Source organism: Bactrocera dorsalis, chromosome 1, assembly GCF_023373825.1.
Source record: "Bactrocera dorsalis isolate Fly_Bdor chromosome 1, ASM2337382v1, whole genome shotgun sequence".
In the NCBI taxonomy this organism is placed as follows: Eukaryota; Metazoa; Arthropoda; class Insecta; order Diptera; family Tephritidae; genus Bactrocera; species Bactrocera dorsalis.
This window is the reverse complement of record NC_064303.1, coordinates 41,737,199-41,860,325: the sequence shown is the minus strand read 5'-3', so window position 1 is coordinate 41,860,325 and position 123,127 is coordinate 41,737,199. Positions and strand designations below refer to the sequence as shown.

Sequence of the window (123,127 nt, the reverse complement as noted above, 5' to 3'; positions counted from 1 at the left end):
TCCGACGACATTTTGGTCCCAATGTCGTTTACAAATATGCTAAATAGCACTGGCCCCAGATGGGAACCCTGTGGAACCCCGGAAGACACTTTAAACTCGGAAGACACATAGCCATTGACTCGCACCTGCAGGGATCTCCCAGTCAAGTACGAGTTGAACCAGCTCAATACGTTTCCTGCCACTCCATAGCGATCCATCTTTTCTATTAAGAGCTCATGATCCACCATGTCGAAGGCTTTGCTGAAGTCCGTGTAGATAGTGTGAACTGTCTCACCCTTGTCCAACGCTCTCAGTACGTAGTCGACATACAGATAAAGGTTTGTAGCCGTAGACCTGCCGCCAAAGAATCCATGTTGCTTGGTCGAGATCGTATTCTTGAAGGCAAAATTCGCCTGCGGCAAAACTAGTTTCTCAAACAACTTAGCCATTGCCGGCTGTACGCATATTAGCCTGTAGTTGGACACCTCAGATCTCGACCCTGCCTTGTAAATTGGACAAATATACGAGCGTTTCCACGCCGACGGAAAAATACCCATCTCCAGTGATTTACTAAAGATGTGGGTTATTGGTTCGGCCAGTCCGACTGCACAGCTCTTCAGTAATATGTTAGGTATTCCATCTGGTCCGGCTCCCTTCTTTCCATCTAGTTTGCACATTTGCTCGTACACTTCATCGAAGCGGATGGTGAGTTCCGATAGTTTCACATCGTAACTAGTCAATGTTTCCGCAGCTTGAGCTGTGGGCATTGGTTCCCCATTGTCATTAAGTTTCTCCGCATAGATGCTACCAAAGAACGATGCAAAAAGATTGCTCACTTCCCCACCCGTCGTAGCTACACTATCTTTCCATGACACGGCGGATGGAATGTTCATATTGTTCCGTCTCCTGCTTTTGATTAATTTCCAGAACTGACTCGTGTCTACCCGTACAAGCTCCTCCATCCTGGACGTATATGCGCTGTAACACCCTTTGCCGATTCTTTTGCTTTCCGATCGCAACCGACGAAAGACATTGTAGGCGTAACTGGTTTTTAATCTTTTGTATGTTGCATGCGCATTCTTTTTCTGCTGTATTTTCCCTTTCAGCTCCTTAGAGAACCAGCATGGATAATTGCTTTTCCTGTTCGTATGGACAGGAACAAATTGCACAATTCCATCGTTAATTCTATCGTATAGCCAGTTTACCTTGTCATCCAGTGATACTAATTTATACAGTTCAATCCAGTTAATCCTCAAAAAGAAGTAATTCAATCCCCAGTAGTCCGCCTTCCTGAATGCATAGGTCGGTGCCACGTTCGTTTTTAGGTTGGCCTTAATTTCAGCACGTATACTTATAGCCGGGTGGTGCTTATCTTCATCAATAATAGCCTCGGCACTGTTCTCATATATTTCAATGCTGCTAAAGCATAAATCAAGTGTACGATCATTTATATTACGAATTTTATTATACTGTTGACAGTTAGCCACACTCATCTCACTGTATACCATATTTGCACATTCATCTTGAGGACAGCTACTGGGGAGATTATAGTCGCCAACAATAATCAATGCACAGTTGGGATATTTTTCCTTCAAATACGAAATTGTTGACATATGACTCGCATACTTATCCAACGACGACAGTGGTGGGAGATACACACATCCAACCACTAGATCGCCCTCGGTACATTTTACTTTAATAAAAACTTGCTCGACACTATTACAGTTAGTTGGCAGTAGTTCAGCATTAATACTACGCTTCACCGCTATGAAAACACCTCCACCTCTCATGCATTTGCTTGTTTGGTTGTCTCTATCTTTCCTAAATATTCAATGCGTATCATCTACCACTTCATTATCTGATATTGATTCATGAAGCCATGACTCGATAACACAAATCAAATCACATTGATGCCCTGCTGATGAGATTAAGAACTCTTTTAATTTTGTTCTTAACCCTCGAGTATTTTGATAGTATATATCTAGCTTACGAGTTTTTAGGCTTTTCTTTTGGCGCACGAAAAGTCTGCTTATCGACTATCCTTGGTACCCCATTAATATATTTAATTGTCTTGCTGTTATCTCCGCCCTTAGTTAGATTATCAAGCTCCGTACGTAGATTTCTGAGATGCTCTTGCTGAGCTCGAGTTAGGTTCGCCTTAAATGAGATGCCAGACTCACCAGCTGTCCTGATACGCAGTAGACTCCTAGCATCCGCTACAGAATCCGTAATTAGTAATAGCGGACGAATCTTACCTACCACAGGACGGCCGAGTCTACGGAGACCAAGTTTCGGACCAACCTCTGACATCTCCTGTGGTAATACTGCGACAACCTTCTCCAAATCATCCCGACGTCGATCAAAGCCTACCGGCTTCTCAGCTTCCGGCACGTTCAAAGCAATAACCTCTCTTTCACGCTTATTGCGATCATTTATTTCCGATATTATAATGTTGGGATCCACATTAAGTGCATCGAACGATGTTAATTTATTCTCAACAGCGCCGACCCTCTTTTCCAATTGCTTATAATGCTGCGTGATTGCCCTGTTGTTCTCTGCCAATTTGTTCAAGTCCAGCCGAATCCCTACAACGCTGGTCTGAATATTTTCAATGGTTTTCTTGAACGGTGTTAAGTATTTCTCGAACATGTTCTCCAACTCCGATTTGCTTGTTGATAACGGCAAATCATTGTCGTCCTCATCACTGTCATTGATTGCCTCAATAATGCTAACCACTGAGTGACAGCCAGAGCACCGCCAGTCAATATGACCAGTTTTCCGAAACGCAGCAGCAATTTTCTTGAAATCATCGTCACTCAAGTCGCTGCACTTTTTGTGGAACCAATTCTTACAACTATTGCAGCTTATACTTCCTGAGTTTCCCCTTATACTCTTGGAGCAAGTTATACACACATGTTTATTTGACGCCATCGTTGCAAGATAAATTTTAGTAAGAGGAACTATGTGGCAACTATTCGATAAAACGTTTACGGATTTTGGTGTATACTTCTAGGCTGATCTAATACAGGTAAAAGCTTAACAATAAGTAACGCAAATTTAAGTGGTTCTTGTATTAGATAAACACAGCTTATACAAGGTAGTGCCTTTTCAGATTCCTTTTTGCTGGTAAAAGTCCAATAAGAAAACAAAGAAACGATAATAGGTTGCTTTACATCCACTGGGAAACTTTAGCAGGTGCAACAGCCCATCCACCCGATCATCACACCGCACTTCAACTTCCAAGCAATCTACGTAATATGCACTTCCGTGTAGAAACCAGTTTTTTAATTTATTTGTCGTAAATATTTAAAATTCCGAATTTATTAAAAATTACTCTTTCACACTTCAATTCTCTTGACTTCGCTCCAGGGTTGTTATGTTTTATACTCATGAACATAATTTATAGAAAGTTGTTTTTATTAGAACTGATATTTTCTTATTATCATATAGTGCTAAAAAAATTTAAGTCAATTAAAAAAATGTATATCATATCTAATTCACGTTTGATTAATCACCAAGCATTATTGTATACAAAGATTGGCTTCTGCCTCCGTCATTCTCTAACAATTTTCACGGTCCGAGGTTCTAACATTGACTCGTGTCTTGTTGCAGCGAAGATACGCAGTGCAGCAAAATCCGCACGTCAACAAACACAAATAAGGTTAGACGTCAAGAAGCGGCAATCACAACAGACTGTCGAACGATTTTCTACTCGACTTGCTCTCCAGCTTTCTGAGAGCACTCAACAGCAACTCTTTATAAGGGAACTGTGGGACTGCATTCCAAGTTCGTAACATACAGCTGCAAACGAAATCATCGGTTTTCGGAAAATGCAAAAGAACAGCTTGGATGATGAGAAGGACCGTGTCGCAGTGGAGAGAAATCAGACTGCCTGCCCTTGCCCGACTATTAAGAAGTTCGAATGGCAAATAGTCGTTTGAAGAACAACAAAGCGGCGACGAAGAACTAATAAAGAACATGGCTCAACTTCTTTGTACAACGTCCGGTGTGTTTTACGTGGGTACCTGCTGACGACAACCTTACTCCACGGCGCTCAAAAGCACAGCGGATCAAATCAATGCGTTGATCAGCGCCCTGAGAATGCTAAGCATTTTCAGTACCAATTGGCAGTGTGGAATGGACACACTAACCACCTTGGTCGGGTTCGAGGCCCATCTAAAACCTCTGCCGTGCTTTGGGTCCGGCACCCGGTTGCAATGCAACTCCACATTCAACTGACAAAGTCAGTTCTTCCCGCGATTTGGGTTTCAACCACAACCACCACGATACTCCCCGAGGGGCCAGTCCGCATGAGCAAGTTGGAGTTACCTCCAAGGGCTCCTGCTCCCCGTGGTACCAGAATTAAGTCTCCGGTCAGACTTCGTAGCCGAAACTACTACCAGTTGAGCTTCCATACTGCTCCGGACTGGTGGCCAGCAAAGAAGGTGAGGTTGGACCCCACTAACACATAAAATACCCACAACGCAAACACCCAACACTCATACAAAAAACTAAAACCCTAATTTCCAGCTAACCGCCTTCGCCGCTTAAATAATTCACGCGCAAACAACCCTAACTGTTCGGTATTCCGACTAGTGGAGATTACACCACTAACATCTAATCGTCCATCAGTCCAGCTAATCCCCATACCACCCAGATCCCTAATGTCCGAGTACATCGGGCACTCCGCAATTAAATGTGACCAGTTTTCTGAAACTGCCCCACAAAAACACCTTGACGTATCTGAAAGGTGCCTCTGATGCAAAAATGCATTCAGAGGCCCATGCCCCGTAAGCAGAAAACCCAGACTCAGACAAAATCTGAAGTCTGGGTTATCCTCAACGAACCCCACGTCCCGAATGTACTCGTACGTCACTCGGCCGTTAGGACTATTGTCCCAACGTTGTTGCCACTAATTTCTTTGTACAATATGGTCAGCCGAAAGCATGCCCGACGATTGTAGTTTAAGTGTGCTCTGTCCTATCCACAAAACGAGAGACCCCCATAATCTGCGCCAACTATCGTGGGATAAGCCTCCTCAACAACGCATATAAGGTTCTATCGAACGTACTGTGTAAAAGATTAAAGACCACCGTCAAAAAACTGATTGGACCTTATCCATGTATTTTCAGGCCTGGAAAATAAACAACTTACCAAATATTCACCATGTCTCAAATCATGGAAAAGACCCGTGAAAAGAGGATCGACAAACACCACCTCTTCGTCGATTTTAAAGCAAAAGTAATAACGCTTTGCAAACTGACTTTGAGCAATACCAAAAGCTCCGGCAGGATCGGGAAGGACCTATCCAAGCCGTTCGATACCAAACGAGGTTTAAGAAAAGGCGACTCCTTATAGTGAGACTACTTTAATCTACTGCTAAAGAAAATAATTCGAGCTGCAGAACTTAATCGAGAAGGTACAATCTTATATAAGAGTGTACAGCTGCTGGCGTATATCCGCGCCCTTAGTTCTGCTTTCTCTGCACTTGGTAAGGAACCGAAGCAAATGTATCTGATAGTGAACGAGGGCAAGACGATATATCTCCTGTCATCAAACAAACAGTGGTTGAATTCGCGGGTTGGCTCCCCCTTCAATGTTGACAGTCATGACTCCGAAGTCGTTTATACTTTTTTCTATCTTGGAAGCAGCATCAACACCAACAACAACGTCAGCCTCGAAATCCAACCCAGAATAACTTTTGACAACAGGTTCTACTTCGGACAGAGTAGGCAATCGAGAAGTAAAGTCCTCTCTCGACGAACAAAGACCAAATTCTACAAATCAATCATCATCCCTGTCTTGCTATATGGTGCATGGACGATGACAACATCTGATAAGCGGCTACTTCGTCCGAATGGATTATAAATTTTGACTGATTTCGGATCTAGTTTTTCTAATATTCATTTTAAATTAAGAATAAAACTTTCTCTGATGGTTATTGTTTCCTATTAAATGTTTTTAGCCTGTTTTTATTTCTATTAAATCCTCATGATCGGGTGTCCCTGTCACGAGTTTCAATATTGAGCTTAAAAAGTTTTGTGAACGTTGTGCTATATAACTTGTTGGTATTTATTGTGATTTCAAAGCCTATATTTTGGTTACAAGAATAACCTTTTCTTCATTCGGATATAAAATGCAGTTACATACTATATTTCTTATAATTGTTTAGAACGGGGGAAAAAGAGTAATTAAATTGGCTACATGGTACAAAAATATTATGTTCATAAATAAATACACTATGCCTGTTTCAATCAAAAAACCTGATAGGTCGGTGTCCCGTCGATCTTCTTTTAGTGTGTTATTACACGCGTCAACTCTTGTAGCGGCAATTCTTGGTTTACAGGCGAGGGGGCGACGAGAAGAGGAGAATCGCGCCGAGTTTCCAGTGTTCAGCAACACGCTTTGTGTTCTTATTCGTAACAATTCGCGGCGACGTTTTTCTGCATTCGTGTTCTTTCTTTCGTAGGACTTAGATGCATTTGCGTATATTATTTTGAAATTAATATTTTGAATATACATATTTAAAAAAATTAATTTCATCTTTTGGTAAGTAATTTGCAAATATGTATACAAATATACATAATATAATATAAATATTTTAGAAAATGGAGTATGACGAAAAAATTGAATTAATTAAAGATATTGTTACAAAAGTGGTATTAAGTTGTATTTGTATTGCTATATGCATCCCTTATTATGAACAATAGCTGTAGGTATATGGAATAGCATTTGTCTTGTTGTAGACATCTGGCGCCGCGGCTGTCTACTTGTCGAAACAATAGACATCTGGCGCCGCAGCCGTCTGCTTGTCTACTTAAACAATTGCTGAGTCTGGCGCCCCGGCTGTCTGCATGTCTAAACAATAGCTGCATTTGGCGCTGTATACCATTATGTTCTTGTAATTTCCAGACGCAATATTCTAGCCGTGGCAGCACCAACGTAATCAACCAGTGCTAAGAGTAAAGTGATATAGTGTAGACGAGTTGTAAAATAAAGAGATTTTGTTGAAGTGAATTAAACGGTTTTTGATTTTATTTGTCAATCCAGAGATACGAACCAAGTAAAGTAAAACTAGCAAGGAGTAAATTCGTAACAATTGGTGTCAGAAGTGGGATTGTCAAATAATCCAAATTCAAGATGGTTAAATTCGGAGAATTGAGAATTCAGCAATTAAAAAAGGAACTGGAGGAGCGTAATTTGCCGATAAGCGGATCTGCAGGCACGATTACGTGAAGCAATGGAAGCGGATAGAATTAATGTGGACGAGTTCGAATTTGATGGGCCAGAAACTTCTACAAAGGTAGAAGAAAAAGTAGAAGAACAACGAACATCATCGAGTGTGCATGCTGTTAGTGGCTATTAAGCAAATAGCAGAAAATGCAGTGCAAACAGAAAATCGTCTGGCACAGCAAATAGCAGAAAATACATTACAGTTAAAGTCTTGCTTTACACAACAAATGACTGAAAATAATACGCAGTTAGAAAAGCGTTTGGTACAACAGATTACAGAAAATAATACACAAGTGCAAGAGAAAATTTCAAAATTTGAAGACGAATTAAGCACAATAAAAAATTACGAAGAAAATTTAAGATCAGAATTTCTTCTACTGAGTAATCGTATGCGAGAACTGCAACTGCATGGCCCTGCACCATCAACAAATAATCCAAGATTGAAGGCACCCACATTCGATGGAAGTATTCCATTTCAAATTTTCAAACTTCAGTTTGAAAAGACAGCAATGGCCAATAACTGGAATGCAGCGGACAAAGTGGCGTCCTTGTTTGTATCATTGAAAGCACCTGCGGCAGAAATCCTTCAGACTATTCCAGACTGTGAACGGGACAACTATGAGGCATTGATGAGTGCGATAGAAAGACGATATGGTAGTGAGCACCGGAAACAAATATACCAGATCGAACTGCAAAATAGGGGTCAGAAAGTGAACGAGTCATTGCAAGAGTTCGCAACTGAAATAGAACGACTGGCTCATTTGGCAAATGCAGATGTACCTGTGGATTACATTGAGAGGGTGAAAATTCAAAGTTTCATAAATGGAATTCGTGATGTGGACACCAAACGCGCCACATATGCATTGCCAAAAAGAACGTTTGCTGAAACGGTTTCGCACGCCCTCACACAGGAAACAGCTTCCCTACTAAGTACACCAGCACACAAAGTACAAAGAGTTGAAATGGAACAACCGGCGCTGATGGAAGAAATATTGAAGACTCTGAAGACAATTGCTGCACAGCGAGTAAATACAACAGGCAGATGTTTCAACTGTGGAAAAGCTGGTCACTTTGCCCGAAATGGCAATATAAAGGTAAACCCATCAAAACGGAATCAACCAACAGAACACCGAAAGAGGATTCACCACAAAAATGCGGATGCATTAGCGTCGCCCTTGTCCACTGGAATGTAAACATTGCTCCAAATCAGAAGGAAAAGAAGGTATAATCGACGTGCGATTACTGAATATAGAACCTGAAGATGATTGGACTCCTCACCGCATCAGAACCAATCAGCTGGAGGACCCTGATCTTGCAAAGCTGATAATAGCCAAAAAAAAAAAGGGGTACGACCACCAAAGGAACAAATAAGTAACTAGAGTCCAACTGCAAAAGCATATTGGGCCCAATGGAACAGCATAAACCTCGTTAATGGATACCTTCATCGTACCTGAGAAAGCGAAGATGGCAAACAGTCTCGTCTGCTGATCATAGTACCGAAGTTCATGATCCCGAATGTATTGAAAGAATATCACAATGGACCTAGTGGAGGGCACCTTGGAATTACAAAAACTATAGAGAAGATTAAACAACGGTTCTACTGGATCGGTTGTCGAGATTCCATAGCAGAATGGATAAGTAATTGTGTAGAGTGCATGGCAGCTAAAGGTCCTAAAACCAAAAGTCGCGGTAGGCTGCAGCAATACAACGTGGGATCACCATTTGAACGAGTCGCAATGGATGTTGCAGGTCCGTTCCCAACCAGTACGGCCGGAAACAAATATCTACTTGTTGTCATGGACTATTTCAGTAAATGGCCAGAAGTATATGCCTTACCAAACCAAGAAGCGAAGACAGTAGCCGAAGCGTTTGTAGAAAATTGGATAACAAGGTTCGGAGTGCCCGTCGAATTACACTCAGATCAAGACAGGAATTTCGAATCTTCCATTTTCCAAGAAGTCTGTACATTATTGGGCATCCACGAGACACGGACAACAGCGTTACACCCACAATCAGATGGGATGGTAGAGAGATTCAACCGAACGCTCGAAGAACATCTGCGGAAAATCGTCGATAAAGATCAACGGAATTGGGACAAGTGCATCCAGATGTTCCTGCTGGCGTATCGTTCAGCGAAGCACGAGACAACTGCTTACACGCCAGCAAAGATTATTTTCGGATCTGATGTGCGACTCCCTGCTGATCTTAAGTTTGGAACGAATCCTACAGCTGTAAGAAATGATGGAGATTATTGTTCTGCCTTAAAGGAAGAAATGAATGAGTTGCATCTAATGGTAAGAAAGCATACGCATCTGATGAGCAATAAGATGAAAGACCGGTTCGATCAAGCGGCAAATTCAAAAGGTTTTGAAGAAGGTGATCTGGTCCTGTTGTACAATCCACTTCGAAAGAAAGGCTTGTCCCCGAAACTGCAGACAGCCTGGGAAGGACCCTATATGGTGATGAAACGACTTAATGACGTGGTATACCGCATACAAAGAAATGGAAAAGCACGATGTAAAATGAAAGTAGTACATTTGGAGAGGCTCGCCCCATTTGGTTCAAGAGGATTTGTGCCTAATCGGGACGAGTCTGGCGCCACGGCTGTCTGCTTGTCTAAACAATAGCTGCGTTTGGCGCTGCATTTGTAATTTCCAGACGCAATATTCTAGAAGGACACGTCGGCATCAGCGAGAAGTGCGTGCCTATATAAGCCGTGGCAGCGCCAACGTAATCAACCAGTGCTAAGAGTAAACTGATATAGTGTAGACGAGTTGTAAAATAAAGAGATTTTGTTGAAGTGAATTAAACGGCTTTTGACTTTATTTGTCAATCCAGAGATACGAACCTAGTAAAGTCAAACTAGCAAAGAGTAAATTCGTAACAATATTGTGAAATGTATGGAAGAAGCCATACAAATGGATTCAGACGATAGTGAAAAGTGTGATATATGTGAAGGTCTGTTATATAATCCTTGTTTTAATTTTGAATTATAAATAAAATGTATTTCTTAATTGACAGAACTGATTAATATATGTGATAGAGTGGCCCAAATACCTATAAGGAAAAAGAAACGACAATGGGTTAAAGTAAAGTGAAAGACAATAGGGGTATTCTCTTGCTCTTGCAAGATTGCAGATTGCAAAAATACTATACCAAAATATACAAGAGCACGAGAGCACCCATTGCAGAATCTAGTGATATATGAACGGCTGATTCGTTAAATTTATTGTAAATGACTATTGTGCCTGGCTATTGTGAATTGGCGCACCTTCTGCTTACATTTTTAACAAAAAAACTGTAACAAATCTTTATAATTTAAATAGAAATTATAAAATCTAATTAAAATTTACCTTCCTCAACAATTTAACGGCAAAATATGACTTTATGTAAAATGGCAACTAAAACAGGGTTTCAATTATATTTTTAACACCACCAACAATGTCAGCTTTGAAATCCAACGCAGGATAACTCTTGCCAACAGGTGCTACTTTGGACTAAGTAGGCAATTGAGAAGCAAAGTCCTCTCTCGACGAACAAAAACCAAACTCTATAAGTCACTCATAATACCCGTCCTGTTATATGGTGCAGAGGCTTGGACGATGACAACATCTGATGAGTCGACGTTGCGAGTTTTCGAGAGAAAAGTTCTGCGAAAGATTTATGGTCCTTTGCGCGTTGGCCACGGCGAATATCGCATTCGATGGAACGATGAGCTGTACGAGATATACGGCGACATTGACATAGTTCAGCGAATTAAAAGACAGCGGCTACGCTGGCTAGGTCATGTTGTCCGAATGGACGAAAACACTCCAGCTCTGAAAGTATTCGACGCTGTACCCGCCGGGGGAAGCAGAGGAAGAGGAAGACCTCCACTCCGTTGGAAGGACCAAGTGGAGAAGGACCTGGCTTCGCTTGGAATATCCAATTGGCGCCACGTAGCGAAGAGAAGAAACGACTGGCGCGCTGTTGTTGACTCGGCTATAATCGCGTAAGCGGTGTCTACGCCAGTAAAGAAGAAGAATTATATTTTTGCGTGACATTGCACGTAAATAAACATGGGTTTTGGTCTGACATATTTTACAGCCCTTGCAAATTCTTTTCTGCGTGTGTTTGTTTTTGTGCCGTGTTAAATCTGCAATGCTTGCACCGTGCACCGGGTTTTGCAAGAGCAAGAGAATACCCCTAATATTCAATTGCCGACGGCAAAACGCAAAAGCATACATATTTGCATACATTGCGATTCCCAAGTTGAAAAATTGAAGCATGAAAATATCACAATGCTGTTGTTGGGGGATCATAAGGAGTATGCATGCATATGTTTATGCCTTCATATTCATATTCATGTATACATACATATATTTATGTCGCTTCATATTCTTGGGTATGTGAGACAGAGAACATAATGTGTTTTGTACACATTTTTCGGTGTCAAAAATGAAACAAAATATAAACAAGCAAAACGAAATTCTTCGTTGGGAGTCTCTTCATATTCTCGGTTAGAATATGTGAGAGAATTGTAAAAAAATGTTAAAATTATGACGCGAATTCCGACCTACAATGTTAACAAATGCGGCGAATTCCCTATTACGAATCTATCAAATGTTCGCAGTCGAACCTGCACCTTCTCTATACTTTTAAGTTCTATCTCTGGTTTTGAGCATAATTTTTATTTCACGCTTATAATTTGTCTGTGGTGAAACTCTTCCATCTCTGCCGTTCTCTATTATAAACGTTCTCTGATTATGACATACGATAGCAAACGGATCGTAATGTATTTTCAATTCACAACAGTTTTTAAATTCCACATTGCTTTGGATCGGTATTTTTAGATCACAATAGATGTGGAACTGTCAAAACTGTTGCGAAATTTTCAATAAACTAACAAAAGCTAATTAAATATCAAAATGAATCCAACTTTGTTTTTTTATTTGAGCTCTAGTGAAAGTGATGGGCATAAAAAAATAGTGCGGAGATAGCTAGGAGATCGTAGAAATAGCGAAGGTTAAAAAAAAATTATGAATCCTCATTAATAAAATTTTCTTTGTAGATGTATCGTTGAACAAAGCATTGGAATCTTAAAAAGAGTGGAGTATTTTAAGAAATGGCAAGAGAGGAAGGTATCACCGCGCAAAAGTGGAAGATTTGCTACGACCCTCAAAATTGCGATTCTTATCACACACAAGAAATGGACAACGGGGTAGCGAACCGCTTCACCGCAATCGACCAAACGTTAAGAAACCAAATAAATAAATTTAATTCAAAAATGTATATGCCCTTAACCTTGTATATGATTTTATTTTTATTGTCAAGTAAAATACAAAAATTTTGTTCATATAAATAATTTTTTTTTTTTAATTTTTAATGAGATATTCCATTCATTGCTTTCTTGTTTATGTTCTTTATTCCTAAAAATTATAAAAAACTTAAAATTTAAAAAATGTTTTGCTTACATTTCCATAAATTTGTCTATTACGATTCGTAGTTGGCGCAGAGAACGTATAATATAGAGAAGGTTCAATTGCGGACAGGCGTGCGAACTGTCAAGAGCTAACAAAATCCTATTAGTGGATTTCACCACTTTTGGCTCGGAAGGAGAAGTTTTAACAGAGATGAGTGAACAGAGCTGAGCATTGAATGATTGCTATTACAGATATATGTTGGTATTTTGCTTATGTTTTTATACGTTTACATGCAATCATATCAATTGATATGAATATCATTTTGCGAATTTTTGTGAATTCATGTAAAATTGATAATATTGTAATGAAATTATGCTATTTTCAAGGTAATATTTGTAGTTAACGTGCACATAAAAGCTACTGTTTAAATATTTCTTATCTTTGATAATATAATATAATTTCATATACATGTATATAGTATATGATATATTGTCGTAATATCCTAAAAACATAATTTATTACAATAATAATATATGTATGTATATAAATCACACCTCTTATCATTTAAAACTTTCATACGCATCTATTCTGCAGATATGTATGCAAGTACAAATCAATTTCAAATCAAGATATTATCATTTATCAGTAATATAAAAAGCGCCCGCTATTCTATATTTACGTACACACATATGCATGTATGTATATATGTGCGTATGACATTCTCACACAAATAATATATGCGTACGCATGTAAATCAAAAAATACAAACATTCTTCTGAAAAAACAACAATAGTCTCAAATTTCATCATACATACTTACAATATGAGTACACATGTAAATATGTGCGTATGACATTCCCACACAAACAATGCACACAACATACATACTTTACAAAATTGATAGTAAATTACACAACAACAAAATTTTCATTAATGAACGCAAACGTACTTTCAAAAAGCATATTCGATTCATTCATAAAAGCAGACGCCATTACCCTTTAACTAATGACGTGGTAGTAAATTTTACACCTTGTGTTTTGATTTTCTCATAATCATAAAAAAGGCTTCTAAAATAAACGACAAATTTTTCAAAAAAATACAAAGAGTTTAAAATTTTCTTTCCAAATACAGTAATTAGAAATAATTTAAATCAGTTTGATGAAATTTGTAAGTATTATAATAAAAAAATCTCTAATAAATTTTAACAATCAAAATGGTGTAAAATTTACTACTACCTCTAAATCTACGTTTCGAAATTTGACCTCTTAAGTTAAAGGTTACATCTCCCCGAGCATTCCTTGCCTACAAGCGTCTTTCGCGAAATTTCAAAAGCTAAAATTCATAAATTGAATATATTTCTGAAATGTATGAGAAGGAAAAAGAGTCAACCTCGCAAAAATAAGTATTGTTGCGATTTTACTGCTTGCTAGTTTACTTTGCTAGGTTCGTATCTCTGGATTGACAAATAAAATCAACGCTGTTTAATTTAATTCAACAACTCTTTATTTCACAACTCGTCTACACTATAGCATTTTACTCTTAGCACTGATTGATTACGTTGGCGCTGCCACGGCTTATATAGCCACACACTTCTCGCTGATGCCGACGTGTCCTTCTAGAATATCGCGTCTGGAAATTACCAGAACATACGGCTATACGGCACCAGACGCAAGCAGACAGTCGCGGCGCCAGACTCAGTAATTGTTTACCTAGACAAGCAGACAGTGCGGCGCCAGATGTCTATTGTTTCGACAAGCAGACAGCCGTGGCGCCAGATGTCTACAACAAGACAAATGCTATTCCATATACCTACAGCTATTGTTCATAATCAGGGATGCATATAGTAATACAAATACAACTTAATACTACTTTTGTAACACTGCCCTCCACTAAAGCCTAATCGTCCCGATTAGGCACAAATCCTCTTGAACCAAATGGGGCGAGCCTCTCCAAATGTACTACTTTCATTTTACATCGTGTTTTTCCATTTCTTTGTATGCGGTATACCACGTCATTAAGTCGTTTCATCACCATATAGGGTCCTTCCCAGGCTGTCTGCAGTTTCGGGGACAAGCCTTTCTTTCGAAGTGGATTGTACAACAGGACCAGATCACCTTCTTCGAAACCTTTTGAATTTGCCGCTTGATCGAACCGGTCCTTCATCTTATTGCTCATCAGATGCGTATGCTGTCTTACCATTAGATGCAATTCATTCATTTCTTCCTTTAAGGCAGAACAATAATCTCCATCATTTCTTACAGCTGTAGGATTCGTTCCAAACTTAAGATCAGCAGGGAGTCGCGGATCAGATCCGAAAATAATCTTTGCTGGCGTGTAACCAGTTGTCTCGTGCTTCGCTGAACGATACGCCAGCAGGAACATCTGGATGTACTTGTCCCAATTCCGTTGATCTTTATCGACGATTTTCCGCAAATGTTCTTCGAGCGTTCGATTGAATCTCTCTACCATCCCATCTGATTGTGGGTGTAACGCTGTTGTCCGCGTCTTGTGGATGCCCAATAATGTACAGACTTCTTGGAAAATGGAAGATTCGAAATTCCTGCCTTGATCTGAGTGTAATTCGACGGGCACTCCGAACCTTGTTATCCAATTTTCTACAAACGCTTCGGCTACTGTCTTCGCTTCTTGGTTTGGTAAGGCATATACTTCTGGCCATTTACTGAAATAATCCATGACAACCAGTAGATATTTGTTTCCGGCCGTACTGGTTGGGAACGGACCTGCAACATCCATTGCGACTCGTTCAAATGGTGATCCCACGTTGTACTGTTGTAGCCTACCGCGACTTTTGGCTTTAGGACCTTTAGCTGCCATGCACTCTACGCAATTACTTATCCATTCTGCTATGGAATCTCGACAACCGATCCAGTAGAACCGTTGTTTAATCTTCTCTATAGTTTTTGTAATTCCAAGGTGCCCTCCACTAGGTCCATTGTGATATTCTTTCAATACTTTCGGGATCATGGACTTCGGTACTATGATCAGCAGACGAGACTGTTTGCCATCTTCGCTTTCCCAGGTACGATGAAGGTATCCATTAACGAGGTTTATGCTGTTCCATTGGGCCCAATATGCTTTTGCCGTTGGACTCTCGCTACTTATTTGTTCCTTTGGTGGTCGTACCCCATTTTCTTTGGCTATTATCAGCTTTGCAAGATCAGGGTCCTCCAGCTGATTGATTCTGATGCGGTGAGGAGTCCAATCATCTTCAGGTTCTATATTCAGTAATCGCACGTCGATTATACCTTCTTTTCCTTCTGATTTGGAGCAATGTTTACATTCCAGTGGACAAGGGCGACGTGATAATGCATCCGCATTTTTGTGGTGAATCCCCTTTCGATGTTCCGTTTCGAAGTCGTAATTCTGTAATCTTTCGATCCATCGTGCAATTTGGCCTTCCGGATTCTTAAACTGTAATAACCATTTTAATGCTGCATGATCAGTCCTCAGCAAGAATCGTTGTCCATACAAATACTTGTGGAAATGTTTTACACATTCCACCACAGCTAGTAGTTCTTTTCGCGTCACACAGTAGTTTTTCTCTGGTTTCCCGAGCACTCTGCTGTAATACCCAATTACTCTTTCTTGTCCGTCGATGAGCTGAGACAGGACACCTCCAATTCCATAAGCGCTCGCATCTGTATCCAGGATGAATTTCTTTCCAGGTATTGGATAAGCCAACATCGGCGCCGTACAAAGTAGTTCCTTAAGCTGCTCAAACGCTTTTTCTTGTTCCAACTGCCATACAAACGGGCGATTCTTCTTTGTTAAATCATGTAAACTTCTAGCCACGTTCGCAAATCCAGGTACGAAACGGCGATAATACGTGCATAAGCCGAGGAAGCTGCGGAGTTCATGAATGTTGGTGGGTCGAGGCCAATCTTTCACTGCTTTTATTTTTCCCTCCTCGGTGTGAATTCCCTCAGTTGACACTTTATGTCCGAGATATGTGACCTGCTTCTTCCATAATGAACACTTTTTGGGATTCAAGCGTAATCCGGCTGATGCTATTCGCTGAAAGACTTCCTCTAGATTTTTCAGATGATCATCAAAACTTTTTCCCATGATGATAATGTCATCAAGATACACCAAACATGTCTTCCAGTTGAGTCCTTTTAACACATGTTCCATCAGTCGCTCGAACGTTGCAGGCGCATTACATAACCCAAATGGCATCACAGAGAATTCCCATAACCCGTCGCCCATACTGAAAGCGGTCTTTTCACGGTCACATTCATCAATCTCGACTTGCCAATATCCACTTTGTAGATCTAATGTAGAAAACCATTTCGCTCCAGACAAGGTGTCTAATGTATCGTCGATTCTTGGTAGAGGATAACTGTCTTTCTTTGTGACATCATTCAACTTCCTATAATCTACGCAGAAACGGGTGCTACCATCTTTCTTTTTAACTAAGACGATAGGTGAGCTCCATGGACTTATTGAAGGTTCGATTACACCGTTTTTGTGCATGTCTTCAATAATTTTGTTAGCATCCTCACGTTTTGCTAGTGGAACCCTACGCGGAGCTTGTCGGATTGGTTTAGCGTCTCCAGTATTTATGCGATGTTTGACAATGCCGGTTCTTCCTGTGTTTCCTTCGTTTGCAAATATGGATGCGTATTTTTTTAATAGTTTTTCTGCTTTTAATTTTTCATTTCCATGCAGTTCGTTCAGCAAATTATTTAGGAGTGTAGGACTTATCTGCTGTGGCTCAATAGTAGGTTTCTGTTGTGACCGTTCGCATCGTGCTATTGCACTTATATTCTGGCACTGTCCAATTACGGCTCCTTTCTTCAGACTTATAGGCGTGTTGAATTCATTCACTACTCTGACCGGAATGGTGGCGTCTTCTCTAGTTTTCACAAGCGTTCTTCCTACCAATATGGGTGTATCTATTTTTGTTGGTTCCACAATCCACAACTCTTCAGTCCCACCTCCTCCATTCACTTTAGCCCATACAATCGCCTCAGATTTTGGTGGAATACTCTGATTATCATCAACAATCACCCTCTTACTTTCAACGTTGGTCACATATCCGGTGTTTATAGGCATCTCCATGTTCTGGCAAAACAGCATTTGCTTGTTTAAATCCAAAGTAACCCCGTGATCAATCATGAAATCTACTCCCATTATAATTTCATCCGTGATTTCTACTACGATGAAGGTGTGATTAACTTCCAGGGTACCAATCATCACTTCGCAAAACACTTTTCCCGCGACAGCTGCTTCCTCTCCGGTGGCCGTTCGAAGCTTGCAACCGACTAATGGTTCAACCGTTCCTCTTACCACATCCGGTCGGATAATTGAATGTGTGGCACCAGTATCCAAAGTAAGCGTTGACAGTCGTCCATTTACGATACCGTTGATAGTAAGATTGTTGTCATGGCGACCTATTTGTGATATCGAGATGGTGGGGCAAATAGTTGCGATAACCAGCTCACGCCCCTTTGAACTGTTCCGTTTTAGTTTAACGACTTGTGAGATGTGGATGCTCCGTCCTCGTTATCTGTTGGTTGTTTCCGTTTTGATGGGTTTACTTTTATATTGCAATTTCGGGCAAAGTGACCCGCTTTTCCACAGTTGAAACATCTTCCTGTTGTATTTACTCGCGGTGCAGCAATTGTCTTTAGAGTCTTCAATATTTCCTCCATCAGCGCCGGTTGTTCCATTTCAACCCTTTGTACTTTGGGTGCTGGTTTACTTAGTAGGGAAGCTGTTTCCTGTGTGAGGGCGTGCGAAACCGTTTCAGCAAACGTTCTTTTTGGCATTGCATATGTGGCGCGTTTGGTGTCCACATCACGAATTCCATTTATGAAACATTGAATTTTTACCCTCTCAATGTAATCCACAGGTGCATCTGCATTTGCCAAATGAGCCAGTCGTTCTATTTCAGTTGCGAACTCTTGCAATGACTCGTTCATCTTCTGACCCCTATTTTGCAGTTCGATCTGGTATATTTGTTTCCGGTGCTCACTACCATAACGTCTTTCTATCGCACTCATCAATGCCTCATAGTTGTCCCGTTCACAGTCTGGAATAGTCTGAAGGATTTCTGCTGCCGGTCCTTTCAATGATACAAACAAGGACGCCACTTTGTCCGCTGCATTCCAGTTATTGGCCGTTGCTGTCTTTTCAAACTGAAGTTTGAAAATTTGAAATGGAATACTTCCATCGAATGTGGGTGCCTTCAATCTTTGATTATTTGTTGATGGTGCAGGGCCATGTAGTTGCAGTTCTCGCACACGATTACTTAATTGCAGAACTTCTGATTTTAAATTTTCTTCGCCATTTTTTAAAGTGCTTAATTCGTCTTCAAATTTTGAAAATTTCTCTTGCACTTGTTTTTGTAGTTGTGTAGTATTTTCCGTAATCTGTTGTGTAAGGCGAGACTCTAACTGTGATGTATTTTCAGCTATTTGCGTCATTTGCTGTGCCAGACGATTTTCGGTTTGCACTGCATTCTCTGCCATTTGCTTAATAGCCACTAACAGCATGTTCATGTCCACACTTGATGATGTTCGTTGTTCTTCTACTTTTTCTTCTACCTTTGTAGAAGTTTCTGGGCCATCAAATTCGAATTCGTCGACATTAATTCCATCCGCTTCCATTGCTTCACGTAATCGTGCCTGCAGATCCGCCTTTTGCCCGCTTATCGGCAAATTACGCCCCTCCAGTTCCTTTTTTAATTGCTGAATTCTCAATTCTCCGAATTTAACCATTTTGAATTTGGATTATTTGACAATCCCACTTCTGACACCAATTGTTACGAATTTACTTTTGCTAGTTTACTTTGTTAGGTTCGTATCTCTGGATTGACAAATAAAATCAACGCTGTTTAATTTAATTCAACAACTCTTTATTTCACAACTCGTCTACACTATAGCATTTTACTCTTAGCACTGATTGATTACGTTGGCGCTGCCACGGCTTATGTAGCCACACACTTCTCGCTGATGCCGACGTGTCCTTCTAGAATATCGCGTCTGGAAATTACCAGAACATACGGCTATACGGCGCCAGACGCAAGCAGACAGTCGCGGCGCCAGACTCAGTAATTGTTTACCTAGACAAGCAGACAGTGCGGCACCAGATGTCTATTGTTTCGACAAGCAGACAGCCGTGATGTCTACAACAAGACAAATGCTATTCCATATACCTACAGCTATTGTTCATAATCAGGGATGCATATAGTAATACAAATACAACTTAATACTACTTTTGTAACAGTATGAATCAATGGGTGTATATATTTACATAAAAAATTGTGTGTAGACAAATTTACAAACATGCGAATGATTCTTTCAAATTTGTTTACATGAACACAAAATTACATACATATGTGAATATGTGAACTTTATGCGTACGGTTTTTTTAAAATCTGTTTACATGTACACATAATTATATGAATTTGACTTTTAAGATTTTATCAGATAAATCCCCTACAAAAAAAAAGAAAAAAGAACGTTTATCACAGAGAAGGTTCACGTTTCAGATATCGTAACTTTTCAAAGGGCTACTCGGCAGAGATAAGGGAGTCTCACCACATACAAATTATAAGCGTGTTCCACCAAGAAAATAGCAGAATTGAGCATTTTCAGTGTTAAATGAGAAAAATAATGCTGATTCCAATGTAAACAAATTTACGCCTAGAGATTCGACTCGGCATGTAATTTATATACATACATATGATCCGTATATATTTGGTATCAAATCATATGCTTAGTACATAAGTATGTATGTATGTTAAAATTTACCTATGTATTTCATGATGATTCCATACAATCATTTAAAATATATAATATACCCAGCTAGAACAGTGACGGTAACGTTACTTAGTGACATGCCGGTAACGCGTGCCAGTTTAATTGTCACTTTTTCCTATCACGTTCTTAAGGGCGAATCAAAAAAGCTCCCAAAACTTTTGTATACATGTGATCTTTTATCACCTTCTCACTCACATATTTTCTGCTGTAATAAAACTATATCCTTCTTTCTCACACTTTCATTAAATTTGGGACAAATCGACAAAACTTCTTTCAGGAAAGCGTGAAGGTGCATTCTGCAATAGCCTAGTGGGTAAGCCACTCGCTTACCATTCCCTCAGTCTAGAGTTCGAAACCAGAAACTTTTTTTAATTAAAATGTTTTTATTAATTTCATTAATAGTTTTTATATTATAATTTTTTGAATTTTAGAAACTAAAAATAATCCATAATGTTATATTTTTCTAATTACATTAGATTACTTTAAATTCATTTTTTGTAAATATTTTTAAGAAAAATTTAATTACATAGTAAGATATAGATTTTTAAAATAAACATTCATATTAAAAATATTATAGTTACACTATTAAAATTCATTTTTATAAATATTTTTAAGAAAAATTTAATTACATAAAAAGATATAGATGTTTAAAATAAACATTCATATTAAAACTATTATAGTTACACTATTAAAATTCATTTTTATAAATATTTTTAAGAAAAATTTAATTACATAGTAAGATATAGATTTTTAAAATAAACATTCATATTAAAGCTATTATAGTTACACTATTAAAATTCATTTTTATAAATATTTTTAAGAAAAATTTAATTACATAGTAAGATATAGATTTTTAAAATAAACATTCATATTAAAGCTATTATAGTTACACTATTAAAATTCATTTTTGTTTATACATTCTTAAATCCTACAACATTTTTTTAAAATTATTATCTATTTGGATTCGTTCGTTTCCTCAACAGCTTTAAAAATTGCATGTGATTTTCAAACTTATAAGCGGAGAAGTTATCTAGAGGCCCATATAGCTTAGTACATTCAGTTAAATGGAGTAAACCATGTATGTTGTAACTAACTAAATGATCTCCGTATATATTTCCAAACAAATCAACGAATTCTTCCAAGATTTGTTGGGCAACGTTGGCTTCAGTGCTATATGACTTCTTGCATGATAGTAGCCTTATACCTGCGTGCAATAAGAGGAAATGGTAGTAATGGTCACCACTAACGCAATCTTTTAGAACAAATATACCTATATACAATAAGAACTGCCTAAACTCTGTCGCTTTCCAAATATTTATGTCATTTAAACTTCTACATATTCGGCCGAACTCTGAAGGAACTAAATTGGAGAGAAATGTTATTTTTTCGTTAATTTTGCTTACGTTTATATTGCTTTTTTTAATCAACAATTGAAGCAACTTTTTACACACACCAAGATCTACAAGGTGCATCGGGTCTAAAGGAAATTGGGAAACCATTTTGAAATTTCCTGACTCTAAAATGCTTTCTCTAAATTTAAAAGGAGTGATGTGATGTGATCTGTCATTTCTATTTTTAAAAGACAGGTCAGTCCTTAAATTTTTTATTTGTTTTGAAAAACAAACTCTCCGTTCTTTGTAGTCACCAATTTGATCACATTTAGAACAGCTACTTTTTCCAGTGTGCGATTGCACACCTGTAACAAAAGCTCTAGCAGGAGCATCGCAGCAAAATAAACGAATATCAAATTTTTTCTTTATAGGATAAACACTAACTTGAAGGCCATTTTTTTTTTTTAAATAATTTACCTCTTCGCAAAATTCTTTCAAAAAATCATTGACGTTCCAAGGTTTTTCTGTTCCAGAAAAGCACGCAATTGTAAACGGCAATACGTTTGGAAAATCAACTATGGACGCTAAAATAGGCCACAATACCTTATTGGAATTTTTGAATAATTTAAGGCCATCTATTCCCACATCAAGCAAAATGGTATTCGTATTTTCCAGTTGAGGAAATAAATTATTCTTAAAATAATTTTGGATTCCTCTATATAAAAAAGATCCACTTGGAATCGTTTGAATATTTACCTTTTTTCGGCTGGTACCTAGGAGGCTTTTAGCCGTTAAAGGTAAATCAGTGCAACCTATTTTTCGCAGCGTTTGCAACAGATCGCTCAATGTATTGTGGGATACCCTATTCCTTAAAGCCCATGCTTTTAATTCTAAGCTAAATATATTATTTTCTATCATTTTTAAATTTACACTATCACTATCACTAATATCACTATCACTGCTTAGCGAAAAATCAAGGGAGCTTTCTAAACTGCACCCCTCCACAATAGGATCAAATTCAGAATTTATATCTTTTTCAGAAAAGTTCATAAACTGAGAAGCACTAAGATTAAAGGCCTTTTTTTCTCGGCTCATATAAGTACTGAATGTATTTTTTTCATTTTAATTGTTATGTTTGCTACTTACCCTTTTCTCACACACGTTTGTAGTAACCACTTAAAAATTCTTTAATCAAATGTTATATACAAATTTTATAACAAGCCAATTTATTTAATTCCACAAAATGAAAACTTTTTATCGCGACGCGTTCATAAAAGAAATCGTTTTTCTTTGAATTCAATTAGTCTCAACGAACAAGCAAACGTCAAATTCACGGTATCATGCCGTACGCTTTCACATCCATTGTTTTCAATAAGCAATGACAGCTAAAAAATCAGTTTGTCTTCTTTTGTTTTATTTTCCTTAACATCTGTTGAGTGAAGAGCGTGTAATATAAAACAAGCAAAAGACACAATTGATTGATCTCTTACTCACTTGACAGAATTGTGAGGGGGTGTTAGTGACATGTAAAAATTGTGTAAATGTGTGGAAGTTTCGGTCACGCAGGTTTTGCTGGGATAGTAAGGTTTGTATTATTACCCAAATAATTAATATATGTAGGTTTATGGTGATTAGTTTTAAATTTATACATTTACATTAAAAGTTCTTCAAAGATCAAGCGGTCGGTCAAGTGTGCTCATATGTATGTATGTGTGCATGTAAACAAATATGACAAACGCATAATGTTGTCTACATTTGTCTACATGCAACATACTTGTATGTATGTAAATATGTACACTGAATGCTTCATGCGAAATCTCCGTTGACATGGACAACCACGTTTGTCAAAAAGTCAATGTGTCGAAGGACCGACGAGACGACAACATTGTGTTGTTGGTAGAAAATTCGAGCTGTGCCGAAAAAATAAGCGAATGATCGCTTCCCTTGCTATTGTAACAGCTTCCGCAACAAACTTGCGTAAATATGTATGAAGATGTATGAGCGTGCATACAAGTTAATACAACAAATATTTATTTGAACATAACAAAATTCATTGCAACAATGTTGTTGTTAAAGTTGAATAACATAAACAAACATCCGCTGCAACTCCCAAAATCGATCGACATTATTGCTGATCAATAAGTAATAATATCAACAACAATAATCAACTTCAATATATTGTAAATTCTGCTGACCATTCAACATCCGCTAAACTCTGCCGTTAAGAACGCCGACGCCGCTGCTGTTAAACCACAGTTAGCTTAGGGTATTTTTAAGAATCTATGTTTCAATTTCTTTCCAAAACTCAATAAAGTAAAAACTTAAATTACATATCGACACAGATTTTTTTCGAGCTACGGAAAAATATTTTAGAATTGACAAATATTGTAAATCTATAACTGCTATGTTGCCACTTTTGTCACTCCGTGTTTTTCTGCGTTTTGCGAGTTTGTATCAGAAAGTTGTTCAATTTAAGATTTTTGGCTTTTGCCATCGTCGCGAAAAGACACTTGTAGGCAAAGGCATGCTCGGGGAGATGTAATGGAGTTTGTTTTTATGAATGAAGCGAGTTTGTCGTTGAAAGTGCGCTTGCGTTCATGAATGCAAAAGTTGTTGTTGTGTGTTTTTCTACAAATTTGGGCATCGACTATTTGGTTGCCATATTGACTTGTGACGCTGCTGATGCTACTTGAAACGATTGTTGTTTTTTGTAGAACAATATTTGTAATTTTTGCGGATGACATATCTGCATGTCAACGCATATAAGTATGTATGTTGCGTATGCATTATTTGAGTGGGAACGTTATACGCACTATTTACATGTGTACGCATATAAGTATGTATGATGCTATTTCAAATGATTGTTGTTTTTGTAGACAAATGTTTGTAGTTTTTGGGGGTGACATATTTACATGTGTACGCATATGCATACAAGTATGTAGGATTGTGTATGCGTTATTTGTGCCAATCTCATACGCACTTATTTATATATATATGTATGTACATATGAGCAGCGCGCACTTGCTGTTACTGATAAGTGATAATATGATTCGAATTCGCGAAAGCGAACATAAGTTTTGATTGATAAAATATACGAATTATGTACATTTATCACTTTGTAATACATTTAATTATTTTTAATATATTATTATAGAAATGGTAAAACCAAATGTTTGCCTGTAATCCCTAGAGTATTTAGATGGGCAGTGATTAATCACGTCCATGAAGCTATGTATTATGCATTTAGGTTGGGAGAAAACGGTGGACAAAGTCTATGGGTTTTATTGGTTTGAAAATATGTCTAAGTATGTTCGTAGGTTTGTCGAAAATTGTATAACTTGTAAATTAGCTAAGCCACCAGTTGGAAAAAATGTAGGCTGAATTAAATTCGATTCCAGAGAAAGACATTCCGTGGTGCATATAGACATAACGGTGAAGATGATTAAAAAAAATATATAGAGAGAGAGCTACATTTAATTCCTGGAGGTGTGTGAAGTGCATTGTAGAATGCATAATGAGCATGCTAAAGAGTATGCTGACCGCCGATAAAATCAGTCAGGCCTATTACCAATAGGTGAAGAAGTGGATAATTTATTTGATAGGAAATCTTTAATAGAACAAGCAAAGGAAAATATGTAAGTTAATGCGCGTTATGACAAACGTGGCGCTTTATTTAGGCAAAAATAGTAAAATGTAATGTAGGAGACCATGTGTTTCTAAAGTTGCTAAAGAAGAAAAAAATGGTCACCAAACAAAACTTGTAAGTTCAGAGAAAATATAAGTATGCGCATGAAATTTTAAAAGCAATACCAAATAGACATATAAGTAAAGAAGTTGATTTGGACGACTCAAGAGGAGATGATGATTTCCAAGTGAGAAATAAAGATTAAAAAAATGGCTAGTTGGTGTCTTGAAATCCCAAGAGGGGATATAATGATATAACAGATGGACTTGTTATAGCGGGGGTCGAAAGATATGGATGGCACGGTAGGTGGTTTGGAATCCCAAGAAGGGATAAACTGATCGCACCATAACAGAAGAACTTGTTATAAGCGGGGGTCGGAGCGCCTATGCTTGTATTTTGTATGTCACTGTAAATGCGTATGTTGTAGTGCTAATATTGTGTAGGTAACTGTATGTGCCACAATGTTATTTGAAGCAAGCGACGCATTGGCGGCATATATTACGGTACTATAGAATGTAAATGCGCAAATACTCGTAAGCATAGTAACAGGACTAGAGAAACTGTTACAGAGTGAGGTCTGATCGTATTCTGAGAACAGAGTGAAGAGACTCAGGAACCGTTACGTACTTGTAGAGCAAAAAGGGCGTATATAATTAGGCGCAATGTCCTCGCAGAATCAGTTCAAGAAGTGATCTTGATAGGATCAGAACTTGCTGTGCTCGTATAGTGAAGTGAAGTTATTGAGTAAAGTGTAAAGTGTAAATGTGTGAAGTAAAGTGAAATGGAGACATCTACAAGCAAATCTTCTACATATATGTACGTATGTAATGAAGTATGCAGATAAGTATGAATATATCAAATACAATAAATAATTAAAAATAGGCCTTGTTTTCACATTAACTACGAATATTGATAACTGCTATTTACAAAAAGTGATCGCAGTTGCGATTTGCGATTTTTCAATCACAGTGAAAAAATCACCGGTAGTGAAATATCGCTCATCACTAATCTCGACCGAGTTAGCCAAAAATATTTTTACGATCTTCGCGCCGTGAACCTTCTCTATGATAAACGTTCTCTGATGCCAGATTACGATAGAAGCGTTACGATCACGAATGTCATAATACGAAATACAGGCTTTTACGTGACGAGTGATACGTTCACGGATGTAACGATTCGACCTCTGGTTTGTATGTTATACTTAAATTAGATTTCTTGATAAATCGTCTACCTTGTAACTCACTCTTGAGTTCGATAACTGGATTGTTATATAAAAGTCCCAATTTAATGTATATATCTTTATTTCTAGTTCCAACTACTTAAAGCATTATCCGAGTTAACAACTTCCTATTTATGTACATACATGTATATCTCATTTGCTCTTGTCTAACTAAAACTGTGTCTACTGCACAATCCGGCAGTCCTTATTAGTAGAATGTCGCGAAAATTTGATTTGCTCATGAATATTTCTTCAGTCAAGCGATTGAATTAATTTTTTTGTTGCATTCCGTACTGCGTTGAAAAATTCTTCGGAAGGAGCTGTTTTATTTTTACTTGCCAAGTTTGTCGAAATTTCTATTAACGTACTGTGCACCCGTTCCACCATGGATAAATTGATCCGAAACTCCTCTCTTCGCTTTCTGAGAGAGCCCATGATCTCACGGTTTGGTATGGCAACACTGAAAGCTCATGGGCTACGAATCAGGTGACAAGCAAAACAATGAACTGCCAGACAAAATCCCATTAAAAATAACTGACAAAATCAGTTCGTTATTTTTCATTGTGGAGTACATAAGTAATTGTGTTGTGAAAATATAGTGTTTTTTTTATTAAAAATACAGTGTATAAGTGTTTTTACTAAAAATAAAGTTGGTAAGTGTATTATTAAAGCCATCGTAAATACATGTATATAAATATATTATGTTTTCCTAACGTATTATAGGAAAATGCCGAGAACTAAAAATAAGTGTGTGGCTGGTTGCGTAGGAGCGCGACGGTTTTTCAATTTCCCCAACAAGGAGAAGGATGGATCCAGGTTCGTAAATAATTTTAATTAGTAGAAAAATATAGTTATTTAGTGAAATTTAGAAATATTTTTTCATAAATTGTGCCTATTTTGATCTTGTTTTAGATGCAATTTATTGCATAATAAAAAATATATCATACTTGCGAAATATAATGTAATTTAGTAAATAGTATTGTAATGTTACGAATTTACTCTTGCTAGTTTACTTTGTTAGGTTCGTATCTCTGGATTGACAAATAAAATCAACACTGTTTAATTTAATTCAACAACTCTTTATTTCACAACTCGTCTACACTATAACAGTTTACTCTTAGCACTGATTGATTACGTTGGCGTTGCCACGGCTTATATAGCCACACACTTCTCGCTGATGCCGACGTGTCCTTCTAGAATATCGCGTCTGGAAATTACCAGAACATACGGCTATACGGCGCCAGACGCAAGCAGACAGTCGCGGCGCCAGACTCAGCACTTGTTTACCTAGACGAGCAGACAGCCGTGGCGCCAGATGTCTACAACAAGACAAATGCTATTCCATATACCTACAGCTATTGTTCATAATCAGGGATGCATATAGTAATACAAATATAACTTAATACTACTTTTGTAACACTGCCCTCCACTAAAGCCTAATCGTCCCGATTAGGCACAAATCCTCTTGAACCAAATGGGGCGAGCCTCTCCAAATGTACTACTTTCATTTTACATCGTGCTTTTCCATTTCTTTGTATGCGGTATACCACGTCATTAAGTCGTTTCATCACCATATAGGGTCCTTCCCAGGCTGTCTGCAGTTTCGGGGACAAGCCTTTCTTTCGAAGTGGATTGTACAACAGGACCAGATCACCTTCTTCAAAACCTTTTGAATTTGCCGCTTGATCGAACCGGTCCTTCATCTTATTGCTCATCAGATGCGTATGCTGTCTTACCATTAGATGCAATTCATTCATTTCTTCCTTTAAGGCAGAACAATAATCTCCATCATTTCTTACAGCTGTAGGATTCGTTCCAAACTTAAGATCAGCAGGGAGTCGCAGATCAGATCCGAAAATAATCTTTGCTGGCGTGTAACCAGTTGTCTCGTGCTTCGCTGAACGATACGCCAGCAGGAACATCTGGATGCACTTGTCCCAATTCCGTTGATCTTTATCAACGATTTTCCGCAGATGTTCTTCGAGCGTTCGGTTGAATCTCTCTACCATCCCATCTGATTGTGGGTGTAACGCTGTTGTCCGTGTCTTGTGGATGCCCAATAATGTACAGACTTCTTGGAAAATGGAAGATTCGAAATTCCTGCCTTGATCTGAGTGTAATTCGACGGGCACTCCGAACCTTGTTATCCAATTTTCTACAAACGCTTCGGCTACGGTCTTCGCTTCCTGGTTTGGTAAGGCATATACTTCTGGCCATTTACTGAAATAGTCCATGACAACCAGTAGATATTTGTTACCGGCCGTACTGGTTGGGAACGGACCTGCAACATCCATTGCGACTCGTTCAAATGGTGATCCCACGTTGTACTGTTGTAGCCTACCGCGACTTTTGGCTTTAGGACCTTTAGCTGCCATGCACTCTACGCAATTACTAATCCATTCTGCTATGGAATCTCGACAACCGATCCAGTAGAACCGCTGTTTAATCTTCTCTATAGTTTTTGTAATTCCAAGGTGCCCTCCACTAGGTCCATTGTGATATTCTTTCAACACTTTCGGGATCATGGACTTCGGTACTATGATCAACAGACGAGACTGTTTGCCATCTTCACTTTCCCAGGTACGATGAAGGTATCCATTAACGAGGTTTATGCTGTTCCATTGGGCCCAATATGCTTTTGCCGTTGGACTCTCGCTACTTATTTGTTCCTTTGGTGGTCGTACCCCATTTTCTTTGGCTATTATCAGCTTTGTAAGATCAGGGTCCTCCAGCTGATTGATTCTGATGCGGTGAGGAGTCCAATCATCTTCAGGTTCTATATTCAGTAATCGCACGTCGATTATAAATACCTTCTTTTCCTTCTGATTTGGAGCAATGTTTACATTCCAGTGGACAAGGGCGACGTGATAATGCATCCGCATTTTTGTGGTGAATCCCCTTTCGATGTTCCGTTTCGAAGTCGTAATTCTGTAATCTTTCGATCCATCGTGCAATTTGGCCTTCCGGATTCCTAAACTGTAATAACCATTTTAATGCTGCATGATCAGTCCTCAGCAAGAATCGTTGTCCATACAAATACTTGTGGAAATGTTTTACACATTCCACCACAGCTAGTAGTTCTTTTCGCGTCACACAGTAGTTTTTCTCTGGTTTCCCGAGCACTCTGCTGTAATACCCAATTACTCTTTCTTGTCCGTCGATGAGCTGAGACAGGACACCTCCAATTCCATAAGCGCTCGCATCTGTATCCAGGATGAATTTCTTTCCAGGTATTGGATAAGCTAACATCGGTGCCGTACAAAGTAGTTCTTTCAGCTGCTCAAACGCTTTTTCTTGTTCCAACTGCCATACAAACGGGCGATTCTTCTTTGTTAAATCATGTAAACTTCTAGCCACGTTCGCAAATCCAGGTACAAAACGGCGGTAATACGTGCATAAGCCGAGGAAGCTGCGGAGTTCATGTATGTTGGTGGGTTGAGGCCAATCTTTAACTGCTTTTATTTTTCCCTCCTCGGTGTGAATCCCCTCAGTTGACACTTTATGTCCGAGATATGTGACCTGCTTCTTCCATAATGAACACTTTTTGGGATTCAAGCGTAATCCGGCTGATGCTATTCGCTGAAAGACTTCCTCTAGATTTTTCAGATGATCATCAAAACTTTTTCCCATGATGATAATGTCATCAAGATACACCAAACATGTCTTCCAGTTGAGTCCTTTTAACACATGTTCCATCAGTCGCTCGAACGTTGCAGGCGCATTACATAACCCAAATGGCATCACAGAGAATTCCCACAACCCGTCGCCCATACTAAAAGCGGTCTTTTCACAGTCACATTCATCGATCTCGACTTGCCAATATCCACTTTGTAGATCTAATGTAGAAAACCATTTCGCTCCAGACAAGGTGTCTAATGTATCGTCGATTCTTGGTAGAGGATAACTGTCTTTCTTTGTGACATCATTCAACTTCCTATAATCTACGCAGAAACGGGTGCTACCATCTTTCTTTTTAACTAAGACGATAGGTGAGCTCCATGGACTTATTGAAGGTTCGATTACACCGTTTTTGTGCATGTCTTCAATAATTTTGTTAGCATCCTCACGTTTTGCTAGTGGAACCCTACGCGGAGCTTGTCGGATTGGTTTAGCGTCTCCAGTATTTATGCGATGTTTGACAATGCCGGTTCTTCCTGTGTTTCCTTCGTTTGCAAATATGGATGCGTATTTTTCTAATAGTTTTTCTGCTTTTAATTTTTCATTTCCATGCAGTTCGTTCAGCAAATTATTTAGGAGTGTAGGACTTATCTGTTGTGGCTCAATAGTAGGCTTCTGTTCTGACCGTTCGCATCGTGCTATTGCACTTACATTCTGGCACTGTCCAATTACTGCTCCTTTCTTCAGCCTTATAGGCGTGTTGAATTCATTCACTACTCTGACCGGAATGGTGGCGTCTTCTCTAGTTTTCACAAGCGTTCTTCCTACCAATATGGGTGTATCTATTTTTGTTGGTTCCACAATCCACAACTCTTCAGTCCCACCTCCTCCATTCACTTTAGCCCATACAATCGCCTCAGATTTTGGTGGAATACTCTGATTATCATCAACAATCACCCTCTTACTTTCAACGTTGGTCACATATCCGGTGTTTATAGGCATCTCCATGTTCTGGCAAAACAGCATTTGCTTGTTTAAATCCAAAGTAACCCCGTGATCAATCATGAAATCTACTCCCATTATAATTTCATCCGTGATTTCTGCTACGATAAAGGTGTGATTAACTTCCAGGGTACCAATCATCACTTCGCAAAACACTTTTCCCGCGACAGCTGCTTCCTCCCCGGTGGCCGTTCGAAGCTTGCAACCGACTAATGGTTCAACCGTTCCTCTTACCACATCCGGTCGGATAATTGAATGTGTGGCACCAGTATCCAAAGTAAGCGTTGACAGTCGTCCATTTACGATGCCGTTGATAGTAAGATTGTTGTCATGGCGACCTATTTGTGATATCGAGATGGCGGGGCAAATAGTTTTGGGAACCAGCTCACGCCCCTTTGAACTGTTCCGTTTTAGTTTAACGACTTGTGAGATGTGGATGCTCCGTCCTCGTTATCTGTTGGTTGTTTCCGTTTTGATGGGTTTACTTTTATGTTGCAATTCCGGGCAAAGTGACCCGCTTTTCCACAGTTGAAACATCTGCCTGTTGTATTTACTCGCGGTGCAGCAATTGCCTTCAGAGTCTTCAACATTTCTTCCATCAGCGCCGGTTGTTCCATTTCAACCCTTTGTACTTTGTGTGCTGGTTTACTTAGTAGGGAAGCTGTTTCCTGTGTGAGGGCGTGCGAAACCGTTTCAGCAAACGTTCTTTTTGGCAAGGCATATGTGGCGCGTTTGGTGTCCACATCACGAATTCCATTTATGAAACATTGAATTTTTACCCTCTCAATGTAATCCACAGGTGCATCTGCATTTGCCAAATGAGCCAGTCGTTCTATTTCAGTTGCGAACTCTTGCAATGACTCGTTCATCTTCTGACCCCTATTTTGCAGTTCGATCTGGTATATTTGTTTCCGGTGCTCACTACCATAACGTCTTTCTATCGCACTCATCAATGCCTCATAGTTGTCCCGTTCACAGTCTGGAATAGTCTGAAGGATTTCTGCTGCCGGTCCTTTCAATGATACAAACAAGGACGCCACTTTGTCCGCTGCATTCCAGTTATTGGCCGTTGCTGTCTTTTCAAACTGAAGTTTGAAAATTTGAAATGGAATACTTCCATCGAATGTGGGTGCCTTCAATCTTTGATTATTTGTTGATGGTGCAGGGCCATGCAGTTGCAGTTCTCGCACACGATTACTTAATTGAAGAACTTCTGCTTTTAAATTTTCTTCGTCATTTTTTAAAGTGCTTAATTCGTCTTCAAATTTTGAAAATTTCTCTTGCACTTGTTTTTGTAGTTGTGTAGTATTTTCCGTGATCTGTTGTACCAAACGATGTTGTTGTGTAAGGCGAGACTCTAACTGTGATGTATTTTCAGCTATTTGCTGTGCCAGACGATTTTCGGTTTGCACTGCATTGTCTGCTATTTGTGATGTATTTTCAGCTATTTGCTGTGCCAGACGATTTTCTGTTTGCACTGCATTCTCTGCCATTTGCTTAATAGCCACTAACAGCATGTTCATGTCCACACTTGATGATGTTCGTTGTTCTTCTACTTTTTCTTCTACCTTTGTAGAAGTTTCTGGGCCATCAAATTCGAATTCGTCGACATTAATTCCATCCGCTTCCATTGCTTCACGTAATCGTGCCTGCAGATCCGCCTTTTGCCCGCTTATCGGCAAATTACGCCCCTCCAGTTCCTTTTTTAATTGCTGAATTCTCAATTCTCCGAATTTAACCATTTTGAATTTGGATTATTTGACAATCCCACTTCTGACACCAATTGTTACGAATTTACTCTTGCTAGTTTACTTTGTTAGGTTCGTATCTCTGGATTGACAAATAAAATCAACACTGTTTAATTTAATTCAACAACTCTTTATTTCACAACTCGTCTACACTATAACAGTTTACTCTTAGCACTGATTGATTACGTTGGCGTTGCCACGGCTTATATAGCCACACACTTCTCGCTGATGCCGACGTGTCCTTCTAGAATATCGCGTCTGGAAATTACCAGAACATACGGCTATACGGCGCCAGACGCAAGCAGACAGTCGCGGCGCCAGACTCAGCAATTGTTTACCTAGACAAGCAGACAGTGCGGCGCCAGATGTCTATTGTTTCGACGAGCAGACAGCCGTGGCGCCAGATGTCTACAACAAGACAAATGCTATTCCATATACCTACAGCTATTGTTCATAGTCAGGGATGCATATAGTAATACAAATATAACTTAATACTACTTTTGTAACAGTAATATTTAATAGATCCAATTTAATATGTTGTTTGGAGTAGCGTAGTAGATGTAAATATTACTATAATTATAAATTATAAGTACAAATAAATGTAATACTAGTAGAAAGTATAGTAAATACTAATAAATGTTGTGATTTTATTTTGTACCTATATGGGTGATATAGGCCTATAGGGGAACCGAGCACCCAAAACTAACTAACGTAACGCGCCTTTTGTATATCTCAGCGGTGGGGTGGAAATTACAAACTCCCAAAACATTTACTAAAAATTCCCTAACACATTTCTTCCATAGTGGCATCATTGGCAAATGTTATAAAAAATGTGGACTTTGACAGCGCTCTCTCGAATCAAAGAGTTTCGTATCAATTTATCCATGCGTTCCACTTGAACGTTCGTTGTTGAGTTATGCATTGGCGTCAATTCATGTGTAATTTGAACCCTGCAAGACGGAGGTAACAGATTGCACAAACACATTGAAACATTTTCAGCTGTTCACTAACACTGTTACATTTTTTGGAATTTTCAATTAAATGGGATAATACGTAAGTAAGATAGAGAAAAACTATCGACATTCTAAACTTATTGTAATGTCAACTAGCTAGAATAGGAGAGACGAATACCCAATTTTACTCCCGAAATCCGGGGATGCTATTCTAAATCCCAGCCGTGAATATTTTATAGTGAACATTTGCCTACATATTTATTTAATTGAATTTTCATTGTATTATTTAATTTTGTCTCTCTGCTGTGTTTGTTTCAATTATATAGTACATTTATGTAAATAAAAAGATTAAATATTTTGTAACCAATTATCAATACACTAAATGTGTATTTATTGTCTTATTTAATTTTCTTTCTTTTAATATACATATGTTCAATTAAGTTTTTATTTAAGGAACGAATCCTAAAATATATTCTAGCTCTGAAAAATAATTCTTTTAATTTCGAGCTACAATTTACAAAATGACTTAAATCTATGTGCTTCTGGATGCAATTTGTGCATATATGCACAACCATCATCCATCATGCATGGATAGAACCATCAAATATTGTGGTACCGTCACCATCGTCTGGCGGCCATTAAAAAATATATTTATGTTTTCTAGATATAATCCAAAAGCTCGATGCCATTGAGACCTGTCTCACTGCAATTTAAAAGTCCCTAACAAACAAAGTAAGTAACGCAGTATTACATTACCAATTTAAAACAGAAGCTAATTTTTATATATTAATTTTCTAGATGCCAGAAAAGGCCGAGATGCAGACGCAGAGTAAATTATTGCGCGCATGCCGCGTCATAGCGGCAAAGACGAACCTTTCAATTAGCCGCTTCGGTTTCACGGTTTCACCGGTGACTTGGAGGATGAGCATTACAAGGAGCTCGCGTCGAAATTGCCCATGTTATCGGAAGAGCACGTGTGCTTCGGGGAAGACAAACATTCACAAATGAAAATGGATATTAGTTTTAAGTTGAACATATTAGCTTTGAGTTGTAAATATTAGTTCTAAGTTGCACATATTAGTTTTAAGTTGTATATATTAGTTCTAAGTTGTACTATTTTTTTTTTAAGTTGAAGTCTCTAAATTTACTTTTACAAATATGCTTTTTTAACTAACTTATAACTTTTATACTGAATTAAATTTAATCTTATGTTTAAGTAAATATGTATAATTTTGTTATTAAATAAAACGAAATAATAAAATAAAAACTGAGTTTTATTTAAAAGAATTGAATTTGCTAAAAGTAATAAATGGGTGATAGATAATCTTGTTATTGCTTGCTCCTGCTAACATGTTTATATGTTATAGGTAACAAACTGATAACCAAAATAATAACACTAACAGATATTCGGGTAACAAATACTTTTTGTTATCCATAACACATAGGTAAGCTATGCGCTAACAAAATAATTTGTTACCCGTAACATACTGTGAAGAGATTTGCTAACAAATGTGTGTATTCTGTTAGAACAAGGCAGCATGCGATATTTGCCATTGGTTAGAGCGAGATAACTATTGAACATCAAATAGATATTTGTTACTTTTTCCCCACTCTCTGAACAAAAGTAACAAATATTTTAACGAATGCAAAAGTGAACAATAACAAGTCGCTTACACTTTTGCTAACAGCTACCCGTCTTGCAGGGAAGTCTGTTATACATTGCCTTCGCGACGTTGACTACGATCTGTATTATTATTGTTGTGTGAAAATTTCCCATAAAAATATTAATTATTAAAATAAATAGTAATTTATTTTTACATAAGTCAATTATAATAATATTAATTAATATAAAAAATTAAATATTACTGCATTAATAATAAATTTTTAACTATTAATAAAAAATAAAAGTCATTCAGCAACATTTTTTTTACTATTTATTTCATCTAATACATCAAATATCGTATCTTTTTTGAATCTGTTCCGGTAAACATTATTTTTACATCATTCATTAACCTCAGATAATTCTCTGCCATAGAGTGAAAAACAAATTCGTTGTACATTGAAGCAACAGATGGTTAATAACATGATACAAAAAGTCGGTGCAACAAATTTTTATTATAAGTAATGTTACAAAAGTAGTATTAAGTTGTATTTGTATTGCTATATGCATCCCTTATTATGAACAATAGTTGTAGGTATATGGAATAGCATTTGTCTTGTTATAGACATCTGGCGCCGCACTGTCTGCTTGAACAATTGCAGAGTCTGGAGCCGCGGCTGTCTGCTTGTCTGCATTTGGCGCCGTATAGCATTATGTTCTGGTAATTTCCAGACGCAATATTCTAGAAGGACACGTCGGCATCAGCGAGAAGTGCGTGGCTATATAAGCCGTGGCAGCACCAACGTAATCAATCAGTGCTAAGAGTAAACTGCTATAGTGTAGACGAGTTGTGAAATAAAGAGTTGTTGAATTAAATTAAACGGCTTTTATTTGTCAATCCAGAGATACGAACCTAGTAAAGTAAAACTAGCAAAGAGTAAATTCGTAACAATAATAATATTATAAATTATATATAAAATCGTTATCACTTCTGATATTGGATAATAATAGAAATATGTCAAATTGTCAGACCGTAAAAAGACGAGATTCGCTCAACAATTTGCTTCGCTTTGCTTTACTACTCCTCGATATGAACGTAATTTGTAATATATTTTCCGGTTAAAAAATTAATACTCAATAAAAGTAATGAAAACCCCTGAACCCTAAAAAGATAACACTCCTAAACAATCCCATTTAACTCTTTTAACGCCTAAATTTAGGGTGAAAACCTCTAAGATGGTATACTGCAGTTCAATTTGGTATTTACTTTTGCGTGATATCACAAAAATTAAAAACTATCAATTCTATGCCCTGTGCGAATTTTACTGAAGCTATGTTTTATATGCAATGCTTGTCTATACTAAGTATGCATAACTGAGTATATAAATTTGCTACCCTGTAACTTTTGAAGTGACCAAATTATGGCTAGCAGTTATTTTTCGTACGGCTATAATTCTGTTTGTTTATTTTGAGAGAGTACTGCCCTGTTTGCTAAATTACTTGCATCAGTGTGGTTTGGAGAAATTTTAATTTTTTTCTGTGCATTCTAATTTTATTACTACTTTTTTAATCAATCAATTTTTTTTGATTTTTTATAATCAATCAATTGTCCCCTCTTAAATGAAAGGTGAAAGCTATATTAACTAGCTAATCTTAAAATTTACATTAGTTCCTTAAGTGTTTTTGAAAGTCGAAAGTTTTTTATTGTTTCCACCTTTTTCGGATTCACTGTAATCCTGTAAAAATCAATCAATTTTTTTTGATTTTTTATAATCAATCAATTGTCCCCTCTTAAATGAAAGGTGAAAGGTATATTAACTGGCTAATCTTAAAATTTACATTAGTTCCTTAAGTGTTTTTGAAAGTCGAAAGTTTTTTATTGTTTCCATCTTTTTCGGATTCACTGTAATCCTGTTGTGTTTAATTATGTACCCAAAATACTCACTGCGTCTTGAAAAAATTTTGACTTTTCCTCTGAAACTTTCATATTGCGTTGCATAGTGATATCCCAGGGAACTGTGAAGCAGTTGAACTAGGCAGAACAGACATTACCGTACATTTAAACTCCGGAGATGAGAAAATGTATGTGTCTGGCCACTTGATATCCATTCGAAAAAAAATGTTAGAAATTTAGCTAATTTAGTCTCGGTGGAGTCAATCCGTAACTTGCTCAACAAGCAGCAAACGTGGCATGAATTGAATATGTGCCGCTCTTGACGGCTATTAAAATGTAAAAGGAATTATCCTGTAATACTATTGTGAACTGTTGACTTGAATTCATTTGGAGGTTGTGCATATTTGCTTAGCTATCAGGTTCTAACTGCTTCCCGATTCGCATAGTCCTTATGAATGCATCGTTTTGGTTTTCTGGTAAACATCGCTAACACATATGTATGCACTGTTTGACGCAATTATTTGATCGCCTCCAGGGCACTTTAATGAGTTCAAGCGATAATTGCATTTACCAAAATTGCAAACGATTTTGAATTGAAATACATAAGGCGTATTCTCTGCTCTTGCTAAACTCTTACACGGTACACGAATTGCAGAATTTTCCGCTTGGTGTAACGGCACAACAACAAATACACGCAGCAAATTATTTGCAAAGGTTGTAAAATATGCCAAAACCCATGTTTATTTTGTGTAATCGTGCAATCTTGCAAGAGCAACAGAATCCCCTTATAATAATCTAATTACAGTACTTGTCCAATAAATTACGAACGAGAGCAAAAAAACAAAAATATATATATATATACATGGCGACAAAATATTGAATATGATTCAATACAAAAATATAATAATTTAAGTTTAATGTATATAGCGTATAAAAAATAAATTTTTTCTAAAATTAGCCAAATATTTATGTTTTTATTAATGATTAAAGTTAGAACTATTTTTTACTTCGTTCGTAATTTATTGGACAAGTACTGTACATACTGTTACGAATTTACTCTTGCTAGTTTACTTTGTTAGGCTCGTATCTCTGGATTGACAAATAAAATCAACACTGTTTAATTTAATTCAACAACTCTTTATTTCACAACTCGTCTACACTATAGCAGTTTACTCTTAGCACTGATTGATTACGTTGGCGCTGCCACGGCTTATATAGCCACGCACTTCTCGCTGATGCCGACGTGTCCTTCTAGAATATTGCGCCTGGAAATTTCCAGAACATACGGCTATACGGCGCCAGACGCAAGCAGACAGCCGCGGCGCCAGACTCAGCAATTGTTGATAGACAAGCAGACAGTGCGGCGCCAGATGTCTATTGTTTCGACAAGCAGACAGTCGCGGCGCCAGATGTCTACAACAAGACAAATGCTATTCCATATACCTACAGCTATTGTTCATAATAAGGGATGCATATAGCAATACAAATATAACTTAATACTACTTTTTGTAACACTGCCCTCCACTAAAGCCTAATCGTCCCGATTAGGCACAAATCCTCTTGAACCAAATGGGGCGAGCCTCTCCAAATGTACTACTTTGATTTTACATCGTGCTTTTCCATTTCTTTGTATGCGGTATACCACGTCTTTAAGTCGTTTCATCACCATATAGGGTCCTTCCCAGGCTGTTTGCAGTTTCGGGGACAAGCCTTTCTTTCGAAGTGGATTGTACAACAGGACCAGATCACCTTCTTCAAAACCTTTTGAATTTGCCGCTTGATCGAACCGGTCCTTCATCTTATTGCTCATCAGATGCGTATGCTGTCTTACCATTAGATGCAATTCATTCATTTCTTCCTTTAAGGCAGAACAATAATCTCCATCATTTCTTACAGCTGTAGGATTCGTTCCAAACTTAAGATCAGCAGGGAGTCGCAGATCAGATCCGAAAATAATCTTTGCTGGCGTGTAACCAGTTGTCTCGTGCTTCGCTGAACGATACGCCAGCAGGAACATCTGGATGCACTTGTCCCAATTCCGTTGATCTTTATCAACGATTTTCCGCAGATGTTCTTCGAGCGTTCGGTTGAATCTCTCCACCATTCCATCTGATTTTGGATGTAACGCTGTTGTCCGTGTCTTGTGGATGCCCAATAACGTACAGACTTCTTGGAAAATGGAAGATTCGAAATTTCTGCCTTGATCTGAGTGTAATTCGACGGGCACTCCGAACCTTGTTATCCAATTTTCTACAAACGCTTCGGCTACTGTCTTCGCTTCCTGGTTTGGTAAGGCATATACTTCTGGCCATTTACTGAAATAGTCCATGACAACCAGTAGATATTTGTTTCCGGCCGTACTGGTTGGGAACGGACCTGCAACATCCATTGCGACTCGTTCAAATGGTGATCCCACGTTGTACTGTTGTAGCCTACCGCGACTTTTGGCTTTAGGACCTTTAGCTGCCATGCACTCTACGCAATTACTTATCCATTCTGCTATGGAATCTCGAAAACCGATCCAGTAGAACCGTTGTTTAATCTTCTCTATAGTTTTTGTAATTCCAAGGTGCCCTCCACTAGGTCCATTGTGATATTATTTCAATACTTTTGGGATCATGGACTTCGGTACTATGATCAGCAGACGAGACTGTTTGCCATCTTCGCTTTCCTAGGTACGATGAAGGTATCCATTAACGAGGTTTATGCTGTTCCATTGTGCCCAATATGCTTTTGCCGTTGGACTCTCGTTACTTATTTGTTCCTTTGGTGGTCGTACCCCATTTTCTTTGGCCATTACCAGCTTTGCAAGATCAGGGTCCTCCAGCTGATTGATTCTGATGCGATGAGGAGTCCAATCATCTTCAGGTTCTATATTCAGTAATCGCACGTCGATTATACCTTCTTTTCCCTCTGATTTGGAGCAATGTTTACATTCCAGTGGACAAGGGCGACGTGATAATGCATCCGCATTTTTGTGGTGAATCCCCTTTCGATGTTCCGTTTCGAAGTCGTAATTCTGTAATCTTTCGATCCATCGTGCAATTGGGCCTTCCGGATTCTTAAACTGTAATAACCATTTTAATGCTGCATGATCAGTCCTCAGCAAGAATCGTTGTCCATACAAATACTTGTGGAAATGTTTTACGCATTCCACCACAGCTAGTAGTTCTTTTCGCGTCACACAGTAGTTTTTCTCTGGTTTCCCGAGCACTCTGCTGTAATACCCAATTACTCTTTCTTGTCCGTCGATGAGCTGAGACAGGACACCTCCAATTCCATAAGCGCTCGGATCTGTATCCAGGATGAATTTCTTTCCAGGTATTGGATAAACCAACATCGGCGCCGTACAAAGTAATTCTTTAAGCTGCTCAAACGCTTTTTCTTGTTCCAACTGCCATACAAACGGGCGATTCTTCTTTGTTAAATCATGTAAACTTCTAGCCACGTTCGCAAATCCAGCTACGAAACGGCGGTAATACGTGCATAAGCCGAGGAAGCTGCGGAATTCATGTATGTTGGTGGGTTGAGGCCAATCTTTAACTGCTTTTATTTTTCCCTCCTCGGTGTGAATCCCCTCAGTTGACACTTTATGTCCGAGATATGTGACCTGCTTCTTCCATAATGAACACTTTTTGGGATTCAAGCGTAATCCGGCTGATGCTATTCGCTGAAAGACTTCCTCTAGATTTTTCAGATGATCATCAAAACTTTTTCCCATGATGATAATGTCATCAAGATACACCAAACATGTCTTCCAGTTGAGTCCTTTTAACACATGTTCCATCAGTCGCTCGAACGTTGCAGGCGCATTACATAACCCAAATGGCATCACAGAGAATTCCCATAACCCGTCGCCCATACTGAAAGCGGTCTTTTCACGGTCACGTTCATCAATCTCGACTTGCCAATATCCACTTTGTAGATCTAATGTAGAAAACCATTTCGCTCCAGACAAGGTGTCTAATGTATCGTCGATTCTCGGTAGAGGATAACTGTCTTTCTTTGTGACATCATTCAACTTCCTATAATCTACGCAGAAACGGGTGCTACCATCTTTCTTTTTAACTAAGACGATAGGTGAGCTCCATGGACTTATTGAAGGTTCGATTACACCGTTTTTGTGCATGTCTTCAATAATTTTGTTAGCATCTTCACGTTTTGCTAGTGGAACCCTACGCGGAGCTTGCCGGATTGGTTTAGCGTCTCCGGTATTTATGCGATGTTTGACAATGCTCGTTCTTCCTGTGTTGTTTCCTTCGTTTGCAAATATGGATGCGTATTTTTCTAATAGTTTTTCTGCTTTTAATTTTTCATTTCCATGCAGTTCGTTCAGCAAATTATTTAGGAGTGTAGGACTTATCTGCTGTGGCTCAATAGTAGGCTTCTGTTGTGACTGTTCGCATCGTGCTATTGCACTTATATTCTGGCACTGTCCAATTACTGCTCCTTTCTTCAGACTTATAGGCGTGTTGAATTCATTCACTACTCTGACCGGAATGGTGGCGTCTTCTCTAATTTTCACAAGCGTTCTTCCTACCAATATGGGTGTATCTATTTTTGTTGGTTCCACAATCCACAATTCTTCAGTCCCACCTCCTCCATTCACTTTAGCCCATACAATCGCCTCAGATTTTGGTGGAATACTCTGATTATCATCAACAATCACCCTCTTACTTTCAACGTTGGTCACATATCCGGTGTTTATAGGCATCTCCATGTTCTGGCAAAACAGCATTTGCTTGTTTAAATCCAAAGTAACCCCGTGATCAATCATGAAATCTACTCCCATTATAATTTCATCCGTGATTTCTGCTACGATGAAGGTGTGATTAACTTCCAGGGTACCAATTATGACTTCGCAGAACACTTTTCCCGCAACAGCTGCTTCCTCTCCAGTGGCCGTACGAAGCTTGCAACCAACTAATGGTTCAACCGTTCCTCTCACCACATCCGGTCGGATAATTGAATGTGTGGCACCAGTATCCAAAGTAAGCGTTGACAGTCGTCCATTTACGATGCCGTTGATAGTAAGATTGTTGTCATGGCGATGTGATATCGAAATGGCGGGGCAAATAGTTGTGGGAACCAGCTCACGCCCCTTTGAACTGTTCCGTTTTAGTTTAACGACTTGTGAGATGTGGATGCTCCGTCCTCGTTATCTGTTGGTTGTTTCCGTTTTGATGGGTTTACCTTTATATTGCAATTTCGGGCAAAGTGACCCGCTTTTCCACAGTTGAAACATCTGCCTGTTGTATTTACTCGCGGTGCAGCAATTGTCTTCAGAGTCTTTAATATTTCCTCCATCAGCGCCGGTTGTTCCATTTCAACCCTTTGTACTTTGTGTGCTGGTTTACTTAGTAGGGAAGCTGTTTCCTGTGTGAGGGCGTGCGAAACCGTTTCAGCAAACGTTCTTTTTGGCAATGCATATGTAGCGCGTTTGGTGTCCACATCACGAATTCCATTTATGAAACATTGAATTTTTACCCTCTCAATGTATTCCACAGGTGCATCTGCATTTGCCAAATGAGCCAGTCGTTCGATTTCAGTTGCGAACTCTTGCAATGACTCGTTCATTTTCTGACCCCTATTTGGCAGCTCGATCTGGTATATTTGTTTCCGCTGCTCACTACCATATCGTCTTTCTATCGCACTCATCAATGCCTCATAGTTGTCCCGTTCACAGTCTGGAATAGTCTGAAGGATTTCTGCCGCAGGTCCTTTCAATGATACAAACAAGGACGCCACCTTGTCCGCTGCATTCCAATTATTGGCCATTGCTGTCTTTTCAAATTGAAGTTTGAAAATTTGAAATGGAATACTTCCATCGAATGTGGGTGCCTTCAATTTTTGATTATTTGTTGATGGTGCAGGGCCATGTAGTTGCAGTTCTCGCACACGATTACTCAGTTGAAGAAATTCCGATCTTAAATTTTCTTCGTCATTTTTTAAAGTGCTTAATTCGTCTTCAAATTTTGAAAATTTCTCTTGCACTTGTGTATTATTTTCTGTAATCTGTTGTGCCAAACGCTTTTCTAACTGCGTATTATTTTCAGTCATTTGTTGTGTAAGGCAAGACTTTAACTGTGATGTATTTTCAGCTATTTGCGTTATTTGCTGTGCCAGACGATTTTCTGCCTGCACTGCATTTTCCGCATTTTCTGCCATTTGCTGTGCCAGACGATTTTCTGTTTGCACTGCATTTTCTGCCATTTGCTTAATAGCCACTAACAACGTGTTCATGTCTACACTTGATGATGTTCGTTGTTCTTCTTTGTAGAAGTTTGTAGAAGTTTCTGGCCCAACAAATTCGAACTCGTCCACATTAATTCCATCCGCTTCCATTGCTTCACGTAATCGTGCCTGCAGATCCGCCTTTTGCCCGCTTATCGGCAAATTACGCTCCTCCAGTTCCTTTTTTAATTGCTGAATTCTCAATTCTCCGAATTTAACCATCTTGAATTTGGATTATTTGACAATCCCACTTCTGACACCAATTGTTACGAATTTACTCTTGCTAGTTTACTTTGTTAGGTTCGTATCTCTGGATTGACAAATAAAATCAACACTGTTTAATTTAATTCAACAACTCTTTATTTCACAACTCGTCTACACTATAGCAGTTTACTCTTAGCACTGATTGATTACGTTGGCGCTGCCACGGCTTATATAGCCACGCACTTCTCGCTGATGCCGACGTGTCCTTCTAGAATATTGCGCCTGGAAATTTCCAGAACATACGGCTATACGGCGCCAGACGCAAGCAGACAGCCGCGGCGCCAGACTCAGCAATTGTTGATAGACAAGCAGACAGTGCGGCGCCAGATGTCTATTGTTTCGACAAGCAGACAGTCGCGGCGCCAGATGTCTACAACAAGACAAATGCTATTCCATATACCTACAGCTATTGTTCATAATAAGGGATGCATATAGCAATACAAATACAAATTAATACTACTTTTTGTAACAATACTATACATAGTGTTACGAATTTACTCTTGCTAGTTTACTTTGTTAGGTTCGTATCTCTGGATTGACAAATAAAATCAACACTGTTTAATTTAATTCAACAACTCTTTATTTCACAACTCGTCTACACTATAGCAGTTTACTCTTAGCACTGATTCATTACGTTGGCGCTGCCACGGCTTATATAGCCACGCACTTCTCGCTGATGCCGACGTGTCCTTCTAGAATATCGCGTCTGGAAATTACCAGAACATACGGCTATACGGCGCCAGACGCAAGCAGACAGTCGCGGCGCCAGACTCAGCAATTGTTTAACTAGACGAGCAGACAGTGTGGCGCCAGATGTCTACAACAAGACAAATGCTATTCCATATACCTACAGCTATTGTTCATAATCAGGGATGCATATAGTAATACAAATACAACTTAATACTACTTTTTGTAACACTGCCCTCCACTAAAGCCTAATCGTCCCGATTAGGCACAAATCCTCTTGAACCAAATGGGGCAAGCCTCTCCAAATGTACTACTTTCATTTTACATCGTGCTTTTCCCATTTCTTTGTATGCGGTATACCACGTCATTAAGTCGTTTCATCACCATATAGGGTCCTTCCCAGGCTGTCTGCAATTTCGGGGACAAGCCTTTCTTTCGAAGTGGATTGTACAACAGGACCAGATCACCTTCTTCAAAACCTTTTGAATTTGCCGCTTGATCGAACCGGTCCTTCATCTTATTGCTCATCAGATGCGTATGCTGTCTTACCATTAGATGCAATTCATTCATTTCTTCCTTTAAGGCAGAACAATAATCTCCATCATTTCTTACAGCTGTAGGATTCGTTCCAAACTTAAGATCAGCAGGGAGTCGCAGATCAGATCCAAAAATAATCTTTGCTGGCGTGTAACCAGTTGTCTCGTGCTTCGCTGAACGATACGCCAGCAGGAACATCTGGATGCACTTGTCCCAATTCCGTTGATCTTTATCAACGATTTTCCGCAGATGTTCTTTGAGCGTTCGGTTGAATCTCTCTACCATCCCATCTGATTGTGGGTGTAACGCTGTTGTCCGTGTCTTGTGGATGCCCAATAATGTACAGACTTCTTGGAAAATGGAAGATTCGAAATTCCTGCCTTGATCTGAGTGTAATTCGACGGGCACTCCGAATCTTGTTATCCAATTTTCTACAAACGCTTCGGCTCCTGTCTTCGCTTCTTGGTTTGGTAAGGCATATACTTCTGGCCATTTACTGAAATAATCCATGACAACCAGTAGATATTTGTTTCCGGCCGTACTGGTTGGAAACGGACCTGCAACATCCATTGCGACTCGTTCAAATGGTGATCCCACGTTGTACTGTTGTAGCCTACCGCGACTTTTGGCTTTAGGACCTTTAGCTGCCATGCACTCTACGCAATTACTTATCCATTCTGCTATGGAATCTCGACAACCGATCCAGTAGAACCGCTGTTTAATCTTCTCTATAGTTTTTGTAATTCCAAGGTGCCCTCCACTAGGTCCATTGTGATATTCTTTCAACACTTTCGGGATCATGGACTTCGGTACTATGATCAACAGACGAGACTGTTTGCCATCTTCACTTTCCCAGGTACGATGAAGGTATCCATTAACGAGGTTTATGCTGTTCCATTGGGCCCAATATGCTTTTGCAGTTGGACTCTCGCTACTTATTTGTTCCTTTGGTGGTCGTACCCCATTTTCTTTGGCCATTACCAGCTTTGCAAGATCAGGGTCCTCCAGCTGATTGATTCTGATGCGGTGAGGAGTCCAATCATCTTCAGGTTCTATATTCAGTAATCGCACGTCGATTATACCTTCTTTTCCCTCTGATTTGGAGCTATGTTTACGTTCCAGTGGACAAGGGCGACGCGATAATGCATCCGCATTTTTGTGGTGAATCCTCTTTCGGTGTTCTGTTGGTTGATTCCGTTTTGATGGGTTTACCTTTATATTGCAATTACGGGCAAAGTGACCCGCTTTTCCACAGTTGAAACATCTGCCTGTTGTATTTACTCGCTGTGCAGCAATTGTCTTCAGAGTCTTCAATATTTCTTCCATCAGCGCCGGTTGTTCCATTTCAACCCTTTGTACCTTGTGTGCTGGTTTACTTAGTAGGGAAGCTGTTTCCTGTGTGAGGGCGTGCGAAACCGTTTCAGCAAACGTTCTTTTTGGCAATGCATATGTGGCGCGTTTGGTGTCCACATCACGAATTCCATTTATGAAACATTGAATTTTTACCCTCTCAATGTAATCCACAGGTGCATCTGCATTTGCCAAATGAGCCAGTCGTTCTATTTCAGTTGCGAACTCTTGCAATGACTCGTTCATTTTCTGACCCCTATTTTGCAGTTCGATCTGGTATATTTGTTTCCGGTGCTCACTACCATATCGTCTTTCTATCGCACTCATCAATGCCTCATAGTTGTCCCGTTCACAGTCTGGAATAGTCTGAAGGATTTCTGCCGCAGGCCCTTTCAATGATACAAACAAGGACGCCACTTTGTCCGCTGCATTCCAGTTATTGGCCATTGCTGTCTTTTCAAACTGAAGTTTGAAAATTTGAAATGGAATACTTCCATCGAATGTGGGTGCCTTCAATCTTGGATTATTTGTTGATGGTGCAGGGCCATGCAGTTGCAGTTCTCGCATACGATTACTCAGTTGAAGAAATTCTGATCTTAAATTTTCTTCGTCATTTTTTATTGTGCTTAATTCGTCTTCAAATTTTGAAAATTTCTCTTGCACTTGTGTATTATTTTCTGTAATCTGTTGTACCAAACGCTTTTCTAACTACTTATTATTTTCAGTCATTTGTTGTGTAAGGCAAGACTTCAACTGCACTGCATTTTCTGCCATTTGCTGTGCCAGACGATTTTCTGTTTGCACTGCATTTTCTGCCATTTGCTTAATAGCCACTAACAACGTGTTCATGTCTACACTTGATGATGTTCGTTGTTCTTCTACTTTCTCTTCTACCTTTGTAGAAGTTTCTGGCCCAACAAATTCGAACTCGTCCACATTAATTCCATCCACTTCCATTGCTTCACGTAATCGTGCCTGCAGATCCGCCTTTTGCCCGCTTATCGGCAAATTACGCTCCTCCAGTTCCTTTTTTAATTGCTGAATTCTCAATTCTCCGAATTTAACCATCTTGAATTTGGATTATTTGACAATCCCACTTCTGACACCAATTGTTACGAATTTACTCTTGCTAGTTTACTTTGTTAGGTTCGTATCTCTGGATTGACAAATAAAATCAACACTGTTTAATTTAATTCAACAACTCTTTATTTCACAACTCGTCTACACTATAGCAGTTTACTCTTAGCACTGATTCATTACGTTGGCGCTGCCACGGCTTATATAGCCACGCACTTCTCGCTGATGCCGACGTGTCCTTCTAGAATATCGCGTCTGGAAATTACCAGAACATACGGCTATACGGCGCCAGACGCAAGCAGACAGTCGCGGCGCCAGACTCAGCAATTGTTTAACTAGACGAGCAGACAGTGTGGCGCCAGATGTCTACAACAAGACAAATGCTATTCCATATACCTACAGCTATTGTTCATAATCAGGGATGCATATAGTAATACAAATACAACTTAATACTACTTTTTGTAACAATAGGTAAGCTATGCGCTAACAAAATAATTTGTTACCCGTAACATACTGTGAAGAGATTTGCTAACAAATGTGTGTATTCTGTTACAACAAGGCAGCATGCGATATTTGCCATTGGTTAGAGCGAGATAACTATTGAACATCAAATAAATATGTGTTACTTTTTCCCCACTCTCTGAACAAAAGTAACAAATATTTTAACGAATGCAAAAGTGAACAATAACAAGTCGCTTACACTTTTGCTAACAGCTACCCGTCTTGCAGGGAAGTCTGTTATACATTGCCTTCGCGACGTTGACTACGATCTGTATTATTATTGTTGTGTGAAAATTTCCCATAAAAATATTAATTATTAAAATAAATAGTAATTTATTTTTACATAAGTCAATTATAATAATATTAATTAATATAAAAAATTAAATATTACTGCATTAATAATAAATTTTTAACTATTAATAAAAAATAAAAGTCATTCAGCAACATTTTTTTTACTATTTATTTCATCTAATACATCAAATATCGTATCTTTTTTGAATCTGTTCCGGTAAACATTATTTTTACATCATTCATTAACCTCAGATAATTCTCTGCCATAGAGTGAAAAACAAATTCGTTGTACATTGAAGCAACAGATGGTTAATAACATGATACAAAAAGTCGGTGCAACAAATTTTTATTATAAGTAATGTTACAAAAGTAGTATTAAGTTGTATTTGTATTGCTATATGCATCCCTTATTATGTCTTGTTATAGACATCTGGCGCCGCAGCCGTCTGCTCGAACAATTGCAGAGTCTGGCGCCGCGGCTGTCTGCTTGTCTGCATTTGGCGCCGTATAGCATTATGTTCTGGTAATTTCCAGACGCAATATTCTAGAAGGACACGTCGGCATCAGCGAGAAGTGCGTGGCTATATAAGCCGTGGCAGCGCCAACGTAATCAATCAGTGCTAAGAGTAAACTGCTATAGTGTAGACGAGTTGTGAAATAAAGAGTTCTTGAATTAAATTAAACGGCTTTTATTTGTCAATCCAGAGATACGAACCTAGTAAAGTAAAACTAGCAAAGAGTAAATTCGTAACAATTGGTGTCAGAAGTGGGATTGTCAAATAATCCAAATTCAAGATGGTTAAATTCGGAGAATTGAGAATTCAGCATTTGAAAAAGGAACTGGAGGAGCGTAAATTGCCGATAAGCGGGCAAAAGGCGGATCTGCAGGCACGATTACGTGAAGCAATGGAAGCGGATGGAATTAATGGGGACGAGTTCGAATTTGATGGGCCAGAAACTTCTACAAAGGTAGAAGAAAAAGTAGAAGAACAACGAACATCACAGCAAATAGCAGAAAATACATCGAGTGTGGACATGAACATGCTGTTAGTGGCTATACAGAAAATAGCTGAAAATACAGAAAATGCAGTGCAAACAGAAAATCGTCTGGCACAGCAAATAGCTGAAAATACATCACAAATAGCAGACAATGCAGTGCAAACCGAAAATCGTCTGGCACAGCAAATAGCTGAAAATACATCACAGTTAAAGTCTTGCCTTACACAACAAATGACTGAAAATAATACGCAGTTAGAAAAGCGTTTGGCACAACAGATTACAGAAAATAATACACAAGTGCAAGAGAAATTTTCAAAATTTGAAGACGAATTAAGCACTTTAAAAAATGACGAAGAAAATTTAAAATCAGAAGTTCTTCAGTTAAGTAATCGTGTGCGAGAACTGCAACTACATGGCCCTGCACCATCAACAAATAATCAAAGATTGAAGGCACCCACATTCGATGGAAGTATTCCATTTCAAATTTTCAAACTTCAGTTTGAAAAGACAGCAATGGCCAATAACTGGAATGCAGCGGACAAAGTGGCGTCCTTGTTTGTATCATTGAAAGGACCTGCGGCAGAAATCCTTCAGACTATTCCAGACTGTGAACGGGACAACTATGAGGCATTGATGAGTGCGATAGAAAGACGATATGGTAGCGAGCAGCGGAAACAAATATACCAGATCGAACTGCAAAATAGGGGTCAGAAAATGAACGAGTCATTGCAAGAGTTCGCAACTGAAATAGAACGACTGGCTCATTTGGCAAATGCAGATGCACCTGTGGATTACATTGAGAGGGTAAAAATTCAATGTTTCATAAATGGAATTCGTGATGTGGACACCAAACGCGCTACATATGCATTGCCAAAAAGAACGTTTGCTGAAACGGTTTCGCACGCCCTCACACAGGAAACAGCTTCCCTACTAAGTAAACCAGCACACAAAGTACAAAGGGTTGAAATGGAACAACCGGCGCTGATGGAAGAAATATTGAAGACTCTGAAGACAATTGCTGCGTCGCGAGTAAATACAACAGGAAGATGTTTCAACTGTGGAAAAGCGGGTCACTTTGCCCGAAATTGCAATATAAAGGTAAACCCATCAAAACGGAAACAACCAACAGATAACGAGGACGGAGCATCCACATCTCACAAGTCGTTAAACTAAAACGGAACAGTTCAAAGGGGCGTGAGCTGGTTCCCACAACTATTTGCCCCGCCATCTCTATATCACAAATAGGTCGCCATGACAACAATCTTACTATCAACGGCATCGTAAATGGACGACTGTCAACGCTTACTTTGGATACTGGTGCCACACATTCAATTATCCGACCGGATGTGGTAAGAGGAACGGTTGAACCATTAGTCGGTTGCAAGCTTCGAACGGCCACCGGAGAGGAAGCAGCTGTCACGGGAAAAGTGTTTTGCGAAGTGATGATTGGTACCCTGGAAGTTAATCACACCTTCATCGTAGCAGAAATCACGGATGAAATTATAATGGGAAGGACCCTATATGGTGATGAAACGACTTAATGACGTGGTATACCGCATACAAAGAAATGGAAAAGCACGATGTAAAATGAAAGTAGTACATTTGGAGAGGCTCGCCCCATTTGGTTCAAGAGGATTTGTGCCTAATTGGGACGATTAGGCTTTAGTGGAGGGCAGTGTTACAAAAGTAGTATTAAGTTGTATTTGTATTGCTATATGCATCCCTTATTATGAACAATAGTTGTAGGTATATGGAATAGCATTTGTCTTGTTATAGACATCTGGCGCCGCACTGTCTGCTTGAACAATTGCAGAGTCTGGCGCCGCGGCTGTCTGCTTGTCTGCATTTGGCGCCGTATAGCATTATGTTCTGGTAATTTCCAGACGCAATATTCTAGAAGGACACGTCGGCATCAGCGAGAAGTGCGTGGCTATATAAGCCGTGGCAGCGCCAACGTAATCAATCAGTGCTAAGAGTAAACTGCTATAGTGTAGACGAGTTGTGAAATAAAGAGTTGTTGAATTAAATTAAACGGCTTTTATTTGTCAATCCAGAGATACGAACCTAGTAAAGTAAAACTAGCAAAGAGTAAATTCGTAACAATAATAATATTATAAATTATATATAAAATCGTTATCACTTCTGACATTGGATAATAATAGAAATATGTCAAATTGTCAGACCGTAAAAAGACGAGATTCGCTCAACAATTTGCTTCGCTTTGCTTTACTACTCCTCGATATGAACGTAATTTGTAATATATTTTCCGGTTAAAAAATTAATACTCAATAAAAGTAAAGAAAACCCCTGAACATTAAAAAGATAACACTCCTAAACAATCCCATTTAACTCTTTTAACGCCTAAATTTAGGGTGAAAACCTCTAAGATGGTATACTGCAGTTCAATTTGGTATTTACTTTTGCGTGATATCACAAATATTAAAAACTATCAATTCTATGCCCTGTGCGAATTTTACTGAAGCTATGTTTTATATGCAATGCTTGTCTATACTAAGTATGCATAACTGAGTATATAAATTTGCTACCCTGTAACTTTTGAAGTGACCAAATTATGGCTAGCAGTTATTTTTCGTACGGCTATAATTCTGTTTGTTTATTTTGAGAGAGTACTGCCCTGTTTGCTAAATTACTTGCATCAGTGTGGTTTGGAGAAATTTTAATTTTTTTCTGTGCATTCTAATTTTATTACTACTTTTTTAATCAATCAATTTTTTTTTATTTTTTATAATCAATCAATTGTCCCCTCTTAAATGAAAGGTGAAAGCTATATTAACTAGCTAATCTTAAAATTTACATTAGTTCCTTAAGTGTTTTTGAAAGTCGAAAGTTTTTTATTGTTTCCACCTTTTTCGGATTCACTGTAATCCTGTAAAAATCAATCAATTTTTTTTGATTTTTTATAATCAATCAATTGTCCCCTCTTAAATGAAAGGTGAAAGGTATATTAACTGGCTAATCTTAAAATTTACATTAGTTCCTTAAGTGTTTTTGAAAGTCGAAAGTTTTTTATTGTTTCCATCTTTTTCGGATTCACTGTAATCCTGTTGTGTTTAATTATGTACCCAAAATACTCACTGCGTCTTGAAAAAATTTTGACTTTTCCTCTGAAACTTTCATATTGCGTTGCATAGTGATATCCCAGGGAACTGTGAAGCAGTTGAACTAGGCAGAACAGACATTACCGTACATTTAAACTCCGGAGATGAGAAAATGTATGTGTCTGGCCACTTGATATCCATTCGAAAAAAAAATGTTAGAAATTTAGCTAATTTAGTCTCGGTGGAGTCAATCCGTAACTTGCTCAACAAGCAGCAAACGTGGCATGAATTGAATATGTGCCGCTCTTGACGGCTATTAAAATGTAAAAGGAATTATCCTGTAATACTATTGTGAACTGTTGACTTGAATTCATTTAGAGGTTGTGCACATTTGCTTAGCTATCAGGTTCTAACTGCTTCCCCATTCGCATAGTCCTTATGAATGCATCGTTTTGGTTTTCTGGTAAACATCGCTAACACATATGTATGCACTGTTTGACGCAATTATTTGATCGCCTCCAGGGCACTTTAATGAGTTCAAGCCATAATTGCATTTACCAAAATTGCAAACGATTTTGAATTGAAATACATAAGGCGTATTCTCTGCTCTTGCTAAACTCTTACACGGTACACGAATTGCAGAATTTTCCGCTTGGTGTAACGGCACAACAACAAATACAAGCAGCAAATTATTTGCAAAGGCTGTAAAATATGCCAAAACCCATGTTTATTTTGTGTAATCGTGCAATCTTGCAAGATGCAGAATCCCCTTATAATAATCTAATTACATACTATACAAATGAAAATTAAATTAAATAAATATTAAGGAAGATTCGGTTGGCCTAAACGACATATCGCATTAACGCATGAACCAAGAACCTGGAGGCGAACTATCAAAATAAGGCTAATCAACTTTTTCTTAGATACTTAACCATTTTTGATAAACCAGTAAGATCCAAAGTTGTTAAATATTTTATTCATACAGGTGGTGCAAGACCTATCTGCGTTCCATTAGTAAAAAGTGATGTGCTTAACACTTAGTGTGCGATAGACTGCAAGCGACTTCTGTCAGATATTAAAATACACACGTTCTTATGGACACAGTTATTTTGACAGCTGCGCGACTACACGTCTGCAGGCCAACAGTTGTCGCTCTCGCTAACTTCAATTCTCTTGCTCTTGCAAAACCCGGTGCACGGTGCAAGAATTGCAGATTTACAACGGCACAACAACAAACACACGCAGAAAAATATTTGCAAGGGCTGTGAAATATGTCAGACCAAAACCCATGTATATTTGCGTGCAATGTCACGCAAAAATAAAATTGCAACCCAGTTGTAGTTGCCATTTTACATAAAAACATATTACGTCGTTAAATTGTTGAGAAAGGTAAATTTTAATTAGATTTCATAATTTCTATTTAAATTATAAAGTTTTGTTACAGTTTTTTTTGTTAAAAATGTATGCAGAAGGTGCGCCAATTCACAATAGCCATGCACAATAGTCATTTACAATAAATTGACTGAATCAGTCGCTCATATATCACTAGATTCTGCAATGGGTGCTCTCGTGCCCTTGTATATTTCGGTGTAGTATTGTTGCAATCTGCAATCTTGCAAGAGCAAGAGAATACCCCTAATATATTTTTATATTTGCCAAGAGTTGACAGTAGAGAGATGAGGTAGAGTGGTGATGTAAAATTATTCAAAGCTCTAACAAACCAGACGTTATTTTACAAATAAAAACATAAAATAGCTCTATTATATCATTTGTAATAACAATTGATAATTTAAAACAAATAAATTTACTTATTTACTTATTCTTTGCATAAAAAATTTCACTTTGAACAAAATATTAAAATTTCATTGAAGTGCAAGGTATTAGTATGGCCACAACGAAATTGTGTCCATAACTGTAGTCCATTATTAGACGCGGCAACAAAAGTTGCTAATTCTCGGGCGATTCTCTTTTGCTGTCGCCCATTACCTTCACACGAGCAACTTGTGTTGCGCAACTCTGTTCGAGTTTTTTTCTCATTCTCTTTCACTTTACTTTAACCCATTGTCGTTTCTTTTTCCTTATGGGTATTTGGGCCACTCTATCACATTTATTAATCAGTTCTGACAATTAAGAAATACATTTTATTTATAATTCAAAATTAAAACAAAGATTATATGACAGACTTTCACATACATATGTCACCCTTTTCACTATCGTCTGAATCAATTTGTATGGCTTTCTCCATACATTTCACAATATCTTTAATTAATTCGATTTTTTCGTCATACTCCATTTTCTAAAATATGTATATTATATTATGTATATCTGTATACATATTTGCAAATTACTTGCCAAAAGATGAAATTAAATTTTTTAATATATTCAAAATATTAATTTCAAAAAAATATACTTAAATGCAACTATGTACTACGAAAGAAAGAACACGAATGCCGAAAAACGTCGCAGCGAACTGCTACGAATAAGAACACAACGAGTTGCTGAACACTGGAAACTCGGCGCGATTCTCCTCTCCTCGTCGCCCCCTCGCCTATAAACCAAGAGTTGCCTCAACAAAAGTTGCCGTGTGTGATAGGCGAGGTACTTGTTATGTTGCTGTCTTCTCACAAATGTTCATGTAGAAGGATTCACAATGACATTTTCAGTTCACTGTCGTGCTGCCATGTCGTGTGGCTTTCTCTGTTTTCAGAATGCAAGTCAAACCATATGTGAAATGAACGAAAACGGCGTAATCGAACTATAAGCGAGTGCATAGGGATCGATGTGTACAATATCAGCTTTAAATAATCTGAGATATATAAAACAAACCTAGAATGGCAACACTAATCTAATTGACAGCTGTGCTAACCGCTTATAATAAATTATTTGCCAGCTATATCTAAAAGTGGAAAGTAAATAAAAGTTGTGATGTAGCAGAGTTATTGGACATAAATGTTCGCGTGCAGAACTTTGTTAACATATAAGACTTTCGATTTAAACTTCAGGACGCCATTTTTAAATTGTTATGGAAAAAATAATATATTTATTATTTAGTAGCATCGTTATTAGCAGCCTATGGCTCGCGTTCTTCATGTAATAAAATGTTATTTTCCATATTTTTGTAAATGCATTTGATAGTAAGTTGCTTAAAATTTTTTTAAGCAAATTAAACTATTTATTCAATGTAAGTCTTAAACGTATCTTTTGAAAAATAACATTCAAATAATTTTATAACGTTGTGACGTGGTTATTAATGGCAAGAGAATCAATTTTTAAAAATCTTAATTCACCTAATTTACTCAATACATATGCACGTTCCGAGTGTTATCGTTCACCGTCAATATTAATGTAACCAAAAAAACTCGAATTAATATTAATTATAAGAGCATACTTATATATGTAAAAAATTACTTCTTTGTCGACATTATTACGTTATTTTTTCTAAAACAGAAAATTTGGTTTAAACAGCTCTTATTTAAAGAAGTCGTCCTATCTCAAATTCAACATGAACATAAAAAGCCTTTCAATATATTTAAATTACAATGTGATTGGGCTTTGTATATTAGCATTGACCAGTTTTGTTGCTTTGACCTTGAGTGAAAGTATACCAACTCAAAATATGTCCCGAAAGGAACGCGCAGAATTGAGGTAAGCAAAATATTCTAAAAATTAAATTTATCTTACAATTAACACTATTTTACAAGGAATGAAGCTAGAGACATGTTTTATCATGCATTCCGGGCATATATGGACAATGCCTATCCTGCCGATGAATTAATGCCACTTTCCTGTAAAGGTAGATATCGAGGTGTTACGCCTTCCCGAGGCGATATGGATGACATTTTGGGAAAGTAAGTTGTATTATTTATCGAATTAAAAAATATTTAAATAGAAATAGGTCACTTAATCTAACACATTTTTCTAATAACTCGGTTAAAATAAGCTATATTCGTAAATGGTGATAAAAAAAAAACAATAGTATTTTTGTGTAGTAAAATAAAGCTAGCATGTAATTGCACTATATTTCTTATTTAAAATATTAAAATGGTTAAATTTAGAATAGCATCCCCGAATGCAACAATTTTGTTATTTTGTGAACAAAAATAATTGAACAAAAGTTAAATGTTAAATAAAAGTTATTTTTGCATTATTTAATATAAAATAAATGGTTAGAAACGAATTAGTGAAGTGTTAGTGGATATAAAAGTTAAAAATATAAGTGTAAAATGCTTTATAAATCGGAGAAACACGCATTTTAAATAAATGATTTTTTGAACTTTAAATGCAAATATCTCAAAAACCATAAGTAAGCGGCAACTATTCTTGATCTGGACGAGCTCCTCAACCCGTCCATACCTATTTTAACCCCGAAATTGGGGGATACTATTCTAAATCACAGCCGATTAAAAATATGCAGTTACAGACAATAAAACAATCATATATATTGTTTTGAAACAATAGTAATGTTTTTTGGAAATTTTTAATATACATATGTGGTAACTTTTTTGCGTACGGATAACACGGTCGAGTTTTAAAATAATCTGTAATTTGAAATGCGTAAACCGAAAATGTTGTAAAGGGTGGGTCATCTAGCGTTTTAAATTTGAATTATCTATATTTCGACATTGGAAACGTCATATACCATTCGGAAAGTGACAGATATTCAGTAAAAATTCTAGAATTTACGGAATGGGTCACTATTTTACAGTTCGAAGATTGGGCAAAAGATCGTTTGACCAAGGTTGGTCAATTTTACCGAAAAATCATCTTTTCGGACGAGGCTCATTTCCACCTCGATGGTTACGTTAATCAGCAGAATTGTCGCATTTGGTGCACAGAAAACCCGCACGTAATCATCGAGAAGCCAATGCACCCAGCATGAATTACTGTATGGTGCGGATTTTGGTCCGATGGAATCATCGGCCCATTTTTCTTCGAAAATGAAGAAGAAACCGTAACCATCAATGGTGAGCCATATCGCTTAACCGAATTTTTCTTCAAGCAAATTGATGAGGAAGACTTGGACAACATTAGTTCCAACAGGACGGCGCTACGTGCCATACAGCAAACGCTACACTCAATCTTTTACGCCCTATCTTCGAAATTTAAAATTTTACTAGCTGACCCGGCGAACTTCGCCCCGCCCAATTTTTATTTTTTTTGGAAGTCATAGACTCGTATAACTTTACCACAAATAATATAAACTTCAAACAACGCATTTTCATTTAATGTTTTTAATGTTTGTAGCGCCATCTACTGTAACATACCGCACTCAATACCGCTCTTAGCGCCACCAACTGGTGGATAGCTCTTTGCTAATAATAAACAAATAATTTGCAATAAATAAATAATGCGACTATAAGGAGAGTTATAAACTATCCTATCTTTCAAGTTGGACCAAACTGCACACAGTGTTAAAAATTTCATTAAAATCGGTTCAGTAGTTTAAGAGTTCATCGCAAACAAACAATGTGACACGTGATTTTTATATATTAAGATATGGCCCACCCTATATTAAAAAAGCCTTGTAAGTGGTAATGTTTGCTTAATTAGATCTGTGGAATGAATATTTGTTATTAATCATCTATTTATGTAGAAAACTGGTTGAGCAAAACATTGTTCAGATAAAGAATATTATAAGTTTAAAACGAGCAAGTTCCGAAAAAATTGCGAAAAAGGAGGCGGACTACGAAAAATGAAGGCAATAGTCGTTTCGAAATATTGAGCAAACGACATAAATATTATTGTATCCAGTTTGCAAAATTACACACTAATTGGGGGTGTATAGCGTAATGCCGACAAGACCGACTAATCAAAATACCGACCAATCGTGTTGCCGAAAATTCAAAATATGGACAGAAAAAATGTTAAAATAAGGTACTACATTTAATCAAAAAATGGTTAATATAGTTCCTAGATCACAAAATTTAAAACACCACTAACCAAATGTTAAATTTCTGAATTATAGTTGAGTGATTCAAAACAAAAAAATACTATGTGTACTTTATGAGAGGTGGCGTTGTGCGTTCGAGACCCTGCGGCCTCCGGCCACGAACACGCTCAGGATTATAACCCTTAAATCAGTAGAATTTTCTTTCTGTGCTTCGTTAGAAACGGGGGCGAGTTCCCTTTTGCTGTATACAATGTAAATATACGAACACTATAAAATATTTTTCACATGTCGGCATTTTGATTTAGCTGCATATTTCAATTTTGTCGGTATTTTGATGTGTCGGCATTCTGAACTTCGTTATTTTAAGTGTCCCACTAATTGGGTTTATGCAAAATTAGTATGATAGTCCATTTTAGTTAAACACTACGGCAGAAAAGGGTGAAAGTCCAAAATTAATCAATAAAATTTAATTAATATTCACTTTACGAGTCTGGCTCGTGGTATAATTTCTGTGCCTAACATGATTATCACGAGCCTGACTCGTGGTGTGTAGAAGTGTACATTTTATGAAAAAATAATTAAAATTTTTCCGTTATTTTCAACAAAAAACGTTGTTGCAGTTGAGTGCATTATATACTGCAGATCAGTTGTGTAATTATTCATATTTTTTTACGCATTAAAAATAAATAAAATTCGTTTCGTTTTGCGCCAGTTCGTAAGCATCAAAACTTGTTTGTTTAGTGCAAGTTGTGTGCGAACAGTTGGAAGCGGTTAATATGGCATAAATATATCAAAACTATTATTATTAGGTGTACAAAGTTTTTTAACTTCTGCTATAACATGAAACCAAGTTATTACCAAATTGAAAATAACTGTTTCATTAATTGCATGGTTTTCTAGCATTTATACGCTATTTACCTTCTGGAAATTGGTGAAAAATGATGTTACGTTATTTTGCATATTTGCACACATAAAAAAACTATTGATGAAAACATCGCCATCATATTAGTTGATTTCTTAATCCGCTTAATTTCCAGTTAGTTTAACGATACCTATTTGTTTAAATATGATTAAAATATTTTCCCAATACTGTCTTTTAAATATTTCGGCGAAACGTTTTCATTTAAATTTTTAACAAATTATTAATTCATGAATTTTCTAAATTGTTTGAAAGATCTAATGCTCTCTGAGTGTAACTGCTTTACCACGCCTTTAAAATATCTTGCTAGTAAATTTTTTTCCCTAGTATTACCCTCTTTTTGCCAGGAGTGAAGAGGTGTAAAGGCGTTCCCACGACAGTCGGGTCTACGTAACCGGAACAGACCCGGATTTTTATTCGGCCAAGGACTGTCAACTCGGCAGAATTCTGCCACTAACAAAAACAACAACAGGTGTAAAGGCCCTTACAAGAGGCCAAACTACAATATCTGATAATTGTTCTTATAAAAAGGATATTTCCTGGTCAATTGTGTCTAACGCTTTATCATAAATGACCACTTAGTCGATATAACTATTTCTTTGAACATAATTTCCTTTTTTAAGGAAATTCCTCTCTAAGGGGAGTTTTTATGGCTGAACTGGTTTAAAATAAAAACAATGTTTGAAGGGCGACTACGGCCATAAAATATTAAAAATACAAAAGTTCATATTCTGTACAAAAAATTAATAATGATAATACAATTCACAAAAGTCGGCATATATGGTATAAACCTTCAATATAGGCGAAGTGAATATAATATATTTTAATTATGATGTATTTTTACTAATTTTTTAATAACTTCTTGTAAACGTTTCTGTATTGAATGAACTAATTTTTTCGTTAAATCTGAACTAATTGTCATCCGTTATTCAAGAAGTATTTCTTTCTTTCATCTTTTAATGAAACGTGGAGTTCTCGAACGCGTCGAAGTGGTCCCATAAATGTTCGATCAGGTTGAGATTGGGGGATTGAAGTGGAGTTTAAATACCCACAATTGAACAATTTCTGCTGTATGCTCGGGGTCGTTGCCATTGTACACAGCATTATGTAGTGCTCTACAAAAAGTGCGAGGGTGCGAAGTCGTATTAACGTCTTCATCCATCATTGTAGCTATCTTCGATGATAAGAGTTTTGGGCTTTTTTTATTACCTTTATTATTTCCCGTTTGCCCCGTTCTGATAGCGCAGGCGGTCTTCCACTTCTCGGTTGATACTCAAAATCTGGGTCATTTGAACCGATTTATAATATCGTTAGTTGTTGTTCAGGGCCGTTTAACTAATTAACACTTCCGAATAGTTTTTTGCTGTTTATAAGCATTCAAGATAATTTTTCGCTCCTCGTTTCATTTCTTTTTTGGCTAACAGCACAAACAGTTCTCACCAACAATCTTTATTGTGGCAGATCATTTTGAAAATAACCATTTTACAGTTATAGTAAAAGATGCAGAGACCAAATTATTTTTATTTGATTCCTATTTTTTCTTAAAGACAAGGACGAGTGCAGTGATGGTAACTTTTGTTAACAAGAAATATGAACTTTAAAGAGAATATAATATAAAATTAAATGTGTGTTCCAAATATTTTCTCGTTTTATTTGCCTTTTAAACATTGCGAGGAGCATAAGACGGTGACTTTTGATCATCAGTATATGTAAATTAACTACCACCATACGATTTTCTTTAGCACCCCACTTCATTGTTAATAAGCAAAACCAAACACTGAAGTTATTCTTATATATGAGTAGACACAGTAATATAATGTCTGTAATTCTTTACTACGACCAAGATTACAATATTATTAACCGGCACCAATCAGGTCGGCATTACAATGATGTCAAAACACCACAGTTCCAGACTATATCAGGAAGTCTCTTCTTTTGAAGTATAGACCCACAGCTGTTAGAATGCTTTCATATCTACACTCTATCAGACAAACCCAATATAAGCTTAAACAAATTTATCAAATATCCCTATTCCATGTCAATCTTATTGTAACCCTGAGCCTCCTGTTAGACAAAGGTCGATGACTATAACCAGTAGGGTGCTTCAAAAAAAAATTTTGGAATTTTTTTTCAACTCTTACCCCCTCAAATGTTAGTGATTGACAAACAAAAAATCCTCCCTCAAGCCAGGCGCTATAGCTTAACTCTAAGGGGTCGCTATTTTTTTTTTAGGGTCACATACATTTTACATAAGAATTTTCGTTTTTTCATTCAAACTAAAATTTCAGCAACTAATTTTCGTTTCTCAGAAATAACCATCACATATTCATAAAGTTGGCTTTTCAAACTTTAAATCGTCACCTGAAATGCAAAATAACGTAACAACATTTTCAGAGAGTTACAGTGGCATGAATGAAACACGAAATAAAATGGAACATGACTGTAACAAAATATTAATATTGGTTAAAACTAGTTTAAATATGACCACAGAACCAGAAAATGTTGAACATATGTAATATTATGTATGTAATTTGGAGCAGTGAAGCGTAATCAATAAGACACTCAATTTCGAATTTTTTGATGATACGTTATTTTGCATTTCAGGTGACGAAATATTCCCGCGACGAAATTATTATTCTCAGAAACTTTTTTTATTTTTATTGAAAATATTCCAAATTTCAAATCGCTATATTTAATAGTCTAATTGCGATAATCAAACATTGTCGCAGAAATTTTTACAGTTTGAAAAGTGAACTTTCTGAATATCAAAAACAAATAAAACACATAATTATATATATTTTTTTATATAATATAATTAAAATGTATGTACATACACTTGTGCTCACATAATAAAGAAAAAATAAGAAAAATAGTGCAGTGACACACAAAAAAAATTCCCAAATGCATATATTCACGAAATGTTACAGGAATGGTGAAGTGATAAAAAACAAACAAAGTGCAGAAACGAGCAAAAAAAAAAGAAAACTAAAAACCTAATGAAAAGAACGAAAAATATAAATATACTCAAAAATACAAACATATTTACAAAAAAATAAATGTAAGTGCAAGAAAACACAAGCAAAAAACACTGTGCTCGAATTCCTGCTGCAAAACAAATATATTATATGTATATACCAACAAATTAAACTGGCGTTATTATATTAAAACAAAATATAATAAACAATTTCAACAAGAAAAAAATAACACAGGCAACCGGGCGCGAAAACCCAAACTAAAAGTATATCAATACAACAAACACTATTCGGGCGCGAACAGAAACAAAAAACAAACTACAAACAACAAACACAACAGGTCCAACCAACTGAGAGAAGCGGAGGAGCAAAATTTGGCGGGAGAAACATACATACGTATATTACAGGCGCACTTTATTTACAAAGGGAATACCAAGTGAGCCTATCAAGTCCTTTAATATATAATATGTAAACATATATATAATATAAAATATCTAACTATTCGAAGCTTACTTACTAGCTTAAATTACAAAAAACCGTACAAATTCAAACATTTCTTTTCGAAAAATTTCAAGCAGTACCTCTTATGTTTTATAAAGCATTAAGCACGTCTGCATACAACAAGTAAGCCAAGGCAAAAATAGTCGAAAATATAAAATAAAAGACAAAACCGGAAAATAAGTATATTATATCTGTATATATACATATATAGCAAAACATATTTCCAAAGTCCATATTCACATATAAAGGTGTGCCATTTTTTTCAATTCCATTTAAAATCTCTCTCTCACTTTTTGAAAAAAATATAATAACATTTATATACAAATATACGGAAAATAATCTGAAAGTGACACTAGCAAAATCTCATACATATATTACATATTAACACATTAGTACAAACAAATATTCAAAGACCATATTGGCAACTATCCGGCAATACCCCTTGTTCTTTGGCAAATAAAAACAATCAGGATTGCATACAAAAAGCAATTTGATTTCTCTAACGAGCTCTCAATTGCTTAAAAACAGAAACATAATTATAAATACATACAAGCTAATTGTGCATATGTACTTATGTAAATAGTGCATTGATCTCCTCAGCGAGCTCTCAATCGCACAAAACATAAGTATAGTATAGTATAAGCACATACATACTTACATACACACAAGTCCAAATATTCGGGTGTACCTAAATACTAACATAAGGACGTAGAAGGTGGTATTAAAGTAAAAGTGCGGATATTTTCAAACTTAAAGCTAAAATAAAATAAATAAATAATATTATTTCGCAAAAATGGTTAATAACGACCATAATCAAAATACACCTGCAGCAGCTACACGCTCAAAACAGGTTGCTAAATTTGTGTCAGAAAGGGACAGTTTTGTAAGATACTGCACTAGATTTGCATCTTCACCGATTCACGAATACTCGGAATCGTTACTAGAAATAAAAAATCAAAATCTAAAAAATTTTTGGACTCGCCTCCAAGCGGCTCATGACGCCATTGTAGATTCTGACGATTCAGGTCTACCACAAAATTTTAAATTATCTGCTATGATCTCCGATCAATTATAGCTCATTAAAGCAATTGCACCTACTCCCCACAGTAGAGTAGAGCTGCCACAAATAGACAATCAAGAGGCAAGTTCAGGCATCCAACTCGAGTTCTGCATGTGATACAGAAACGTTTTACGGAGGTTATGAAGAATGGCCGTCCTTCCGGGACATGTTCACAGCCGTTTACATCAACCATCCACAACTATCAAAGGCACAAAAACTGTATCACCTCCGATACAAAACAAAAGGTCAAGCAGGGGAAATAGTAAAACAGTTCGCTCTCAATGACGAAAATTTTAATTTTGCTTGGGAAGCTCTAAAAGCACGTTACGAAAACGAAAGAATACTGGTCGATAAACAAGTAACGACACTAATGAACTTGCCAAAAGTTAAGAAAGGAACAAGTGTAGAATTCATCAAACTCGAATCCACTGTTTCAAATTGTTTGTCGATTCTATCGACACTAAATATTCCCACAGACAGTTGGGACCCAATTCTGGTAAACATTTGCACCGCCGCATTACCAGAAAAGTCGTTACTTCTATGGGAGCAATCGCTCTCATCACGAAAAAAGTGCCCAATGTGGCAACAAATGAAAAATTTTCTCACCACCCAATATGAAATTGCGGAAAGGTTAGAAGAGAAAATAATCAGAAATAAGAATATTAAACACGACCAAAATAAAAGCTTCAATAGACCCCAAGCTAGAAGCAAAAACAAATCAAATAGAATTTTTAACAAAATACAAGCGTTCACATCCGAACAGAGAAAACATACGTCATGCGAACTATGCACAAGAGGGCATAAGCTTAAAACTTGCGAGAAGTTTAAAAAATTAAACATTAACGAAAGGAACAACTTTGTCAGATCAAAAAGACTGTACAAACTGCTTGTCCCATACACATAATCTTAAAAATTGCAAAAGCAAATTTAATTGCTTATATTGTCACAAAAGACACAACTCAATGCTTCATTACAGCAGATATGCTATCTCATCCCAAAGAAGCGCTTATACAAAAAGAAGATCCACGGGTTTAATTGCAAAAGCAAAACCCGAAACCCAAAATTCAGCAAATTGCCAAGAGACACCATGTTGCTCAAAGGCGCAAAAAGCTCAAACGCTGCACAGCCAAACACAAAGTGGACTATTTACGAAACTAGTTACCACCACACCAATTCATGTTGAGAAAAAATCAAACAAACGCCTTAATTCACAATTAAGGAAAGTTCAAGAGATAGGGAAACTTCCCCGAATATTAAATAAAACTCCACAAGATCAGTATTGTAAGCGCTACTTGTGCTACTTGTGGCTTTCAACTACTCGATCGAATAATGGCCGGTACGTCGTACGACTATCCCCAAAGCCATAAATTTTCAATACTCCACAAATTGGAACTAAAAACAAAGTCAAAGTTACCTCTGACAGCCTAAATTATTAAAAGCACATACAACTTTTCGGCCCCGCAGGATGGCTTCCGCCAATAATGAAAAAAAAAAACAATTCGAAACAGATCCTAGAGCGGTGGCGGGCGACTAAACGCCAAATTAGTGCATACATAAAAACAGAAAATATAATACAGTTATATGAAAAAGTCCAAAAATCGACATTTTTCGTAAATGTTCAAAATAAATAAAATCTTAAACAAACTTAAGTTTCAACGAGCACCAAATGCCCAATGCGATAGTGCGACGCAATTAGACTTACAAAAAGCAAAGGTCGTTCTTACATAAGCGCTCCTCATAAGGGTAGTGGATGGGAATCTGTTGTCAAATTTTAACATTCTACTTCAAAAAAGTAGCTAGAAATTACCACAATACAATTCCAAATGAAGCCGTTCGCAATTCACGGCCATTCTCTCGCAAGATCCCTCTATTGTCACAGTCCTAACTCCAGGGCTAAGGAGTACCCATTCTGGCCATACCTGTGCCAGGCGTGGAGTTACGATCCTTAATAAGCCGCTAATACAGAAAAGGCATATAATAAAAAACCGGTATACCAAACCGATGAAATAATAAATTGTAAATAACCGCAAACAAAATAAATAAATGCAAAAACGCATACACTTTTTTACTATAATAATAAGTCGGATAAACCCGCAAATTATAATTCCTAGCTATACGCACCTAAAGGTAAATAAATACCAAATACAATGTTTAAATCCAAAGGCATTTTCAGGATTTACAGCATGTATTCTGCGCCCTCGGCAACTCTACTAGCAGTACGACGAAATACATGCAATAGCTTATACATACGCATTACTAGGCAAAATATTTGCCTAGGGGGCCCAGGATGTTTAAATGACTTAAGCTTCCACCCCCTCTATCCGGAAAAACTGGCGCACCCTAATAAGACAGCTTGGTCACACACATTCGATGAGATCACCAGCGCAAAATTCACGCACCGGCTGCCGTTTCGAGGAAGTGGACTCTCGCCGCACCGCTTGTCGACATTTAGTTTAATCAACATTAAAAATTAAAACATATTATACTTTAGTTAATTTTATTGTTAACATACAAATAAAATTCATTTTTTATTTAAGAGCGTATGCTCTAAAGAAAGTTTGTATTTAAATTAAACACCCAGCTACACTTCACCAAAAGACCTTAGATAACGGTGCATTACAACAACAATGATTTTAATTCTATTTTTTCTTTTAGTTTTTCAATGACTCTAGTTGATTCCATTGACACATTGGTATTACTTGAAGATTTCGATGAATTCGAACGAGCCGTTCGGTTAGTAATTCAAGATGTACAATTCGATAGCGATATAATAGTTTCCGTTTTTGAAACAAATATACGCATGGTGGGTGGCTTACTTTCGGCACATGTTTTGGCGGAGTACATCCAAAAAAATCGTGGTATAATGCTATGGTACAGCGGGGAAATGTTGGAAATGGCGCGCGATCTAGGTTATCGCTTACTCCCAGCTTTTAATACATCAACAGGAATACCACATGCTCGAGTCAATCTGCGCCATGGCATTAAAGATGAGCAGCTGAAAAAGTCACGTGAAACATGTACAGCATGCGCTGGAACTATTTTATTAGAATTCGCGGCTTTATCACGTTTGTCTGGTATGTATGTCATATGGTTATACCGTCATTATTTATTTTCCATACCTTGTTTTTATTATTGCAAGAATAATTATCGACTTTTTCGGATATTTCAGAATTTACAAATTTATTTTTGTACTCCTTTTTATCTAATTTTTTACACAGGTGATCCTGTATTTGAAGCACGTGCTCATAAAGCCATGGATGCGCTTTGGAAGCTACGGCACAGGGGTTCTGATCTAATGGGAACCGTCCTAAACATTCATTCGGGAGATTGGGTACGTCGAGATTCAGGTGTAGGAGCCGGTATTGATTCATACTATGAATACTTATTTAAATCTTACGTTCTACTCGGTGATGATAAATATTTGGCTCGCTTTAACCGTCATTACAATGCAGTAATGAAATATGTTAGCGAAGGACCTATGCTTTTGGACGTACTCATGCATAGACCTCATGCAAAGTCACGCAACTTCATGGATTCATTACTTGCTTTTTGGCCTGGTCTCCAAGTTCTATCTGGAGATATTAAACCAGCTGTTCAAACACACGAAATGCTTTATCAAGTAATGCAAATGCACACATTCATACCAGAAGCTTTTACTGTCGATTTTCAAATTCACTGGGGACAACACCACCTTCGGCCCGAGTTTATAGAATCAACATATTTTCTTTTTCGAGCTACTGGTGATCATCATTACCTCCAAGTGGGCAAAAAAGCTTTAAAAACACTTCAGAAATATGCAAAGGTTCCATGTGGATATGCGGCTGTAAACGACGTTCGCACTGGAAAACACGAAGATCGCATGGACTCTTTTGTACTCTCAGAAACATTTAAATATCTGTATTTGTTATTTTCGGAACCACATGATTTAGTAGTTGATGTCGATGAATTTGTTTTCACTACAGAGGCACATCTGCTACCATTAACTATCGCACAGCTCGGGAACACAACTTTCAGTAATAATACTATTAAAGTTTCCATCATAAATATTAATTGTCATACAAATTGCAGGCTTTAGACAAACTGATGAACATAACGTTCTGGATTTTATGCGAACTTGTCCCAAGTCAAATAAGCTTTTTCCAGAAAAAGTTCGGAAACCACTGCGCAATTTTATTACGGGTTCTTGTCCCCGGGTACCTACCGGGAAGCGATTACGTGCTTTGGATTTTCAAGCAAGTAATGCAGATCATTTGCGGGCTATTTACGACATGGGCATAACAATAGTGTCCTTAGGTGATGGCAAGGTGCGCCTCTTTCATAGTTTTTATAACGTAAGTTTTCTTTTTCACTATAATTTCACATTAACCTAATCTATGGAGTGCGGAGAGGTATAACTCATTAAACTAATAGCATACTAAACATTTTAAAATATATTTGATAGGGAAGGGATAAGTCCGGGTGTAACCAAACATTTCAGACTCTAAGGCAAGAAAATATCTTAAGGTGTTTATTTTTTAAAATGTTGCGAGAGAATTCAGAATTCATTATTCGACTAAATCGTCAATGACTTCCAATCAAACTTATATACTTATATTATAGGTGATATTCTCAAACCCGATTAATCCCCATTATACGTAAAGATTCAGTGTTATAAGAAAAACAAGATATTGCATTCTCATAGAAGTTCGAAAATTGCGACATCTTTGTTAAACAGTTCACGAACTCTTGCCAACAAACATTAGAAGAGGTTTGTCCATTAACAAGTAGTAAGGGAAGAATTATCTTCCGTACTTAAGAACTTACAGAAAGATTGTAAGAAACAGTTTATTTCGCCAAATTGTCCCAAGGAGAAGAGGAGTGGAATAACTATTAAAACCTCTTAAAGTCATATTAAAAAGAAGTAAGGAAAGAAAAGAAATTCGAGGAAATCTTTTCGTAATAATATCGTTCCGCCGTAGGAATCGTCTAGACTTAGGAAAATAATAACCCAGTCGGTCCACAACATTGGATACATAGGTCAGACCACAGCTGGACGGTATCCAGTGAAGAGTCTTTTGGCCTGCTAATAGATACTCACTTTCCAAGCAGCTCTGAAAACCACAGATAGAGTATGCACTAACAGATACTAATGTACATTGAGCGTTAGATAATTTCAAATACATCAAATCGCCGGGACCCGACGATATATTCCTGGCACAATTACAGTTGTCCCAGAGTTACATAATAATCTGGTTAACAACCAATCCAAAAATGTACATAGCTCATACACTAATCCAAACGGTTTTAGACAAATTAATCTTTCCTCATTTCCCCTAAAAAATTTGGTCAGGCTGATAGAGTTATACATAAGAAGCAATCTAAACACACCCAGAAAAAATGGGAGTTTCGCAGCATACGCTGAACTCAGTGGTAGCATCTCTGAAGATAAATGTATATAGCCTTGTAGGATTCCTATACATAGAAGGAAGGCGCTTTCAACAACATCCATTCATCCTGAGCAAGTCAATAATTTCAAAGCTGGGAACTTCAACGATGTAACGATCTGTCTGAAGGGGTACACCCCAGCGAGGCGCGTTTTCTCTATTTCTATGGATTTTAACAATGAATAAAATGTTTGTGGATTTTTGAAAGTAGTGGGTACATGTTATGGTCAAAGCTGGCAATATTTCATGGAAACCAAATTTAAAAGCTAGGGTAAAGAAGGCAGTTGCAGCTCGTGTAATAGAATTCGGAATTATAGTAATATATAGTATATTCTTACATAGTGACCGAGATATCTATACAACCCAAGTTCGAAAAACTTATATTAAGTATATGGGAGATAGAAATAGCATTGTCCCGATGTTATCTATTTAAATCTTTTCTACAAGTTATAAAAGGTATTTGAATTTTAATCAAACTGTTTGATTTGTAAGATCAAACTTCTAACCTAAAATAAGATGCTTTATATCCTTACCACTGGTGGGGGGGGAAAATAAAGATTTTATTTAAGCTGAGAACTATTTCTTTCTACGAGAAGTGTTTCATTCTACGTGAACTATTTTAGTCTGATTTTATTTAGTATTTTCACGTATTTATATGTAATTTTAAGAACTATCTATATATGTGTATGTGTGTATGTCCATATGTATGTAGCATGTTTATGCTACATGGTATGGTATTGTTTTCAAGTGCACATGTTGTGTGACCTTGGGTTTGTTTTAATGTGAGTACATTTACAGACAGTTGCTCAAATGTATTCTAAGAAACCATGGGTTATCATATGTAAACATTTTATCCTTAGTAATGTTTGTGTTATTGTCTATTGAATGCTATTGTTTTGCATGACTAGGGTGACCACCTTTTCAAGATCTCATTTACGTACACAAACATTTTTTTCTTGGCTCTTTCTATAATGATAGTTAGATTACTATAAGTTTATATTATGTACAGTTTTTAATTAATGAAAAAACGCAATTTAATTTAATTTGATTTCAATTTATGGCCAAGTTATGGAGAAAGCAGTTTATTTTTCGATATCCAAACTAGTTTTTTGCATACAAATTTCAGCATACTTATTTTTGTTTTCGTCGATCTGATTGGCATTTTTGAATGCGTATTTTTCATTTGATGCAATTTCCTTCAACATTTTAGGTTGCATTCTTAAAAATTCAAAAAATTCCTTACAAGTCATTTTAATGTTGTATCGAACATATAAAAGATCTCGCAATGTTTCGATTTTTATTTCTGATTTTTCATCGTTCCAAATCTGATTGATCAGAGAAAATACTCGTTCAACGGTGGCTGATGTGCCTGGCAAGGTGAGAATATACGATATGATTCTGACCATGTGGTTGTATGGAACCTTCTTTTTGACGAAATGTTGAAAAATTTCAACCCAGTGTTGATCGGTGGCAGTACCATTTTCTTCCCACGATTGGATTTTCTCTTCGGTTACGTATCTTTCCAAATACGTGAACTGATCGAATAAATCAGTATCGGATGATTCCAGATCAAAATGGTTATTGGTTGCGATGTACTTCGCGGTGGTTTCGATAAACTTCCATTGCTGTGGTTGATCAAGTGCACACCAGGCAAAAATCATAATATCGTCAAATTGTTCTTTCCAGTTTTCAATATGTTCTGTTGAAAATAGATGCCTACATAAGAAATTAAAAAGAAAGTTATTGGTGCCTGACACATTTCATTTCCATTAACCGATACTTACTTGATCACGAAGGAAAAGCAGCCACATCTTGGCCCCTGCATCTTCAAAAAATAGTAGCAAAGAATTTGGGGTGTTGGGATCTCCCAAAAAATACTCCTTAAGACCATCAAAAATTCGTAATATTGAGTCGACTGATGACAACAAGCCTAGGAAACGAGTTTTGCTGTAACCTTTCATTTTTTTATATTCCACATCCACGGATTCACAAAATTTTTTAAATTTTGCGACGCGCACGGTGAACAAATAGAAATGTGAATAAATTTTGACTACAATTATCTCCACATCAAAAGGCATTTTGTCGCAAGCTTTTTTCTAAAGTATTGTGAACAATATGCGCTGCACATCCAACGCCAATCAATCCAGGATAAAGCTGTTCAGTTTGTAGAACACATTATTTGTGCCGGTTCGATTAACGTTGCCAAAATTACACGCCGCGTTATCTCCACAAAACGCAACTAGTTTCTTATTTATGTTCAATTTGTTCATAGCACTATTCAGCAAATTCACAATTATTTCGGAACTTTCTCCATGTGCATCTACCAAGTCTATAATTTTCACTTTGACGCTATCCTTTTCCGAAAAGAAGCGAACTAATATCGGAAACATTTTTGTGCTGCCATGATTAGAGGCGTCCGTCAATATAGTGAAGAAATGGCAGTCATTTAAGTCTTTCTGGAGCTCTTGCAATACGAACGGTGCGAACACTCCGGTTGCGATGGCTTCGGATTTCGTTCGCGCACAAGAAAATTTGGACATTGCGAAACAACTCCGAATGATTTTGGAAGCGCAATCGGCCGAGCGAAAACTGTGATTAGAACTTATCACATGAAATGCCCAAACGCCTTCACACGCCGCGATATGGGCATCTGTTCCGGTCAAAGTAAAACTTTTTAAATATCTATTGAGTGTGTGGCTGGACGTGGCAGCGTGCAATGCATTTTGGTGATTTTTTGATTTAATATGCGACTCAATATCTCGGCGACCACTATGCATAATACTAAAACCCGTGTTGCACACTTCGCAAAGGACATCACTTTCGGTCTTTGCTTTCTTAATAAACGAAAATTCTTCGCGCAATTTTTCGTTAAATATATTTACTCCACGTTTTCGCGACATTTTAAAAAAATAATACAACGTACACACCCAATAGCGTCGCTTTCACAATATCACCTGTCAGCATAAGTTCCACAAATTGTTGGTAGAAAATACATGAATAAATGTAAATAAGAAGAGCTTTAACATATGTAATTTCTCTTTAACACGAACAAATACAATAAAAGCATTCTACAAACGGCGTTGCCATAATGGCGAGTTTAACATAGTTAAAGCTGGGTGAATATATTTAATTTGCATTAGGGGTATTCATTCCATCGTCACGGGTGGGACACAATTGAATAGCAATTTTTTGTTGTTTTAACGCAAATTACGTACATCAATATTCTCCGTTTCAATTTACGTACATTTTCGCTAAAGCTTCGGTACACGGTACATGGCTCCAAATTTACGTACTGTACGTGTCATTTACGTACAGGTGGTCAGCATATGCATGACAATGCATTTTAAGTATGTTTATGTATATGTGTATGTATGTATGTTCAATATATTTGAACATAAATATCTAATATTACTGAACTGTATCAATAGTAAGATTTAACAATTGTGAAATATAAAAAAGTTTTTAAATATAATGTTGTTGTACGTCCTTTGGCAGCAACGAACATGTTCTATTTTGAACATTCTCCCGGGCGACAAAAATAACTACAGTTTGTGATCGTGTCATGTTCGCCAACTAAGTGACGTTCACGATGACCATGCGCCTTTCTATGTTGAATTAATGATAGTTTGCTCATAACTATTTCTTCAAATCCGCTATAAAGGTAGCCTGCCGACTTTTCTTCTTTCACATCGGACGACGGTGTACCTTTGATGTGACGCTTCTTTTTTTGTACCTTAGTATTCTCCTCTTCACTGCATTTCTCTTTCGGTAATTGTTCTATGTGTTTGATTGGCAGACATGTCATCCGTTTCTTCTTCTTGGCCTTTGGATTTAGTACTGCAATTTTGAACCTTAATTTTACGCTTAGCAATTTATACTAGTAGCATAGAACCCTTCGGATTCAATTAGGATTGCAAAAGTATAACAAGAAAAAACGTTTGCTATAATACCTTTCACAAATACAAAGGATTCCATATAAGAATTTGATTTTGATCTGAATTTCTGCGGAGATTGTACTTGTACTTCGCACAATAATAAAGGGTGATTTTTTTGAGGTTAGGATTTTCATGCATTAGTATTTGACAGATCACGTGGGATTTCAGACATGGTGTCAAAGAGAAAGATGCTCAGTATGCTTTGACATTTCATCATGAATAGACTTACTAACGAGCAACGCTTGCAAATCATTGAATTTTATTACCAAAATCAGTGTTCGGTTCGAAATGTGTTTCGCGCGCGTGTTTTGTTCAGCGATGAGGCTCATTTCTGGTTGAATGGCTACGTAAATAAGCAAAATTGCCGCATTTGGGGTGAAGAGCAACCAGAAGCCGTTCAAGAACTGCCCATGCATCCCGAAAAATGCACTGTTTGGTGTGGTTTGTACGCTGGTGGAATCATTGGACCGTATTTTTTCAAAGATGCTGTTGGACGCAACGTTACGGTGAATGGCGATCGCTATCGTTCGATGCTAACAAACTTTTTGTTGCCAAAAATGGAAGAACTGAACTTGGTTGACATGTGGTTTCAACAAGATGGCGCTACATGCCACACAGCTCGCGATTCTATGGCCATTTTGAGGGAAAACTTCGGACAACAATTCATCTCAAGAAATGGACCCGTAAGTTGGCCACCAAGATCATGCGATTTAACGCCTTTAGACTATTTTTTGTGGGGCTACGTCAAGTCTAAAGTCTACAGAAATAAGCCAGCAACTATTCCAGCTTTGGAAGACAACATTTCCGAAGAAATTCGGGCTATTCCGGCCGAAATGCTCGAAAAAGTTGCCCAAAATTGGACTTTCCGAATGGACCACCTAAGACGCAGCCGCGGTCAACATTTAAATGAAATTATCTTCAAAAAGTAAATGTCATGAACCAATCTAACGTTTCAAATAAAGAACCGATGAGATTTTGCAAATTTTTTGCGTTTTTTTTTTTTTAAAGTTATCAAGCTCTTAAAAAATCACCCGTTATAATATGTGCCAATTGACGTGAATATGTTTTGTAAAATAAAGAAGTTTCCTTGATTTTGATCGTTGAGTTTTTATGGCAGATATATGCTATAGTCGTCCGATATAAGTGGTTCCGACTAATCAGTAAACAAACAAACAAACTTGGTCAATTCGACTCAGCTCGTCATGCTCATTTACACATACTTTTTGTAGGGTATACGACGTTTCTTTCTAGGTGTTACAAACTTTGTGGCAAACTTAATCTACCCCTGTTCACTATATGATATAAACTTGCTTCTATAACATATTACTATGAGCAAACAAAAGTAATACTTTGTTCATAATTTTAAAATTCTTAATTTATTATTCAAAATTAAAAAAAAAATCTGGCGTCTTTTTACGAATATCTTCACGCGATAACACTCAAATAACTTTCCTTTTTTTCAGTTTGTCGGAAGGAAGTCCGAATATAGAGGTGTAGTGCCCTCTATATTCGGACAAAACTGTCATTTTTGAACTACTTTGATATGGTTTTTTCAGCTTTGGCTCACCTTCGCCACAATATTCGATCGATTGATCATATGTTTCCTAGCCGTAAGCATAAATCCAAGACTCATCGTTAGTAGTAATAGGTTTCATGACACCCTAGTAATCGAAAAGAAGCATTGTTTCATAAATGTTAACGCCACATTGTTTTTCTAATAAATCAAACCAATACTTTTCTTAGGCCCAAATGATCTTTCCAAATTCACTGATTTCACTAATCCTTCCGATATTCCAACAACCAGACCAGTGAGATATCTGACGGTTAATCGTCGATTCTCAAGCACTAATTCATTATTTTATTAACGTGTTGATCGTCAGTTAAAGCTGATAGTGCTCTTGGTCGTGGTTTGTCGTCCGTTCTCAATCCTCTTTGAATAATGTGTACCAATTAAAAACACTGCCTCATGGCAAACAATTATCACCGAAGGCCAGTTTCAAGTTTACGTTTAAAAATTATTTTTTCTTTTTATTAAGTTTTTAATACAATATAAAGTTTTGACAAATGAATTTTGTTTCCTGCAGAGTATATGGTGTTCGGTTACAGCCGCACTAAGCCCTTTCTTACTTGTTGCATTGTAGAATTTCTGATTCAATTCATTGTATCAATGCATTACATCCCTAAAGCATTGTTCACTTATAGCCCTGACAGACGAGCAAAATTAATGCGCCTTAAGCAACGCTAATGCGAATTGAAATTTTATAGTGACAGACGGCAGGCTTGTGCATTTAGACAGCTGATAGTGAAATTTGTTTCTTTATTAAAAGAAAAGTGAAATAAAAATGAATAAGATAAATTATTAAAAGAAATTTTGGTAATTTTGGAAAATCAATATAAATTTAACGAAAAAATTCGTTTATTATTATCTACGTTTAAAGATAATAGAGTGAAATCAATAGCATTATAGCCCTGACAGACGACAGCGCTAATATGCATTAGCGGCCTTAATTTACATTTATTTGCGCATTTGACCCATGTTAATGCAAGTTTGTAATGCACAAGAATTCCGTATATTTGGTAGATTTTACTAAACTTGAGTAGGCAACACTGCTCAAAAATGGCCGATTTTTGCTATTTATTGACAGATGTCGCACTTCTGCTATCCATTTTTCTAATATTCTTAACTTTTTTGCGCACTTTTTCCGCATTACAATCAATTAATGCTATTAATTTCACTCTATTATCTTTTAACGTAGATAATAATAAACGAATTTTTTCGTTAAATTTATATTGATTTTCCAAAATTACCAAAATTTCTTTTAATAATTTATCTTATTCATTTTTATTTCACTTTTTTTTTAATAAAGAAACAAATTTCACTATCAGCTGTCTAAATGCACAAGCCTGCCGTCTGTCACCATAAAATTTCAATTCGCATTAGCGTTGTTTAAGGCGCATTAATTTTGCTCGTCTGTCAGGGCTATTAATTGATTGTAATGCGGAAAAAGTGTGCAAAAAAGTTAAGAGTATTGGAAAAATGGATAGCAAAAGTGCGACATCTGTCAATAAATAGCAAAAATCGGCCATTTTTGAGCAGTGTTGCCTACTCAAATTTAGTAAAATCAACCAAATGGACGGAATTTTTGTGCATTACAAACTTGCATTAACATGGGTCAAATGCGCAAATAAATGTAATCAATACCAATGCAAAAATTTGGAAAAAAATTAAATTGCCCAAGACAACTGTTTATAGTGTCATCAATGGAGCATAGCAAAAACTAAAAAATTTGTATAAAAGTAGAGTCCGTAATTTAAAATTAGTAACGAACATCTTACCTCAACGGTGGACTTAATACAAACCGTGCAATTAAGTAACCAAACAGATCTGAGAAACAGAATATTCCGTAAAAAGACGCGTACGGCTTCTGTACAATCAGATTTTAAAGAAGTTTAAAGGCTGTATTGTAATGGAAGACGAAATTTCAATCAATTTCCTGGCTAAAAGTTGTATGTTGCGAATAAGCATATATATGGCACACCATATATAAAAATTGATAAATACGGTGAAAGAGTATTGCTTCATATGCTCTTGTGGCTTTAAAAATCGTTGACCACAATAACTGCCGTTTTTCGAAATCATTAGATATTCTGTAAAATTTTGACCTGATTTGGCGAGCATACATTATTTCTCCATTGCAATGCAGTGGTATCAAAGCAACAAGATGAAAGTAATATCAGAGCAGAGCTTGGCCCATTAGAAAAATTTTGGCCGATAGTTAAAAACAATTTGAGGAGAAGTGGTTGGGTCATATGAAAAAAAAATTATTTCTTTGTTACCTTTGTGGAATAAATATGTAGCTTAAGTGGGAAGAAAAACTATACTGTATTAAAAAAATCAATCAGTAATAATAATGTGTGCGTACAGAGCGTAAGTAAAGCCTTGTCATTACGTATTTATAATAGCGTGATTTTGCCTACCGTTCGATAACAGGATAAAATTAACATTATCTACCTTCCGTAAGCAATTGAAAATCTTTGAATTTACGAACTTTACTAAAATTAATAAAACATCTTAAAATCTATCGTTGCTTCTTACATACTTTATAAAATTTTCATGTAGTAATTCTGCCTGAATTTCAATTGTATATCCCATAATTGACCGATATTTTCGGCTCCACATTTTCGGTACCTAAGGGATTGAACATTTGTGTTTGGTTTTGGATAATTTTTGGTGATAAGGTGGTATACTTTAAATGAATTATTAATGCAAAATTTTATCTTTTTTATTAAGTAGAAGTGGTTGTTGTCCATTTTTGCACTGTGACATATAAGAAAAATGTCACGTACTAAATTTTTGTGGTGCAACGCGCATCGTCCAATTTCAAGAGGCATCTTGTCGTGGTCCGGAGAGCAGTGTTCTGGTAGGTCTGAAGCTTCTTCATCTGCGTACCACTGCATTCAGGCGAAAATTTTGGTTTTCCTTTTGTCTTTTCCTCATGTGCTGCCGGCTAGCGACTTGAGGATTTTTTTGCGGCTTTGTACCTTGGCGATAATCTCGGTCGTATGAGGAGTGAAGGAACATAGAATATCGAATATTACACCTAAGATCTTTGGGTTATTGACGGTCGGAATCTTGAGTCATCGACTGCAATGTTAAGCTCAAGTTTATACTCCTTCGTCCAGTTCGTGGATATGGTCGCGGTGGATTTGGCGAAAGAAGCGAGAAAGGTCGGAGCGATAGCTGTTTACCTTTGAACACATGCCATCGATTCCATTGCCCGACATCAGTATCGTGCAATCATCAGCGTACGAGGTTATGGAAACTCCCTCTGGTGGTTGCGAGATGTAAAAGTTAGTAGTTTTAGCATAAGCATGTTGATTCCATCAGGGCCAATGGACTTAGATGTTTTCGCTTTGTTGGTGATATTCTAAACCTCCTCATTGGTGAAAGTAAGTGGCGCGCAGTCTTTTGGCATTTTGCGCAGCAGGTAACAGATCGCTTGGTTTTGTCCACCGAAGGGTGCAGTGTGAATTGCCGAATAAAATAGCTCACGCACTTCTTGGGGTCCGAAGAGGCATGGCCATTGAATTGAACTTCAATTCGGTAATCATGTCTCTTCGGGTTAGACAAAGCCTTGACAATAGACCAAAGCTTACTTACACCGGTGGAAAGGTTGCAGGACTTCAGGTTGCCCTATCCATTTCGTTCGCTTACCAATCGTCGTGTGCTATTTATCAGCAATGGTAATATAAGGCGAGCTATTACAGGTGGTGGTGGCTTCGTCATTCATTGTTCAGAATGTCGAATTGTCAATCTTTTACGATCGTTCGTTACGATCGTGCGCGTTAAAGTCGCCTAGTACCAAACGGTTTTTTACCAGGCAGTAGCAAAGCTATATTCGGGTGATATCCCTTAGGACAACATGTAACTGGGGGAATGTATAAATTATATATTTCGAGCTCGACATCGCCCAACCGGATAGCTCTACCCTAACATTCTAGGGTAGTATCCCTGTGGTCGATGTCTTCATGAATTAGACAATATTACTCGATGTTGTGCAATATGAAGGATGGGCCACCACCATTATCTCATTCGCCATCTTTGCGTAAAACGTTGAAACCGACACAACGCCGAAGATCTGATCGGCTGTTTGGTTCCTTGGACCGCAGCTATCCATGAGCGTTCCCGGTTCATGAGTGCAACTATCTCCTCGATCTTACTCTGGAGTCCGTTGCAGTTGAAATGAAGTATTCGGGTTTGTCGCGGGTGCCCGTGGATAATCCTGGGGATGAGGAAGTGGCGTGTAGGTGGTGTTTGTTACAGCTGTAGAACCCGCAGGGGCGGTTGTCGCACTGTGGTGTTGTTTGGCGACAACGCCAAAACTGGGTTAGATCGCCGAAAAAACAGCCCTTGGCCGTTGTAGCTTTAGTAGTTTGGGAGATATGTATATTAAACTTATTAGAGGGTGGGCCTAGCCCACTTTTTCAAAATTTTATTCCCGGGTACCTTTACTACTGCGATACCCTCAGCCAAATTACAGTTTAATATCTTAATTAGGTGCTGAGTTTTGACTCTTTATAGGTTTTCGGTTAAGGGCGTATTCTACTCTAAAAATCAAATTTTGCTGTGGATGCTGTTATAGTCCCCACCTCAGGGAAAACGAAAAAATTTTTTTGAAAAATGGCGACTGCCTGAATTAAAAATCATTTTTCAAATCGAATTTTTCAAAAGTCCGATTACGCCCATCACGAACCTGTAATTTTTTTTTAATTAATTAACCCGCATACAAAGTTTTATCAATTTTTGCTCAAATTACAGCTTGCACGGGCGGACGGACGGATTTCAACTTTTACATACATTTAATATATTGTCATTTGATATTCGTACTAATATGGGCCATATGGGAACGCGCTGTCTAGAAGCTATATACTCGTAGTAAATGTTACCTGCCTTATAATTAATTTGTTTTCACCTACATTAAATTTTCGTTATTTAACAGCGTATACTTTAAAAGAATGATTAGATATTTTCATATTTAGTGATTATAGATACTTATTCAATGAATACAAAATTATTTGTTTCGCAGGCCAAAAGCCCTGATGATGGAGAAATGGGTTTGCTGTTTATGCAAGAGATGCTGGAACTGACCAAAATACAAAATATGAATCAATTGGCACAACTTCAGGTGAGCACAACACCATATTTAGGTAGTTTAAACTTTACGGTGTGAAACAAAAATGGGACATGAAATTGTGTACCAACCAATAAAACCAATAAATTTAACTACCATAAATCGTTTCTAAAAATGAGCCAAGAGGGTTCATACTAAGGTAATCGTTAAAATGAAAACTATTTATTTTCCCTTTATTATTTACATTTCACAGGCAGTGGCATATTCGCCAAATGATAAATCCAATGACTGGACTGCGTTGATGGCTGGTCCATCACACTTCAGTCCAGAATTAATGGGAGATCGATTTGTCGAAGGTGAATTGGTTATGGCAACACCTTTTCGGGCTTGTGAGGAACCCTCAAACAAAGCTGAAATAAGCGGCAAAATCCTTATTGCCGAAAGAGGAGATTGTACATTTGTTAGTAAAGCTCGTCTGGCCCAAGCAGCGGGTGCCCTTGCATTAATTGTTTGTGATAATGTACCGGGATCTTCCGGGGAGACGCAACCAATGTTCGCCATGTCTGGAGATGGCACTAATGATGTCACGATACCAGTTGTATTTATGTATTCACAAGAGTTTATTAAACTGTCTAATGTTATGAAAGAAAAACCAAAACTTATCGTGAGAATCATGCAAATGATCGAATTCAAACGTTGGCAACTCGCAAGGGATTCAACAAAAACGACAACAAACTACCAAATGACAATTCACACTAAAATATCAAAAGCTACATCTACTAAGAATGGTAATGCTGAGAGAACAGCAGAGACAGACAACATTAAAGAAGATCTATAGTGTTTATAAAATTAAATTCTTAATACAACTCAGTTAAAATTACACAGTACAACAGCTAATCTGGGGGGTGGGAAATCCCAAGTCAGGGTGATGGTACTTTTTCCCTTCATACATTCATTTTTAACTTCGAAAGTGTTGCATATATAGGAAGACGGTATAGAAACAGATTAGAGAAACTGTAATTCTTAATTTTTCTAAATTTGTTTCATCAAAATCGGACAAATGGTTCGCGAGTTATGTTAAACTACGTTTTTGCCAAAATGTTACAACTAAGCGAAAAAACATCAAGATAAGGAAAAAATTTAAAAGGTCATAAAAAAACTGACACATACGAACGCCAAACCCTTTGAGGGTTTTACTATACTGACCTAGTACCATCACCCTGACTTGGAATTTCTCACCCCCCAGACAATAATCCCAAAAATGTTCCACAGTGTTATTAATTAAAAAAGAAATTAAACTCACTTTTAGAAATTAGAATTCCCAAAATTAATCGAAAGCTTGTATATATGTAGTTATTTTAATATAATATATAAACACAAATTCTTTGAGAGTGGTTAATAATTCTTAAAATAAATTAAATTATTCCTTCTAAGAACAAACTCTTTTGTTTGAAGTCAGAGTAATTATCATAAATATACGTACGAAACATATTATGCAATAGCGAATTGTATATAATATTAAAATTTTCGCATAATTATGTTAGAACGTTTGCAATGAAGAATTATTATTTGTTTTCTAAAATATATTTGTAATCAATAATAGTTAAACAGTAGAATTGTAAAGTTTTTAAAGTTTAAGTAACTGCTCACGAACTTTGTATAAATAGTAACGGTGTGATAAATTGCATGTTGAGGTCCTAAGTAATCTTAAAGTTATAATGTCGTTTAAAATATTTCAAGCGGAATGAAATATAATTATTTATAATATACCATTAAGTATCTTTAAAATGCGAAAGAAATTTAATTAAATTTTTGTATACAACAACAAAGTTTATATTTGTTTGATTTAAAATAATTTTGTAGAGTGCAATTCTTGGCAGTCAAAAAACTTTGTTCATTCGGTTTACATATGACATATGAACGAGTTTAGGCAATTACAGTTCTCAATGCTTTGTTTTCGGTCCGTTAAAACTTATAACTTTATGAGACTATATTAAATCCCTAATTATGTAATTCACACTAAAACTCTGATTGTTCTCAATTGAAAGGGCTGCAAGTCGGCAAAGAGCCCGTTTTTTGTGACATAAAAACTTTTCGGTTTATAACTCAAATTCTTATTCCTTCATTATTTGACAAATATGTATAAAAAGCTCGTGTGAAGAATTTCAAGTCTTCGCTTCGTAAAAAATTTCCATATAATTCCATATTTCAAATATAACCCATAATAGTTGGAAATCGCCTTTCTAAGATTTATCTTCCAAGTTCTGGGTTTTTAAAGTATTATACGAGGGCTGTCCGATAAATAACCGACCTAACCATGATGCACGCGACTTTTTAAAATTTTTTTTTTTATTTTTCTACATAGTCTCCTTGTAACTCCACACACTTCTCCCAGCGATGCTCCCATCTCTGCAACCCTTCCAAATAGTACTTGGCGTCTTTGTCTGCAAAATACGAGTTCACGAAAGAGATTGCCTCCTCATTTGACGAAAATCTCTGGCCGCCGAGCGTAGTTTTAAGTTGAGGAATCAAAAAAAAGTCGCTTGGTGCTAGATCCGATGAATAAGGTGGATGGTCAAGCAGTTCGAACCGCAATTCGTGGATTTTCGCCATGGCGACTGTTGAGGTGTGAGATGGTGCGTTGTCTTGGTGGAACAAAATTTTCTTTTTTTGCAAATGTGGCCGATTTTTCGAAATTTCTTCCTTTAGCTTGTCCAATAATGATGCGTAGTATGCTCCTGTTATAGTTTTTCCTTTTTCAAGATAGTCGATAAAAATAATTCCATGGCTGTCCCAAAAAACACTCGCCATCACTTCCCCAGCCGAATACACAGCTTTAGGTTTTTTTGGGGCTGGTTCCCCCTTTTCAATCCACTGTTTAGATTGGTTTTTTGTTTCGGGCGTATAATGATGAATCCAAGTTTCGTCTACAGTTATCAATCGGCGCCAAAACTCGGTCTTATTGCCTCTAAACTGAGCCAACAGAGCGCTGAAAATGTTCATGCGCGCACGTTTGTGGTCTAGCGTAAGCAAACTCGTAATATTGTCGATTATAAAAAGGGAAGAATATTAAAAAGTTTTAATTAAGCTTTAGCATTTAGTATTTCGGCTTTGCTGATAAGTATGCATGTTCAATAATATTTGAACACAGGGTTTGCCCGAAAAGTAATAGGACTGATTTTCTTCCGCCACATCTTTTCGCGCGACATGTTTCTGTTAGTGATGCAAGCCGAAAATACAGCGTTCGTTAAAGCAGAGGCACGCGATTAAATTCTGTGTGAAACTCGGTAAATCTGCGACAGAGACATTTGATATGATCAAGCAGGCTTACCCAGATGTTGCTTTAGCAAGAAGTGGTGTATTTCGGGGGCACCAGGCCTTTTTGGAGGGCCGGGAAGAGAATGCTGATGAAGACCATGCTGAGAGACCCCCCGACGTCGACGAACACCGACAATGTGACTCTTGTGCGCAGAGTTTTCAACTCATACCGTCGACTAAGTATTCCTTTAATTGCGCAAAAATGTTAAATTTATCAAAATCGCTGGTTCAGGACATTGTGACGGAGCACTTGAATATGCGTAAGGTGTACGCGAAGATAGTCCCAAAAGTGCTCACTGACGACCAGAAATTGCATCGAGTGGAAGTGTACCAAGAAAATTTGAACATACAAGGTCTGTCGCAAAAGAAACAGAACTTTTTAAATATAACTGTTTCTGGTGGCGCCACCTATTGGTGGGTATATGAAATAAAAAGTTTGATCTCTTGTTGACATTTCGTAAAAATTTTAAGACAATTGGATAACTACAATCGATGTTATCGATCAAAAAGTGACAGCAGCTTTTGGTCATCGGTCGTAAAATGCATATACTACTGTGTCCAAAAAATCAGATGACATTTGAATTTAAACTGGGCGCGTCGAAGGATTTTGAGAATGATTCTTTTTTTAGGTTGGTAGTACTGTCAGTCAAATTTCATGTCAAAATATTCATTAGTGTTTGAGATACGTGTCGTTTTGTGAGCTGCTAAAAGTGAGTTTTTCGTTTTTTGCGATGTCGAAATTTGTTGAGCAAAGAATTTGCATTAAATTTTGTTTACGGAATCAATTTTCTGCTGCGGATACGTTGAGGATGGTGCAGAAAGCCTTTGGTGATAAGGTTATGTCTAAAAAAAATGTTTACAAGTGGTATAGTGCGTTCCAAGCCGGCCGTGAACGTGTCGAAGACGAAGAGCGTCCAGGGCGCCCATCAACCTCAACCGACGAAGCTCACGTTCAACAAATCAAAGCTTTGGTGTTGAAAAACCGTCGATTAACAATTAGAGACCTTGCTGATAAAGTTGGCATATCGAAAGGCTCAGCCAATACCATTTTGAAGGATGTTTTGGGCCTCAAGCGCGTCAAATCTCGACTGGTACGGAAAACATTGAATTTTTTGGAAAAAATGCGTCGCGTTGAAGTGTGTGAAACGAAGCTTTCCGACTACCAGGGTGTCATGAAATGCATTATAACTGGCGATGAGACTTGAATCTATGCTTACGACCCCGAAACAACCGATCAATGGAGCGAATATCGTGCCAAAAGAGAGCCGAGACCAAAAAAATCGCGCCAAAGTCGCTCAAAAATCAAGGTCACGTTGACTGTTTTCTTCGATTATCGTGATGCACAACATTATGAATTCCTTCCAACCGGTCAAACAGTCAACAAGGAATATTATTTGAACGTTATGAGTCATTTGCGTAACGCTATCCGCCTAAAAAGCCCGGAATTGTGGAAAGACAATTCTTGGTTTTCACACCACGATAATACACCATCCCATACTGCCCTCGTAATTCGTGATCATTTCTCCAAAAACTCAACGCATATCGTTCCGCAATCACCATTTTCACCTGATCTGGCACCGTGCGACTTCTGGCTGTTCACCAAGCTCAAAAGACCGCTACGGGGACACCGTTTTTATACGATAGAGGAGATTCAAGCCGCAGCGAAGACGGAACTGAAGGCCATCCCGGAAAGGGACTACAACCAGTGTTTCGAAGATTTTAAAATCCGTTGGCATAAGTGCATTGCATCGGGAGGGGATTACTTTGAAGGGGATGAAATTGATTTGGAAGAATAAATAAAGAATTTTCAAAATAAATACAATGTCACCTTATTTGTTGGGCACATATAAAGACAATGCTAATTTGTTTTTACGATTCCGAGGGTATTGTACACCGAAAGTTCGTCCCACCTGGCCAAACGATTAATACTGTGTTTTACCTTGGTGTTACGAAGCGTCTTTTGTCACGCATTCGTTGTGCTTGACTACAATACCGTCAGGCAGGGTCCTGGCGCCTGTTGCTCGCCACTGATTTTTTGACAAAAAACTCCATATTAACCCTACTCACCTGATCTGACACCTTGTGATTTTTACCTATTTGGAAAACATCAATTGCCCATGAAAGAACACTGGTTTCAGGACATTTCAGCTATCCAAAAGGCGACGACCGATATTCTCAAAAGCATTCCGAAAAATGGCCTTAAACACTCATTTGAAATGCTAATTGACTGGGCTAAACGCTGTATCGAAGCACAAGCACATATAACTTTTGCAAAATATTAATTTTTTGTTGTTTTTTTTTTTTTAACAGTCCTGTTTCTTTTGCGAAAGACCTTGTATGTGAAAGTGACGCCTAACTTTTGAATAAGCAATCACAGGTTACGATTCATGAACCTTTGATTTTTTTGTTTTCTTGCCTGAAAAGCCAGATGAAAGGCAAGCGTTTTGAAACGGGGGGATTCAGGCAGCATGCACCTCGGCTCTCAAGACTATTCCGTGACGCAGAAGGAACCTATTTTGAAAGTTTTTAAAGAACGTAACGATTCGTGCAATAAAGTTTTTTGGAATCGACTCAGTCGTATTACTTTCCGGACTAACCCTGTAATACTATTAAAATTTCTATCATAAATATTAATTGTCATACAAAATTCAGGCTTTACACAAACTGATGAACATAACGTTCTGGATTTTATGCGAACTTGTCCCAAGTCAAATAAGCTTTTTCCAGAAAAAGTTCGGAAACCACTGCGCAATTTTATTACGGGTTCTTGTCCCCGGGTACCTACCGGGAAGCGATTACGTGCTTTGGATTTTCAAGCAAGTAATGCAGATCATTTGCGGGCTATTTACGACATGGGCATAACAATGGTGTCCTTAGGTGATGGCAAGGTGCGCCTCTTTCATAGTTTTTATAACGTAAGTTTTCTTTTTGACTATAATTTCACATTAACCTAATCTATGGAGTGCGGAGAGGTATAACTCAGTAAACTAATAGCATACTAAACATTTTAAAATATATTTGATAGGGAAGGGATAAGTCCGGGTGTAACCAAACATTTCAGACTCTAAGGCAAGAAAATATCTTAAGGTGTTTATTTTTTAAAATGTTGCGAGAGAATTCAGAATTCATTGTTCGACTAAATCGTCAATGACTTCCAATCAAACTTATATTATAGGTGATATTCTCAAACCCGATTAATCCCCATTATACGCAAAGATTCAGTGTTATTAGAAAAACACGATATTGCATTCTCATAGAAGTTCGAAAATCGCGACATCTTTGTTAAACAGTTCACGAACTCTTGCCAACAAACATTAGAAGAGGTTTGTCCATTAACAAGTAGTAAGGGAAGAATTATCTTCCGTACTTAAGAACTTACAGAAAGATTGTAAGAAACAGTTTATTTCGCCAAATTGTCCCAAGGAGAAGAGGAGTGGAATAACTATTAAAACCTCTTAAAGTCATATTAAAAAGAAGTAAGGAAAGAAAAGAAATTCGAGGAAATCTTTTCGTAATAATATCGTTCCGCCGTAGGAATCGTCTAGACTTAGGAAAATAATAACCCAATCGGTCCACAACATTGGATACATAGGTCAGACCACAGCTGGACGGTATCCAGTGAAGAGTCTTTTGGCCTGCTAATAGATACTCACTTTCCAAGCAGCTCTGAAAACCACAGATAGAGTATGCACTAACAGATACTAATGTACATTGAGCGTTAGATAATTTCAAATACATCAAATCGCCGGGACCCGACGATATATTCCTGGCACAATTACAGTTGTCCCAGAGTTAAATAATAACCTGGTTAACAACCAATCCAAAAATGTACATAGCTCATACACTAATCCAAAGGGTTTTAGACCAATTAATCTTTCCTCATTTCCCCTAAAAAATTTGGACAGGCTGATAGAGTTATACATAAGAAGTAATCTAAACACACCCAGAAAAAATGGGAGTTTCGCAACATACGCTGAACTCAGTGGTAGCATCTCTGAAGATAAAAGTATACAGCCTTGTAGGATTCGTATACATAGAAGGAAGGCGCTTTCAACAACATCCATTCATCCTGAGAAAGTCAATAATTTCAAAGCTGGGAACTTCAACGATGTAACGATCTGTGTGAAGGGGTACACCCAGCGAGGCGCGTTTTCTCTATTTCTATGGATTTTAACAATGAATAAAATGTTTGTGGATTTTTGAAAGTAGTGGGTACATGTTATGGTCAAAGCTGACGATATTTCATGGAAACCAAATTTAAAAGCTAGGGTAAAGAAGGCAGCTGCAGCACTTTACACGTGTAATAGAATGTTTGAGCAGAATCTTTAAATTCTTAAAAATAAAGACCTTAGTCGAGCTGAGAATATTTCATTCTGGTTTTATTTAGTAATTTGGAAACCTTATATACTATTTTTCAAAATATCCTAAATAACTAAATATATGTGTATGTGTGTATGTTCATATGTATGTAGCATATTGTTTATGCTACATGATATGGTATTGCTTTCAAGTGTACATGTTGTGTGACCTTGGGTTTGTTTTAATGTGAGTACATTTACAAGCAGTTGCTAAAATGTATTCTAAGAACCCATGGGTTATCATATGTAAACATCTTATCCTTAGTAATGTTTGTGTTATTGTCTATTGAATGCTATTGTTTTGCATGACAATGCATTTTAAGTATGTTTATGTATATGTATATGTATGTATGTTCAATATATTTGAACATAGATATCTAATATTAGTGGACTGTATCAAAAGTGAGATTTAATAATTGTGAAATATATAAAAGTTTGTAAATCTAATGTTGTTGTCCGTGCTTTTGGCAGCAACGAACATGTTCAATTTTGAACATTCTCCCGGGCGACAAAAGTAACTAAAGTTTTTAATCGTGTCATGTTCGCCAACTAAGTGACGTTCATGATGACTACGAACCTTTCTATGTTGAATTAGTTTGTTCATCACTATTTCTGCAAATTCGTTAAAACGGTATCCTGCTGACTTTTCATCTTTCACATCGGACGACGGTGTACCTTTGATGTGAGGCTTCTTTTTTCGTACCTTAGTATTCTCCTCTTCACTGCATTCGCCTTTCGGTAATTGTTGTATGTGTATAATTGGTAGACATCCCATCCGTTTCTTCTTGGCCCTTAGATTCAGTACTGCATCTTCCATTGTCATACCCCCATCGTCAGCATCTTTAATTGTCTTGTCTTCATTTGGCTCTTCATCAGGCGGTTCCAGATCCATTCTTTCATCTGTAAAAAAATAACTCTCTTCCCTACTTCCTCCGAAGTGAGGACTCTCCCGGGGAATAAAATACCTGTTAACGTCTTGTCTTCCAGTTGTAGCTCTCCAAGATTCCTTTTGCCCTTTTGTTTTGTAATTGATTTTACGAAGAAAGTCCTTCTCCTTCTCCAACTTGATATCCAGCTCTGACTTCAACATCTCATTGTTTGATTCAAGCAAGGATATTTTGCTCTGCAAAATGCCACGTTCCTCAGCATCACGCATTAGCTCCTCATTATGTTTAGTTAACTTGGAAATCTCCTTCTGTTTTAACTCCAACACACAATGCAAACTATCCGCTTCACTTTGCAGACGCGCCAGTTCCGATGGCGAACTAATGCCACTGCTGCGATCCAGGGTCTCGTTAAAGCTGCGCTGTGAGGATCGTAAAACCGAAATCTCATCCTGCGACAGATTTAACTTGTCACGCAACTCGCGTTCCCTATTCTCATTGGAAGCTCTAAGCCCATTGAGTTCCTTTGTCAGCGCTTGCACTCGTTCATTCAAGTTATGTTCTCGTTCTGTGGCCGCCTGGAAGCGGGCGGCGTAGGCATTTTCAGTGCTAGTCAATTTTTCACACAACTCTTGCTCGGAAATCGCCAATAAATTGAAACGCTCTTTTAATTTGAGTTCGCGTTGTTCGGCTTCATCGAGTTGTTGTTGCTTTTGTGAGAGTTTGTTATCAATTTCTAAGCGATACGAATCGAGTGTACGCTTATGTTCCACATCTTGTGCTTCCAGTTGTGACTCGAGTGCTGCGAATTTTTCTTGAGCAAAAGCTTGGTAATCGGAGAGACTTGTTTGTGCCTTCTCCATTTCCATTTTGAGCTGTTCGTTAAATTGTTTGCGCACGTTATCATATCTGTGTGCCAGTAATTCCCAAGCAGTGTTGTAATTTGCACCTGATTCCGTTATCAGGTGACTAACCATTAGTCTAGCATCTCCTTGAAGACAAGATTTTAAATAGCTCATCTTTTTGGAGTTACTAATGTCCTTATTATTATGGACATACTCCTCGAAGAGCTCTTTGAATGATTGCCATTCTCGGAATTCGCCTGAGAATTTTTGCAATTCCATTTTTGGTAATTCCAATATTTTCGTTTTTATTAAGTTCATTTCCTTTTGTTTTTTTAATACACGTAAAGTATTGGTGATTTCAACAAAAAGTTCTTCTAATCCTAAAACATTACGTGGCTTTTTGTATTTCATCGCCAATTTGGCGATATCCCCCTCCATGAGGCTCCAATAGTCCTTGAGACGGTGTTCGTAATTTTCAATTTCAGTTTCGTCTTTATTATTTATATTTCTCTTTGCATCTGCAATTGTAGATTGAATTCTTTTCGATCTTCTTTCAATTGCCTGCTCTATAACGCCTATCATTGTATCTGCGTCTTCTACGCGTAGATCGCCTTTCCTTTTTATCATGTCCGCAGTGTTCGACATTTTTAATTAATATTTTTTACTAAACTGTTCTTATTCTTTAAAAAAATCGTTGGAGGAATTTGTTTTTTTTTTTTTTAAAATAAACAGTTTTACACAGCGTTTAGTTTCGTACTAAACGGCTTATGTGATCATATAAATATGCGGGAATATGAACCCGTCTTACAATTTCTGCATTAATTTGCCTGTGTAAATAACAGGGCTTTTATATTGCCTATATATATTCATATATATATGGACTTTTACAATATATTGATTTGTAAGATCTTCACGTGTAATAGAATGTTGGGGCCCAAATCGAAATTATAGTAATATATAGTATGTTCTTACATAGTGACCGAGATATCTATACAACCCAAGTTCGAAAAACTTATATTAAGTATATGGGAGATAGAAATAGCATTGTCCCGATGTTATCTATTTAAATCTTTTCTACAAATTATAAAAGGTGTTTGATTTGTATGTATTATCAAACATTGACCACAAAAAAGAACTTGCCATTCCTTACGACTGGTGGGGGAAATGAAACGTCTTACATTGAGGGAGAATTTATTCATTCTGATTTTATTTGGTAAAATGTAAACCTTATATACTATTTTTGAGTACTTACAGAGTACATTTAAATGCATGTGGTATGTATGTTTGAAAATAGATATTTATTTTTAACTAGCTGACCCCGCAGCCGTTGTCCTGCGTGAATTTATGTATTTTGAAATGAAAAGAAAGTTAAATTTATCATTTCATTTTTTTTCTTTTTTTTTTAATGTAACGCAGCTTTATAAACAACGTTTTTTGGTTTCTGTTCCGGTGTACAGAAAAGATGGTTTTCCAACTCGTGTGCACGCCACGGCCGTGCGAAAAACATACCATTTCCAAATTTATGCCTCACTCTATGCGACTATTTTTAGGTCCTGTCGATTGTTATCTCAAATGCAATTTTCGCTAGAAACGGAATACGTTTGTACTGAAATGGGAAATCGTTAGAACTCAAAGGAATTCGTAGAATCAAGCATTCTCTCCCTTGTATTCGATAGGTGCGTCACAGTCAGTCGGGTTCCATTACATAGTTTCGTCGCATGAAGATTGCGAAACATAATAATAACGGATCCTACTTTGAGACGCAAATGATGCGGTGGCATACCTAGCCTCTCCAAAGAATTTAGAAATACCACTGGATAATTTGGATTTGGATTTGTATGAGCGCAAGTCTCCCGGAATTTGACTTTAAATCTTCCAGTTTAAGTCAACAACATCGGTATTTTTGGCAGCTAACATTTCGCGTGCGCTTAAGGAATGGTAGTTGTGATAATTTGGCAAATGCCCGAACATTTGTGATGAGTTCATCGAGCCAATACCGCCAAATTAACGTAAGCGACAATTTTTTCGAAAATGAGTTTTTTATAGAAACTAGTAATTTAAGGCGTAACGGATCTATTCCTGTTGATGTTTATCTCCAAAAAAAAAAACCGTTATAAAGTTAAAGCAAGTGCTAAAATTATCGTAAATACATACATTTTTAAAACCTTAACGTAAGCGACACCTAGCGTTTTTATCTTAAGTGACTTGCGCACAATTTAATGTCGTGCAAGCGACAATACTTGTTATCGCAACTGACATGAGTGCTTGACCTAACGGTGTTTACTACTCGTATATGCAAACCATTCTTGTACCTGTCGTCACATGTTTATTTCTATGAAAGGTTTGATGAAACAAACATCGTTCTCATTGGATTATTGTTTAAAAATAGTTTGACGCATAATCAAATTTTGTATTAATTGAGTTATAATCGTACTGTAGATAGTAAACACGACAGTTATCAAATAAATCAACAATGTCGACTCGAGCAGCTAAGGTATGTATTATATTTTAATTTTGGTTATTGAAATTTTATTGCATATAATATTCTCTCATTTACATTATTTATGTGATATTTGTTTATGTATGTTATTGTTTTTTATACTCCCGAATAAAGGAAACTATGCAGTTAATATCACCACTCCTCTTAACAGAAGAGAGTAATCCTGAAAGTGTTTTTCCCGAGAACATACAGCAAAATACGTTAGTAATAAATCAATTCTTACTAACAGACAGCATTAACGATATTGACATTGATTCAATATAAACTGATACGACATCAGCATCTTTGATCGATTTGTTTTGTAATACCGATTTAAATTTTGAACAAAACACCAACCAACATGTACCATTGCCTCTAAACAAACTTGTTGATTACAGTGATTCTGATACTAATAATTCTTATACATTAACGGATTCAGATAACCAAAACAAAGTGTCATATGTAGACATAACATCTTCCAGTGATTCAGATGAAATTGAGTCAGCTCAAAAAATGGAAGAAGAAACGAGTGTTGGTAAAAGAGGATACAGGAAAATAAAACCTTTACCGAAACACCTTTTATCAAAAAAAAACCATAATGCTGCTGTGGGGAAATCTGTGCAACCTAATCTTTGTATGAATAAAAGTTGTGGTAACTCATGTGCAAATAAATTTACTGAAGATGATCCTCATAATAAATCTGATGAAGTAAAAGTGGCACAGTTAAAATTGTTCATTGAGATGTTGCCTGCTGTTCCATCCCACTATTGCCGCAATAAAAGCACTAAAGTATATTTACCTGAAGAATTTCAAAACATATCGTTTTTGTATACACTGTATGTTGATCACTTGAAAGAAAAGAATCTTGAATCATCAGTATTATCAAAAAGAGTATTTCGTAAAATTTTCAAAACAAATTTTAATATTGGATTCCACTTGCCTAAGAAAGATAAATGTGCTTTTTGTGAGAAGTGCAAAAATTTATCACCTGAGGACAGAAATATTTTTGAAGATACCACTGAATATAAAAATCACATTATGAAGAAAGATAAATGTAAGCAATTGTTTTTAGAACCAAAAAATTAGCAAATTAGATGACTCAAACTCCTTATGCGTGAACTTTGATTTAGAAAAAGTCCTCAATACTCCACATGGCAAAAGTGTGAAGTATTACTCTAGAAAATATGCATTCTATAATGAAAGTATTTATGAAAGCGGCACAAGGGATGGATATTGTTACGTTTGGGGCGAATCCCAAAGGAAAAGGGGATGTAATGAAATAGTTACAGTTCTTTTTAAGTATTTAAATATGTTAGAGCAAAACGGTACCCATAGCGTTGTTAATTTATATTCTGATAGCTGTGCTGGGCAAAATCGAAACCAAGCGATGATATCAATGTTAATTCATTTCTCGAAAACCGCAATAAAAACTACACAAGTAAAGATAACTTATCTTTTACCTGGGCACACCATCACAGCACTGTTGAAAGTTTTGTTCGTAATAAAAAAGTATGGGCTTCTTCTGAGTGGCCAACTATTATTACTAATGCTAGATTGCTAGATATAATCCTAAAAGCTACATTGTAAATGTTTTAAAGTATGAAGACTTCATTGGATTGGCTTTATTACCAGCTAAATTAAAAATTAATTTTAAATTATTAAGGGTTGTTCAATTTAACAAAAACAATCCTATTGTTAGATTTAAATACGGGTTTTTTGAAGATAGTGACAATTACGAAATTAATATGGATTCCATCATCAGATCGAGAGCAAACAGAGCTACTGTCCAAAAAGGACCCACATCTTTATACGTTGAAGAGCTCAAAATTTCAGCTGCTAAATACAAAGATTTACAAGAGCTATGAAACAAAAATATAATACCAAGCAGATACCATCAAAAATATTTAAATATGAGGCATGATGGAACCATACGCGATGCTTTAGCTGAAACGGATGATGATGATTCTGATAAGGAGCATTAAAAACAAATTACTTCATTTTATATAAGTACCTAGTACATCTGATTACGAGTTTTTAATATAAATATGTTTCATTTACACATAATATTTTGTTTAACAACTATGATGGAATAATACGTGGTGTTAAGTTAAAGAAAAACTATATTTTGTATATATTGTTACGAATTTACTCTTGCTAGTTTACTTTGTTAGGTTCGTATCTCTGGATTGACAAATAAAATCAACACTGTTTAATTTAATTCAACAACTCTTTATTTCACAACTCGTCTACACTATAGCAGTTTACTCTTAGCACTGATTGATTACGTTGGCGCTGCCACGGCTTATATAGCCACGCACTTCTCGCTGATGCCGACGTGTCCTTCTAGAATATCGCGTCTGGAAATTACCAGAACATACGGCTATACGGCGCCAGACGCAAGCAGACAGTCGCGGCGCCAGACAGCCGTGGCGCCAGATGTCTACAACAAGACAAATACTATTCCATATACCTACAGCTATTGTTCATAATCAGGGATGCATATAGCAATACAAATAAGACTTAATACTACTTTTTGTAACACTGCCCTCCACTAAAGCCTAATCGTCCCGATTAGGCACAAATCCTCTTGAACCAAATGGGGCGAGCCTCTCCAAATGTACTACTTTCATTTTACATCGTGCTTTTCCATTTCTTTGTATGCGGTATACCACGTCATTAAGTCGTTTCATCACCATATAGGGTCCTTCCCAGGCTGTCTGCAGTTTCGGGGACAAGCCTTTCTTTCGAAGTGGATTGTACAACAGGACCAGATCACCTTCTTCAAAACCTTTTGAATTTGCCGCTTGATCGAACCGGTCCTTCATCTTATTGCTCATCAGATGCGTATGCTGTCTTACCATTAGATGCAATTCATTCATTTCTTCCTTTAAGGCAGAACAATAATCTCCATCATTTCTTACAGCTGTAGGATTCGTTCCAAACTTAAGATCAGCAGGGAGTCGCAGATCAGATCCGAAAATAATCTTTGCCGGCGTGTAACCAGTTGTCTCGTGCTTCGCTGAACGATACGCCAGCAGGAACATCTGGATGCGCTTGTCCCAATTCCGTTGGTCTTTATCAACGATTTTCCGCAGATGTTCTTCGAGCGTTCGGTTGAATCTCTCTACCATCCCATCTGATTGTGGGTGTAACGCTGTTGTCCGTGTCTTATGGATGCCCAATAATGTACAGACTTCTTGGAAAATGGAAGATTCGAATTTTCTGCCTTGATCTGAGTGTAATTCGACGGGCACTCCGAACCTTGTTATCCAATTTTCTACAAACGCTTCGGCTACGGTCTTCGCTTCCTGGTTTGGTAAGGCATATACTTCTGGCCATTTACTGAAATAGTCCATGACAACCAGTAGATATTTGTTTCCGGCCGTACTGGTTGGGAACGGACCTGCAATATCCATTGCGACTCGTTCAAATGGTGATCCCACGTTGTACTGTTGTAGCCTACCGCGACTTTTGGCTTTAGGACCTTTAGCTGCCATGCACTCCACGCAATTACTTATCCATTCTGCTATGGAATCTCGACAACCGATCCAGTAGAACCGTTGTTTAATCTTCTCTATAGTTTTTGTAATTCCAAGGTGCCCTCCACTAGGTCCATTGTGATATTCTTTCAATACTTTCGGGATCATGGACTTCGGTACTATGATTAGCAGACGAGACTGTTTGCCATCTTCGCTTTCCCAGGTACGATGAAGGTATCCATTAACGAGGTTTATGCTGTTCCATTGGGCCCAATATGCTTTTGCAGTTGGACTCTCGCTACTTATTTGTTCCTTTGGTGGTCGTACCCCATTTTCTTTGGCCATTACCAGCTTTGCAAGATCAGGGTCCTCCAGCTGATTGATTCTGATGCGGTGAGGAGTCCAATCATCTTCAGGTTCTATATTCAGTAATCGCACGTCGATTATACCTTCTTTTCCTTCTGATTTGGAGCAATGTTTACATTCCAGTGGACAAGGGCGACGTGATAATGCATCCGCATTTTTGTGGTGAATCCCCTTTCGATGTTCCGTTTCGAAGTCGTAATTTTGTAATCTTTCGATCCATCGTGCAATTTGGCCTTCCGGATTCTTAAACTGTAATAACCATTTTAATGCTGCATGATCAGTCCTCAGCAAGAATCGCTGTCCATACAAATACTTGTGGAAATGTTTTACACATTCCACCACAGCTAGTAGTTCTTTTCGCGTCACACAGTAGTTTTTCTCTGGTTTCCCGAGCACTCTGCTGTAATACCCAATTACTCTTTCTTGTCCGTCGATGAGCTGAGACAGGACACCTCCAATTCCATAAGCGCTCGCATCTGTATCCAGGATGAATTTCTTTCCAGGTATTGGATAAGCCAACATCGGCGCCGTACAAAGTAGTTCCTTAAGCTGCTCAAACGCTTTTTCTTGTTCCAACTGCCATACAAACGGGCGATTCTTCTTTGTTAAATCATGTAAACTTCTAGCCACGTTCGCAAATCCAGGTACGAAACGGCGATAATACGTGCATAAGCCGAGGAAGCTGCGGAGTTCATGAATGTTGGTGGGTCGAGGCCAATCTTTCACTGCTTTTATTTTTCCTTCCTCGGTGTGAATTCCCTCAGTTGACACTTTATGTCCGAGATATGTGACCTGCTTCTTCCATAATGAACACTTTTTGGGATTCAAGCGTAATCCGGCTGATGCTATTCGCTGAAAGACTTCCTCTAGATTTTTCAGATGATCATCAAAACTTTTTCCCATGATGATAATGTCATCAAGATACACCAAACATGTCTTCCAGTTGAGTCCTTTTAACACATGTTCCATCAGTCGCTCGAACGTTGCAGGCGCATTACATAACCCAAATGGCATCACAGAGAATTCCCATAACCCGTCGCCCATACTGAAAGCGGTCTTTTCACGGTCACATTCATCAATCTCGACTTGCCAATATCCACTTTGTAGATCTAATGTAGAAAACCATTTCGCTCCAGACAAGGTGTCTAATGTATCGTCGATTCTTGGTAGAGGATAACTGTCTTTCTTTGTGACATCATTCAACTTCCTATAATCTACGCAGAAACGGGTGCTACCATCTTTCTTTTTAACTAAGACGATAGGTGAGCTCCATGGACTTATTGAAGGTTCGATTACACCGTTTTTGTGCATGTCTTCAATAATTTTGTTAGCATCCTCACGTTTTGCTAGTGGAACCCTACGCGGTGCTTGTCGGATTGGTTTAGCGTCTCCAGTATTTATGCGATGTTTGACAATGCCGGTTCTTCCTGTGTTTCCTTCGTTTGCAAATATGGATGCGTATTTTTCTAATAGTTTTTCTGCTTTTAATTTTTCATTTCCATGCAGTTCGTTCAGTAAATTATTTAGGAGTGTAGGACTTATCTGCTGTGGCTCAATAGTAGGCTTCTGTTCTGACCGTTCGCATCGTGCTATTGCACTTATTTTCTGGCACTGTCCAATTACTGCTCCTTTCTTCAGACCTATAGGCGTGTTGAATTCATTCACTACTCTGACTGGAATGGTGGCGTCTTCTCTAGTTTTCACAAGCGTTCTTCCTACCAATATGGGTGTATCTATTTTTGTTGGTTCCACAATCCACAACTCTTCAGTCCCACCTCCTCCATTCACTTTGGCCCATACAATCGCCTCAGATTTTGGTGGAATGCTCTGATTATCATCAACAATCACCCTCTTACTTTCAACGTTGGTCACATATCCGGTGTTTATAGGCATCTCCATGTTCTGGCAAAACAGCATTTGCTTGTTTAAATCCAAAGTAACCCCGTGATTAATCATGAAATCTACTCCCATTATAATTTCATCCGTGATTTCTGCTACGATGAAGGTGTGATTAACTTCTAGGGTACCGATCATTACTTCGCAAAACACTTTTCCCGCGACAGCTGCTTCCTCTCCGGTGGCCGTTCGAAGCTTGCAACCGACTAATGGTTCAACCGTTCCTCTTACCACATCCGGTCGGATAATTGAATGTGTGGCACCAGTATCCAAAGTAAGCGTTGATAGCCGTCCATTTACGATGCCATTGATAGTAAGATTGTTGTCATGGCGACCTATTTGTGATATCGAGATGGCGGGGCAAATAGTTGTGGGAACCAGCTCACGCCCCTTTGAACTGTTCCGTTTTAGTTTAACGACTTGTGAGATGTGGATGCTCCGTCCTCGTTATCTGTTGGTTGTTTCCGTTTTGATGGGTTTACTTTTATATTGCAATTTCGGGCAAAGTGACCCGCTTTTCCACAGTTGAAACATCTTCCTGTTGTATTTACTCGCGGTGCAGCAATTGTCTTCAGAGTCTTCAATATTTCTTCCATCAGCGCCGGTTGTTCCATTTCAACTCTTTGTACTTTGTGTGCTGGTTTACTTAGTAGGGAAGCTGTTTCCTGTGTGAGGGCGTGCGAAACCGTTTCAGCAAACGTTCTTTTTGGCAATGCATATGTGGCGCGTTTGGTGTCCACATCACGAATTCCATTTATGAAACATTGAATTTTTACCCTCTCAATGTATTCCACAGGTGCATCTGCATTTGCCAAATGAGCCAGTCGTTCGATTTCAGTTGCGAACTCTTGTAATGACTCGTTCACCTTCTGACCCCTATTTTGCAGTTCGATCTGGTATATTTGTTTCCGGTGCTCACTACCATATCGTCTTTCTATCGCACTCATCAATGCCTCATAGTTGTCCCGTTCACAGTCTGGAATAGTCTGAAGGATTTCTGCCGCAGGTCCTTTCAATGATACAAACAAGGACGCCACCTTGTCCGCTGCATTCCAATTATTGGCCATTGCTGTCTTTTCAAACTGAAGTTTGAAAATTTGAAATGGAATACTTCCATCGAATGTGGGTGCCTTCAATCTTTGATTATTTGTTGATGGTGCAGGGCCATGTAGTTGCAGTTCTCGCACACGATTATTCAGTTGAAGAAATTCTGATCTTAAATTTTCTTCGTCATTTTTTATTGTGCTTAATTCGTCTTCAAATTTTGAAAATTTCTCTTGCACTTGTGTATTATTTTCTGTAATCTGTTGTACCAAACGCTTTTCTAACTGCGTATTATTTTCAGTTATTTGTTGTGTAAGGCGAGACTCTAACTGTGATGTATTTTCAGCTATTTGCGTTATTTGCTGTGCCAGACGATTTTCTGCCTGCACTGCATTTTTTGCATTTTCGGCTATTTGCTGTGCCAGACGATTTTCTGTTTGCACTGCATTTTCTGTTATTTGTGATATATTTTCAGCTATTATTTGCTTAAAAGCCACTAACAGCATGTTCATGTCTCCACTTGATGATGTTCGTTGTTCTTCTACTTTTTCTTCTACCTTTGTAGAAGTTTCTGGCCCATCAAATTCGAACTCGTCCACATTAATTCCATCTGCTTCCATTGCTTCACGTAATCGTGCCTGCAGATCCGCCTTTTGCCCGCTTATCGGCAATTTACGCTCCTCCAGTTCCTTTTTCAATTGCTGAATTCTCAATTCTCCGAATTTAACCATTTTGAATTTGGATTATTTGACAATCCCACTTCTGACACCAATTGTTACGAATTTACTCTTGCTAGTTTACTTTGTTAGGTTCGTATCTCTGGATTGACAAATAAAATCAACACTGTTTAATTTAATTCAACAACTCTTTATTTCACAACTCGTCTACACTATAGCAGTTTACTCTTAGCACTGATTGATTACGTTGGCGCTGCCACGGCTTATATAGCCACGCACTTCTCGCTGATGCCGACGTGTCCTTCTAGAATATCGCGTCTGGAAATTACCAGAACATACGGCTATACGGCGCCAGACGCAAGCAGACAGTCGCGGCGCCAGACAGCCGTGGCGCCAGATGTCTACAACAAGACAAATACTATTCCATATACCTACAGCTATTGTTCATAATCAGGGATGCATATAGCAATACAAATAAGACTTAATACTACTTTTTGTAACAATATGTACATAGCAGGGTGTATGAATTAGCCCCCACTGAATTAACCCCCACCGGGCAAAATGACTTAAGCCCCACCAATTTTACAACAAAATTAAAAATGGCGGAAAGTGGGGCTAAAGTCATTTTCGTGGGGATTAATTCTTTTTTTTAGTGGGGATTCTGTCATGTAAGAACCCCCACGTTTGGTGGGGCTTAATTCATTTTGATTGGTGGGGATAAAAGCATTTTCGTGGGGTTTAATTCATTTTAATTCCGTGATCTTTTATAAAAATAAAACAAACAATTAGCAACGTAAAAATATAATACTTTTCAAATTTTATTTAATTTCTTTGCTTTCTTTCTCCATATTTTCGTAAGTCTCCGTTACAAAAATCTATTTGATTAAGTATAACATTATAGCTATAGTACTTGTGAGCGTTTGGAGAATTTTCAAGCCATAAGAGTAAATCTGATATTTTTTGTAGTGAATTTTTATTGAACGGTATCCATCGTATTAGTTGAAAGAGTTGCGACTCGCTGATTCCATTAACGAAAGCAAAAACACAAACTATTAAATGCGCCTTATAACTTTTTTTTCCAAAAAAAGAATCAATTATAAATCCAGGAACATGAGAAAAGTTTATAGTATCGCTTTTATTTAGTAAGATCTTCCTTGCGTTTATACGATTATTCTCCATTTGTTTCAATTTTTCTATATTCATTTTTATGCAGAATACGCAGAACTGTTTTTAATAATCACTCTATTAAGATTGAATTGTCAAAGATTTTTCCTTTTACGAAAGGTTAAAATCACTAATAGTGCACATTTCGTAAAAGGAGAAACCATAATTTTGTAAATAATCGTATAATAAAAATCCATCTCTTACAGCTATTTTTACATGGGATAGTGAATTTCCTGCTGGGTTAAAGTGGGGCTAAAGTCATTTTCGTGGGGATTAATTCCTTTTTTTTTCGTGGGGATTCTGCCATGTAAGAACACCCACGTTTGGTGGGGCTTAAGTCATTTCGATTGGTGGGGATAAGATCATTTTCGTGGGGTTTAATGCATTTTTTTTCGTGGGGATTCCGTCATTTTTGGTGGGGAAAGATTCACTGAGAAATTGGTGGGGCTTAAGTCATTTTGCCCGGTGGGGGTTAATTCAGTGGGGGCTAATTCATACACCCTACATAGCATAAGTTTAACAAATATTTCAAATATTTTATATAAATAAATACATTTTTCGGTTATAATTATGACTATTTCATTAAAAACCTTCAAAAATACGTATTTATTTACCAAATACAGTTCCTTAGACTTACACCCCTACTCTGTGCACTCGACAAATTCAACATATTTATAATTTGTCAAAATTTGAAATTTATCAAGCATTTCGTATTCTGTGTCTGAAAAAAAAGCTCTTTTCTTTATAAGTTGTTAAGATGTCATATGCTCTTGACAGTGCTCGTTATGAATTAAATATCTGTTTGTGCATCTTGTTGTGAAAATGGAAGATATGTTATTATTGTTAAACGAAGATGAAAATTGTGAGAATGGGAATCGCGCGCGGCATTTAAAATGTTTACGTGATGATAGCAATCCATTTTCTTTGAGTGAGAATACCTTTGCGCAAAATTTTCGATTAACTCGTGAAATTTACCGTCACTACCTTTAACTTTGGACACGGCTCATACCAGTAATGTGTAGGTAACAAGGCAAGTTGACGTGCCCATCAGTCAGTCGTGCATTTCGAGAAATCTGCGGGCTGTAGCAAAACTTATTGTGAAAGTGAGGAAGAAAATTTTATAAAATCGGGGCAAGTATTAATAACATACTAATTTAAGTAAATTTATTTGAAATATATTCCAGATTTTTTAGAAAATTTGGAATAAAAAGCATCATAGGAGCAATTAACTGCACGCATATTGCTATCAATATAATTTGAATAGAAATCAGCTGTTGTTATTTACATTATTTTGTTCACCACACGTGTGGGGAGAAGCTTTGCGAATTGAAGCTTTTTCTTTTATCAAGATTGTCACAGAATACCAAAATATTTTTCGCTTGATAAATATTTGAGTTAATTGTCAATATTTTATTAATTTGTCAAATGCACAGAATAGGGGTGTTAGTTACTTTAATAGATATTTTTATCGTAAACGCCAAAATAACCTTAGATTGGAACAGGAAAAAAAATGTAAGCGCCATAAATAGCATAAATACTTATAAATTTAATTTTTTTTTTTTTCAATTATATATGTAAATGTCTGAAAAGCATTAATGTATGAGAAATTTTAAATTACTATCACATTAATGGTTAAAAGTATTTAAAAAAAACCTTCTCCTGTAAAGTTTGGTTTTTGTCGCTTACGCTAAAATGGCGGTAAAGGCTCGTCATCTTTCGTGAATTGATAAAGGGATGATGGAATTGATATCGAACCACCGGAAGTATCAACCGAAATTGAACGATTTCCAATTTTTAACGAAGACGAAGAGATCAATAGCAAACGAAGGTAGAAACAATCGTCGTTTTTCGGGTGGATTGTGTAAATTCGTACTAATGCATTAGTTTATAAGACACCTGGATGTCAATCTACTGGTTGACCTTGCTTGCTGCGTAACGTCAAGGTATTTCTGAATAAACAATGTTCTCACAAACGGATCACTGAGGAAAGTTGAGAAAAAACTCGTCAATGTTAATTTTGTTACTGGCGGTGTTTCCACTGGCTGTACTGTATTCCCTGGGTTGAAATACACTCTTTGCTCCTTCTCCAAATTAACTGCGAGTCGCACAATAGTCGGAAAACGTTCTTGAATTGCAAAAGTAAATGTCCTACAAAGCGCTTTATTGCAGTTCACGTATCGACCGTATCGTTCAAGACCAATAATCGCCACGTTGCTTCCTTTGGTCACGTACTTACAAACGTATTTTATCGATTTCACCAAACTGCAATACTAAACACTGATATGAGTTTTTAATGTGAATTAGACAATAATGGTGAATATAGTACGATCCATGTGTTGTCAACTTCGATATTCACTCTTCTAAGTTGAATGCTGAATGTTCTGTTAACTGGTGAGCGACGCCGATAGAGTTGATATCCACCATTTCTAGTTTGTGTTTCCGAAAGAAAAGCACGTGGATAGTGTTTCGTGCATTTATTGTCAGGCATACAAACCGAAAAGGGATTGTAATGTCCGCAAGGTCCATGAACCATATTGGTTTCCACCACTTCCTATAATACTGGATCTTTCTCTACATCAGGAATTTCCGCAGAAATGATTTCATCAATTTGATCTGGTGTAACCATCATCCAAAGAAGAATGTGTGCGTGCGGAAAACCTCTATTTTGCCACTCAACAAAGTACATCTCATCCAACAGCACCACATATACGTTGCTTCAAGATAAAGTCAATCAAATATCGTAACTGTTATTTGAAAAGACGTGCTGTGACATCGTGACGATCACTTGCTGATTGACCGCGATCCATAATTCCGAACGTATGCCACCGCATCCTAGGAGTACTTCTTGCCTTGCCTTGCCTTGGGCTGCCATACTTTGTTGGCAAAAAGAACACCGACCGATATTAGGGCGACCTCTTGGTGGCTTCGTAACAAATTTCAATCTGCAATTGACCTCTTTGTGTGAAACACACGTAAAGTTTTCACTGAATAATTTTCAGAAATTTTTCTTTTGAATAGACGAAATAAAAAAGCAAGCGACCGAAATTGAACGATTCAAATAATTTACAAATCAAAATATTGAAAAACAAAACAAACAAAAATTAAAAAAAAATTTGTATGGAAAGAATTTACTTTTAGGAATCGTCCAATTTTCCTACTTTTCCTCATAAAAAATATACAGTTCTTTTTATTTCTAAACCTTCCCCGATCCACAGCAAACAACCTCTGAAAATTTCACCAATATTTGTTCAGCCGTTCTCTTAGCGTTACTAACGAACAAACATTCATTCGTTTGTATGAGAAAAAGAAAAGGGCTGTTTTTAGAGGTTTTCCGGCAATTATTCGATTTTTTTTCTCCGCAGAAACCATCTCTGAACCTCAACGAACATTTTAAAAAAAGAATTATCAAATTTAGTTCAGTCGTATGAAAGTTATGAGCGCACATACATACATTTTGGCGATTCATTTTTATTTATGTATGTATATAGATTGTATTTCGGCTTTGCTGATAAGTATGCATGTTCATTGATATTTGAACAAAAGGAGTAAAGTCAACCGGATGTTTGAAAATCCGGATATTAGTTATATGAGGGGACCCGTACTAAGGAACCCGTATACCAAGTTTCATCGAGACATCTCAATTTTTGCTCAAGTTACAGCTCGCACAAATGGATGGACGGATTTCAACTTTTCTCGTTTTCCTGATTATCTATATGTGTAAAACCTTTATCTATCTCGCTTAGTTTTAGGTGATACGTACAACCCTTAAGTAAATAAAACTATTAGCAAAAGTTGTATCTTAATTTCATTAAAATATTTCACTGATATTTGGGTAAAAATCGGGTATGGGCACTAGATTTTTCATTATGATACAATTTCGACAACCTTTGGGAAAGAAGCACTATTTATATAAAGTTTATTCCGATAACTTCGTTGATGCTTGAATTATATGGATTTATCAATTAGCTGGTATTTTCAATTGGTTTATATATGAAGTAGGCGCGGTTGGAGACCGAATTCGAAACTGTAAAATAATGATGTCAATATAATGTTATATACCGTATTGGGTTAAGATTGGTCGAGTAATGACTGAGATATCAGAATCCAAATTACAATGGGCAGTGCCCATTCATGCCATGCCCCGTAACGATGTAGGAAACGCTGTATAACCAAAATAATCGAGTGGATTTTATACCACATATGTGAATGTGCGCGCCAAATACCCCCATTAAATTCAATGATCATATTTCTATTAGCGTTATTTGATTCCTTATTAAAAATTTCTAATATCGATTCAGATCTTATTTATAGTTTTTTATTTATTTAATATAATATGATGTTAAATACACTTATTAAAGCAAACATAAACATTAATTGCTCCATAACTTTGCGTTATGTTTGTTCAAAAAATGCTTCGAAAGAAAATATTGCTAAAAAATAGTAATGCAAGTATTACTTCGAATAGGAATGCTCTCTTTTTATTTCGAGATCATAACTGATATGCATTTAAAAATTCTTATTGAGATATTTAGTGATTGTAGATATTTATTCAATGAATATAAAATTATTTGTTTCACAGGCCAAAAGCGCTGGTGATGGAGAAATGGGTTTTACTGACCATGTTGGAACTGACCAAAATACAAAATATGAATCAACTGGCACAACTTCAGGTGTGAACAACACCATTCTAAGATATATATAAGATGGGAGATCGATTTGATTATAACGCGCAATCGTAAAACAATCGTTGTGATTTACGTGAGTACCTGCCGGCGACGCCCTAACCTCATGGTGCTTTCTTTGAAGCACATAGATCAATACAATGAATTGGTCAGCGCCCCAAAGTACTATAAATGCATTTTGTATGTATTTTTGGTACAAATTGGTTTAGGTGGATAGGGAAACCTTTACCACCTTGGTCGGGTTCGAGGCCGAGGCTAAAACTTCTGCAATAATTTGGGTCCGGCACCCGGCCGCAGTGCGACTCAACACTAGGTGGAATTTTTTAACATATGTAAAAAAAAAATAAGTGAAAATTAAAAAAATATACGGAAAATAGTCTTCATTGGTGTTCAAATATCATTTAACATGCTTACTTATCAGCAAAGCCGAAATTCTACTAAATATAAATATTTTTATTTTGCAATGTGGATCTAATAATAATAAAAATGCATGGGGACACAAGTCATAAATTTACAGAAGAAATAACATCACACACACACACACATGTATTAAATTGTACACTTGAAAACGACTCCATGTCAAACAGCAATAAACAATATTCTGCAATACATACAAACATACAAGTTATATTTTTCTCTAACCCGGTTGAAACCCGAAGTTCAGAGTTAAATTTTATTTTAAATTAAGGCCAGTAAAACCCGCCAAAGTACAAAACACTTTTATATTAATTAATATTTAATAATGTTTATTTAAGTTTAACACGAAAAGACGAAGCGTCAAACCGCTAAAGTAATTCCTTTCTTAATTAATGCTTAGTTTAACATAACATCATTATTTATACCCTAGCATAACATACGATATTAATAAGATTCTTAGTAGAGTGGGTATTATATGTTAAGTACATTAACATTGTGGATCTCTGTATATAGATAAATAAATTTAACATGAATAGTAACTATGTAAAGGGATCGAGATCCACATATATGTAACTCGCTTACCCTTATAAGATTCGAGTCCCTTCGAATCTTTTAAATCATATAATAATATATAAGATAGTTTTATAAATTTATTTTTTCAACAGTTGTACTTAATTCTTACTAAACAATTATAATTAGTTAATATTGATTTTGTTTTTGTTTGCGTATAGTTTTCCATATTTTTAGCATATACATATTGATGCTATTTTATGAATTGTTTAATGTATTGAATTCAGAGGTCTTCGAAATTGGGCAACGTCCATTTTATTGGGGTTACTATAATGGTATTTGTTGAATCTTTTAGCTGTTTTATGTCTAATAGCAGCTGGGTTTTTTGTATATAAGTTGGGATTAGTTAATTCTAAAGATATATTCTCTCTTTTAAGATTTTCCCTGGTAATAGTCTTTCTTTTCTTTGTTTCAGTTTTCTTTCTAATATTATTAAAATCGATATTTAAGTTATTTAAAAAGTCTACGGGTTTTACTTTAGTTGTGCTATGTATTGAGTTGTTATAAAAGTGGATAGCTTTTAGAACGAGCTCTTCTGCATCGTTAAGATTGCCAGAATTTTTGAGAATTCGTATATGTTCAAGAAGCGTGGAATGCAGACGCTCTATGTCTGAGTTACCAGTGTAAGAATTGGGGGTAGTAAAATGAACCTCAATACTATTCTCTTGGCAATATAATTTTATTAATGTGTTGTTAAATTCATTATCCATTACTAGTTTATTAGGTTTACCTAAAAATGCAAATCTTTCTTCTAGTTTAACCTTAACTGTTATCATATTTTTATCATTCAATTTATGGGCGGTTCCCAATTTTGTAAATTTGTCTAATGTAGTTAGAAAATAGGTTTTTTGAATTTGAAAAATATCGACATGCACAATTTCGTTTGGCTTTTCTGGCGTATACGTGAACAGGAACCGTTTTCTAATCGGCTTTCTATCGTATTTATTTTCGATACAAACTCTGCAACTGTTGCAGTATCTATTTATATATTTTAATAATTTTGGGTTGAAATATAAATCTTTCAACTCTTCGAAATTTTCCTGAATGCTTCTATGATTGCCATTTATATGAGTTTCGTTAATAAGATTCAGTAGCGATTCTTCAGATTCTACATCGCTTGCTAATTTTGTGCATTTTATAAATTTCAGATGAATATTATTAGAGAAAAGTTCTATTAGCTTTGTTTGAATTTGGTTATATTTATTGTCCGGGAGTTCGGAGTATATTCCTACTGTGCCTTTTGTTAATTCTCTTCTGAATATATCATTTAGGTAATGAGTGTTACCAATATCATTTTCGCAAATGTAAATTATTTTGTATTTTCTAAAAAGTTTTTCAGTTGCTTTTTCTTTATGTTTTAGTATACGTATTTGAGTTTTATACTTGTTAACAATTTTATCAGTTGTGTAGAAATGATTGTTTGCATCTTCTGAAGAGCTGTGGATACTATTTAATGAATTTTGATACAGTTGAATTCGACTTAAATAGTCAGCCACTTTATTCTCTTTCCCTTTAAGGTATTCTATATCGAATTGAAACTCGTCTAGCATTATTTTCCACCTAATTATTTTCGAATTTGGGTCTTTTAATGAATATAACCATTTTAACGGACGATGATCAGTTTGTACCGTAAATTTTCTGCCATAAAGATATGGACCAAAATATTTTACTGCCCAAACAATAGCTAGCAGTTCCTTCTCTATTGTGGAATAATTTTGCTCGTGACCATTGAGTGTTCTGCTAGCGAAACAAACTGGTTTTCCTTCTTGGCTCAGAACTGCTCCAATGGCTATGTTGCTAGCATCTGTAGTCAGGATAAATTTTTTATTGAAATTTGGATAACATAATAAAGGCGGATTTATCAAAATGCTTTTTAATTTTTGAAAAGAATCAACATAAGATTGATCATCGAGATTTATTTTTGTGTCTTTTTTCAGGTATTTTATCATTGAACTTGCCACCAAGGAATAATTTTTTATGAATTTACGGTAATACCCGGTTAATCCAAGAAAGGATTTTATAGCTTTTACAGTTTTGGGAAGGTTAATATTCTGTATTGTGGCTATTTTGTCTGGGTTAGGCTTTATGCCTTTATTGGTTATAATATGACCTAAAAAGTTTGTTTCCTTTGATAAGAATTTACACTTATCAAATTGTATTTTTAAATTGTAATTATTAAGCTTATTAAATATTTTTTGTAAACTTTCGATATGTTCAGTTAGAGACGTCGAGAAAACTAAAATGTCATCCATATATAAAATGCAAATGTTGTTTATAAAATCTGCCAACACATGATTCATCATTCGCTGAAATGTTGATGGCGCGTTTTTCAGGCCGAAAGGCATTCTTAGGAACTCAAAATGACCTCTGGATGTAGAGAATGCTGTTTTTTCAATATCGTTTTCATCCATTAGTATCTGATGAAAACCCTTTGCAAGGTCTAATGAAGAAAAATATTGAGCTTTACCCAATTTATCAAAGAGTGCCTCAATATTCGGCAGTGGAAATTTGTCGTCTATTGTAATTTCATTCAGTTTTCTAAAATCAATTACTAGACGCCATTTTTGAGTATTTGAGTTATCTGATTTCTTTTTTACAATCCATAATGGAGAATTATATGGAGATTTGCTATGCCTAATTATATTTTGCTTAAGCATGTCGTTTATTTGTGTTTCTATTTCATCTTCTAAGATTTGAGGGTGTCGATAATTTTTGCAATAAATCGGTCTATCAGATTTTGTTATAATTTTATGTTTAATACAATTAGTAGTAGTTAAATTTTGACCTTCAATGTAAAATGTATTTTTATTTTTATGTAGAAAGTTTTGTAATCGTTTACTTTCTTCAGTATTAAGTTCTAAGGGCATTAAATTTTTAAATTCAGTTAATTCAAATTTTTCTAGACAATGAACTTCCTCATAGTTAATTTCGAAATTATTATTAGGAAACCTAATTTCGCTACCATTAACTATCATTGAATTTGTTTGGAAATTAAGTATAGCTCCAATGGGACCTAAAATGTTGACACCTATTATACAGTCAAATGCTGTCTCTGTGAAATTAGTAAGTTTAACAGACATGGTTTCATTTTTTGCGTTAAATTCGTTTGGTACGTTAACTATTACTTCTTCATTTATAATGTTACTTCCTATTAAAGTATTTAGCCGAATCGGTTTAGCTAACTTTCTCTTAATACCTATATGTGAAAAGAAAAGATAATTTCCCAATGTGGTGGCAGCTCCGCTATCGATTAAGCACCTTGTCTTAATGTTATTTATTGTTAGTACAATTATTGGTAGCTCGGCTCCGGAGGCTGTAAATGAAAATTTTGTGTTGCATGTTGTTCATCAACTTCCACAAAAGTAGGGAAATTGTTAACATTTCTATTCGGATATCTATGATTCATTGCGTTATGCCTAAAATTTCCAGTTTGACTTTGAATGGGTAAGTTCCCATTATAACCTTGAGTTGGTAATTTATGATTTTGTAGGCTTCTACGATTACTAGTATTACGAAAATTTACGTTGCCAAATGCCAAAGTCCCACTCGTGTCATTGTTTACATTTTGGGAATTTTTGCTTTGAAAATTATTTCGGAAATTAGGAAAATTATTCGCAAATTTTGTATTCATGTTTATTAATTTAATATCTTGTATTAAATTGTTTTCAATATAAAAGGTATATGCTTTATCAATAGTGTTAATATGATTTTGTAATAACAAAGACTTGATATTAATAGGTAAAAAATTTATATATATATCAAAAATCATTTGGTCGTTGTTATTAGGTGTATATAACATATCTGGTTCTAAACTAAATTTAGTGTTCATCAGACTTAAAATTTTTCTTAACTTATGATGCAATTCTTCAATATTTTTTGCATCTACATTTAAGGCATCGCTTCTTAAATTAAAAAATGTTCTTTTAACGCCAAATTCTTCTTTTAGTTTTCTTAATACATTCTTCCAACTAGGACTAACTAAAGTTTGTATTACCTTTAATGCTTTGCCTTGAAGGCGGTTACCCAGCACTGTTTGTAGAGTTTCATGATGTTCTGTCGCAGTCAGCTGTAGTACGGTGGAGACATCTTGCAAGTAGTTGCTGAGCGTATATTCATCTTCTCCAGTAAATGCAGGTAAGCTTCGTGCTTCTCGCAGACTATCCGCTAATGTTAATGCCATGTTGAAATGTTAGCTCTCTCACTCTCTGATCTGATGAGCGCAGTAAGCCGTGCTTGGCGAGTTTTTGTGATGTGGATGATGTGGGTGGCGTGATAATACAGTAAATGTCAGCTCTCTCACTCTCTAGATGAGCGCAGTAAGCCGTGCTTGGCGGGTCGATGATCTGGGTGGCGTGATTTAACAGTAACCTCAGATGTTAAATTTTTTATTTTACTTGTCCTTTCTTTTAATTTTCGTGAACTTTGCCGAACTTTGCCGTTAAGTGTTAATATGTGTATTTTTTTTTTTTTTTTTTTTTTTCGGAACTGTAGAAAATATTTTTTGATTCGTCCACTTAATGTTCACTAGCGAAGTTGGGGATTTTATTTTGTATGTAATTTTGGTTTAGTACCTTTGTTATTTTTGCAATTTTAATCATTAACAGCGGTGTTAATGTTCTGTTTTGTGTAATATATAGTCACTTTGCACAATAAAGTCCCCTTTTTTTTGATTTTGCAGCAGTTTTATTTTAACGTTTCACAATTTGTTGTAATGAAGTTAATATAAGTATGAATGTTCGTTTTACACAAAATTAGTTTAGCACTTCTAGTATAGTTTTTATTCTATTTGTTTGATTTAGCCGTATATTTATTTTCACATTTATTAATCAGTTTTAATGAAATTGGTATTAATGTAGGAATTAAAAGTTTATGCGTTCGTATAGCACAGTAAATTTTTTTTTTTTTTTGTTTTTTTTTTTTTGGTTCAATTAAAGTTTTAATGAGAAATAATTTATAACGTAAAATTAAAAGTTTTTGCGGTCGGATAGCACAGTTAACGTCTTAAATGTTTGTTTTTTTTTTAACTAAAATTTTAATGTTGAATAGTTTATGATTTAGCAATTAAACTCTATTACGGTTAATGTCCATTAACATGCTTTCTCTTTTTTTCACTTATTTACTTATATGTACGAACATTATATTATTATATTTAGTAATATTAAAAAGAAAAATTTTCGTTTGCGAAAAATTCGTAATCACTGGATGTGGAACTTTTTATCCACATCCCATCCTCGTCGCCAGTTATATTTTTCTCTAACCCGGTTGAAACCCGAAGTTCAGAGTTAAATTTTATTTTAAATTAAGGCCAGTAAAACCCGCCAAAGTACAAAACACTTTTATATTAATTAATATTTAATAATGTTTATTTAAGTTTAACACGAAAAGACGAAGCGTCAAACCGCTAAAGTAATTCCTTTCTTAATTAATGCTTAGTTTAACATAACATCATTATTTATACCCTAGCATAACATACGATATTAATAAGATTCTTAGTAGAGTGGGTATTATATGTTAAGTACATTAACATTGTGGATCTCTGTATATAGATAAATAAATTTAACATGAATAGTAACTATGTAAAGGGATCGAGATCCACATATATGTAACTTACACACATACACATATAGTTATTTAGTAATTGAAGATAGTTTTAAAAATTGTATATAAGCAAGGAAAATACCAAATAAAAACTAGAGTGAAAGATTTCTCTCTCGATATAAGACGTTTCATTTCCCCCTACCAGAGGTAAGGAATGACAAATCTTTGTTGAGTTTAAACATTCGGTCCTTCGAGCCGGATATAGTGATCGGCCAAATAATTGTAAGACGGGTGTATATTCCCGCATATTAACAACAAATTAAACATTTGGTCCTATCGAGCCTAAAAAAAATGAGCTCAGCCAAATTTAAAAAAGCCCTGATATCGTAAAAAATACAGGCAAATAAAATAAAGTAAGCCCTGTTATTGATATAAATATAGGCAAAATTAAATTGTAAGACGCATTTCCCGCATTAAAACCGATCGCATAAACCGTTTTAGCAGAGACTAAACGCAGTGATCTAACTGCTATCCAAGAAATATTCACCGGCTGTGAGTCGAGGCACAGCAACTTCAACTAGGCGACCAAATCAAATACCTCCAACGATTTCTTTGGAGGAAAACAAGCAGTTTATCAATAAATAGGAGAAGTATTATTATATTCGAAATGGGTATAAAGAGAAAAAAATTCTGGATGCCCAGCCAGATTTAGCCGAAAAAGTGTTGTACACGTCCAACACTATTTCAGGAAAGGAATTAAAGGAAACAAAAATTGAAGAAAACATTAAAATTCTTGAAAAGTACCAAAAAGAATAATGGCAGATGGCATAGGAGAAGAAGATTACTTCAAGAAGAATATATACAATAAAACTATGATTAAAATCGAAGAGGCAATGCATTAAAGATAAGCATTGTACAAGACAAACCTCTAGTCGAATTTGATCAGCAAATTGAAGCAGTTTAAATACGATGCAATAATCCAGATCAAAAAACTTCCATATTCGTGAGGAAAATTGAAAACCTCAGAAGAAAAAGGAATCTAAGCATGGAGTTAATGATCGACAACGTCAAATAAAGGGCTTAGACTTTTTATTCATTGGCCTTCAAAATCTAAAAACAATTTAGATTTTAATGTAGAAATTGAAGATATATTCCAAAAAATATATGACGAATATTACGAGCAGCTTCAAAATTTAAAAAAGAAATTAAAAAAAGAATAGCCTAAAATTTCTTATCGCCCTAACTTGGAATTTGAAAAATTAAAAATTCCAATATTCTATGGCGATATTAAAGAATGGGCAAATTTTTGTTCCAAGAAATGGTACACAATAACGAGCCGTTTGTCGAGTGCAGAAAAAATGCTGTCTTCGTCTCTGCTTAACGGAAGTTAGACAAAAAATGACTGAAATTATATGAGCAAACAGTTAAAAAGACGAGAGAAATTCAACAATTATCGGACATCAGAGATTTTTTGGATCAACACTTTCAAACATTGAAAGAAATGGCTGATAAAGAACATCTTAGTAAAGATCGTAAACAACAAATGTTCAAGGTCAATAATACTTTGAATAATACGAGGCAGCCAATCAAGCAGATGTGTACCTATTGTAAAATTACAGGTCACACTTTACTGCAATGCAGAAGATTCAAAAGCATAACCATTGATGATAGGCGTAAATATGTAAGGGATAACAAATTTTGCTACAGATGTCTCAACCATAATTGGTTCGAAATTTGTGATAATAATTTAAAATGCAAAATTTGCAATAAAAATCATAACGAACTTCTACATCCAAAGTCTGGGGATAGTAAATCATCAATGTCTACAAAATCAACATCAACAAAAGTAATTCTGGCCACAGCTCAGATAGAAGCGATGAATGGCGAATATATATTGTTAAGAGCTCTAATTGACCAAGGATCTCAAATAACATCAATATCTGAAGAAGCAGCGCAGATATTAGGTGTACCAAGGACAAAAATTCAAACAAAACTCCATGGGCTGGGAGGTTTTGTGGTTGGCGAATCAAAATTCAAGGTTCAGATACAAATAAAACCAAGATTCCTAAGCCAATATGTGGAAAAAGTAGATGCAAAAGTTTTATCATCACTGACCACTGCTCAACCAGATCAATCATTTAAATATGATATGAAACAATGGAAAAAGTATGCACTTGCTGACCCATTGTTTAATAAGGCAGATAGAATAGACATGGCAATTGGTGGAGACATTTTTAGCCGAATCATTGAAGACGGTGCTTGTTTAAAGCAGCTTGTAGAAACCATCAAACAAGATGACGATGGGCAATTTATTGTAGAAATCCCTTTCAAAGAAGATAAAGATTTGGGTGATTCTCCCAAAAAAGCTGTGGCGTGCCTCGTTTCTATGGAAAATAAATTTCAAAAAAGCAATAAACTAAAAGAGAACTACCATCAGTTCATCAATGTATATAAGACCTTGGTCATATGGTCAATGCAAATGATCACTTAAAAGGTACATAAATACGAGATATGACAATTAAGTAATGAGACTGATTCCATAAAAACCGTATATTTGAAAATTATTCTACAACTCTGCCATCCCCTTCAAAGTAGTCCCCTTGGGCAGCTATACAGCGATTCCACCGCGTTTTCCATGCTTCTCCCTCCCTCGTCACGGCCGCCTGGATGTCCATAATCCACTCAAAATAGGCTCCTTTGACCACCGATTTTGTTTTAGAAAACAAAAAAGTCACAGGGTGACATGTCGTTCGAATAAGGCGGCTGTTGCAACGCAGCGATCCGTTAGAGGCCAAATACTGGGACACGCTGAGGGCGGTGTGGCACGGCACGTTGTCGTAATGAAGGATCCAGTTACGAGCGAAGTCTGGGCACCCTATTGACTCGTTTTCGCAATCTTTCGAGTACTTGGCAATAATAGACTTGATTCACAGTGTTCCCCGGTGGTTTTTCCCCGAACACGCTCTCCCACTCCGCGCCTCGTCTTCCACGCTTTCACGCCCCTCCTTAAACTTTTTGTGCCATCGAAACACCTGGGTACGACTAAAAGCACTATCACCATACACTCTTACAATTTTAGCGTACGTTTCCGAAGCTGTTTCGCCCAATCTGGCGCAAAATTTTATCGCGATGCGTTGCTCTTGATTTCGTTTTTCCATTTTCGTGACGAGCACTACAAACACACGTCTACTCAACTTGACGCAGCAGGCGAACTAAACAAGCTTGAGCGATGATACATACATATATCAATGGAGAGGGGAGGGATGTGTTATGGACCACTGTGTTTTGGACCACTGTCACCAAAACTGTTGCTTGAGACAGCAAACAAGTTGCCATCTCTCGCAGCAATGAATTGGGTCCATTGCTACCTGTGCTGGTGGGAGTGATCGCAGGGAGCACCCTATTAAGAGATGCGCCGGAGTTAACGTCTCGCCGTCGTTGGGGTCCTGGTTCAGAGGTGTTAGGGGCCGAGAATTGATAATTGCTTCCACTTCGGCCAGCAGTGTTGATAGCTCCTCTGCCGTGAGGAGCACGTTGTCGATTGCGCGAACGATAAGATGTTTGGCGGACTTCACCGCGGCCTCCCATAATCCGCCGAAGTGCGGCGCCCGCGGTGGTATAAAGATGAAGCTGAACCCTTCGTCTGCGGCGAATCACTTCAGTTCCGTTGCCTGGGCCAGAAACGCCTCTTTCAGCTCGCGCAGCTTGCGATCGGCGCCGACGAAGTTGCGTGCGTTGTCGCTGAACATCTTCTGGGGCATTCCTCGGCGACCAATGAACCTTTTTAGTGCGAAAATTAATGAATTAGTTGACAGGTCTGAAACTAATTCTAAATGAACTGCTTTGGAAGTAAAGCAAATGAAAACTGCAATATATGTTTTTACGGGTGGTCGACCGCGTATTTTTGTGTATATCGGACCACAAAAATTTACGCCACATATAAGAAAGGGCCGTAGTGCTCGAAGTCTTTCGACTGGCAAATTTCCCTTTATTTGGTTTTGCAACTTCGGCTTGTAATGAAAACAATGTATACAGTTCCTTACGGTTCTACTGCAAGCTTCTCGGGCATTAATTAGCCATATGCGTTCTCGAAGAAGCGCAACCAACGCTTTAGCCCCAGCGTGGTGATTTCGAATGTGCAGGAACCGTAAATATGTTATAACGAAGTGCGAACTTTTATTTAATAAAAGCGGAAATTCGGTATCGTATGGGGGAGGTGCATTTAATAGGCGACCTCCTACTCGGATTAATTTGAATGACAGCAACATATCCAAGTACTCATGCAAAAACGGGTTGAGTTTTTGCAAGTTTGTGGGTAGGGTGGTACCTTTATGCAATTTTTGAATAACATCCGAAAATTCTGAATGTTGGACCACTTGTGCAATTTTTAGAAAACTCAAGTTTAGCTCTTCTGAAGTCAGATCTTGTCCCATGGAGGATTTTGGTGGTCGTCTGATCCATCGTAATATGTATGCGACCACACGAAGCAATTTTTTATGAGAAGAGAATTTTTCAATAAGGTCCAATATTGAATTTTTCTCAGCAGTCGAAATTAATGTAAATGTATTTTTCTTCTTTTCTAATGCTTCGTCTTGTGGTGAGAGCTGGAAGTGGTTATTAATTGGCCATAATGCAGGGTCTTCTAGGAGGAACTGTGGACTGCCAAACCATATTGAGTTATTCAATTCGTCCACGTTACAACCCCGAGACACTTGATCCGCAGGATTTTGTTTCGTTGCCACATGTCGCCAAAGTACTTTGTCAGTCAACTCTTGGATTTCGGACACTCTGTTTGCAACGAAGGTTTCTAGTGAGGATAGATGTGTTTTAATCCAATGTAAAACGATTTCAGAGTCTGTCCAAAATGTAATATTTTCGAAATGTCGACTTAACATAGGCGCTACTCTGGACCATAATTTCGAAAGAAGATGTGCTGCCGAGAGCTCAAGACGCGGAAGAGAGTTGGTCTTCAGCGGAGCCACTCTAGACTTTGAACATTTTGATTAATACTTGTTGGCCTACGATCTGAACCCGATCTTGCAACACGTTCCATTGTATTTGCAATCTCTAGTTCTCGCTGTTCTTGCGATTGATTTTCCCTTTCGTTTCATCTATTTTGCGTTCTACGCGACCGACGTCCAACGTCATCTCTTGCTCTTCGTGGCATTTTTAGAAGAAACTAAACTAAAGATAATAAAGAACTTCAGTAATAAATTGATGAAATCCAGCAAATTCTGGACTCGAAAAGCTGAAAATGTGTCAAAATTCAATTAAAAATTGGCCAAAAAATCGAAATAATTTTTGTCTTACCGTTCGGAAGCGAAAATGAAACGTTCGAGATCGTCTGCACTCGAAAAGCACCAAAAAGTGACGAAAAGACACGAAAATCTGCTGAAAATGTGACAAAATTCAATTAAAAATTGGCCAAAAAATCCAAGCAATTTTAAGCTCACTGATCGGACATTAAACAAAAAAAATTCACTCAATTTTTTTATTTTTTTCACAAAATATCAAATTTGTTATTATGTCACTTGTAACAATCAGAACACTTGTTTAGCAAAACAATCGATTTTTATCTCAGTAATCATTGTTTTTTTTTTAATTTTGTTTAACAAAATATTCAAATTAAAACGATGATTATAACGAAAATTTATTTATTTTTATCAAAATGCTCACCAAAAAATGCGAAGAAATTAATATTTTCAAAAATCGATTATGATAAGATCAATCACCAATGATGCTATTTGCATCACTCTATGCAATGGTCTCCAATACTCAAACGACCAAAATGCATTCAATGCGGTACAAAAAAAGCCTGCGGCAAAAACACACTCATTTCACACACGCACCGCACACACATGCGTTATCGGATTTCAACCTAAATTCATATAAACCATATATGGACCACTGCCTACGTAGTGTGTAAGTTTGGTTGAAATCGTACGACGTGTTTATGATTAGTTCGGCGACGTACATATACGGACTTATTTATATATATATATAGATTTAGTTATAGTTTAATTGCATACTTAAGTATTACATATATTCAAAGTAATATGTAACGTCACCCTAAAGTGCCATATAGAATAGTTTTTTAGTGAGGAAATGGCACATACCATTGCTTTTACAATAAAATGACGATACGAAACACGTTATTCTCAATCTCCTCGGAAAAAACCCTATATACAATATATTTACATTTTATTTAATTTTATTTGTGAAATGACTAATATATATATTTTTTTTTAGAACATAAAACTCGAAGCAAATTTGGCGACGATGTCAAAAATCTCCTGAATGCAGTTTTAAGCGACGATAATTTCTTCAGCTGTAATCACATTACACCTTATGGATATCAAGTTAATACCTTTTTTGATTGTATATCATCATATTCACACAGTTCTATAGTTTAAATTATTATTTTTCAGCTAGCTGTGTGCTAACTGTGTACTTATACAAGTACAATTCGTATGGAGTATCCTATAAGAATTCGAACCCATTACAGAGCAAATTAAGATTTCACATCGAGGTTGCTCAATTTTGCTATTTCGCAGGATCAAAATCTTCGCAAGCTTCTTGAATGCCCAACTTTAGCCCTTATAGAGCCCAATAAAGTTATTTTTGGGCTTTTTGTCTCCAAATTTTTAATTATATGTATGTACCCCCAAAGGTTCTCCATCGAATTTAAATCAAGACTGGCCACTTTTTAAATGCGATATTGCATTTTTAGAAATATTTTTTAAACGCGAATGCTAACGTTATCTATCCCTAAAATGGCGTCTTTATCATATCACCAAAAATTTGTGGAAACTTGCTGTTTTACAAAAACAAGCAAGTGTTGCAGACCAAGACAACTTTATAAGACCTCTATATGAGGCTCTATATTCAAGTTTGGCATTCAAGATTTGGGAAGATTTTGATCATACGAAACAGCAAAATTTAGTGATCTCGAAATAAAATCGTATTTTTGAAGTTATTATTTAAAATGGAGAATCAATTATTTATTATGATAAGTAATAAGTAATCCATTGATAAAAGTGAGAGAAGGAAGCAGAATTAAAATTAAGATTATATCGAATATGTGGCAGTGCAGATTACGACATACGATTAACAAAGGCTAACATTGATATTGCATATCAATGTACGTATGTATTATAATAAACCCTAATAAAACTACAAACATGCTATACATATGCATAGTATATCTTAAGTGTTTAGGCAAGTATTCACTACACAAGCAGATCATCACAAATGTAGACGCATATGATTGAAAGACATTTTTTATTTAATTCCAACCGCACAATTTTTTTGAATTCGAACATGTATTTTTTTCGTTTTGTCTTGCAGATTGATTTTGTAATACACTTTGATAAAAATCGTGAGCCTATTCCAGCTCCAGCAGAAACAACAATATTAGATCGCATAACAAAGTATGTTTTTTTTTTATTTTATTGCTTATGCACTGAATCGTGTAATTAGTGAAATTATATTTAAATTAGATTTGCAATACTGTTGCTGCGGTTAGATTCTTTTTGTGAAAACGATCTGACAGCATTGCGTGGACCTGAACACCTTAAAACAAAACATTTAGAGATGATGGGCTACAAAGTGATTCATATTAACGAGCACGATTGGAACACAAGATACATGAATTCTCCTGAAATCAAAACAAAATATCTTAAATACCTCCTGCAGATATAAATAAAAAGTTATATAGTGTGTATATATCTAATAAAATTAGTTAATTATTCTTAATATTTGTAAAATAAATTCTTATTTGATTTTAACAATTTACCATAAATTAAAATGTTGAAAAGATGAGCATGGCGCGATATGGGAAGAGTAATAATTGAAAAAATAATAATTTTCAGAAAAAAGTGTACATTGTGTAGCAATTTTATATACATATGTAGATATTTTTAAGAAGGATGGAGTCATGTGTAGAAGTTCACGCAAGCGAGGAAAGTTCTCTGATCGCCATTCACTTGAGAGTGGCCAGAAACGATTCTTTTACATATGACTCAAGCAGCTCACGACTTCCGGTCTTTGACCAAGTATCCTCTAGGTAGCCTAAGAACATCCGTTTGAAGGCGAGCTAAAGTGAGAAGGCGAAACATCCCCTGCATAGGATTCGCCACTTAAAAAACACCAACAGCCTCGGATGAGAGACCTCCCTTTTGATGACGACCATGGCAAACGAAATAAGGACTATGATTTGAGGGCATGCACCTGGAATGTCCGGTCCCTTAATTGGGAAGGTGCCGCTGCCCAGCTGGTAGATGTGCTCGTAAAGTTAAAGGCTGACATCACCGCCGTCCAAGAAATGCGATGGACGGAACAAGTACAGAGACGAGAAGGTCCTTGTGACATTTACTACAGTGGCCATATAAAGGAGCGCAAGTTTGGTTTTGGATTCGTGGTGGGAGAGAGACTCCGTCGCCGAGTACTATCATTCACTCCGGAGAATGAACGTCTAGCCACAACCCGCATCAAAGCGAGATTCTTCAACATATCGCTGATTTGCGCCCACGCCCCGACGGAAGAGAAGGACGATGTGACCAAAGATGCCTTTTATAAGTGCTTGGAGCGCACTTATGAGAGATGCCCCCGCCACGATGTCAAAATCGTGCTTGGCGACTTCAACGCCAGGGTGGGCAAAGAAGGTATCTTTGGCACTACGGTCGGTAAATTCAGCCTCCACGAGGAAACATCCCCAAATGGGTTGAGGCTGATCGACTTCGCCGGGGCCCGAAATATGGTTATCTGTAGTACTAGATTCCAGCATAAGAAGATTCATCAAGCGACCTGGCTGTCTCCGGATCGAAAAACCACCAACCAGATCGATCATGTTGTGATAGACGGAAGGAAGACACGTCTCCAGTGTTTTAGATGTGCGTGCGCTCCGAGGTCCTAACATCGACTCGGACCACTATTGCAACCTAAATTCGCACCCGCCTCTGTGCAGCGAAAAACGCACGCCAACAAACACAAGGAAGGTTCGACGTCGAGAAGCTGCAATCACAACAGACAGCCGAAAGATTTTTCACTCGACTTCCACTCCTGCTCTCTGAGAGCACTCGTCAACAACTCGGTATAAGGGAACTGTGGGACGGCATTTCAAACTCCTTACGTACAGCTGCAACCGAAACCATTGGTTTTCGGAAAGTGCAAAAGAACAGCTGGTACGACAAGGAGTGCCGTGTCGCAGCGGAGAGAAAACAGGCTGCCTACCTCGCAACGTTACGATCGACTACAACACATGCGGGATGGGACAGATATCGAGAGTTGAAGAGGGAAGCGAGACGCATTTGTATACAGAAAAAGAAAGAGGCCGAAATGCGTGAGTACGAAGAGCTTGATAAGCTGGCCGACAGGGGTAATGCTCGAAAATTCTACGAAAAGATGCGGCGGCTTACAGAAGGTTTCAAGACCGAAGCATACTCTTGTAGAACCCCCCACGGTGATCTAGCCCCCGATGCCCAGAGCATACTTAAATTATGGAGGGAACACTTCTCCAGTCTGCTGAATGGCAGTGAACGCACAACACCAGGAGAAGGCGAACCCGATACCCAAATCGATGACGATGGAGCAGACGTTCCATTTCCCGACCATGAAGAAGTTCGAATAGCAATTGCCCGCCTGAAAAACAACAAAGCGGCAGGGGCCGATGGATTGCCGGCCGAACTGGAACGATTGGAATTTAAGTGTGCTATGCCCAATCCATAAAAAAGGAGACCCCACAATCTGCGCCAACTACCGTGGGATTAGCCTCCTCAACATCGCATATAAGGTTCTGTCGAGCGTATTGTGTGAAAGACTACAAAACTGATTGGACCTTATCAATGCGGCTTTAGACCTGGCAAATCAACAACCAACCAGATATTCACCATGCGCCAAATCTTGGAAAAGACCCGTGAAAGGAGAATCAACACACACCACCTCTTCGTCGATTTCAAAGCTGCTTTCGACAGCACGAAAAGGAGCTGCCTTTATGCCGCGATGTCTTAATTTGGTATCCCCGCAAAACTAATACGGCTGTGTAAACTGACGTTGAGCAGTACCAAAAGCTTCGTCAGGATCGGGAAGGACCTATCCGAGCCGTTCGATACCAAACGAGGTTTCAGACAAGGCGACTCCCTATCGTGCGACTTCTTCAATCTGTTGCTGGAGAAAATTATTCGAGCTGCAGAACTTAATCGAGCAGGTTCAAACTTTTATAAGAGTGTACAGCTGCTGGCGTATACCGATGATGTTGATATCATCGGCCTCAACACCCGCGCCGTTAGTTCTGCTTTTTCCAGACTGAACAAGGAAGCAACGCAAATGGGTCTGGCAGTGGACGAGGGCAAGACGAAATATCTCCTGTCATCAAACAAACAGTCGTCGCACTCGCGACTTGGCTCTCACGTCACTGTTGACAGTCATAACTTTCGTCTATTTAGGAACCAGCATTAACACCACCAACAATGTCAGCCTGGAAATCCAACGCAGGATTACTCTTGCCAACAAGTGCTACTACGGACTGAGTAGGCAATTGAAAAGTAAAGTCCTCTCTCGACGAACAAAAGCCAAACTCTATAAGTCGCTCATAATTCCCCTCCTGCTATATGGTGCAGAGGCTTGGACGATGACAACAACCGATGAGTCGACGTTGCGAGTTTTCGAGAGAAAAGTTCTGCGAAAGATTTATGGTCCTTTGCACGTTGGCCACGGCGAATATCGCATTCGATGGAACGATGAGCTGTACGAGATATACGGCGACATTGACATAGTTCAGCGAATTAAAAGACAGCGGCTACGCTGACTAGGTCATGTTGTCCGGATGGATGAAAATACTCCAGCTCTGAAAGTATTCGACGCAGTACCCGCCGCGGGAAGCAGAGGAAGAGGAAGACCTCCACTCCGTTGGAAGGACCAAGTGGAGAAGGACCTGGCCTCGCTTGGAATATCCAATTGGCGCAACGTAGCGAAGAGAAGAAACGACTGGCGCGCTGTTGTTGACTCGGCTATAATCGCGTAAGCGGTGTCTACGCCAGTAAAGAAGAAGAAGAAGATATTTTGATAACTCTCCGGTAAAGAATAGCTTATAACGTTGTTAGTTTTTGTTTTTATATTTTGTTCTGCACTGTAAAACCCACATTTCAATATAAGTGAAACTTTTTATAGATAGTAGTCATTCAACTCAAATTTTTCTGAAAATTATTCGATTTCGATTAAAATCGTGGCTTTAATCTTCAGTGAATAAGGAAGATGATGATAGTTCACAAGATACGCAGCAATAAAATTTGATTACACTATAGAATACAAAAATAGATACAATCATTCAGATGATATGCACATGATAAAATCCAATAACAACATATATTTACAAAGTTGAATTATTTTGAACTTCAATTATTCTATTATTAACCCTTCTGTTATATTAATAAAAGTTGTTGGTTATGCGACTTCATGGTATCTCGCCCTCAACACAAGACTTATCACACCACACAACATTCAGCACACAACACAACATTCATCGCACAACTTACAGCATCACACCACGCAACGAACCAACCACTACACACCATAATGGTTTTCAACGCCCAACCGATCAAAAAGGATTGGTTAGATCGGGGTGGCCCCCCAA

At 37.1% G+C, this 123,127-nt stretch overlaps 2 protein-coding genes and 1 long non-coding RNA gene across 11 annotated transcripts; 2 read left to right on the top strand and 1 right to left on the bottom strand.

The window, feature by feature from the left end:
- Positions 1-16,619: 16,619 nt before the first annotated feature.
- LOC125780377 (uncharacterized) lies at positions 16,620-99,626 on the bottom strand. 2 transcript variants are annotated; one of them, XM_049462675.1, is made up of 2 exons: positions 98,273-99,626; positions 16,620-18,558 (listed from the first exon to the last, which is right to left on the bottom strand). In XM_049462675.1, the coding sequence occupies exons 1-2, from the start codon at positions 99,179-99,181 to the stop codon at positions 18,100-18,102; spliced, it is 1,368 nt and encodes a 455-aa protein (XP_049318632.1). In that variant the 5' UTR covers positions 99,182-99,626; the 3' UTR covers positions 16,620-18,099. The 2 variants fall into 2 exon arrangements, with proteins under 2 accessions (XP_049318632.1, XP_049318633.1); XM_049462676.1 differs by lacking the exon at positions 98,273-99,626 and adding an exon at positions 33,342-33,447 and having other exon boundaries at positions 16,620-19,700.
- On the top strand, positions 55,158-81,610 carry LOC105224273 (ER degradation-enhancing alpha-mannosidase-like protein 3). Of its 8 annotated transcripts, none has more exons than XM_049462459.1 (8): positions 55,158-55,358; positions 55,915-56,094; positions 56,151-56,297; positions 66,447-66,865; positions 67,010-67,804; positions 67,860-68,122; positions 79,737-79,835; positions 80,035-81,610. In XM_049462459.1, the coding sequence occupies exons 2-8, from the start codon at positions 55,952-55,954 to the stop codon at positions 80,617-80,619; spliced, it is 2,451 nt and encodes an 816-aa protein (XP_049318416.1). In that variant the 5' UTR covers positions 55,158-55,358; positions 55,915-55,951; the 3' UTR covers positions 80,620-81,610. The 8 variants fall into 8 exon arrangements, with proteins under 8 accessions (XP_049318416.1, XP_049318411.1, XP_049318414.1 ...); XM_049462454.1 differs by having other exon boundaries at positions 55,158-55,539; XM_049462457.1 differs by having other exon boundaries at positions 55,158-55,583.
- Positions 99,627-117,612: 17,986 nt separating the features above from the next.
- Positions 117,613-119,308, top strand: LOC125775658 (uncharacterized). The gene is made up of 3 exons (XR_007421250.1): positions 117,613-117,857; positions 118,846-118,928; positions 118,998-119,308. It is a non-coding gene; the product is annotated as an uncharacterized LOC125775658 (long non-coding RNA).
- Positions 119,309-123,127: the final 3,819 nt, after the last annotated feature.

Excerpts from the sequence above, each read along its gene's own strand:
- LOC105224273 (XM_011202313.3), top strand. The coding sequence starts at position 55,700 with ATGGCAAGAGAATCAATTTTTAAAAATCTTAATTCACCTAATTTACTC. Across the intron at positions 55,795-55,914 it reads CGTTCACCGTCAATATTAAT|CTCTTATTTAAAGAAGTCGT; the intron begins GTAACCAAAAAA and ends TGGTTTAAACAG. Across the intron at positions 68,123-79,736 it reads TCTTTCATAGTTTTTATAAC|GCCAAAAGCCCTGATGATGG; the intron begins GTAAGTTTTCTT and ends TTTGTTTCGCAG.
- LOC125780377 (XM_049462675.1), bottom strand. The coding sequence starts at position 99,181 with ATGGTTAAATTCGGAGAATTGAGAATTCAGCAATTGAAAAAGGAACTG. Across the intron at positions 18,559-98,272 it reads TGCAAAATAGGGGTCAGAAG|ATGAACGAGTCATTGCAAGA; the intron begins GTGAACGAGTCA and ends AGGGGTCAGAAG.